This window comes from Melozone crissalis, unplaced genomic scaffold, assembly GCF_028551555.1.
Source record: "Melozone crissalis strain CALT ecotype California unplaced genomic scaffold, PUWL_Pcris_2 ptg000042l_1, whole genome shotgun sequence".
NCBI classification, from domain to species: domain Eukaryota; kingdom Metazoa; phylum Chordata; class Aves; order Passeriformes; family Passerellidae; genus Melozone; species Melozone crissalis.
The window spans coordinates 9,073,015-9,217,193 of NW_026535820.1; the positions used below are offsets into that span (position 1 = coordinate 9,073,015).

Here is a 144,179-nt window from a genome sequence, read left to right on the forward strand (position 1 = left end):
TCAATACATGTTTCTCAGGTTTTCCAGTGAGGTAACCTGAAACAGACATATTTTCAGCACTTGGTTTGGGACTAACAATTACCACTGTCCAGGCCAAATCAAAGACAATGTTCAGTAAGAAATATCCCTCCAATAGCCAAACTGAACAGATAATGGAACGTCCATAAATAAAATCCATTTCAGTTTTTAAATTTAAGCATGAACATAACGAGCGCTTTTACTTAAAACATTAAATTCTGCTCTCACAGCTCCACTTGACAGATTCACACGGGGCTGGACCAGACCTCTGGGGCACCGAGTGCAACCTGTGCCCGAACACCTCCACATCCAGCTAGACCTTGGCACATCCAGCCGTTCCTTAAACCCCCCCAGGAACAGCGCCCGCCATCTCCCCGGGCAGCCCATTCCAATGTCTAGTCACCCTTTCTGTGAATAAATAAATCCCTACTAAATTCCGACATAAACCTCCCCTGGCACAACTTTAGACCATGTCCTCTCTTCCTGTCGCTTTCAGTTGTGAAAGAAGATAAAAAGACCCAAAGACTCAGACAAGAACGGGCTCGCTGTCCCTAGAAGCGATGAAGCCTCGCCTGTGCGCAAAATCCCGGCCCTCCCCCCAGCAGAACGCCGGAATCTCCCGGGAAAGGCAGGCGGGAGCCCGAGATGCCCGCGGGACCCGAGTGGGAAGGGCGCTGTGCCCCGCAGGCCAGCCCGGGCCAAGCCCGAGGAGGGGGCACAGGAGGTGCCGGCCCCGGGTCCCGCTCCGCTCGCCATGCCCGGGACTGCAAGGCCGCCATGCGACCATCCATCTCCGCAGGAAACGGAGCCTCCACGGCTTCCGCGCCCGGCGGGCGGGTGAAAGGTCCCGCGGCGCCCGGATGGAGGCGGCGCCGCTCCGCTATATAAGCGCCCGCCGCCGCCGCGCCCGCCTCTCCGCGCCGCCGCCTCCTGGCTCACCGCTGTTCGCTGGGCCCCGCGCCGCCCGAGCCCGGGAATAAGTCGGTCAGGAAGGCCCCGCTGCCGCCATGGTGAGGCGGGGGAAGTGCCGGGGACGGGGGAGGGAGCGGGGGCGCCGCGCCGGCCTGGGCGGTGCAGGCCCTCGGCCCCGGGAGAGCGCTGCGCTTCCCGGCCGTGCGCGGGGGCCCTCGGCTGCCGAGGCGGCTCCGGAGCTCACCCCGAGCCGGCGGCGAGGGAGAGCGGCCTGGGGGTCCGGCAGTGCCGTTCCTTTCGGGGCGGCCTGGGGGTCCGGCAGTGCCGTTCCTTTCGAGGGCGGCCCCGCGGGGCAGCGCAGGCGGAGGGGAGGCGGCCGCAGCCCGGCGTGAGCGGCGCTGATCCGGCCTCGTGTCTGCTCTCATAGGCCGCCCTTGTTAGCGAACGCGGTCACTGAATGCGGCAGGTAGTGCCTCATGGCCAGTGAGACATGCCGTGTGTCACAGAAGCACAGAACAGGTCGCGTTGGAAGGGAGCGCAGTGGGTCGTCCTAGAGCACATGGCGCAGGATTGAGCCCAGACGGCTCTTGAGTGTCTCCAGAGAGGGATAGGCCATACACAGCCTCTCTGGGCAGTCTGTTCCCGTGCTAAGTCACATGTACAGTAAAAAAGTTCTTCGTGTTCAGGTGGAACTTCTGTGCATCAGTTTCTGCCCGTGGTCTCCTGTCTTACTGATTGGCACCACCGAGAAGAGCCTGGCTCCATCCTCTGGGCAACCCCCCTGTTTACATTTTTATAGAAGCATATGTAAATATATATTTCATTTCTCTTAAGACCTTTGTCCATGTTTTTATTCCAATTTCATCAGCTCACTTAACTCACATTAATGTCCCATTATTTGCAAGTGTTTAATTGCTTAAGCTCCTCAAATCAGTTTCACGAGTGGCCAGGTGCCCCTTTTTGTTCTCGTGGTGTGAGTTGTTGCAGGTTTATTGATCAAGTCTTTGCTGCTTCATTTGTGCTGAGGTTAAGTTGTAAGATATGCAAAGACTAACTTTGTTTTTTTTTGAGGAAAAGGAATGTTGGTGCCAGCTGTATATAGGCAAACCAGGGAAGGGTGTGCTTACAGCTTCCCACCCTGAGATGTAGTCAGACACTAAAAAATTGCTTTTCCTTAGAGTTAGGACTTTGCCCTTTCATTCTCTTCCCATTATTTCCACCAAGCCGCCGTGCCCTTCAGATTGCTCTTCTAGTCCCATAGCTAAATTGTTCTTTACACTTTGGAGATCTGTTTCCAAGAGGCAGTGGACTGTGTTAGACGGTGTTCACTGCAGTGTCTGATACTTGCAACTTCACCATTTTAGGCGTTTAAGGATACTGGCAAAGCACCTGTGGAACAAGAGGTGGCGATTCATCGCATTAGAATCACTTTGACAAGTCGCAATGTAAAATCACTGGAGAAGGGTGAGTGTGCTTCTCTGCTTACCTGGGGAGCTTGTCATGTAATGAATAATAGGTGCCATGTAAGGCATTGCAAAATACAATGTATTTAAACCACTTGTAATTAAAGCTGTTACTGTTTGCCTTTTTGTACGTGCCTCAGCTTGCAAAGCCAGCCCAAAGTGCTTCATACACCAGAAAGTAAATTCTGGTTTAATTTTTAATGAAAGTTAGTGTTTGGGGGGTTTTCATTATGTGCAAAATTTACATCATGACTCATGTAAGAGAGTGCAGCTTCTTCTTCCCTTTAATTCTTATGGAGAATTTTGAAGTAGTTATCACACTTTAAATGTATAAGAACTGAAAGGCACTGGTTTCTCCATATTTTGTCATTTGTGTTATGAAGAGTTTAGTGTAACATTCTTTAAAAAATATTTAATCTTGTTTAGGAATTAGCTTTGCCAGTGTTTAATCATGTAATAAAAATGTAAAAAAAGTTGCTATTTGCAGGATCTTCAGGCTGATAACAGCTTAAATATGGTTTAAACATCTAGTAATGGCTTCTGATTATTGTTGCACCATGACTTTGCTCATTGTGTCACAACACTTCCAGTTGTACGTGGTTGGCTATGAGGAGAAAGCTTAAAATGAATGGCAGTGATCACTCATACGCTATTCTGAGCCAACACCTTGTTTGAAATACTTGCTCAAAAAATCAAGCAAGTTAAATAGTTGCACACCTGAGCTATTGCGTGTCTTTTTTCAGTCTGTGCTGACCTGATCAGAGGTGCTAAGGAAAAAAACCTGAAGGTGAAGGGACCTGTTCGCATGCCCACCAAGGTACTTGACACTGTTTCCCTGTCTTAAAAGTTAATTTTCTTCCTGCAACTGTGTGCTTAAAAACATGTTTTTTCAAAGAGCAAAAGGTGAGGTAAAAAGCAATGCTACTAAACTGATGTTGACTCAGCGTAAAAAGATGATTTCACACATTGCTATGACACTAGGGTAACTGTTAAGTGCAAAACATGTTGAATCTGGAAGGGCTTTTCTGTTCAACTTATTTTAACAACGAGCTCATTTTTTAAATGAAATAATATATGTAGGGAAGGAGTGTTAACACCAGTAGACCTATTATAACTTAATAGGTAATGTCCTAATGGCATAGATACTATATAGTATTTGTAGGTGATGATGATCTTTCCATGTGATGGTAGATTGCTCCTCTCAGTGCATCAGCTCAATGCCCCTGTTTGACTTTTCAGACCCTGCGGATCACTACCAGGAAGACTCCTTGTGGTGAGGGCTCCAAGACCTGGGATCGCTTCCAAATGCGTATCCACAAGCGGCTCATCGACCTGCACAGCCCTTCGGAGATCGTGAAGCAGATCACCTCCATCAGCATCGAGCCAGGCGTAGAAGTTGAAGTTACTATTGCCGATGCCTAAACCATGGTCATCCTTGAATAAAGTTGATTTACGAATTTTCATCGCTTGTTTCTTTTCTTATGTGTGCCAAGAGATCTGTGATGGTTTTTGTCAAGGAGGACAGCAGAAACCACAATCGGAATGCTGTGTGAGAGGACTGTATATTTAAGGAAGAATATGCCAGCTGTAAATACCAGGAAAATTTAACCTGGGTGTCCTTGTCTCATTGGGGGCAGGCAGCTATATGGTTGTGCAGCACTTTATGAAAAATATATTTTCAATAATTTAGGATTTGATTTTGGCTGAAACACTAGTTTATACACAGACATTATACACAGAACCTACATTAAAATTGACATTTAGGTAAAATTACCAAGTTTTCAATTCTTGGTTCTTGCTGTGCAGGACTAAACCAACGCTTAGTTTATTTGGATTTATTTTTCTTCCCATGTGTGTCACAATCAAAGGGTCCTGGGGGGTGGTGCTAGTTATAAAACTTTAATTTGTGGTGAACATATTGAATTAACAAGTTTATTCTTTTGATGTGCATGTAGAGTCACAAAACTGAACTATGGAACTACCTAGTTGTCTTCAGGTTTAGATTTCCATAGATATTATTGCTAAGAGTAAGTGTCATATGTAAAGCAACAAAACAGCCATTGTTATTGCTGCTTTTAAGTTTCTCAAAGGAACTTCGATTAATCCTTAAACCAATAAAACAAAGCCCAGAGTTACAGAAAACAGTTTTGTTTAATCCATTAAGGAGCAGGTTGCTGCTTCTGCTTCAAGCATAAGAGAGAACTTGAATTCTAATTAAAAAACAAGCAGTGGTGGTTGTCTGCAAGCAGGTTGAAGTCCTGTTGATGTTTGCTAAGACCTAAAACTGACCAAAGCTTGAGCTTTGGTACTCAAGATAGGAGAGGCTTTCAATTTCCTTAAAATTTAATGCCTTGCAAGGATTCTGACCCCCTAGTTAGGCTTGAGAGCTTTGGTTGAAGGGAGGTGAGTGAGTTAATGGGAACAAATTGTGTCAAGCCTACTTCCTTGAGAAACAAATGTGCGAGCAGAGGGGAAAACAGCCCCAATCACAACAAAACACCTGTCTTCCTTGAAGTCTGTTTCTGGTAATATGCCACAAATATAAGCTGCCTGATAAATACTTCTAGCCGTAGTTTTGAAATTACTTGTACCATATGGGTTGTTCTTTACAGGAATAATTGGCAAACAAATAGCACATGGAGAGATACTTTGCACCCACTGACATAAGTTACTTGTACTCAAGTAGTCTGATTAACAGAGCGGCCCTTGGACTGACAGCACTTGGACAGATCTAGGCACAGCTGGCTGGGTTTGACACCATTTCTGCCTTTGGTTTTTCCTGCCGTTCAAGACTGTGGAACAGTTTTGTACCCACTTACATCTGGCTGTACCTCTGACTTGCCGGGTGCCTCTCAAACACACCATAACGACGTGAAGTCCCACCGATCTTCTTTCAGCTGTGGCACTTCAAGGACCAATCTCCTTTGTCACCTCTTCACTTGTCTCCTACTTGCCCATAAACACAGATGCAGCCTTACCTTTGTGTCTGGGTCCCGCACTGTGCAGAAATGCTGCTGCCCTCCTACTGTGGGACCAGGCCGGCTCACACAGGAGGGCTTCACATTCGTTACCGGCAGGGTCGGTCAATCCTTAGCTCGGGGAAGGCGCTGGACCGCGGAGCTCCTCCAGGCTCATCCCGCCTTCCCCGCCGTCCCTGCCCTGCACACTCCTGGCTTTCGCGTGACCCGCACATTTCACGATTTTATTTCCTAACTTCGTTCTCTACTCCTACACCGCGGCAGCGCCGGGACGGTTACGTAACACCCACGCTGACTTTATATAACCCGTTCGGATGGAAACATTTCGGTACCCGCGTCTCCACCGCCCCTCCTCCCGCCTCCCCTCCTCCGGGCAGAGCACCCCTCTCCTCTGGCTGCCGGCTGTCGGTTCAAAGCTCTTCTTTACCGCCGTGCCCTACGCAGCACGATAAGCAAACCCTGCGCACCGAGCACACACCGCTCCGTCCCGCTCCCCTCATTCCCCGTTCCCTCCTTCCCTCACGAACCGTTGCGCTGTGGGGCGGCGCCCCCTGCCGGCCGGAGGGAGCGCTGCCCGCACTTTTCCCGCTCCCCCGCGCTCGGCCAATCAGCGCCCGCCTTCCCCCCGCGCTCGGCCAATCAGCGCCCGCCTCTCCTCCCAAAATGCCCCCCCTCCCGGGCGCGGGCCCGGCTCGCGGGTTCCCGCGCGCGCCAAGGTAGCGGCGGCGCTCCCGGGAACGGGAATGGGGAACGGGAGCGGCCCTCGGCCCCGGTGCCTGCGGGCCTGCCGGGGAGGGGGCTGCAGGTGGATGAGAGCAGTGCCCAGCTGAGGCTTTCCCCTGTGTGTTTTTCCTAGTATAACCTGCCAGGTGTTATTTTTTTTTAAAAGGTCGTACTCCCCAAACTTCTCTAGATTGCCTTCGGAAGTGCTTGTTTATATACGAGCTGGTATAACATCTGTGTTATGCTCCGTGTGTATTTTTGTCCGTTCTCTCAGAAAATGTTGGTGGTTTTTTTTTTCTTTTTTTTCCCTTTTTTTTTTTTTTTTTTTTCTTTCCTCTTTCCTTTTAAGTTCCTCTGCAGAGAACGATGGCAGATGAGGGGAAAGGCTGTGTTCCCACGGAAGTGTGCGATGTGTTAGAATCGGTTTCTTTTCTGAGTGTAGAGGGTAAAGCATCACCCTTGGAGTCAACAGTATTGCCTAATACAAAGGAACAGCAGGTGTGCATTGGTGCATTCACAAGGTGTATTCCGGTCACGTTGGGTTATTTTTTTGGTGGATTTTGGGTTTTTTTAAGCTTTAATAAATGTTTCTTTGGCGAGAACTGCTGTACTCCTCTTCCCCTGAGATGTGTTTGATTCTTCTGCTTATTTCTTGTTGCTTACACATGGGTCATAGCCTGCACCAAATGCAGACACATGGTCAATGTTAAATCTGATGTGCTCAACTTTGAGGGAAAAAAAGTAAAGGGCTTCAGTAATTGCAATTTGACTGTAATGAGACTGTACTGTTCTTTTTAATAAGCTTTAAAAAATACATGGATCCTTAATGTGAAAGCTCATTAGGTGCTTGGAAATAAAAATCTATAATGCTCTGCTGTGCTCAAGCAGAAGATAATTTACCCAGCTACGTGATTTTAGAGGGATCTATTTCCTGGGTGACTTTTCCTCAGGTGGCTTCACTTTGTCTGATTAATGCTGGTCACAGCTGGGCTGTGGAGAACTCTGGTAAATCCATCTGCTGAATGGAATGTTGCCAAAGTGAAGGCGCAAACTCCTTGAGAAAGGAAGGAGTGCTGGGATCCCTCTAAAATGCTCCTTGCTCTCAGTGCTTTACCTGGCAGGGGAGGCTGTTTTGTAATGGTTGGGGAATAGAAAAGGCCACCTGAGCAACTGGGAGCGGTTTCCTACTTGTGGCTGTGAGGAAGATGAGGGTCTGGTGCCTGGGTGGTGGTGAGGAAGCGGTCTCTTGGGGCTGGGAATGGGTCAGTCAGGGCTAATGCTCCATAAGAAATAAAGTGGTGGGTATCAGCTGTTAAATTAACACAGCTTGAGTTCAGTACAGCGGGTGCCCAGAAGGTGGAAGCACTGCAGTTCGTGCCTGCGATAGTGTGCTCTTGTAAAATCAGAATACTGCTTTTGTCGTGAAAGAATGCTAAAACGAGGGGAGGGAGGGCACACACTTAAAGGGTTATTTGAGGACAGTAGAAGGGAAAGAGGCGAATAAAAGCTTAGAGTCTGGACTTGACATGAAAGGAAAACGTAAGGCATTAATATAAAATAGGAATCACCGTATCAGATGGTATGCTGATATGATTTGGGGCTGTTCTGTTTAAAAAGTGGCAATTATAACTGTGCTTTGTGTCTTTCTTCTTTTTAATGAATAGGTGTATGAGCCTTTGAAAGTCTTCTTGAGAGTAAGACCCTTTTCCACAGCAGAGCTTGAAAGCCATGAATCCCAGGTTTGTTGTAGAACTAAGAAATAATGTGGGGCTTTTTTTCTCCCTTTGACAACACGTAGTGTTGTAAGGCAGAACTTTGTTTTGCATAAGCCATGTACTGCCCTTATGTAGAATCATTGGGCATCTGGATAGATGAAATTTTGTTTTTCCCACCCCCATGACTTTTAATAATTTGTATGATATAGGCATGCACACCTGTAGCTCTTCAAGGTTTCGCTGGGTACGTTATTTAAAAGTTGGTGTCACCTCTCTGTAGTGCTCAAGATACCAAGGAGTTCCATGGAAGAGATTATGCAATTGTAGTTGTAATTTGAGTATCTGACCCTTAAGCTTCTTTGAAATGCTAGAATAATCTCCTACCTCATCCTGGTGACTTCTTGCTCAAACCTGTCAAAAATCTTCTGTAACTTCTACACGGTCAGATTCAGATGCTTCACTGCTTTATACACACATATGTACAAACACTTAGAAGTGCTCCCCTTCCCCTTAATGTGATCACTGATGCAAAAAATTCCTTTAGCTGTCTTTGGAGGACAAGGTCTCTGTATCATATCTCTTAACCCTTGTCTTTGCCAGCTGTATGATTGAGGAGAGGTCAGCTTGAAGAGAATTTAATGTTTGTTCTTATTTTGCTTCTTTCAAATTGCTCTTAAAAAATGCATTCTTGCTTTTGATCTACCAGAGTTGGAACCTTTGTATTGTTTTCACTTGGATAATTCTTCCCCCCCTCCCTTGCCCCCCATTTCCCTTTGCCTTTCCTTAGCTCTCCTTGAATAGTGTGTACTTCCACAGTGCTTCCAGTTTGGTAAATTCCACACTCTGAGCTGGCTCCAAGTGTAAACTGATTTGCAAAATCAAATTGTTTCAGGAGTTGTTTAGTGCATTCCTCTTTGGAGTGAGACATGTCTTAAAAGCAGGGAGGAAAAAGTGAACACTGAAGTTTGTCCAAATTTTTTTTTGTTTTCATGTAGTTCAGGCTGAAATAGTTGAACTTTCAACCTTTTAGCTGTAGAATTTGTTTTGCATGGGATTAAGGCTTTTTTCTCAGCCTCCAAAAATAGAATGATTGAAAGATCTTCAACATTTTTAGTGTTTTCTGCTTTCTTTACTATCACCTGAATCCAAGAAGAAAGTGCTTGGTAACAAATGGAAGAAGCCCACACAAAACAGTCAAGTTAACCTCACTTCCTAATTGTTAAATCAAAGAGATCAATTTAATTTTTAGGTCTTATTCCTCCTTGCCATTCATAATTTTCAGGAAAGCACCTTTGTTCCAAATCTGTGGCACAAAAAAAAAAAAAAAAAAAAAAAAAAAAAAAGTAGAACCCAAGACCTATTTCTTATAGTTACAGGCTGATGCTTTAAACAAAGACAATCAACAGGTTAACTGATCAGTTGATGCTTATAGAAATAATGATTTATGGAAGAAAAGCTTAAGGGCTCTGGGGGAAATTCTGTACTCCTGTCAGCAATTCTCCACAGCCACCTGTGGGAAAGTAGGAAGTTGTGGTTTTTGGATATAAGTGATGTGTTCAGTGCCAGAAATGGTGCAGCTCCTGCCAGCTTACCTGCAGGGTTAGCTGGGGGAGACAAGTGGAGTGGATTGTTACCAGCTGGTTTTCATCTCTGCAGATCTCACTGCTTTGGGCCTCTGCTCACAGGTTTCTGTGAGGTTGGTGGCAGCTGGTGGCACATGCTGCACATCCTGGGTTATTCTGCAGCTCTCTGGGGTTTGGTACATCTGACCAGCACTCCTGTCCCTGCTGATGAGGGAGAAATGTTAAAGACTGTACAGGTTCAGAGCCTGGCACAGGGAACAGGAGGCTGGTCTGAATTCAGAAAGCAGTTTCTTAGAGCTTCTCGGAATCACAGAATAAGCTGGGTTTGAGGAGACCTGCAAGGATCATCAGAGCTCAACTTCTGGCACAGGACAGCCCCAAGAGTCACACCATGTCCCTGAGAGCATTGTCCAAATGCTTCTTGAGCTCTGTCAGTCTTGGTGCTGTGACCACTTCCCTGAGGAGCCTGTTCAGTATACAGCCATCCTCTGGGTGAAAAACCTTTTGCTAATATCCAACCTAAACCTCCCCTGACAACTTCAGGCCATTCCTTCATGTCCTGTCACTGGTTGCCAGAGAGAAGAGATCAGTGCCTGCCCATTTTTGTTTCCCTGTGAGCAATCTGTAGGCTGCTATGAGGTCTGTGCCAGTTAATTATTGGCATAGAGCTTCTATATCATTTAATAATCAGACTTGTTAATTGAGGCTCCTAGGAACAGCAGCACTTCCTGTGTACACACCACACATGGATTATTGATCTTAGAAGTTCTGGCCAGTCTCTGAACATAAATGTCAGATTAAGTTAAAATCAGTCCTTTCAGATGATGCATCAAGACATTGTTAAGCTATACTGGGAGTTCACTTTGCATCTTTGGTAGCCTACATGGTATAAAATATTATTTTTTTTTAACACTGCATCCTACACTTATCAAGCTAGTGAGTGTTTGGTAATTGTGTTTCACCTTTACTTAATTGAGAATAGCAATCAAATTACTTGAAACTAATTCAGTTTCCTTCATTACTGGTAACACTATTCATCAACCAAAGGGTAACTTACTTTACTTTGTTAATTCTGCTCTTAGTCTGTTTCATACTGAAAATGACTGATGTGGAAAAACAGTAGATTTCTAGGTAATTTTGTTTTTGTAGTGACTATGCTAATCACAAAATACAAGGGTTTAGAAAGTGACCCCAAGGAAAAGTTGCTGGAAGGAATGTCAGTAAAAGTTTTAAGTTCTTAGAAAACTCCAAAGGATTGCCTTGACTTTTACTCTGGCTTTCATGTGAAGTGAATATCTCTGTAGTGATCATGCCTTGAGATGATAATTTAATATAAATTTAACATTTAATGTAAATTGTGGGACTTCTTGTAGCTCTGGCAAATGGGTGAAGACACTTGGCTTTTGGGGGTTGTTGGAGGAGGTGTTCTTTTTTTTTCTTTCTACTGACTTTCTTCCTGAATAACTTTGTGCTGTGCTTTGGTTCACCTTGTCTTGTTTTTTAAGGGTTGTGTAACTATTGAAGATGCACAGACAGTAATTCTTAATGCACCCAAAGAGTCTTCTGCAATGAAAAACAGTGAAAGAGGGATTGGTCATGCTGTGCACAGTTTCACCTTTTCTCAGGTAGGCCAAATTATTTCAAATTGTTGGGTTTTTTTTTTTCACTATAATGAAAGCTGAATTTTGTATTATCACATGCAATGTGATTTTTTTTTTTCTTTTGATTACATGTGGTACTTGCCTTTTTTTTTAAAAAAAACCCCTGCTTATTAATTACTGATAAGCTGTCAGGAAAGCTGTATTACAATGGAGGTGCCTATTAGATGAGACAAGGAAGCTTCTTTGGCAGGTCTGTGGTTTTCTTTGATTAGATGCTACAGAAACATGTTTTAGGCACAAACTTACTGTGGTTCTGCTGTTCCTGCAGATCCTTTTATCTCAGAAACCTTATGTTTGTAGGAATTTATGTAAGCATGTACTTAGTAACTTCCTTTTGAAAGAATAGCAGCTTAACTGCTTAAACCTTCTATCCTGAAAGCAAATTTCTTTCGAATTTCTTGCAGTAGCTTTGCCTACTGCAAGAAGTTCTGTTCTTACAGTACCAAAAGATAAACAGTTCTAGAGATTGAGTTATTTAGACCATTGTAATGCTGATTTTCTCATAAATTGTTGGTAGCTGGTGAAGAGTGAGGAGGGAGTTTCACATCACCAGCAGAGCTCTTGAAAATGTCCACTGAACAGCAAGCTGTGCTCAATAGAATTCTGAGCAGTTTATTTTAGGAGTAGGAAAATATTCAAAAAAGTGTGCAAGCCTGAGTGCCCCTCAGAATTAAGCAGGCAACCTGTGAGAACCCAACAGAAAACATTGAATCAGAAGGGTTCAGGCAAGACAGGAAATTAAGCTGGTGTCTGCTACCTAGCCTGTTCTGAAAAATCAGTCATGTCTAATCAGTATGTAATATTTTGGCTTATTAAACTTCTTTGTGCCATTTGTCACTCCTTTTTTCTTTCTTTCCCTTATCCTAGGTCTTTGGACCAGAAACTACTCAGAGTGAATTTTTTGAAGGTTCAATGAAAGATATCATAAGAGCATATATTAATGGAGTGAATGGGCTGGTATTTACTTATGGAGTTACAAACGCAGGCAAGACATTCACTATCCAAGGTATAAAATATTTGCATGTATAAAACCCAAGTCGAATCCAATGACAAGCTTTCATGAATGTTTACACTTAATTTTTTAATCTTTTTAAGGGACTTCAAAAGATCTTGGTGTTTTACCTCGCTCACTTGATGTGATTTTTAACCACATAAGAGGAAGACATTACCTGAAGATGAACTTCAAACCATATTTGAGCAATGATGTTAAGAAACTAGAAGATGAACAAGTTAAGCAAGAAGAAGCCTTAAAAACTGCTATTCTTGCATCACTGAAAGAGGTCAGTGACCAAATGCTTCTTAAAGCTGTTCTGTAAGACAGAAAGTTTTAAAAGTCTTTATTCCACTATTGATTCTTATATATATAAAAATCTACAGTATGCATACTTGGTGAACTTTGGAATAATAAGACAGTTGGCTGTTTTTGGAGCTCAGGCTGAACAGGAAGAACTTTCTACAGCACACAGTTAAATCCAAAAACCATCACAAAGCCAAATCTCAATTTCTAGTGAGAAGTCTCCCCTTTAGAGGAGCAGGTCTGGCACTGTGGTGACAGTAGCCTTTGAAAAGTCTGAGAGCCACATGACCTAAGTAAAACCTGGTTTTTGTCAAGTGGCTCTTCTTGCAGGTTGGGTTCCCAGGCTGGATCTTGGTGCAGTCATTCAAATGCTTGTGCCTAGCTCAGGAGAGATGATGGCACTGTCTTAGCAGACGCAGTGAAGAAGGCAGGGAGAGCCCCTTTTGGTGTAAGCCAGTCTTAAGGCAGATTAAAAAGTTTATAAACCTGTAATTTATATAAATTCATAAAGAAGTTTTCTGATTCAACAAATGAAGGGAGATGCCACAAAATGAATGTCCTAAAGGGATTCCTCTCTGCTTTAGGGCATAGTATGTGACTAAGGCTGTAGGTAGAATAGAGAAGTCTTTACTGTGGCAAGCCTCCTGTTCTTATTATCTAGTGATTTTTGTTTCTATGATAAGAAACTGTCTTACCAGAAAATGGGCATCCATGTACTTGAGACTATTTTATACTTCTAAGTCTAGTTGTAGTTTGCTGTCAGATTCCTTTTGCTCAGAACATTTTCCCCTGAACTGTGAGTCTGTGCATCTAATCCCAGCATGCAGTAGGCTAAGCTGGTTATCATTCAGGGCAACTCTAAATTAATTCTGGGATGTACAGAAATAATGATTGGGTTTTCTTTTTTCTGTGGTCTTTAACGCTAACCTTAAGTGCTCCAGTTAACTGTGAAAAAATATCCTCCTATGATTCAAATTCATATGTTAAGTTCTAAACTAAATTTTGTTGCTTAATTTAAATCCTGCAACCCAAAATTTTGTTTAGTCAGGGTCTGGTTAACTCTTGAGGAAATATCTCAGATGAAAAACCTGCAAGATTTGAAAGATTACATATTTCTTTTGAAAGTGTCTCTGAGTGTACATGCACATAGATGAGGAGGGCACCTTAAAGAAAAGTTGAGATGGTTAGGAGGATAGTAAATAGATACCTTCAAAAAATTTATGGAAGCTACAGCCTTAAAAGGAAAAATCAGGACCCCAGGGTCTGGAACAAAAGGTCAATATCTTATTTTGAAGATAACTCTATAAGAATATTTCCTTCTGTTAAATCACAGTCTGACTTGTAGCTTAGTAACTGAATGTTGCAGCAGGGGATCTAGATGCTGATGCACTGCAGTGCAGAGAGAGCAACATTCCACCATCAGGAAGGACAGGTAAAGCTGAATCAGGAGACTATTACATGGCAGGACCTTGTTTGTGTGTTTCAATGCTTCCATGGAGATAGCTCAACCATCCCCAGTTCTGATAGCTTGTGAATGAATAGCATCACTGTTTGGATGCTCCCTCAGCTGTAAGCTGAGAGCAGATAGAGTTTGGTGGGCTTGGTTTTAGTTGACATGGATTTCTGTGGGTTCATTTTCCAGGCTCAGTTTACATACCTCACAGAAAGAGTTTGCTGTTCCTTTCATTCTCCCAGTTTTAACTGCTCTGAGTTACTGCAGCACTTAATGCCCCACTGTTTATGTTCTGTATGCGATACTGCTGCAAAAACTCTTGCTTAGCATGGTTCCTACCCTCCCTTCCTTCCCTTTCCTGGTTATTTTAAAGGGGTTAAATACTGTTTTTTACTGGATTGAAAGATGCTTTACCTGCATTCCTATTCCCACCTGTTGTACTTTCTATTAAATGTCAGCTTCTGTCGTTGACAAACAATGCCAGTTCCTGTTCCCACTTGTTTTAAGCATCTTTATGGTCTTGTCTGTATTTCACCTGAAAAGCAGTGTAGCAACAATTAATTCATTCAGTTTTCTCACAATGCCTTTACAAAAACTTATTACATGCACAAGTCATGTGGTGCTGAGTTTTCTAAATTTCACTGCACTTTTGACATGCATGTGTGTCAGTCCCATATCCTGCTTGGCACTTCACCAACAATGAAAAGGACCTCTGCTGTGGTTAGGCTTCTAATACTCAAGAAACAATTATATAGACAGTCAGCTTCTGCAAAATGGTCACTTGTATGATTTTGTTGTAATTGTATTCTATGTTATTTATCTTAAAAATGGAATACCTCAAAGTATGGCTTTGTGCCTCTCTGTTTGTAAGGATTCTGGTTGGGGTGTACCAAGTGGGTAACACTGGCATCAGCAGTCAATCCATGATCAAGTTAGTGCTGAAGAATAATTCTAACACTAGGGTTTGCTTCTCTGGATCTGTTTGTTTCTCTGGATCTGTTCCCTCCTACTGCAGGATGATCCTCTGTCAGAAAAGAGAAATCAGGGTGAATGTCCTGATTTAGAGGGGCCTGTGAAATATGGAGAGAGGGGTAGTATGTAGAGATTCTCGGCTCTAGTGGGAGTTCCTACTTTGTTACATTAGTTTTTCCAGAGGTAACTTCAAGGCTGTGCTTTGATGAATCTTGGCAAATTTTAAACAGTTCTGTTGGTGTAAAGAAATTCAGCAAATATGTGCATTTAAAGAAACTGTATTTAAAGATGCTGTTGTCTGTTTTTCATAGCCTTTTAGTTCAGTCTAAATTAAACAAACATAGAGTGTTGGTTTGTCATAACTGAAGTCCTACCACCTTGGCAGTTCCTCCTGGAGGAACTTCTCCAGTTCTTTTGGGTGACTGAAGCCCTGTTCAGATTTGGTCAATGGCTCATAAAAGACACACTGTTGCAGTCTGGCAGAATCCTTTTTCTTCTAGGAGTCTGAAGTTAAGTCTCCAGTGTTAGCAGCAACTGGCCACTAAAACTGGTTGTTGGGAGTAGCAGCAAGCAATAATTCATGTGATGGAAAGAGGATTTATTGATTATGGTTCAGTATTATTAAATACATTTTACTTTCAGCCAGAGTAAGGGTGGCCTAGCACTTAATACCACTTCAATATTTAAATCTCAAGTACTGGAATTGCTGTCATTTTTAACTTCTGCTTTTCTTATCATCTGTTCATGTGGATTTAATAGTCTTTTATTTTCTCAAGGAGACAGAGAGCATCTCAAATACAATAGCAAATTTCTGTGATATGAAGTTGGACTCTTCTCACTGTACTTCAGACAATCACCCTTCTAACTCCCTAGGTAAAGTGGAAAACTCTCATGTGTGGGAAAAACATAATGTGAATTAAGAGATATTAGTGGGTTACTGTCAGCGGATAAAAAAATCCCTCTACTATACTGCAAAGTAAATACATATTGATTTTGACCAAATTTTTGTCTTCCTCTGGAGAAAGGGCAACTATATAAAAGTGTTTTGATAGTTTCACTCCTTTTGAGGGGAGGAGGGAAACTTAGTTTTGCAAATATAATGTATAAACTGCTGGAAGTCTGTGATAAAGTGAGGCCATCAGCTTAGAACTTGGGCATACTCTTGTCACAGATGACTGCTGAGAAATCTGAACATTTTTGAAGAAGCTAAGGTTATCAATGTATATCTAATTGTACAACAGAGATGTATATAAGCCTTAGCAGGTGCTGTAGGTCCTTTTATAAGATTCTATATACTGATTTAAACTCTCTCAATGAGTTGATCTTTGAACTCTTCCTTTCTTTTGGGTTAGCAGAGAAGAACTTTGTTCCACTTGACATTCATAAGACCAATATGCAGCAAAGAACACAAGCATCTGTGTGGATTTCCTTTTGTGAAATTTACAATGAATATGTGTACGACCTATTGAGTATTTTATCTACATCAAAACCCCAAAGGCGCAGAGTTTTAAGGATTTGTGAGGATCAAGGAGGAAATTGTTACATTAAAGGTAATAATACTGTTTTTTGGCCTGGGCAGTTGCACTGAATTTCTCTGATGATCAGAAATTGTATGTAAAAGATCTCTTTTTGCAGATTTAAAGTGGATTAATGTTCAGAGCACTGAAGAAGGCTGCAGACTGCTAAAAATAGGAAACAAGAACCGAAGCTTTGCCTGCACTAGAATGAATGAGCAATCAAGTAGAAGGTTTGTTCCTCTAGTTATAAGCATACTCTGTCCCTTTAGAGGGGATGGGAGGGCACTTTAGAATGTCTGTGAAATGAACCACTCTTCAGTAATGGTTTAATACATCACTTGATTATTCTAGATTTGTTATGAAATTCTCTCTGAAAGAAAACCAGGAGAGACTCTGTGACTAGTAGTAGCTGCACTTGGGTTTCTATTCATGTCTTTGGACAACCAAAAAGATCAAATCATGTTCATTTTTGAGTGCCAACAGGGCTATGCATCTTGGCAAATGCTAGTGGTGCTGAGTGAGAATGGCTGTGTGAGGATGCTAAAGGAAAATCTGGTTTATTTTTCATAACTGGCAGTATAATTCTTGGAAACCTGGAGCCTGCCACTGGGGGATATAGGAAGGATCAGGTCATGTGGTGTCTTGCAGTGCTGCTTGACTTTCTAGATGCTTTTAGATTGCTGTGCTCAAGCTGAGCTTAGTTCGTATCTTAAGAATTAAACCCCTACCTTTTTTATCCAGCTCTGGACAGGGATTAGGGAAAATCTGGTTTTTGATGGAAATAGAGAAGGGTTGTCTGGTTTCTATTAAAAGTGCCTCCTTTCTTGATTTTAATGAACCTGTTAATAATTTGTCCTTTAAGTGTGGAAGGGCTCTGTTATATTTTTAGCTAATACAATCATAGTGTTACTAAGCCTGCTTTTTTCTGTAAAAAGCAAGAGTTACTTTGTTCTGTATTAGCTAAAGACAGCTGCTGTTAAAGTTCATCCTCTTCTTGCAGAGTTTTATGCCTAGAATGCCCACTGCTTAAGGAATATACCAAAGAAGTTTGTGTGCTGTGCTTCCTGATAAATCAGAGAAACTGGGCACTTCTGGTTTTGTGGATTTTCTCTTTGGTTTCAGACAGCATGCCTACTGCCTGTGTGGATTGCTGTCTAAACCAGAGTTACTGGATTTTTCAAGTGTTACAAGCTCAACTTTTTTGGAAAACAGATTTTTTTAAAACCAAACAAGTAACTGTGCATATTGAAGTAGGCAAAATTACAGGACTATAAAACTTGAGTTTATTTCCTGCCCTCCACCCTTTGTTTCTAAGTTAATTCTTCAGATTTGCTGAGTTCAGATACTGCCAAGGGTTTTCTGTATGAAGTGGCTACATGACTACTCTTCTTTTGATCAGTAGACTTTAGTGAACTGACTTGGTGTTTTTCTCCAAGACAGATTGTAGGCTTCATATGGTATTTTTCCTTTTCCTGTGTGAAAAGAAATAGAAAGTCATAAAATAGATTTTTTTTTTGCTGCTGAATGAATGCATTGCAAAAGTAACTAATACACCAAGATAACTAGTGAATTAATTCTTGTCCTGTCTTCACCACTGAGCTTTCTGTAACATACAAATTTTACTTTGCTTCAGTGACTGCTTAATTTTCATAACTGATTATTAAAAAGAGTTTCTTTCCATTCCAGTCACAGTATATTTTCCATCAGGCTACTCAAGCTAACTGATGAGCATCAGCCTCGTGTTCTTGGAGTATCAGAGTAAGTGAATGCTTCATGTGATTACCAGCAATGTAAATATTTTGGAAAAATTATTAAGGTGTAAGCATGCCAAACTACTGAACTTTTTAATAATAAACAAATTCTCCGAGAGTTGAGGAGGAAATCAGAACTCCACTGAGCCCATAAACTGACTGGAAGCTCAACAGGGACAAGCACAGAAGTGTTTTCCTGTCTCCTACTCTAAGGTTTTGCTGGAGCAGCTCTGTCAGTAGTGTGTAAATCGAGGAAAATGTGTCTTTTCTCACATTATGGGGAGGTGGTGGCAGAGTAAGGCCATGCAGCACCAGATGATATGTCCTGGTAAGCAGAACTGAAGTGCCTGGCTGACAGAGGGTGATCTCTGCAGCTGGAGGGCAGCAGTTGCTGCTGAAGGGCCAAGGTGCAAGCTGTGCCAATCTGTCTCTGTGCCCTGGGACCAGACTGGACTTCATGGGCCAAATGTTTGTGACAACACATTTGGTGTGGCCCTAGAATGTAAATTAAAATCTGTCATCCCAAAAGAATTCTGGTGGCATCATCTCAGACTGTTCCATGGTCCAGTGGACAGTAGGAAGGGACCATCAAATGATTCGCTTAAAAACTGTTCTCATTAATGTAAAATGCCAATATAAATGCACCCTGTGAGAGCCGTGTTAAGTCCTTACTCTTAAGTCTCTGCTCTTTTCTGGTTTAGGGGAAGCAGCCTTATCTTCTGGCCTGAAGGCATTTAGATACCTTTTCTTGGGATGGTGTGTCTGTCTTTCTTCTGATTAATTTAGCTTGATAGAGAAAAATGAAGACACCCTGTAACAGAATGTTTTAGTTCAATCCTAGCTCCTACTGCTTTCTCCCTTGTCTCTGAGGGGAGATGGTAATAAATAGAGAGCAGAGATGGTAATAAATATACCTCACTGTGAGATAACACCTTTAAATGTCAGATGTTACAGTGATAAATACTTTTAAGGAGAGATAACTTGAGAAAACGACTGCATCTGTATTTTTTTTTGCTGTTCTCTATCATAGTGGATCCCCCTGGCAAAACTTGCATCAGCTGTTAGGTGAATGACAAAGTTTGTATATGTTGTTTAAGGAAGAAAAAAGCTTTTCATCTTGTGCTGGAAAGGATGAAGAACATAAGGCTTTCATACATTTGAAATAGGTGCCTTAAGAATTTGTATAGGATTTACTTTAGCTGTATGAAAGGTTATGGTCTTACAAATTATTTAAATAAATTTATGTATGAGTAATGGTATGGTCACATAAGTTATCCAATTTTCAGAACTTCCTATATTTCAACAGCTTTCCTAATATAAAGTGAAACTTATTGAATTCCTTGATTATCCAGGATGATTTTCTGATTGTAACCTATAGTGCCATGAGGGACAATCCAGTAGCCTGAGTTTAGCAGCAAATAATTCTATAGCCGAGCAAAGAGCTCCAAGGTGAGCTGGGAAGGACTTCATATGTGTGTTCTGGATAACTCTTTCATGCAGGTTGTCCTTCTGTGACTTGGCTGGTTCAGAGAGGTGTAATAAGACACATGTCTTTGGAGACAGACTGAAAGAAGCAGGAAATATTAATAATTCTCTTCACATCCTTGGAAAGTGCATTGCAGCACTGAAGCAAAATCAAAACCCAAAGTAAGTGACAAGTTTTAGGTGGAAACACGAAGTATCCCTTTATATTTCTGCAAGCAGTTTGCACAGAGAAAATTGGAAATCTACAAAATCTTTTAAGTCTTCTTTATTACGGATGTCACTGTAATACCTGCAGATTTCTCCATAACTGGTGGTGTTTGTGGAGAGCAAAAAAAGGTAATTTGCAGTAAACTACCAACATTTTTTAGTGTATGAATCTGAACAATACACTTTGTGTACAGAGCCTCAGTTTTGTCTTCTTCACTTCCACCTGTAGATTATACAGGTATATTCATCAGGCAGCTCATAGATGACCTGTACTTAGCTTTTAGCTTGTTCCACCATCTGCTTTGGAACAGTAGGAAACTGTGATGCAGACACCATGCTGCTTTTACTTTTAAATAGTGCAGTTTGTTAGAAAGCCTATGAAATCCAGCAAAGGCATTGCTCTATGATGTAAAATCAGTTAGGCTTAAATATCCTACTGGATGTCTTCCCTGAAAGAGAGAAACAGAATTAATGTGAGCTACAATAGCCCACAATATAATTTTTTTTCCCACAATTTAATTTCAATTTTTTCCCTCCCTGAGGATGAAGCCAAGCTACATTCCATTCAGAGAGAGTAAGCTGACTCGTCTGTTTCAGCCATTTTTCTGTGGGAAAGGCAAAGCTTGTATGATTGTAAACATCAATCAGCATGCTTCCACATATGATGAGACACTGCATGTAATGAAATTTTCAGCTCTAGCCAGACAGGTAAGATCATATCTACTTTCTCTGTATTCTTAATTTTTTTTTTTTTTTTGTTAGCAGTAATTTGTGAAATGATCAGGTTTATGGATTTTAGTGAGATTTGGATTCTTGATTCTTCAAATTAGTTCTTCTCTATATGACCTCTCTCTAAAAGGCTTCTAGTAGCCTTTCCCATCTTCAAATCTATTTGTGGTAAGAAGTTAAGACAACTGCAGCTGTTTGACTGTTCAGTTCTACACCACTGATGTTCTGTGTAAAGCACAGGGCACTTTCAGATGTGACTGATTTATACCATATATCTGAGCAAATGCAGGATTTCAATTCAAACTTTTGATGAATTGCTTAACCTGGGTGCAGTTAAACATCTGTTGCACAAGATGAGTTGTTCAGTTCTTGGACAGTTGGTGGTGGTAAAAGGAGTGTCTTCTTCTGTAGCCTAAATGAGACATTTTGCAACTACATTGCTCCTGTTTGGCTAAAGTAAGTCATTAATGCAAATAATTAATAAAGAAGTGTCTTGGCAAGCTTTTCCTCCATCTCCTTCAGTGGATCCCATCCAGCCCCACAGACTTGTGTGTGTCTATGTGCTGCAGGAGGCCAATGACCATTTCCTCCTGGATTATGGGGGCCTCATTCTGCTCCTTGTCTCAATCTCCCCCTAAATTCAGGACTTGGGTTTGATGTTTGGCCTCAACCTCACTGAAGTTCCCTGAAGCTCCTTCTTGCAGGGAGTGGGATGGTGGGCTATGCTGTGTTTCGTGGCAGAAATACAGTAATTTTTAGTCTGGAGCCACAGATTATTTCTGTCATGTTGTTACTAGTCTGTAATTCTCTATTATTCTAGTATAGAGAATTCTAATTCTCTTCAGGTGTGACTTTTGTTATAAATGTGTACTGTGGAGACAACCTTCTCTGATATGCTGTCCTATGACATAGTTCTCAAAGTCTTTATGTAAATAACATGAATTTCTGACTCGTGGTCATGTTGTTTCAGGAAGGAGCAAATGTTGCAGTGATTTTCTGCTTTTCATTAACTTTGCAGGAAACTACACCAAAACCCTTATATTTTAGGGGAAGAGAAACCACCTGTCTAGACAAGTATGCTAAGTTTGCTAGCAGATAATATTTCCATTTTCACTCTTTTTAGAATACCTAAGTCTTATGTTCATGTAAGAATTATGTTACATTGGTGGATTCTTCTTTTTTCTGCTAAAAGGCATGTAAGCTTTTGTTGACATTCATGTAATCATTAAATATTGTATAAATACAACAATGCCTTCATGCTACTTCTTCCTGGTATCCTGATACCTACAATATTGACAGCATTGGTAAACCATCTCTGGATTTTTCAGGTTATCCAGACAATCCTGCCCAAAAATTTTGGTTATTTCCCACCAAAGCTAGTTGGAGGTGATGGCAAACCTGTGATGCACTTTGATGCTAACACATCTGTAGAAGACTTTGCTGACAGTGCTGAAACCTCTGCAGAAGAGGAAGTGGACATCACCATTCTGAGTCATGAGGTAAATGCATGTCTACTTAGAACTGCACCCAAGAAAGCATTTCTGTTAGTTCTAATACTGTTTTAGCATAAGAGATGTGTGGAAAGCTGCACCAAATGGGAAGTTTGTTTCTGTTCAGTGTCAGACTGACTAGACTTTGAGTGGCCTAGTTCAGTGTAGCTGTGGAAGGATGCCCTGTGGCTTTCTAGTTAGGTCAAGTGCTAAATTTGGAATTCAACTGATTGCCCAACAAGAAGACTGAGGAAGCAGTACATATCTTTAAAATAACATAATTTAGTTTTTTGTGCTTTTTTTTTTTTTGAAACAGCAGTAACAAGTTAAGATGCAGCATTTTAAAACCAAAGATATACAATCTAATAGCAATAAAGTGTCAAATCAAAGTACAAATTTGATTTGTAAAAATCAAGTAGGTTTTATGTTCTTATGCTGTACAAACTAATATTTAACTGCCGAAAGAGAAGTGAACTTTTTGATAGGGGACACCATCAAGATGGACACAGGATGTATTTGCAGTAGAAATTTGTATTTGAAAATATTTAAACTTTGGTGCAGACCCCCAAAAAACATAAGTTTGTAAAAAGTACCCTCTGTGGATGTCTGCCTCTATGAATATTTTGTTTGAGATGCATGTCAATATGAGTTTCAGTCTTAGTTTTTGAACTGAAATATTTTAAATTTAGGACCTCTTGAGAGCTGCAGAGGACTTAAAGGAGAAGGTAGCTGCAGAAAGGCGCAGTAAGCTCCTTCTGGAGGTGAAGATCCGTAAGGAGATGGCGGAAGCAATGTTTCGGCAGCTGCTGGAAACAGAGGAAGCCTGGAGGCAAGTCCCATTGCAGCCTGCTTTGAGGCTGAGAGGGTTCCATGTGTGTAAATGCACACACGTGGATGTGTGCACAGACAGGTGTATATTCAGGACATTTCTAGTTGTGTTATGTAGAGAAGACAGGGCTGCACAATTTCAAAACCTCGGAAGGAAAGGGAAGAAAGAACATTAAACTTGTTCAGATCAGCCTCTTCCCTTCACTCTTTCTTCAGTGAAAAAGTAATGCTGTTTTCTGTTCAATTTTCCTCTGCTGAATGTGTAATTACTGGAGCCTGTCCTGGCTTGTTATTGCTACTTAGCAGATGTGGAAGATTGCTACAGGTACCCCACTGAGGCTATTTTTCCAAAACACACTCTGTCATGTTAATATGCATGCATGTGCTTAAGGTAGTTTGAATCAGGCTCTTTTGAGCTCCCTGCATGACTTATGAGTCACTGTTAGTTTACTATCTATTACTGTGCCTTTATGAATTGTCTTATGAATTATGAACCCTGCACTGATGTTAATTTAGGAATTTTTTTTTCAAGTCCAGATTCCTCAAGTTGAGTTTACTTCCTCTTAACTCTTCTTTAAATCACTTTCCTGTTGTTTGAATTGTTTAAAAAATTAACACCAAGTTGCCCGCTGAGCACACTATGGTTTAACCCCTGCATTAGCTTTAAAATTGTTTGGTTGCCTTTGGCCAAACAGATGAATTAGCATTGATGCTTTTTCTCTGTTGAGGTGATTTTCTGCATCCTTGATGGGGCACGTTTTTAAATTTTGACAGTAATGTGGAAATTATTGAAATAATAGGTGGGGAGGGACTTCTCACAAGAGTATGTAGTGACAGGAGAAGAGGGAGTGAATTCAAACTGTGAGAGTTGGTTAGCTCGGTTCCTATGAAAAAATTCTTTACTGTGAGTGTGATGAGGCACTGGAACAGGCTGCCTAGAGAAGTTGTGGGTGCCCCATTCCTGGAAGTGTTTGAAGGACATGTTGGAAAGGTTTAGTGAAAAGTGTCCTTCCCCATGATAGTGATGTGAGATCCCTCGATAGGGATGTGAGAATTAGATGATCTTTAAGATCCCTCCCAACCCAGGCCATTTTCTGATTCTATGAAAATGGATTTGGCATTTATCTTAAATGGAAAAAAAGAAAAACCAACCAAAACCCAAAGTGAAAGATGGCCCCAGGATGCATGCTTCAAATATAACATCTAAATGGATGTGGTCACTTCTGTTACTGTATGTTGGTGGATTTTCTTGATTTTTCTGATTTTTTTTTCTAACAGGTGTTAACTGTGTTCTTCTATAGCATTTCTTTGGTATATGCCAAGTAGAAGTTACACTTTGGTGCAAGTCTGTAGGATCATTAAGATTAAAAGGAAAAAAAGTGCTTTTTTGTCTTTTTGTTTCACTATTTCTGATTAGAGAAATAACTGAAATATTCTCAGTTGAATACAGGTAGTCAAATGCACTAGCTGGAATGCAAAGTTATATTATATTATACAAAGTTATTATACAAAGTTATATTATACATAACTAAGTTATATTGTACATAACCAACATGTTCTCTTCAGCAATCGCTTGGAAGACATGAAAGACAGCTATGAAGAAAAACTGGAGAGCAAATTTGAAATGTATAAAGAAGCCATTAAGAAACATGCATATATGTGTGCAATGGAACAAATTGAAGAGCATTATGTTCCCATAGAAGAATTTCTAGCTGAACAAGAGAAAGTTGAGGTATGTCTTGACTGCCATTAAAGTATGCTCTTTAGATTTTGCTTTTCTTTAACAGAATCATTCTGGGATTTTGAATGTAGCACTAAACAAGGAAAATAACTAGCAGTTCAGCCTTGCTGTTCTGTATTCAATGCTCACCATAAGCATCCAGATGTCTTTTTTCTGGCACCACCTGTAGTGCACACCTAAACCTCTTGATTTTTGAGGGCACAGTTCAGTTAAATCCAAGTAATCTTTATCTTTGTGGTGCAATGACTGGAACACCCAGGGGAGTGATGTATATAGGAGTCTAGCTTTCTACAGATCTTTGGCATCATAGGATGAAGATTAAAATGCTGCTCTGAAAAGGTGATGGAGAATTTGTTACAGGATACCTATTTTAATTATAACTGGTCTGGAGGTGGTGGGAGGATTGTGGGATAAGAAACCCATGAGAAATCCAACTTAATGCAGGAGAGAACTGAATCTCCTGAATGTACTCAAACATAGAATTGCTCAGGGTTGGCATTAGTGAGTTGCTACTCCTTTTGCAATGCCAGCCAGGTCAGCTATGAGCAACTCAGTTTTCTAACCTCTGCATAGATGGTTAAGTGCATGCAGGCAGCAGATGAACCCTGTGGGTCTGGTTGTTTCCGAAGGTTTTTAGTGGAAGAGTAGAACAGCTGTGGTGTCCACCAGAGGAGTTTTCTCACTGCACTCTTCTGTTCTGGAACTGATAAGCTATCACACTCTATGGATAGACAGGTTCCTTTCAAGACATGAGAAGTGAGTTTCTCTTGTAGAATGTAGTATAGAAATATTTCTGCTTTACAGCTCTCCATTCAGGTGCTGACAAGCAATGCCATATTATGAAATGGGCTGTGTTTTTCCACCTCCTTCAAATTTGTCTCTTTTCTTCACTTGGACTCTGTTTCTGTGTTCAGTTAAATCCTAGCTATAAACTATATTAGAGTGGACAAAAAGAGTTTTAATAGTGCTCTTATACTGGCCAAGAGGCTGCATATGGGAAGGTTCAAAGAGCAAGATGCTTTTGGTTGCAAGTCAGATAAGAAACTACTGAAATCCCTGAGATGTAGAAGGGTTAGCTGACAAAAGAGCAAACAGCATGAATCTAAGTGGGCAGCTTCAGAAAATCAGAATTAGATGAATAACTTCTCTTGATGATTCCACTTTTTTGATTTCTCACTCTGAAATACCACGCCTGCAATCTGACAGATACGGGAAAAGAGTTTGAGGTTAAAATGTGGCTCTATGAAGTATTTTTTTTCCTTGGTTAGCAAGCTAACTTGCAACAGTGTTTAGCACAGACATGCTAAAGTTTCCTTTCTGCCATAAGGTTACTTTTAATACAGTTTGGAAACCCTCAGACTGGTAGAGTTGACTCCTTTGTAAAGAAACTTCCTCCTAGATGTTTTTGTGACCTGAGTGTTATCCCTCACTGTGATTTCCTAACCATAGCCTGTGAAATAATTTAAAATTACACATGTGTGTGGTGTAATTGCAGGCTGTGCACTAATGCATCAGATCAAGCAGAAGTGCAGACAAATTCTACCATATGCCCCTATTTTTTTGCAGGATAGAGAGAGGAAAATACTGCAATTGGAAAGGCAACTTGATGAGCAGTCAGGGAGGCTGCTGGCTCTGGGAAGCCTGGGCTCGGATATTCCGACTTCTGAAAAAAACATGGAACGAGGTAGGAATGTAATCTGGGTATTCAAAGTTCAGTTTACTCCTGGTAATGTGTATAAACAAACTTTTCTTTTGCCTTCTTTTTCTTATAGATCTTATGGACAGCACATTGAAGAGAGCCAATGAAGGATTGCAGAAACAATGTGAAGAGAAGGAAGAGGTAGCTCCTGCTTAGTATTTATCTGGGGATAATGATTGTGAACTCTCTCATGGCTCAATGCTTGAAGATGTGCATTGTAGACAAAAGCATGAAGATTCCTGCAAATGTGCATTGAGCTTATAAAAAAAAAGCCCTTGCTCAGTTGTGGATGACTTTTGCCAGAGACTGTTCTGGCTTTATTCTGGTCTGTAAAATCATTTGCTACTGTAACAAGACATGGTGAATGTGGTGTGAGTTGGAAGTAAGAAAGTATGTTTAGCTTTGTGCTGAAATTTATTGTAAATATTGCTGCCATGACCTCAGAGCTTTCCTTCCTGAAATGCTGCCTGCTTCTGCATAGGGGAACAGTTACAGAACCTGGTAATAGTTTAGATTTTTAGGCCTAAAATAAAAAATAGTGCCTTTAAGCAGTCCTTTCTGGAAGTACTCAACTCCACTATCACCCTAAACTTAAGGAGAATATCTCTGTTCTTCAAACAAGATCTCTGTGCTCTGAGTGCCATATAGAGGTGGGAATTATGGAAAACAATAATTAAGTATGCATTTTTATTCTATTCCTTGAGTGATTTTCTTGTAAAGATACAGTTTGTTTCCCATGTTTAAAGAGGATATGGGGAGAAGGGAAGACATAAGTCTTGCTCCTTTCTCTAATATCAAATATGAGCAGAGATTGGATAAATAGTTCCAGCTGATGCTAATAAGCCATGTAAATAGAAAATGAACTTAAATCCCTTTCTATTAAGAAAGAATACTCTAAAAATAACTTGGTTTTTACCAAGTTTAGTGTCTTGTGCTATGGCTGTAGGATTTGTTTTGCACTGTTTTTGAGAGCTCTACTTTATTTTCCCATGTCACTTTCAAATTTTGGTGAAAGTTTGGCTTTTATGCATGTTGTGAGGATACAGTTATTGATGGTTTTGTGTGGCTAGAAAGTGCTAGAATTATGAGATTGAAGTGAGAAAGAATGAGCTGGTTTAAACCAATCAGTGACTTTCTGCTGCTTTGCCTCAAAGATCAGTGCATGTGTGATTTGTAATTCACCACTTTTTTTCTTCCCATTCAGCCACTAAACATGGGCTAAGGGTGTGAGTTTTTTTAGCAACTCTGTAGAAGTAAATTAACAATAATATCTATTAACATTTATTTTTCTGCTTCAGAATTTTTTGCCTCTTGGGGCTTAGGCTTAATCCATTAATTTTCCCATCAGAAAGGTGAGGCCTTCTGTGCTAACTGTGCTCCAATGTGAATAGTATTAATGAGACAAAGGTGTTCTTTTAACCACTCTTACTGAAATGGAGCAGGCTGTTCCAGATGTAGCCTGGTCTGTGCTGCTGTTCATTGATTGGCAGCTCTGTAAATCAGTGGCTTCAACTCAACAGCCTTTGAATGCTCCAGCTGCATTTTATCACCTGAAAGGATGAGCTGGAACAGAGGAGGTTGAGAGAGGCAGACTTTCTTGTTTTGATCTTGCAGTTTGCACTTCTCTAGTCATAAACAAAATCAATGTAAAACATGGTGTTCTGAACTTCCATGTGCATGGGCTTTATTTTCAGCTTATAAAATCTCTGAAGCTTAAAATACAGAAACTAAATGAATCCCTACTAGAAGCTAATGAAGGCTATAGAAAAATGGCAGAAGAAAACAGTCAACTGAAGCACACAATCATGCTCAAGGTTAGTCAACGATTTAAAAACATCTTTAACATGGCTTGTAACTATAGTTGTACTGGCTACTTCTGCATATTTTTACATGTAAAACCACTGTTAAATTAGCAATTTGTTTTCATGTTAGCATTTTTTCTGTGCCGAACTTCCTGAATTATGAGCTCAGAGCCCTTGTGTTTCACTACTTTACTCTGGATCTTGTAAGACAAAACTCATTTTTCAACTTAAGTGATAGACTCTGTCAATGGGGTAACTCTGCTGACAAAGCCTGATAATCTAAAGATGTTATGAATTCTTGTCAAGCAAAGAAAATACTGCTTAGAACTCATCATGAGGCATGTTGCTGAGACAAGCAAGGTGTCAGTGCACAAATGCCACTGCAACAAGGCCTAAGGATCTATGGCTTTAAAGCTATACTGATGGTCCTGCCAGAAGTGGCCAAACTGGATGAGAGATATGGGCAGATAAACTATTTAATACAGAAATAGACATCTTTCCTTCAAAAGCAGAGACTTCCTAAAGTTTACTGCATCTGATCTCAGATATCAACTAGATTACTCAACAAAAAAATGAAACTTTTCAACTCTTGGCACTTGGAATCTATGCCTTACTTGTAGTCTGCAGGTATAATAACTGCTTAGTGATGTCTTTCTTTCAATATTAGATTACTTTCTGCATACTTTTTAGTTTAAATCTGAGACTGAAAATTATTTGACTTGAACTTTTTAACTGGAAATGACCTTCCTATCCCTTATTAATAGGAAGGTGATTTTGCTAACCAGAGATTAAAGGGTGTATTTATCACTCTGTATTCTACCCACTCAAAGCATTTAGTCAGTCCTGGTTAGCAGTCTTATGCTGTGAGAGTCTTGATTTGCCCAGTTTTGCTTTCAGAAATTGCAAGGCAGGAAAGCCACCTTTATCTGGTTCCTAGAACAGCATCAATTCTTTTCCTAGTGTGGCAAAGCATTTTAGCATCAGCCTCTTAGTCAGAGTTGGTCTCTAACTGGATTGTATGGCCCTGCAGTTTGCTGGGTTTTTAATTACTTTGATGTAATTAGAGGAAATGGGTAGTGAATGGCCATATGACACTGCAATAACAAGGGTGTTTATGGGTTTAATAACATAATGTGAGCCAGAAAATTAACTGCATGAAAGAGAGAGACCATGGAGTGTTCACATACTTAACAGAGCCTTGTCCTCATAGGACCAAGAAATGGAAAGTCTTCAGAACTGGGCTAAGCGTGTTCTTGAGCTTGAAGAAACAGTGTCTTCCCTGCAAAAGGAGCTTGAAGAACGGAAAAAGAATTTCTTTGCAGAGGAGTCGAAACAGCAGAAACCCAGGAGAGGTTTGCTGGCTAACCTGAAATCCACAGTAGCATCCACTGCTAGTTCACCTCCTGGTAAAGGCTGGGGGAAGTATGAAGAGGCTTTACCCTATTCAAGAAAATAAGTAATGTTGCCTCATAAAGCAAAACAATAATATTTGATAAATCAAAGTGTGCAATTACTAGGCTTCTTTATTAGTCTTAAACTGTTGGTAGCTCTTTCTCACTCTTAGATGCCATCTTCACTGTCACATTGACAGAGAAAAATGTTTAATACAGAACTTTAATTGAATCAGGGTTGAACTTAGAGCTATAAAAGTTTGAGTCTAGACATGTGCTTTTACTGTTGATATAGGGATGTGATTTGAGAAATAGATATATTTTAATTCTGGAGTATCATGGTCTTCTGTACTGATAAATGTGGGTAAGAATCCATGTCTTTAGTGCAATGCAACAAATATGTGGTTTATGCAAAGTGGGATGTCCCTCATCTGCTATTCACTATGTTTTTAAGTTATTTTATATATTGTTGATTCCTAGAAATCAGATGGCTTGTAAACTTAATCCTAAGTAGTTAAAATAGCATGGTTTTTCAGTTAATATTTTGGTTTTGACCTGGAGACTCCCTTCTTGGGACTTGCTTCTAAGCAAACTCCTAAAGAAGGTGATGAAATGAAATCTGATCTGGCTCCTTGCTATTTTTATTCAGCTAACTTGGCTTTGTAAATAAATTTGTTTAAATAAAATTTGAGCTTCCACTAGGAATATGTATTAAACTTTGAAACATGTATTTAATAAAATTTTCCATTACTAAATTCAGCTCTGACTCATAATTTTATAAGTCAGCAAAACCAAGATGAGAAAAGTTCATGAAATTAGAGCCCAAATAATGACAGTGATTGATAGAGGATGATCTTGAGTTGAAAGAATCATATCCTTGATTATATTACTTAGCTTTTTATCTAGTAGCTTAAGGATGGAAGACTGGAGCATGATAAAATTTGAAGTAGCTTTCCTAAAGCCCTTTCCAGTCAGTGAAGGTGAGGGGATTTTTAACTACTGTGGAAGTACAATGCCTGTAATTGGTGGAGGCTTGCTGTGGAATCTGTAAGAAAACTGGATTGATCAGTCCCTGTAAGGGAGCTTCTCTCAGTGGAGGGGCCTGAGTTCAAAGCAAGAACCTCTCCCTCCCTGGGGGGACAGTAGACCTCCCTGGTGCAGCCTCCCCGTGTGACAGAGGACAGCCCTGCTCTGCTGTGACTCCCCTTGCCAGGTTGCTGGGAGTTTTGGGCTGGTCTGTGATCAGTAATCACTCTGACATCTATTTAACAAGGCTGTAGAGGTTGTACTTCAGCCATTGCTGTCCTCATGCTTTCAACTGTTTCTGTTAAATACAGGGTTATCTGGTTTTAGTAGTTCTGAAGGCCTATAATCCCTGCAAGGTAGGATTTCTAAAATATTTGTCTACTCCCACATAAACTGTTCCAGCTATTAAAATATATTTTGGTGTAGTTATGGGACACTGAATGCTGATCTCTTGAATAAGAAAGCTGTTATGTACAAATTGCTTTCGGAAAAGCAATTAAAGCAGAAGTTTAAAATATCAGAACAGGCTAATAATGGAAAATTTCCACAATACCATTTCAAACTACCTCGTGCTACACCTTGGCAGCCTGTCCAGCAAGTTTATGTAACACTAACTATAACCTCCTACTCTCTGAACAACTGTTCTTTCTATGCTCCCTCTCACTTCCCAGAGCTCTTTGGTTGGCTACAGGAAATGGTTTGAAAGACAAAGTTACATTATCTTGATCTTTTCTTTTTGTTTTTTTTCAGTGTTAAAATGAAGCCTCTAGCGAACTACTGGCCAGTGCTGAACTGTTAATGTTTTCCCAAAAGTTGCTAAAGCACAGTGTAGCTATTCCATTAAAGGTTTTTGAGAAGCTGTTTTCAAGAATAGCTGAAGGGTTGGTTCTTCTCTTCATGCCCTCCAGGATAATAAGAAACCACAAGAAGGATGCAAAAATGGTGGGTTTGGTGCTTTTCAGTTTCTCAAAGGTGTAAGGAAAGCAGAGTCCATTAATCTTGGCAGTGGTGATAATCAGAGATTCCCCTGTTCCACATGAAGCTACCCCTGGACAGAACATTAGCTGTTTGTTTTATCTCAAATCACTGCCATGCTACTAGCTTCAGATTAAGTGTTTATTAAAATTAAAAATCACCATACAATAGAAACTATTTACATATTTAACTGACAGTCTGTTTAAACTGCACAGTTAGACTGAAGGAAGCCCCTGGAAAAGAAAAGCCATGAATACTTCTGCTGCTGAGCTTCAACTGCAGGCACACTGAAGCTTTCTCAGAAAAGTTTTAAGCTTCTGCAAAGTACCATTTGCCTAAATAACTGGGCTGAAGGATGGCAAAGATCTGTACTGGGTTTCAGCTCTAAGAACCAGTGTCACTTTGAAAAAGAAGTAATCTATGCTGTGCTGTGGTTACACTGCAAGTGCACTAGCTCATCTGTTTGGGTAAGTAATTTGATAGAACAATTCCATGTAAAGAGCACAGCAACTTGCCTTCACTTTAAGAATTAGATTTGTAATACTAAGCAACAAGTGACAGTGTCACTGCAATATAAATTGATATCTCATTGCATGTTTCCACAAATTGTTTTTGATAGTGCTAGAGCTAGTTTTAGCTTTCAAACAGATTTGAGGTTAGTTGATTAAAGCAGCAAAAATATAAGGAATATTCTTGAATAACCACAGAGGATTAAAAATGAAGATTAAAATATTTTCACTGGTAACATTTTCAGCAACTGCAATGAAGGTATGAACTTCCTTCAAAATCCTGGGCTTTTCCATGGACTTCAGATGCTGGCTTTGGCTTTGTGGGAAGCTGAAGCTTGAACACAGAGTGAGGTGTGCTGCCATGTCTGCAGTCATGTGTGTTCATCTGGCACTTCTGCATCTGATGCTTTTGTAATGCTTTGAAAATGATTTTAAATTTAGGGTTTTACAGCAGAAAATCAGAACTTTTTCAGTGTAAAGAATGACATACCTAAGTCTTCCTCAAAGGAAACCTTGACACTGTTTAGAAAGCCTTACAAGAGGTGAGTGTACGCCTGATACTAATGTGAAATAACAAGGATATAAAAATAATTTTTGCAATATGCTGTATTTCAAAAGAGATGATTTAAGAACATCACCATGCCTTAAATCTGTAAGTTCTCCTTTGTGACTTTTTGTTTTGAAAACAGCTGTTCATGCATCTTCTCAACCTTTTTATCAAGGTCTCCTTGTAACATATTGCATGATTTAGATCCTAAGAAGGTCTTGTCAAACTGTACCAGGGCATGACTGCTCTCCTTCCTTCTCTTTCCTGACCCCAAAAAGCCTGTTTGCTTTGGGGTGTTTCTACAGATGCAAAACACAGAGCCATTAAGGAGAACTTGAAGCTTTAGAGGAACCGTTTTAACTAAATAAAAACATTATTTCTTTGCAGAATTATTCTCCAGCATTTCAGCTTCCACACTCAGTTAAGACACCTGAATGCATGAAGTAACTGGTTTGAGCAGTCTGTTGTAAAGAGTCTGTGCCAATGATCTATGGCAATAGAAAAAGTGTTCTTTGTTCTATGGCTGTTGTTGATACTGCCCTTCTGTTGCTGTGTAGAAGTCATCAAGCACACTCTGTAGGTAATCAAAGGTTGGCCTCTCTTCTGCTTTATCTTTCCAGCATGTTTTCATGATATCATAAAGCTCAGCTGGGCAGGTTTCCATGCGTGGCATCCGGTACCCACGCTGAAGAGCAGCCATCACATCAGAATTGCTCATACCTACAACAGAAAACAAAGAAGAAAGAGTTGATGAAATTATCTCTATTCCTAGAAAAGTTATTTTTTTTCTTTTTTTATACTTCACTCTAAAGATCTTCACCCACTAGTTTAACATCTTTGCTACTTATTAAAGATAGCTCCTAGCATGAGTTCAATAAACAAAGTCAAGGTGTGCACCAGCAATGAGGGACTTGCTCTGAAAATCCTGGTGGGAATGTTTCCATTACTGCAGCTGAGCACCACAACCTCTTTAGTGTCAAGTCTAACAAAACTGTGAGAAAAATCACAGTTCTTGTCTCCAGAACCACCTCTCTGTTCTTCTGACCAATCCTGCCCTCATTTACTCTGATTCCTGTGGTGGTGTGATTCCCAGCAAAAGCCTGCCCTGGCACCAGCCTTCATCTCTAGCTGCAGAGCTGCTGCTCTGCTTGCTGGAGCCCCATCCATCCTGAGATGGAGAGCAGCCCCCCTGTTTGACCACACTGCAGTCAGCCTGCCCAAAACTTTCAGGATTTCTTCTACATCAGCTTTGGTGTAAATGTTGCTGATTGCAAGATACTGCACAATCACTCATGAAATCATTAATTGTAATAGGTAACTTCCCCTCTTGTCCTACTCCTGTCATGCAAAACCTTCTTGCCAGCTATGCTGAGCTTTTCTTTTTTTCCCTGCTATAGTCTTCTTCCAGAAGATGAGAACTGTAAGTACCAGCAGTGCACCCTGCATCTCACATGCCAGCTAATGTCACATGAGAGTCCTGCCCTAGACTCCATCCTTCTCCCCCTTTTTTAAATTTCCTGTCACCCCTCCTCCCCCTTTATCAAACCCTTGAGAAACTGGTTCTCAGAACAATTTCAACACCTACTTTCAGGAGGTCAGCTACACTAGGGCCAGCTTTTGCTATTTTAGGCTCACCACTTCCTACCCAGAAACCTGCCTTTGGGTTTCTCCCTTCCTCTGCAAATCTGATCTAACCATCCCAGTGGCTGCATTGCCTTCTCTGGCACAGACTCTCTTCTGTACTCAGTGATGCTGTTTGTTCTGATGGCTGGGCATGCAGGGAGCACCTGTGCTTCAGCCTAGGGATTCATGCTCACCAGAGAAGGCTTTCCCTTTTGGGAAGGGTATCCCAGCCCTCTCAGCCACTCCTCAGGCTAGATGCTCCATGTGGTGCAGTTCTGCCCAAGACTACAGCTCCTCCAGGTTTGTTTTCTCAGGCCATTCAGCCTGTGGTCAGCTCCATGCAGGACAGTCTCCTGCACACCCCAGCTCCCCAGAGGTGCAGGGAGAGCAGCTCTGCTTGGCTGACAGGAGGGAGGAGGGGTCCTGCTCTGAGCAGGGTCAAGAGTGGAGATGCAAGATGTGGTGCTCCCCTGAACCCTTGGTGCAGCTCTGCTGCTGCAGATCCTGCAGACCTTTACATGTATTATCTGTTTACATGTATTATCTGACTGCTGTGGCTGTGGGTTGAGCCACTTGGCAGGTAAGGACACACTTGAACTGCAACCAAATGACAACTTTATCCAGTCTACTTGGATTATTCAAGATGACCAGAGCTCATATAGTTGACTTCAGCTCAAGCTTCTTGGCTTTGAGCTTTTCCAAAAATACCCACAGCCAAGTAATCTGAGTCTGGATCAAAGTGCTTACTTTGGGCAGATCTTTTGTATTTTCAGTTCCTCTTTGGAAGGAGAAGGGAAGCTTTCCTGAACTAACACTGCCCATATGCAGAAAAGAAGTATTTCAAAGTAGGGGAAGGGCATGTTGTCACAGAATAAAGAATTACTGCTATATAGAGACAAATTAAATACAGGAAGAAATTCAATAAAGTATTTTATAGAGAACAGTGACTGGACTACCTGAACTTCAAGAAACGGGATTGTATATAATATATGCAGTAAAAATGTTATTCCTACCCTACAAAATCTTAGTTAACTGTGCTGCTGTATGAAGACTGCTGCTACTGGGCTTTTGTGCAGAATGGGGATGATTTTTGGGGTTTAAGTACTTCATAGGATTGTGCTTAGATCTGCTGTATGCAGGACTGATTGTTACCTTGTGAATGCTAAGGACAAGCCTGTGTTTTAGCTACCCTGCAGGAAAAAGATCTGTTTAATATCCATTTGAGTTCAGAAGCAAAAAATGCAAACATTTTATAGCAAATATGTCATGTACATACTTCCATGTGTTTGGGGCTTTATTTAACACAAAAAGGGCTATCCACAGTCCAAACAGTATTCTCAAATAGCTATTTGTTTAACTTTAGCTTTTTTAAATTGTTTCAATTTTTTTTTCTTTTAGTAGCTAAAGAATCACCTGTCTTACCATATCTACATCCTAATCAGTGACAGAAGTATATCCCACATACATATTTATCACACTTACACCCTCTTGAATGCTAAAGTTTTGGTACATGTCTGTTAATTTATGCTGTGGTACCTGTTAGGTTTCACAAAGACACATTTCTTTATGTTAGGGCCTGGGAAATGATGTGAACAGTGTGGTTTGGAGGAGGAATCCCACTGTACAGAAAGGGTCATACCTTGTGAAGAGTCCCAGGCATAACTGGAATGCAATTATGGATGCTGCCAGTATTGACATACTATGCAATCACCCAGAAATCAGCTTTTAACTACCAATTCAACTTTTGTGCCCAGAGAATCAGATCCTTGTTTTAGATTTCAGAGGTAGTTCCTGAAACTCTAGTTCCACTAATGGCTTTGAGTTTCTCAGGAGGAGAAACAGATGTTGGAATTTAAGAACAAAGATCACAAAAGCTCCAAATTTCTTTCCTAGAAATGCTTCCTACCAAGTTGAGTACAGGTGTTAGCTACTTGCCAATTTCAACTCCAACTGTTTCATATGCAGCTCTATGCTGAACACTCTGGTTGCTACAGCTGGTTAATAATTGAAAATAATATTTTGAAGCATTCCCACTAGAAGTGAAAAATCAATTTACTGTTTCTGTCCAGTTGTTACTGGTCACAATCCATCACCAGGTTACTATTGCCATGCTGGGGTAATTTTGCCCAAATCTGTCACATCTCTGTGTGTACAGTAGATTGGTCACCCACATATTTTGCTGTGATTCTGGTGCTCAGAATCAACTTTCAGTCCAACAGGCTATTTCAATTTATACTTCTATTTAAAATAGATGTATATCTCTCATCCATTTTAATGCAAGCAATGCTTGCAAGTATTAAAACAAAATACTTGCAACATTAAAATCTTCTAATATGCAGTCAAGAGCCTTCCATATGTAACTGCTGCTTGATAAATGAATCCACAGCGCAGGGAGTATTTATGGTGCTCATAAAAATGCTCCCACATTTAAAAAAATATTGCCCAGACTTCCCCTAGAAGAGAGATTTTCCCACAGCAGTGCAGCAGTACCGTGTCTGCTGTACAGATTGACTTTATTCTTAGAATAGAACCATGATTTGGCTTATGACAGTAAAGAGAGAGCACATTTAGCTGCAGAATTAAGTATTGGATTGGGTTTTGTATTTTTGTAGAGCTGGTTTCCAGGTGACCTTGTAGGTTTGCTCAGAGAAGGACCATTTTCTAAGCAGAAATTCTTCAGAAATAATCTTGTGAGCCCAGCCCAGTGCAGGAGCTCTCTGTACACACAGGCAAGTGCTAACTGGGAAAAAAAGGCATCTTGACTGTGGGAAAAGCCATGCCTTACTTGGCTGCACACATCTCCCTTCTGATCCTTCCCATCTCCCTTCCTTGATTCTTCATCCATCCTCCTTAAACAGTGCTTCCCTAGCAGTGTTTAAGGAGAGCTTTGGAAGGACCTGCTGCGCTGTCCTGTATTTCACAGCCCTCACTACAAAGTGACCCAGAGCACCTAGCTCTGCAAGCAGCCCTATCACCTCTCAAAGTTTAAAGGGGCTAGTCTTGAGCTTCAGTGTTCTCCTGGCCTAGAACTGTGCCATGAGAATGTCTGGTTTGGCTCTAGCTCTGTATGGAAAGTCACTGTGTTCTCCCATAGCTGTGTAAAGTTGGCTATCCATCACTCCCTTCCCACTGCCTGAGTCTTGTGGGATTTCCCATCTCCCTGTGTCCAGAGGTGTTCAGCCTACTGTCACTTCAGGGATTTGGGTCTGCCTCTTGACCATCTATGGAAGTTCAAGACGCAGAATTCCAGCTGCTCATGAAGTGGTGAAAATGTTTTCACTGTTTAAACAGCAAGAGCTGCTGCACTGGAAGCACCGGGAGAGTTTTGCTTGGATGAAATATCTGGTGTCCCTTTCCTGCCAGGATCCCAAGATTCCTCTCTGAAGTTACTCTGCCCATGAGATGGGCAGTGCAGGTGAACATGGTTGTACTTTCCCCATTTGCCCACCAGAGAAGGGAATTTAGGGCAATTTCCCATAACCTCAGTAAGCTTAAATGAATGCAGTCCGTTGCCCAGAATTAATCATCTTTGCCTGACATGTAACAATTTTATGTGCATAAAGACCCCTTCATACAAGGTGTCTTTGTGTGCTCGAAACATGAATATATAATTTTACATTATATATATTTAACATTTATATGTATTTTGTTTAACAATGAGAAATGAAACATGAAGCACACGACCATCTCACAGCCACCCAAAGCAGCTCCATTTGATGTGCACACCTCTGTGGCCTTGTACCTGACTTTAAGGAACAATAAACATTAAATATTCCTAGTGGTACATCAACACTGCTTTAGGGTCTGCTTTCATATTTGTTTAGACTAGGCTAGCACTGACAAATTACTACAGCCTATTTGCTTGTGAAAACACACTTTCTTAGTATTTTCACATGTTATGTTATTAAAGACCCCACATATTTTATGTTATTAAAGCTTACAGAGCACTGTTAGGACTTGCAGCACTGCATCCTTGCCATGGGACTGTGCTTCTGTCCACAAAACAGGGATGTCAGAAACACAGAATCTGCATTTGCTGCAGTTGTAACACCTTTAGAACATATAAAAATTACTGTATACCCATGGTCCCATTACTCTGTTTGCTAAAATTCACCCTGGAGAGGCATGTACCTTACACATACAGTAAGTTTTCAAAGCAGTATGATTACCTGTAAGACATTTTTCCAATCATCAGTGTCACTACTGCCAGCTCTCTCCCTGAGTATTTTCTTTGCCTTTTAGCACAAAAGTATAAATACAGACTAAAACTACAGCTCCATACCTGGATAAGGAATCTTTCCATATGTAACAATTTCATACAGGAGAATCCCAAATGACCACACATCAGATTTAATAGTGAAAGATCCATAGTTAATTGCCTCTGGTGCTGTCCATTTAATAGGGAATTTTGCACCTAAAAAAAAAAGCAGTCTCAAATAGTCACTTTAATTCATTTCACATTCAGCCATAGATGCAAAAGCAGTAGCAAGACATAACTTAAAAAGTCATATCTTAAATTACTGTCTTTCATATCTAACTAACAGATTCCAGAAATTGCCATATAAAAGCAAACTCTTGACAGTCAAATAAAAACATTCAGGCAGCCTTTGTTGGGAATACTATATTAATTCATTTGACAACAGGGAGTAATACAAGCAGAGTCTCTCTAAGCCCTTTTTATCCTGCTCTAACATCATACCAGGTGAGCTAGGAAACTTTTCTGATAGCAGAAAACACATCAAAGAAACTTGACATAAAAATTTATAACCTGAGAAGTTAATTTAATCAATATACAAAGTCCAGAGCTAGCTAAACCCACAGATATGGGTCTGTACCTCTGAAAACTGCTTAACCAGACTCTTCCTGCTGATCTATTGAATTACTATGACCAGTGCCTCCTGAAGAGCTCATCTTCCTTAATCTCAGCTGCAGTGTGTTGCTCTCTTTCTTCATATTTTAGTTCTTCCCCTCTTGCCTACGTTACCAGAGTATCCATCCAGACTGTGAAAACCTGAGGCTGTGTCTTTAAAAGCAGAAGGGCAAAGCCAGCCAACAAACCACTCTGAAAAGCTACGCTCAAGCATGGAAGCAAAAATAAAAACTTTTCACTACAACCAACAGTGCATTTCCTGAAAGGATCCTTGACAACATTAGCAAAACACTCATGGCCAAACCCAGACATACACCTTTCACAGCAGGCTTTTCCTCTGGCCAGCCCTGACCCTGTTATCTCCGATCCCTGTGCTGAACAGGGACATGACCCAGCCTTCCAGGGTCCCTGCAATGCTGCTGAACATGCAAATTAATGGTGCAGCTCCTCAAACAGCTTCCAAAGTTCTGCTAAAGCTTTTCTTGTTACCAGCAACTACACCTGCTAGGGTTTCCTCCTTTGAAAGGAGGTCCACAAGGCATTTAAGGATTTTAAGAGAATTTAAGATCACAGTTTCTTGGCCTTTAATTCTGTGAGATGGAAGCTGAGACTATGCAATTATTTCGTTCAATTTAGGAAAAAATGGTGTGCAGTTAAATACTGTAGATTGTCTTTGTCTTTCAAATTTATTTAAAATAAACTCATCAAAAATCTTGGGCAGCACAGAAAGGTTATTTGTTTCCTTTACTCGTTTTAGAAGCTGGCATTAGAATGCAGCCCCTAGGAAGCTGTTACAGCACTTCCTATCCTTGGTGACCATATTTCTGTTAGATACAGCCTCACTGCCTCCCAGAGGCAGAAGCTTTAAAGACAAAAATAAAAATACATACCTTCCCTTGCTGTGTATTCATTGTCTTCGATCACTCTTGCTAATCCAAAATCAGCAATTTTGCACATCAATAGGTCTGAAACCAGAACATTTGCTGCTCTCAAATCTCGATGGATATAATTTTTTCTTTCTATGTATGCCATCCCTTCTGCAATCTGTAAGCAAAAGAACAACTATTTTGATATTTCAATACCACAGAGCTCCATTAACAGGTCTGATCCTTCTTTCTTCAAAGGTATCAGCAAAGCCACATCCATTTATTCATTATTGGTGTCTTTGGAGAATTTTTTAGATGGAAACCAGGAAAGGGGGGATTGCCATGGAAAACCTATGCACAAATCCAGCCCTGCAAAACTCTGCTTATGGTAGCAGCTCTGAAAGAATTATTTGGGTGAGTAACAGCTGGCAGGATTAGAGACGTATGGAAGACATTTCCTGAAACAGAATATGGAATAAAATGTTCCTATGGTTTCTATTAAAATATCTTCTTTCCTAGTTTATTTTCTGAATACTAAGAAAATAGAAGGAATTAATAGGATTAATAGAAGGACTTAGGATACAGGTGCTCTGATGAAGCAGGTACTGATAAAGCGACAGTGCAGAGAAAGTTAAAAAACCCCATCAATTTTCTAGCTACCCAGTATAAGCCTGGACAATTAGGATGCAATTACTAAGATAGGGGAAACACCTTCATTTTTTTCTGCAACACGTACCTGTTCATACATGAGGAATTTTTGGCAACAACCAGCTCTCAGATAGTATCATAAGTAAATATAATCTGCATTTCAGCAGCCCTAATTGATTTCCAAACCAAATTAATAATCTCAAAAATATGCAGAGGGGATGATATTTTCCAGACTACTTAAAAAAAAAAAAAAGAAAAGAAATTGAGATAATAGAGATAATAGTTTCTAAACTCAGAGTAATAAAACTGATGTGTAAACTGTATCCTGTTCAAAAGTTTAAGCAGAGTTAAGAAAAAACCAAAACCCTGTCTTTGGGAGCCATCAGTTTTTGTCTTTCTTGTGAGACTGGTGATGGGACATTCCCAGTCAAGGTTCCACCTGTGCCACAGGTGTCTGGGATGTCTGTGTTGGGGTGACAGACCCCTCTTGGCCACCTGATTTGGGAGCCCCCACGCCCTCAGATCTGCAGTGGAGCAGCAGTAGAGCAGGGAGGGTCCTTCAGCAGTGCCAGTCCCTGGCACCACAGCAGACCATGCAGGGATCCCTCCCCAGCAGCAGAGGTGCTCCTTCCAGCTGAGCAGTAAAGCAGGCACAGCAGCTGCCCCAACTTGAAGAGGACATGAACATCACTTCTGCTTCTTCGTTTTTCAGAAGTCCCCGAGGGGTGCTGCCAAGGCACTCGCTGCCACCCCTTACAACACAAACCTCACAGTCTTTGTTCCCCTTTTTTGGTTTAAGCAATGGAAAAATAGAGCCACTTGCCCTCCCACTTCCTCCACTGCAAACCTCTTGTTACAGTCAGATACATCCTTCAGAGAAGTGTGACATTGCCCTTGTACAGTGCAGGGGGGTTCTCACACCAAACCAAGAAGAAACTCTGATGAAGAGAATGAGCAACACCTGCATTTCACATTTTCTAGAAGCAAGTCAAACATTTACTAATGAAGGAAGCAGCTGCTGGTGAATAATTGCCACAGAGAATCCTACTAGGGGCTCACAGACACCACAGAAGAGCAGTATTTAATTTAGAGTCTGCTCTGCCTCTCTCTGCTCCCCATGCCATGGGTTTAGGGAGGAAGCAGAGATGAAGAGGAAGGTTTTGCTGTAAGATTGATGCTGAGTTTGGACTGGCCAGCATGGCAGATACACCCAAAGTGCAGACAGGTCTGGTAATGCCACCAAAAGACATCAAACTCCACAGAGGAATCAGCTTCCCTCCTTCCTCCCCGCACAAAGATAACATTGGGTGAACTGCTGGACAGGGAATGACAAATCACTTCACAAAAGAAACATTTGTGATCATGATATTTAGTTTCCAAGTCCAACAAAGAAAAGCCATTGGAAAAATGATTTTATTTCCTCTTATTTGTGCTAGATTAACTGAAAAATGCAGAAAGTTCCAAAGTAGGAAAAAATTAACAGCAAGGAATTTTGAATCAGCGAAGGAGGGGAAACACAGCAACCAAACAACTGAATTCACACATCTGGTCATGTTAAACCTTTGCTTATAGGAAAAGAAAGAAAAAAAAAATTGAGATTTTTTGATTGAGATGGGTACCAGAACCCACGTGATAACTCCTAATGATTATTGTTGGGTTTTCATTGCCAAATGAAATGTTAATGCTAGAGAAATTCACATGAACAAAAGAAAATTAAAGCCTTTTCCCCTCTCTTTTAATGATCATTGGTACCTGTCAAGACTGCTCAGCTACATGTAACATCTATTTGGGAGCAGAATGGGAAAGCTAATTTGGGCTTCAGGAATATCTTTTGTGGCCTTTAGAAGAGAACTCTGCCTACACTGCTCAAGTGTTAGTGCAAAGAAGAAGTAGTTCCCAGTCACCCTTAATGAAGTACTGACACACACTTTTAGAAGTACTCAAATTAAATCCTTTCAAAAAACCCCCAAACAAATCTCTACATATTAGGAACTGTGCACCCAGGGTAAGAATGAAAGAAAAGTCCTCCAGGAGACTGTGGAGGTGTTATTGATCTGGGCAGGGCTGTCTTTGGTCTGGGATCAACCTTTCAATAGCTGTACCTTTCAATAATGTCCAGATAATATAAATAAATATACTTCTTGATAATAATAAATGATAAAATAAAATGTAATAAAATAAAATATACTTCTTGATCACAGAGTTTTCAAAAAGACAGTTCATCTTCCTGTGACTCTTTGTCTGTGAAGAGGGTGTAGACACTTTGTAGCTGGCCATTGAAAACTGTTGCAAAAGACACATATCTTCAAATGATACATCAGTGTAATAATAATTTTCAGTTTGTAGTAGTGCTTATTCTAAAGGTGAAGTCAGGAGAGGCTGCAAAATCATATTCCTCTTGTCCCAGTCAAGCAGCTATGTAGTTAAAGCAGATTCACAGAGGAAAAAAATTATTATTAAAGTAATGTATATAATTATGCACTGGAACATTAGAGTGTATCATTAAAATTCAAAGAAGCATGAAAAGGAGTACACAGTGGAAATGTTACAATGCCAAATAAGACTTAAAATTAATTGTAATCTAGGGATGACTTTCTACTATGATTTTAAAAATGAGGGTAGAGAGGAATTAAAACACTGCATCAAAAATCTCTATTAATTTTATTCTAAGTTTACTATTACATTTCAATGGCACTGTAGTCTTGGAAGACAGAAAGAAGTTGCCAGTCAAGCTGTAGATCATAGAAGAATTAATGAAACTATCAGCACTGCATGAAAAAGTAGAAATGACTGTTTTTAGGACAAAGCTTTGACCCTTTAGAAAGTTATGAGTTTGTTTAGTAAAAACAGGCAGAGTTTTCCTAAGCACAGCCCTTACACATGTGCATCCTGCACTGAAGGTAATGGATTTGCATAAGAAGCAGGAAGAGTTTACACATACAAAAGGTTTGCTGAATTTGTGTCATACGTTTGCAGCAGATCTAATCAAGCAGGAACAACTATGAATTCAGGAAATGTGAAACAAAGAATCGGAGGCTCTTCTGGTAAATTGCCTCTGAGGCAAGACACAAACCAGCCAGTAAAACCTGGAGTCTTCCAGTTGCTTTAGGAACTGAAGGAGCCAGGCTGGTGCTGACTCCTACAGGAAATGCCACAGCTCCACTCTGTACTAAGGCACATAGAATGTGCTGGAAGATATGCTTGCAAAACTCAGTTTCCCTCAAAACATTTTAATTTCAGAGACCTCTAACATTCATCTCCAATGGATAAACTTGTCTTTGCCAGGGCATAGCTAACATTAAATTCCTCCAGCTTCTATTCATGTGCACCGATTAAAACATGAGAGCTACCTTCAGCTCTGTCAGAGAGCAGGCTGCTTTAGAAACCTTCTCAGCAGGCATTCTCTTGCCATCTTTTCCACAAACCTGATTTCATAAATCGTGACCATTAGTACAGAAAGTAAAGCACCAAAGTCCAGACCCCACAGCTGTAAGTTAGGGTAAGCACTGATCTAAGTGTGACCCAGCAACAGCTATCTCTCCAAAAATCCCCACCAGCAGGTGTGTTCACCTGTCCAGACAGCTAAGTCAGTATAGCAGAGCAGCAGTGTAATGTAATTTCTTGCTTGAAAAATGCTTACTTTCAAAAAGTTGTTTATTTCACCCAGAGGAGCAGTCCTCCTTTTGCAAAGTCAGAATGTTTCACCTCTTGCAAACACATATTTTTTTCAAGACTCTTCAAGGCAAAGGCATAATAGGCTCATAGAGTGGAGCACTAAATAACAGCCTGGCAATGCAAACAACAACCCACAGTGCTCTTGACTTGGAAAATCAGCTTCAGCTGGGGTTTCCTGTACAACTGCCTTCTTTACCCAGCTAATGGTCACAGGGACCACATCCTCCTCTTCCTTTCTCCCATTCCCAGTCCCTCCTGTGTTTGTAAAATCATAGATGGATGAGGGCAAAAAAAGCTAATGCTCAGCTATCATTTCTTACATTTTCAGTGTTCCTGAGAAGGTTGGATAAAGCAAAGTGCTTTGCCAGAATGGTATGATCAGAGAGTAATGAAGAGCTCAAGTGTGTGTCCACCAAGGAAAAAAAAAAAAAAAAGCCTGATCTTATCTAAGAAGAAGAATCCTCACCTCTTCACCACAAGCTTCCTTCTATTTTAATTTTAAACTCTCCTGAAACATACCTCTCCAAATTTCTTTCCCCTCTGCTCTGCAGAGAGGTTAACATCACTTCTGTAAGAATAAATTAGTGTTCCATTGGTACAAACCAGAGTCACGCCAAAAAAATCCACACCTCTTGTGTTCTCCTTTACACACAGCCTACATTCAGGAAAAGTGTGATCCACAAGTTACCTTAGCAGAGGTCTGAAAAGATTTTTGTCCCTCTTTTGCCCCAAAGATCTATTAATTAATTCAGACTGCCAGAGACAGAGAAGCCTGGTGGAACATCTCTGCTGGTCAGAGGGAAGTCTCTGGTCTGGAACCACACACATGCAGCCTGCAAGTCTATTCCTCACACTCCTGTTATCACACAGTGGCATTAAGGGCTCTTTACAAACATGCTCAAAAACCCTACAAATTCTTTCCGTAAGAAAAATCCCAGTATCTCTGCTCCAAAGTTTTGTTTGGACATCAGCCAGAAATCCTCAGAAAGGCATTCCTGAACATCCCTTTAGGATGACTGCAAGCCAGTCTCAGGAATTTCTCTTGATGGTCTACATCCTATATGACAAGAGGGACTTCTCACACCACCTGTGCAGCACAAGGTCCTGGCCTTGGGGCCCAGTGCAGGAGCTGGCTGAGAGGGGCTGCTGTCAGACCAGGGTGACAAGTGATGTCCATGTGAAGTGACCTTCAAAGCTCTGAGAATGGCAATCTCTGACCCTTGTTATCATGATTTACCCAAGCTGTACACAGAGTTGCTCCTTAGCTCATTACCCTATTCAAGCCTTAAATTTCTGAAAACACAGCATTAATTTAAAATGAACACAACGTCCCTAACTCCAATAAAAAGGTCTGCTGAGAAACCACATGTGCTTTTCTCTCCCCATCTCAGGTCTCCTTTCACATCAGCACTCACAGATATTCTTTTCTCTCTTGAATTCTACACATTATCTTCAAAGCTACCTCTTTTCTGCCCACTGTCACTCATCCCTTCAGACCATGAGCTGGGATCCAGCAGGTTTTCTGCATCTACAAAGCTTTTATCCCACTAAAAATAAATTCTCAAGGACAAATTTCCCAAAGAGTTCAGAAAACTTAAAGAGCCTGTAGCCACACTAAACCAATAACTATAGGAAAAATAGCTCTTCCATTGAGTCTATGTGAAATAAAAACCTATATTTGATATATTGAACATCTATATAACAATAGTAAATATACAATATAGTATAGAATACAATAGTTTCTGTTGGAAAGGACCTTCAGTGATCATCTAGTCCAACTGCTTTACCACTTCAGGCCACTTTAACCAGAAATCAAAGCATATATCAAGGACATTGACCAAATGACTTTTAAAATATGACAGGTTTGGGGCATTGATCACCTCTCTAGGAAGTCTGTTCCTAGGTTTGACAACTTTTTTGGTAATGAAATACTTCCTAATATCTAATCCTATAATTATTTGTATAGCAATAATTACATTAAAAATTCATATAATATTCTTATTTTGAATTTTTGGTGTAAATTCCTAATGCTTTATTACACCTATTATTTTTGTCCCATTTTTTCTCATGAGTTACAACAAGTTAACATAATAGGGTACAACAATCTGTAAATGCTAATGCATATTAAAAAAACCCAAAAAAAGGTTGGTTAACAATAACCTACCAGAAGTGTCATCATTACCTACTACTAGCATGAAGTACAACCTGCAAATGCAGAATTACTACTCTGTTTTTGTTACATGCCTTCCTGAAGACCCAATTCTGATAACTGTCCAAGACAAAACACCGGGCTCTGGGAGCTTTGATTGAGGCTTTGACACACAAATCACTCCAGAGTCTCTCTTCAGATTTCATTTAAGACATAGATAACTTGTATATTTTGAAACAATCATCCTGGTTCATAAATCATACACTAGTACCTGAAACACCATTTCACAATAATTTACCTAAGAATTTGAAACCAAGAAGGGTACACTGAGGTTAAGAGGAGTTTGACCAGTTAACCTAACTTAAGAAGTAAAAAAATGACACATTTATTAACTCTGAAAGGATCTGCTAAGCAAAAACTCACAACTTGTCCTTACACTTTCAATTTGTAGCTGCTCAAATTGAAAGCAGCCTTTTCACAAAGGAAGGCACCTGGGTACTGCTGCCATCTGAACAGGTCACCAGCGGTATTTAAGAGTTAAGCCTAACCACATATTCCCTTTGAAAATTCTTTCATCTGCTTCCTCCTTTCAATTAACTCAAAATTTGCCTGTAAATTGAATTTTTGTAATGTAAAAATCCTTAGGATAAAATGGCCTAGTATGAGTTTCAGACTCTAAGAGAAGTAACCTCAAAATATAATTTTGAGCACATTTTTTAAGTTTTACCTGAGCAGAGAAGTCTATCAGCTTTGGAAGCAACAGTTTACTTCCTTCATCACTTTTCAGAAAATCCAGCAAACTTCCTGTTAAAACAGAGAAAGATTAGATCAGTGCATCTTATTACAAAAAAAACCTGTCACATTGGTTCCTCAATTTTCTGGATAACAAAACTGATGCAGTGAAGTATTTTGACGTATTTTCAAGTTGACTACAGCAAGACAGACAGGAACCCCCAAATCAGCATGTCAGACATTCGAGTTTTGCTGTTTCCCTGGCTGTAGAAAACTCCCGTGAGATCACACCTCAGTTCAATGGGGCTGAGTTTGATAAGCATCCTACTCTGGACCATCAGGAAAGCTGTCCAGGAGAATCACATACAGCAATCCTTTCCAAGTCATACAGACTAAGTGCCTCAACACTTGTTCATTAAGTTACCAGCAAAATTGCTTGAAAACAGAACAAAACAAGAAAAACTACTACCCAAGATAATATGAGAAGGAAACTTTGCATATTTTGTGTAGTAATGCTGTGTAGAGTCCTTTCCTAGTAGCGCAGCCACCCTTGCAGGACCATTCCTCACTCACCTTTATCAATTCAAGTCCCACATAAGGCAATTCCTAAGGTTTGTTTTAATTGCCTTGCTATGATACCAGAAACAAAAGTTAGGTAGGGAGTCCAAAGGAACCAGAGCTATTCTGGAGGTTATCCTCTAGTTCAGAAACAATAGAAAATGCTGCATTTAAGAAAACCGTAAAAATATTTTATCTTACAAATGAAGTAATGAGTCATAAAATTAAAGCTTCAGACCATCTTAAGAATAGGTGCTCCTCCCTTTAATATTTGAACATTCAAAAATAACTCTATCATTCCTTTCTTTACAAAGAAAGGGAACTAGTTTAGGAGAAGCAGAAGAGCTCACTAAACTACTGCTTGCAGATTGTGGTGGTTTAACCCCAGCCATCAACCAGAACCCACCATGCAGCCACTCACCCACCTCCCACCAGTGGGACCAGGGAGGGAATCACAAGGGTAAAAGGTAGAGAACTCATGGGCTGAGGTAAAGACAGATTAATAGGAAGAGGAAAAGCAAAAGCTGTGCACACCAGCAAAGCAAAACAAGGAATTGATTCAGTGCTTCCCATGGGCAGGCAGGTGTTCAGCCATTTCCAGCAGAGTGGGACGCCATCACATGTAATGGTTACTCAGGAAAACAGACACTGTCCCTCCTTCCTCCTTCTTCCCCCACTTTCTTTACTGAACATGATGTCACATGGTCTGGAATATCCCTCTGGTCAGCTGGGGTCACCTGTCCTGGCTGTGTCTCCTCCCACCCTCCCAAGCATCCCCAGCCCCCTCACCAACATGGCAGCACAAAAAGCAGGAAAGGCCTTGGCTCTGTGCAAGCCCTGGTCAGTGATAACAAAAATATCTCTGTTATCAGCTCTGTGTTCAGCACAAATCCAAAACAGAGCCCCATTCACCCACTGGGAAGAAAATGAACTCTAGCTCAGCCCAAATCAGCATGCAGATGCAATGTTTTTCTCACCTTTTGCCATGAACTCTGTTATAATATAAATAGGCTCTTCTTTGGTCACCACAGCATAAAGCCTAACGAGCTTATCATGCTGAAGTGTTTTCATGAGGTTGGCTTCCTCCAGGAAGGCTTGCACAGACATTGTTCCAGGCTTCAGAGTCTTCACAGCCACTTTGGTACTGTTAAGATAGTAACCTACAAGGAGGGAACATGATCAGTGCACTGAAGTCACTCTGCAGCCCACAGTGTCCCGACCAGCAGGAATTTGTAAAGCAGGTGAGGTTGGATTCCAGGAATAGCTGAGAGCCTGAAAACAAGTGCCAGATGTAGCACAAATATTTATGCTAGAATTCCTTTTTATTTTGCAACTTACACAGCACTGCAGAGAAAAATGATCCATTCCCTATCTTTAGAAATCAGTTATCTGAAAAAAAAGAAAGCAAGCAAATGATCTTACTTCATCCCAAGCTTCCATTCACAAGTAGCCCCTGAAATACTTGGTCAAGGCACATTGCAATGAATGTCCACTTAAATTGCCTCAGAACAATAGAGTCCAAGGACTGGCTGGAATTTTCTGAAGTATCTTAAATCCCATGATTACACTTATTTCATGCATGCCAGTCTCATGCTTACAATCCTTCCTGTAACCCTTGGTGCTCAAAATGGAGCATTACGGGAAGGTGCAGCTGAAATGGTTCTCGTGACCAACACGGACACGCTGCCAGGACTGCAATCCTGCAGTGCTCAGCACGAGATTCAAACTGTGATAACTTCTTATCACACAGCCCATGCCAGGAGTGGAGGAGACTGTGGCTGTGGCTCATTTCTCTGTTTTGCAAACCTTCTAACATAACATTCTAATTCTATAAAAAGCAACTAGCAGTAAAGAGAAAAGCAGTGAATTATTTTCAGATTTAATGTTTGCCAAACAATAAATAAATGTCAAAGTAGCATTAAAAATATCGTGGCGAGCACTTATCCTAAAGTTTATCATTGCCCTAAAGTTCATCTTGTGAAGTCATATAATTTGAAAATTGAAGAAATAGAAGAGAGAGAAAGAGGGATATAAATGCAACTTTTATCCCTCCCCATACCCATTGCAACACTGTAGAAATATTTCTCAGAAGAGGTGAAACCTTCATGACTCAACAAAATAGCTCATTTCCGTATTCAGCAACAATCCAGATCATTGCCATGATGGATACACCTCCAAACTGGAATCCATCATTTCCTTATGCTATTTATTGTCCAACAAAAGAAATCAGTGGCAAAGCACGGACCTAGCTTCCAGATCTTAAGTGCTTGCTCTGAGCACTGCATCTTTTTGATGAAGGATCATCACCTGAGAAAAGCCACTATGCCACAATCACAAAATATTCACCTGCATGATTATTTAAATCTATTTTTCCAAACATGATCAGGTCAAACCACACCAAAGACATTTCTCTAAGTTACCTAATAGTAAGAAATTACAGTTACAGGTCAAATCCACTGTCAAAGCTCAGGTATATGATTTATAACTATCAGAAAAACAGAAAATAAATATATTTCCCTCTGTTTAAGAAGCAGAAAGACTATTTGTATCATTTCTACTACTCCATTCCATGCCCTAAAACAGAGCATGAGCTCCACTCTCAATTGGTTGAACTCTCTACTGAACATACTAATTAATACAACTATTTCAGTGAAGAAATTATAACTAACACACTTAACATTAACTATGTAACAGGATTTTACATTCACAAAAGATATCCATCAAACTCAGGTCTTTTGTTTTAAAAAAGATAGTTTGCTTTACTACACCATCTCTGTGATACTGAGGTTTTCTGCAGTAAAGAAGTCTACCTTGACCCTCTGTTGGTAATGTACAAAATAACTGGTGAGATTACTAGAAATACCTGATCTTGGATTTCTCTCTTGTGTATTTATTTCATCATGTATTGGGAGGGATGGGACACCAAAGCAAGATGGCCATGAGCTCTGTGAGCACACACTGGTATTTCTAACAACTGCAGAAGAAAATACACTTCCAAAGCACATATTACTTATATTCTAATTCAGAGCTTATTGAATAAGAGAATTCTTTGCACCTGAGATGCAAGCAAGATGTGACTCATTAATAAAATACACTATAATCACTGCATTTGCCTTGTTAACTTTCCTCTTAGCCCTGCTTGAGAATTCTCTTCATGGATTATTAATACCACAGAGCATCATGATTCACATCATATCAGTTCTCACTAGGAACAAAAATGCATAAAACATAGACCCTGCTCTTACAGTGCTGCTCTGCTTCACCACATCACTAAAGCAGCTGCCCAGATGCACTGAACTCCATGATCTAAAAACCTTTCATACCATGGCAGGAAGGCAGTCTCTTTGCAGTTTTAGCCACTGTTAAAAATCAAATGTGAAGCAAGCACTAGCATGAAAGTCTGAGGATCGTGTGATGATGTCTCACGCAACAAGCCATGTTCTTTTTTACATATTAGAATTTAAATCTCAAAAAAAATTAAGTGTTTCAGTATTTATTTTGTAGTTGATTACTATTATTTAGACAGAGTAGTGTCTTGCATAGCCAGGCTGTCCCCAGATTCTTGCATGGGTTTAATCAGGCCAAGGTGTGATATGAACTTATAATAGACAAGTGAGGTTGAGCCTACCATTTCTGAATAGGACTGAAGATGCAGAGCTTTGTGAACAAACCTCTAATATGCAGCTTTCTCCTTCCTCTGCTTTTCCAGTAATTCCCTAGGAACAACTTGTTGGAGCTATGGAGATATGACACTGCTAGAAGGCAGAATGGCTGGAGCAGCTATGTTGGAGGATTACTGGGAAAGAGTCTGGGAAGCAGCAGCTTCTCTGCCTCCAGCTGCACACCAGCACTTCACTCCTTCACCTCCTACAGCCATCATTAGGCTGCAGGACAGAATAATGCAGCAGCAGCTCCATCTCTCACTCATCTCCACACAGCCCATTAAATGTGAAGGCAGAAAGCCCAGGCTGCACTGATGACCAAAACGAGCACATAAACAATAACTTGGTAGGCTAAACCCAGAAAATCTCTATAAAATGCATAAAATTGCACTTGTATTGATAGAAAAAAATCCTGGAAAACTGATAGCGACTTTTCTCTGTGTAAAAGTAACTCTTTCAGAGCTGGAGGAGATTCACCTGCCCATTCCACAAAACAGATTTTCTGCACAGGTCATAAAGGAACATAGCCAAGTGCTGGGGGCATATGGAGGCCTGCTTTTTGTTCCTAGGATTTTCTTACTCTTTCCATAATATAAGTTAATTTCCTCCAAACTGTTCAAGAGGAAGATGTCCACAAGGAAGCGCAGAAAGTAGTTATAGAGATACTAAAAGGAAAAGACCATAAAAGCTATAATTACATATCTTCACACTGCAGTATCAGCATTATCTATATCTCTCAGAAACATATCTTTCCCATATCTCTCAGAAACACAGAGGGGACCTGTGGAAAGCATCTGTGTCCAACTCCCCAAAGGACACCTAGAGCTGGCTGTCCAGGAATTGTGCCCAGTTGGTTTTTGATTCTCCCCAAGAATGGAGACACCACAACCTCTCTGGGCAGCCTGTGCCAGTGCTTGGCCACTGACACAGTGAGTGTTTGGAAGGAATCTCTGTGTTTCAGTGTGTGCCCATTGCCCCGGCCCTGTCACTGGGCACACTGAGAAGAGCCTGGCCCCATCCACCTTGCATACCTCCTGCAGCTATTTGCACACTCTGATAACATCCCCTAAGCTTTCCCTCAACAGAGAGGTGCTCCAGTCCTCTCACCATCTTTGTGGCTCTTTGTGGGATTCTGTCCAGTAGCTCTGCATCTTTCTTTACTCAAAAGGACAATTCCTCTGAGTGGGACACTCTTCCCTCTGAAAGCACAATTCTAAGTATCCTTTATCAAGAAGAAATTTATTTAGTAATGGAACCATGGAACAACATTTCTAATTCACATGATGGCTGAAAAACAATTTTGTTCTCTGTGAGGAAGCAATGCAAGAACCAGCTCTCAAATCAGGAGAGCACAGCAACCAGATTATTGCTCAGTACTCCTACATAACTCCCTGGGTGATCATTACAATACACAGTGTTTGCTGACACCCTGCACCACACAGCTGAACTAATATGCTTTTCCATCTTGAACTTCTTTGGTTCTAAGATTAACCATGCTCCTGATTTGAGAGGATCTGTGCCATGCAAATCATCTTCTTTTGCTTCAGAAAGAAAGCAAAGAAGAGGAAATGCAGCCATTGCTTTCACAGTACATTAGTTTTTCTCACAGTGCAGCATTCAGACATAGGCCTCAGGCCCAGTTTAGATGTTAAAATAATGACAAAAACAAGAGGAAGCATCTTGAAGCAGAAACACCCTTTTAAAGTTTTATTATTTTCTGTGTCTATGTGCAGAAGTAGTCACTTCCCAAAATGATCTGCATTTTCAAGCAGGTGATTAGCTCCTACCACAGTGTTTCACTGTAAGTTAAACATTTGTTGCCCTGGTTTATTAGGCAGAAATAACTGAACAATGGTTGACACTTGTCCTGACTAGTATCTAAATTGTCATTCATGTATGTCATAGCTAGACAGTTTCTTAAGCCTCTTCTCATGAAGGCAGATAAAGGCTGAATTTGGCTATATTACATTAGAGATTGCACTTTTTACGTGATTCATACCAAAAGATTGCACCTGAGACTCAGTTAGAGCTTTTTGATTGACACTGCAGTTGAGTGTGTTTAATTTGCCACTCAAACTGCACCGGTCCATGCTTTGCTTTTCTAAACCAGAGCATCTCTTCAAAGCAATGACATTCCTGTCAGACTGACACACTCCCATGGATTATCTGAGACCACTTCGTAGCTTTGTGTCTTCCAGCCAGCTTTGGGATACACTTTAAAGTTGCTCAGAAATGCTCTGCCCATAGAACCTTAGGTCTTAAAATTAATAATGATCATTATCACCATAACCTGATATTTTATTATAACTATAACAAATTTATTCCTACATAAACATAATGTCCCATAAAACAGATGTGGGGAAAGGCTAAGAGAAAGACTTGGCCTGAAGAAACATCTTAATGAAGACTTTGGGAGGAAGATACAGTTTACCCCAAATAAGATTCTAACTGGCAAAAAGTGTGTATGCAATGAATAGTACACAGAAGGTGCAATGAGGAAGCAAAAGAATAATCTGATGTCATAAAAGGCAGCATTTCAAAAGCAGGATGATTAAACCATTTCCACAGAATGTGACACTGGACATAGCATCTTGCCAGTAGGAAGTCACTAAGGCTGAGGAAATAGTGCTTGTAAGCCAACAGAGCAGGTTATTCAGGTTATAATAATTAATGCTATCATTTTCTGCTGGGCATATATTAATGTTTACAACTTGGAAGTCTTCTGACAGCTTTATTATTGCCTGATGAGTCAAGGTATGGGCTGTTCAATCTCTAGTCTTGTTACTACATAAATCACCTACTTTCTGAGCAGCACCCTGGCAGACAACACTCTCGGGTTAAGTGTGTTCCCTTTCTTCCCCCAGTAGGGCAGTACCATGCACTACATTGCAGAAGGCATCTTCTTCACAAATGGATTATGATATCTCTATCCACAGTTCACTAAAATACACTGTTTCTTTCCATTTCATATTCTTTAACACTTTCTGATTTGAAACAAAGTTCTGAGAGGCTCATTGGTTTTGAGATTCAGGAGCCACATCTCACTATAATCTTGTATTTCTGCCTCAAACCATAACAAAAGACTCTATTGCCCTTGACCTTCTAAATTACAGTGCTTACTCACTATTCTTTTCCTTTAAAAGACACCAAAAGGATTTGTTCCATTTCCTTGTCAGGTTATCTATCCTCTTTTACAAGCCCTGTCTCCTCACAAGAAGGTACATTCTGGGCCTGATTTTGCTGTTTTACAAGTATACAGCATCAGGTTCATGTCCACTATGTTTTTTGAATGGCTCTGAAATGACACTTCCTTCAGAGTTAAATACTCACTTCAAAAGAATAAACTTACCCATCCAGACCTCTCCAAACTGACCAGCTCCAAGTTTCTTCACTAATTTAATTGATTCCCGTGGAATTTCCCATGCATCTTTATCCCATGGTTTTTGAGGTTTGGGACTAATACAAGCTTTTTCCAACTTTCTGCATAAGCCATCTGATTGCCCTGGTTTTCAAAGGAAAAACAAAATACAAAATACATTACACTCCTGTGCTGCATGACTTGAGACAAACATTGCTTAATTGCACCAGCCAGCCCACAATAATGTTCAAAATAACCAGATGCTCTGATGAAAAGAGCCCTTCTGGTGCTTTCACAGAAGTTTAAGTGCCTCTGATCTGAAATTTTGCATTCAGAGAAAAAATTAATAAAAAAGTATCACATGCATCTGGTTACTGTCAGATTATTAAGGGGTCTTAGTACAATTTGCACCAAGTAAATACAATATTAGATCTTATTCCTGACACTGTGTTGGTTAAGATGTACAATGAAGCCAGGTTTGGGATTCTCATTTTGTCATTAAATTTTCTTGCAACATAGATTCAGACAGATGTGCATGCAAGCATAAGTAGGTCAACATTATTTTTTCTCCAGACACTGACCAGCTATAACTTTTATATGAATGTTGAATAATTCTCAGGTTTTCCAGCTGTGCTGAACAGTTAGCACACATATCTAACTATTCAGAAAAATTTCATGGCCAAGTCCTCAGAATGGCTTTGAAAAATTACTATGTGATTTTATGTTCTACATTTTATTGTCCTGTCTTTATTTCCAGGTACAAGACTAAAAAAACCCTGAATTTTGGAGCTATTCAGCAGGAGGTCATGCAGAATGAGAAGTCAGTTCTGCAGCTAAAACATAGATAGACTTATCCCTTCCTCTCCCCATCTTTTCTTTTTTTTTAATAAATGTATATATTCTACATGGGTGCAATTTTATTTCTTTGAAGTATATGGAATATTTCTTCCTTTAAAAATAAATAATGAAACAAACATATTTACAGGGAAAATAAAACCAATTTCACACTCAACACTAGGAACAAGACAACATTCACAAGTCTATACATATTTCTGATAGTTATGAATAAAAATTTACTCTTAAGTAAAATATTATTTACAATGCAGGCAATTCTTATTATAGCTTCACATCACCCTAAGTTTGATGAATTGTGTTATAAAGCTAGTCTTAATTTTGCAATGGTATGTCACAGAACAACCAGCACTAGGTCTGGTTATGCTAACAACAATACTTGGGTTCCAATTAGTTTTACTTTATCTTTGATAACATGCACACCCAACTTATTTAGGGGAAAAAAATAAAAGAAAAAAGAAAAGTTTTGAAAAAAAAGAAAAACATTTATTTTCCTTCACAGGAAATAATGGCTGCATTCTAATATGTACTCCACTAAATGATTTAACTTACTTTGATAATGTTTGATCATATCATTGATATTAGGAAAAGTTATTCTTGGAGAGATGTAAAACCCTCCATTGTCTAGGCTCCTGATTTTGTAGTGCTTGATAACATCGCCATGCTCCGGATCATAGTCCCGTATGGAGAGAGAATAGCTGCCTGTGGATAAAGAAGGAACCCTCATTAACACACAGCAAAAATCCACAGAGTCCACACATGCATGTCAAGCCTAAGAAAATCACCAATTTGTCTGCTTTTCTTTTTGCTCCCTTATTTCCTCAAAAAGCATTTTGCAATCCACATGAGGAAGTTAGCAAAAACCAGCCCTGAACTGGTCACCAAAATGCTTACGGTCACACTTTCTTTTTCAATCTTATTCAACAAACTCACTGGTTCCATATTCCAGGCAGCTCCACGGTCAGTACCCAGCTTTGCAGAAAGTCCCCCAGCTCGAGTAGAGGTGGCTGGGAAAGCAGGACTGTGGCTCTCACCCTGCTCAGGCAGAAGCTGAAATCTGGAGATCAGCATTTTGAAAAAGGAACATGCTGGTTGTCACGGACCAGCTAGCAAAAGGATAGTTTGGAGATGGCTTCAGGCATAGAGGAGGAAGAGCAGATCTGTTGATCTGCTAGATCTGTCCAGCCCTAGGCAGCCTCTCCTGCCCCGATTTAAATCCATCTGGGATTTAAATCGGGGCAGGAGAGCATCTACCTTTAGCTACAGCACTCTTTGTTTCTTCTACTTGTACAATTCTTGCCCATTTTCACAGGATAAAAAAGATCTCTCCCCTTATCTCTCCTCACACACATAACCAGTGATTCTGTGGGGTACCTTCCCATACTCTCAGTACCCTATGAAGAATTTAGGAAACTTCCTTTGAGAACTTCATTTAGGAGTCTTCAGCTGAGAGGACAATGATATGGGCCCATTTCAGAAGATACCTAGTCAAGAATTTGCAGTATTAGGGCCAAAAAAGCTACCCTGTGGAGTGGAGAGGCATGACCTGCTGAAAGGCTCCATGTGTCTTCTTCTGCAGGATGCAGTGTTACAGCATCCAGCTGGAATATCCATCCAGACTTACAGCCAGAGTCCACAGGCTGGGGCTTCTCAAAGCTGAAGAGCCTGGAGACTTCACAAAGCTTTTCAGCACAAAGCACTCTGTTTACAGCACAAAATTTTACCAAAAATCTTTCTGAAAAGAATCCCACTACACTGTAGAAGTGAAAACCGTCATTATGCATTAACTACAACTTTAAACTTGTAGCAATGGATACAGACCCAATAATGGAAGACTGTAGAATGGAGCAGCTACTATTACAGTAATATGTCTTTCAATAAAGGAGTCACAAACATTAAGATACCACTTCATTCATTCCTGCCTCTTGTCAGTGTAATCACACATGTAATGCTTTTTTTTTCCCTTTTATCTCAGCTTTGGGTGTTAGCCCGCAACTCTCTTCTCTCTTTTTCTGGTAATTTTCTCATTCTTCTCACTCCTATAGAACTGCAGAAAATTCACACAATAGGATGCACTAAAACTACTCCACACCCGATGCCAATTTTTGTGTAGACTGACTGCATGTTTTTTATTTCCTTCTCAATTCCAAAGTACCATCCCAAAACCTACCTTTTAATGTTTCACTTTCTCTGATAAGGAAAGCTCCAGGACCATTTCCAGGAGCCAGGAGCTGTCTTTCAGCATCTTTTCGGGTTATGTCTTTGAAGAACCATCTGAAAAGTATTTCAAAGAGTTAGAACAAACTCTTTCCCCCACCCAAAAAGGATACACCACCAAGGTGAAGAAGTTTGCCAGAATTTGGAGACTGGGAGAACTTACTCTTCTGTTTCCAGGGTGTTTACTTTTGCTACATAGTTGCTGGGAATGAAACCTTCTTTTCTTGTCGTGAGAGATTTTGCTCTCCACCATTCTCCAGATCTGAAAACCAAAAACAGTAGTACTCACAGGAAACGAAAATGATGAATTGTTATTTAGGTTCTACTCTGCTGAGAGCTTTGCCCAGGCTGGAGAGAGAAGCACAACCTTTCCTCTGAGGTCAAGGGCCCTGAGAAGCCACTGGCTCCACCAGATCAATGTTTGGTCACTGTTACTGAGGCCAGCTGCCAACCAGAGAACAGAAGACTCAAAAATGGTTTGGGTTAGAAGGGACCTAAAAGATCATCCCTGTCATGAGCAGGAACACCTTCCACTGCAGCAGGTTGGGCAAAGTCCTATCCAACCTAGAACAACTCCTTAAAGCATTTGTACTATCACATGTAAGAGAGCTCACTTATTGTTCCTACACCCATGGTACAAGTAGGATATTAAAACTCTGTAGAGGGAATTAGATGAGCCCAAAGAAAACATGCAATACAATCAATATTGCCATACTTACTCTTCTATAACTTTCAGTTTTTCTCCTTTTTTGAAGGACAAGTCCTCTTCATGAATGCCATCATAGGGATACAAAGCTACCACAATGACTCCCTGCTCCTCTGCATCTACAAAAGCAGAAAGACAAAGGCACGTTCACATCACTTTGCAGGCTGACATGGGCACAGCACACAGCTGTGAGATTTCTACAGAAACATACCTGGACTGACAAACCTCTGTCCTGGTAAGAGCTGTGCTTCTGGATTTGCCTACAATAAAATATGTCTTTAATTAAGCAGTTTTAGATCTTTGTGATGATCTTAAATTACAATTACATATTATACAGTTGCTTTGGTATCATCTCGTATGTCTTAAAAGTAAATACTCAGATTTTTTTTCCCACCATTCTTCAAAATATGTATTATATATAAATACCATACATTATTTATAAGACAATATAAAAATATAGTCAGTCCCCCTAGATTTTAAATTGAGCAGCTCAGACCTTGTGAAGGTGTGGCACAAGCTGTGGGGAAGAAGTTCACAGCTTTGGGACTTCTGCTGAAGAGGCTTTAGGCAGGGCACTTAAGCAGGACAGCTATTACTGTGTAGCTGTCATGTTAAAGAACTACAAGCACGGTTATGCCACTAAGACTGTACATGGGGAAAAAAAAAAAGAACAATTTAAAAAAAAAAGGTAGTTTGTGATGTGTGTCCATGGACTGAGAGCACACTGAGTTCACTGTGTCAGCTGGGGAGAGAGGAGAGCAGGGAGCCATTCACACCTGCAGGGAGCAGGTCCCTGAACAGGGGCAGTCAGGACACAGTTCCCTCAGCACAGTAGAGAAGCTGGGGAAAAAAAGGTCCCAGTCAGGCTGCAAATTAGCAAACCCACTTGGTACCCAGCAGAATTCCCTACCCCAGCACTCTTCCTTCCAGTGCCAGGCAGCACACTGGAACACGTTAGCTGGTTCCTCCTGCAGCACAGCGCTGCTCCCTGCACCGCTGCACCCTCCCAGCCTCACCCACACACCTCAGGCAAGGCTGAGTCGTGGCCCTCAGTGAGGAAAGCTGACTAGAGCTGGTAAAAAATCACCCATTATTACTTCAGCCTATAAATGGAATAACAAACACCTGGATCCCATAGCTATTAAAAACCCAACACCAATGCTTTAAAAAATGGATCTAAACTACTTCAGGTTTTCTAATGTCATCTAGCCTTCTTCTACAAACATAGTTACATCTACTCAAGCATTGCTAAGTTACTTTTTTTATGCAGAAAACTATGACAAACATAAAGTAGCAAACCACCGTGTTTTAATTTTTATTCCTCTAGGTACTTATTCATTGAGGGTGAACTGCACACAGTTTGAGTTTTTTCCATGCATATGCTTTGGATTGAAATTTAAGTTACGCCAGTCATGCTTTGTTCTTGCTACAGGAATTCTCTCCTGGGACTATCTACTTACTGGCCTTTGCTGTTTATTGGACGTTGGATCCCTCACATAAATAGTTCGTTCAGTTTTACGTACTGGTTGGTTCTTCAAATCTAGCCCATCTCCATGCAGATTGTCTTTCCTTTTTGATTTTATACACCCCATATTTCCTGTTGAAATAAAAAAGGTGTTAAACAAAATCATTGTGCCATAAACCAAGCCCTTTCCCATGAAATCATCTGAGCTGCATAGTAAAAATGTTCTTCCTTCTCATATAAAATAGTTCATGGGAAAAAAATAACTGAAGGTTAGGCCCACACACTCATAGCTCTTTTCTGTTCCAAAGGAAAGAAATTACCCTGTCTCAATCCACAGAAGAAGTAAACAGTTATTTACCATTTCTTCAGATTTTCTATAATTCCTCCCCAGTCTACTTTTCCCTGCCCAAACTCCTTGCATCTTTCCGATACTTCTCTGAGCTTTGGAATAGATATAATAAAAATGCAATTATTGCAGGGATAATTTTTATCTGTATATTTTAAAGAAAAAAATTCCTGTCCAAATTCTGAGAACTGCAGCAGGAAGTAGCAAAGCCTGTATCTCCCCACTTCATTCTGCAGATGCCAGTCTAGCAGGGAGCTCTGTTTGATTCAAATCCCTGTCTCACATGAGGCTGATGACTTGTGCAGTCCCAGCTCCATGGCAGACACACTGCTACTGTGTCCTTCAGCAATGCACCTCCTTGTTCACACAGGCACGTTACAGCAACCTAAAATAGACAACGTGTGTGCCAGCAATGGCAAATCAGCACACCAGGATTTCTTCTTCAGTATCACTTAGATTCTTCTCTCAGGATGTGCATCCATGCTAAGTCAGATGAAATGCAGCTGTTAGCATCTGCATGACTGGAACCTGACTGCTAATCCCATGATACAATTACATAGTACTCCAGCAAATATATATATACAACATTATCTCTACAATCCTCCCTCTGAGGAGAGTAATTATACTTACTCTTCAAAGAATCCACTATGAATGCTTTTCAACCCTCTTCTTCTCTCCTCTCTCCCTCCTTTCAGGTCAGTGCTCTAATGCTAGGTTCACAGTCACATTTTCCCTTGCAGGCACACAGTCTCACTCCCCCCTGCCCTAATTAATGTTTAAAGCCAGTTCTTTGAAGAACAATGCAAAGCCTAAAATAAGAGCTCGGTGCAAATATAGGCTCAAGTAAACAAACACAGCTGGAGAAGCTAAAGCTGATTGCAAGACTCTCATCCCACTTTTACCTTCATCTCTAGGATAGAAAAGGTTCATGGCAGTGAACAGGTAAAGCAGTAGCAGAAGTGTCCATTGGCAGACACAACTGTACCAATGGTTTGGAGCCTTGCAGCTGCAAAAATTAACCAGACTGGACTGGGTTCATGTTAAAGACTCATACTTTTGTAACAATACCTATGATAATCACAATCCTAACTGATTACAAAAATAAACCAAGGCAACAAGCAGTCTCACATGGCAAGTCTCAACTTCCAACATCACCTTCATTTAATGTCCCATCCTGCCACTGAGGAAGCACTACATAATGACTCAATGCACTGTCCTATCCACAGTTAGAGTGTTTTCTTCTAAATGTGACAGAGGGATACTTCCTCTCCTACCATTTCTGTAAATTATCTGTCACCTATTGCCAACATGTCTTGGATGTCCATAAGATTCAGCAGTGATCTGTGATCCTGGTTTAAAGGAGCATTAAAGCCCATTGCTCCCCTTCTTGTCTTCTCTGGAAGACAAGAAAATAAAAGAAACCCTACAGAAAATCAATAGGCACTGACCAGGCAGAGAATAAAAATTTCCTCTTCTTGACTGTCAACATTTCAGTGTTCCCACATTTATTTGACAGCACTGGAGCATATCTTCATGCAGGAGCTTCCCTTAGAAGCAAACATCTTTAATGCTAAATTTTAATGCTTTAATTTTTGTGATGCTCAGCTATAAGTGGGTTGCATACTAGTTGTTTTGCAATATTGAGAAGGATTTTAAAATTTATTTTATTTATTTATAACTGTAGGTATGTAGATGACTCTTGTTCTGTCATTCATGGTTCATAGGAAATTTCTGTACACCCACAGGCAGACTGATGTTTGCAAACTCACCCTAGACATCAGGAAGGCCAGTGTTTAATTACCTGCTGTATCTGCAAGATCAGGTATTTATCCACTTAAGTGCTAACCTTTCTGCTCTTGAATAGTTCTGCTTGTACAGAACAAACAGCTGAAGTGGAGGGCATGAAGTAATTTGATCTAAGTTGTCAGCCAAAACTCCCTTTCCCTATTCCTGTAAGAAAGCTGAGCACATCTTTAGAGACTGCAGCATGCCCAGTGTCAGTGTAAACTCAGAGAAAAGCATTTTTTATTCAGATGTTTTTCTCCAGCTGAAAGCACATGAACAGCTGTAAGTTAAATCTGCTGTGAGGCTGTGTTAAGGTCAAGGTTGGCATTTGTTCATGACAGTAAGAACTGATCAGCAATAACTATTAGAGGTGCTTTGAAATCACACAGAAGTTTACTTGATGCCAAGTGAAATCACACAAATCAGTTTGTGAGATGACCCTTGTGATGGCTTCAAACAAAGAGAAGATCCCGAGCCTCATCATGAAGCACTGTTTTTTCTGGGTTCTTTTCCTCATGGAGGAGAAAGTCCACATTCCCCACAGGATTCACCTGGTTCTACATGAGCAAAAAGCCCCAACAGTGGGTGCTGAAGCCCACAGCTGGTCCAAGGGGGTTACTGCCCCTTTCACTCCAGTACAGCCCCAAGGATTGAACATCTAGGAGGAGCCAGCTAACAACAAGGGTTTACCTAAATCTGAGCCCCACGCTGCATTCTCCCAAAGCAGCCCCATTCTTGCACTTCAGTTCTGCTCCAGAACACAGATTACAGCTGAGCATGTGGGCAACTGCTTCAGGAGTAGCATCCTGACCTAACTAAAACAGCAGTGCAGGGAGGAGAGTATAAATAAATAAAACATTTTACTTGCTGTAAATGTTTATTTGCCTGGTGCTCTGTTGATGTGTCACAAGGAAGTGTTTTGTGCAGATAAAAAGAGAAAGAGAAAACAGTAAGCAAAGAGCAATACAGAGAGCCAAGCATCATTACAAACCAAACTCCATTGTTCTTTATCAGATATAAAAATAATTTATGCATCAGAGAAAATGCTGCCAGTCCCTACTCAGATGTTTTCCATTCCAACAGCTCTGCAATACAGGAGACACTATTTCCTATTCATGCTTTGCATTCATTGTCCTGTCCACACCTCTAGACATGAAAGATTAACACTGAATTAAAAGAAATACTATTTTACATAGCTGCTAATTTTTATAAACAGATATCTAAAAAAGTAACACCTTCTCTTTTAACAAAGAGCATACTGTAGTTTATGGCTAGAAAGTAAACACAAGTACTTAGGTTAACAGCTGCAGCAAGGTGACAAGAATGTAGGTTCAGGCAGCCTTCAAACAGCCACAGGAGTATCCACAAGAGCTATCACACAGAGCCTCTGCAGCAGGTTTTTCCAAGACACTGATTTTGATGTCTACATTTGCCTTGAATTTTCTCTCTGAATCCCCTATCTCATCTTGGGTCTACAGCACTTGGGTCTTCATTCCAAAAGGGTTTGGGAAGAGTGGAAGTCAGAAACTAATGCAGCATTCTTCCAGAGTTAATATCTGCTGTCTTTCCCCAAAATAGAATTCCTTTATCTGCCCTTTTCTACACTTCCAGCAAAGCAATGTGTCTAAAGACACAATACTTCCTACTGCAGGCAGCCAAGTTTCATGTGACCATCACCTGTCCATACCCCATCAGCAGCATTTGGGGTTTCATCTCATCCCAGTGCTTACCCTTTGTATCATCTACAAAGGTGATCTCACTTTTCATTTTGTGTTCATAGCCATTCTCTTCCTTGTGATTTTTTTGTTACATGCAACGTATATGGTGCATATTAGAAGATGTTTCCTAAAAAGCCCACTTGACATGTCTCGTCTTTTCTGATCAAAGTCATGTCTTCACGGAAATGATTCTCAAATCTTCATAGATTTTACTTCAGCTTTTCCAATAATAAATTAACTTTTAAAATAATTAGAACTACAACAATGAGCATACAAGCTCTATTTTATCAAAGTATGTATTTTATCCAATAAATATCTGTTGTTGAAAAGGTCAGCAATCACTTACCAAAACACCTATGTTAAGGTTTTAACAGATATATACATATGCATTTTAACAGGTACATAAATAAAATAAATTTGTATTCAACTGAGTGCAAAAAGTAAACTCTTCATTTAAACCACAAATTTTTCATTATTAAGGGAAAAAAATTTAAACCCCCAACTTACTCTGAGTCTTGAATATTGCTTTATATTTAAACTTCTGAATCAAAGAACAGGAAGCAACTGTTTACATCTATAAATAAAATCCAAACTGGTTACACACCTGGAGCTTTAAAGGGGGCTTAGAGAGCAGAGAAATAAATAGTTTTATTTTTAATACCTCTTCCAAAATTTGAAAACAATACCATTGCCCTCTTCTGTTTTAGATGCTTCATTTGGCCTTGAATGCCAGTTGGTTTGCTGCTACTTCACAAGTTATAGTTGGGGTAACACAGTGATGCCTTCATCAGATCTGAACTCCTGTGCATTTCCCTCAAGGTCAAGGCAGAAGTGTCTCAAAGCTCAGAGTGATCGATTTAGATTAAAACTGCTGGGGAGGAAGGACTGTAAGCCTGCTCTGCTCAAAGACACAAACACCTGCTGTCTCAGAAGCTCATCCAACATTCTATGTCACTTCAACTAACTGCTCAAAGTTATAATTTCATGAAAAAAATTTAAAAATCTTAAACATAAGAACTTCATTTACCTTAATCTTCAGTGCTTACTTTCACTTTATGCTGATCTGCCTCCACATCATCTGTGCTACCCAAGTGTTGCAAGGATCTCCTTTATCTCTGTTATTGGGACTATGAGGACTGTTTCTGGGAAACCTGGGTTCATTTCTGACCCATCATTACATGGCAAAGCAATTGCCAAGGAATAGAGAGCAGGAGTTTAACTAGAGGTGGCAAAGCTCAGCAATGGCTTATCAGTACTGGTCTACACATATTTGTGCAAGTGAAGACTTGCCACTAGACCACAGTGAGAATAAGAGTGACAAAAATAAATTATCTGTGGTTGGGAGCAATATGAAAACATCAACTGGAGAGCAACTGAAGAGAAGTTGTTTTCTGTCCCTTGCCAGTCTCAGAAGTTGTTAGATTTAAGCTTGTTCAGCCTTATTCTTATACCTGCAATTCACCACATATATCTATAGCTACTATATTAATTTAATAATATATAATATTATTTATAGATAAACATTTCAATTTTACTGTAAGTCCTGACTGTCTGGTAACTGTCATCAAATTGGACTCATGCAAATGCAGAAATCTGGGGGTCAGCTTTCATTTTGAGCTTGTTTCACTTCCTACATCTTGTTTTTGCACTGGCAGCTAACTAGGGGAACTTAAGCAGTTTCTTCCTCCATTGCCTTTCTGCTAAAATGGTTCTGTTTGTCTCAGTCAATCCTTGTTGCATGTATTTCAATATTTTGTCAAATTTAGCTTATTTCTGTAGGTCTGGATCAGCCCATCTCTGTGTCTCCCAAATGGAATTCATCCCTTATATGATATCCACGGGCATACACAGAATGTGTATCACCATGTGCTCCCTGCAATGCTTATGGAAAGGAGCATGGATAACCTGAATCCACTCAGTGCTCGGCTATTACAGACTTGCCCTCTGTAGACTCTCACTGCTCCTCAGTTGTGAGAAGCCATAGTCCAGCTGCAAGCATTTAAAAGAAAATGAAAAAATAATGGAGGAATTCTTTTAACTGCTTCAATCTTCTTTGTAGAAAAGGTGAGACAAAGTTAAAATAATATTTTGACATAATATCTATATAAACAGGTTAAGAAGAGAAAAAAGTTAATCCTCCGTGTAACCAACATTACTGTGGTGAAAGAGTATGCAACAAGCATGTTACTTTAAAATTTCCTCATACCTGGTCTCACTTAAGTCAATCCCTCAAATTTTCCAAGGGTGCATGTCTGTCACAGCAAGACATTGCCATCTAATTTATCAACCATGATTAGAGCAAAGGACTACAAAATACTCTCTGGGAAAGGCAGATCTGTTCTAGGCAGCACAATCACATGGCACAAGCTCAGAAACAAGTTTTCCATGCTCCATTTTTAGAGAGATTAATGGGTGATGGTGGGGAAGAACAAAATATTATTGCTGAAATTTTTCAGAACCTCACTCCGCTTGGCTTAGAAGCTGTCACGTAAGTCCCAGTCTTAAAAACGTTTTGGAGACAATAATGGCATTTAGCCCTTCATCCTCTAGGGAGATTAGGAAGAAGTCACATCTTTTTCAGCCTGTCTTCTAGACTTTAAAGACCAAACCCTTTCAGTTTTTTCCACTTCCACTGGTTATATTAACAGCCCTTCTCCACATCTGTTTCACTTTGAACCCATCCCTCTTAAGTACAGGAGGTTGGAGCTGCCCAGATGTTTCAAGAGGATTTTCAGCAATGCCTTGAAGTAAATAATATTACTGTTTCTTCCATCTACTGAAATACCGCCCTCAATAAATCCCAGAAAATAATTTATGATTTCCACACTTACATCACATTGACCTTTCATAACCATATGGCCATCCAATAAGACAGGCAGGTTTGTATCACTTTTTATAATGACAAACTATTTTCGTTGTCACAGCAGACTTTCCTATTTCCTGTGGCATTATTTTACGCCCTGATATTAAATTTCTCCCCATTATTTCCCCAGGCTATTCATTGTGCATGATATTCTCAGCCACCTGTGTGTTTCTAATGCCTCTCAATATCACAAGGGACCTCATATTTTTTCATTGCAAATGAAAGTACTTTTTAAAAGTCTCAATGTAATGCTAATGTAACACCAGCAAACAGAAACTGGTCCTGCTAAGAGACTGGTAGTGGTTTCTGTCTGCTGCACTTCCCCTTGTTCCACTTCTTTCACAATTCCTTCCTTAGAAATTGAGACCAAGACAAATTCTGCTCTGTCCATGCTATCTCAGATTATTTTTATGCTTTCCTACATCAGAAAGTGACAGAAAGTATCACCCTACCACTTTCATGCTCCCAAACATCTGCATTCCTACTACACTCATACATCGATCACATTTATACTTCCTCTTCAATGCTCAGTTTTGAGCCCTGTACTGGTATTTCTGTCTCTCTCCTTTTCCAAGACCTGATTCCCAACACAAAGGCACAAATTAAACCAACTAAACCAGTCTGGGTTGGCAGATCCCTTCCCTGAATCCTCTACCAAGCTGACTGCTGGTCTCAATGGAATTCTCACCACCCATTCCTCTATTGTTTGATGTCCTGTTTTTCTTTCCCACATTTGCCTTCATATTAAAATGAGGGATAAGGACTTTACAATATTCATACCTCAAGTCCACTTCCTTAAAATAGAAATTTAAGTTACAAGAGGGCCAAAATGTGTGCTGCCATACAACTATATTGGAAGTGAACTGTGGATTAGAATCAATGAAATGGTTTGGGTTGGAAGGGATCTGCTAGATCATCTAGTTCCAAGCCCCCTGCTCTGAGCAAGGACACCCTCCACTAGACCGAGTTACTCAGAGCCCAATCCAACCTTGAACTTTTCCAGGGATGAGGCAGCCACTGCTTCTCTGGGATATATGTGCCAGGGCCTCACTGCCCTCACAGTACAGAATTTATTCCTAATATCTAATCTAAACCTGCTCTCTGTCAGTTTGAAGCCATTCCCCTGTGTGCAGTCACGCCATGCCCTTATAAAAAGTCCCTCTGCAGCTCTCTTGTAGTCCCCTGTAGGTACTGGAAAGCTGCTCCCTGGAGCCTTCTCTTCTCCAGGCTGAACAACCCCTACCTCTAAGTCTGTCGTCACAAGACAGGAGGAGTCATACAGCAAAAATCCCCCAACAACTGACTAAAGAACTAAAAACTTTTGGTGAGATACAATATACGGACTTCCCATACTGATGCTGTATTGATGTGTTTCTGGAAAAGGCAGACCCATTCTGAGCAGCAATATCATATCACATCATATCATCATATATCATATCATATCAATCACATCATAATATAATATAATATAATATAATATCATATCATATCATATCATATCATATCATATATCATATCATATATCATATCATATTATCATATCAATCTTTTTTTCCCTACACTTCCCATTAAATTTTTTTTCTTACTAGATGAGACTTTTTAGTGAGGCATTAACCAACATGAACGAACACATTGCTGTACTAAATGGCAAATAAGTGACTTAAGTTATCACATCCCAAACTTCCAATAGGAAGGAGTGCTTTGGTAAAAGTAATTCTATCAAAGTAAACACATTTCTATATTCACAAGGCACTTTCCAGCATTTGCCTGTCTTGCCTTTAAGTGTCCAGGGAGAGGGTAACCTCATTCAGTGCTTGGCTAAAATACACAGTCTTTGCTGGAGCTCGTAAGTGACACATAAAATAAATTTCATCATAGCTGATGACATGAAAAGTAGCTCTAACAGGGGAGGGAAGCTGTGGCCAAGAAAAAAAACACTTCCATTTTTCTGTAAATTCACTGCAGTTTTGTCTAGATTAGTTGAAGTCTTAGTTTCATGAAGGAATTTGGCAGCTGTTAAAAAACAAAAAACCAACACATTAAAGTAAATAAAAATCAGCAAGAAACACTGAAAATAATGTCACTGTGGTGGTATAATGATGTTATAATGCTTTCAGAAGGATGAAAATAAAATCCTGAAACAAAACATCACATTGAAATGAAGCAGAATTTGTACAAACTACTGATCCTAGTTTATTGACTTGAAGAAAAAAAATTACCAAAACACAAGTTAATCCACAGAAGATTGCAATTTTGCTAACATTGCATAATAGACTTTATATATTATGAAAATATTCCATATTCATTTAGTCAGTATTTTTGGCACTAATTTTAAACCAAGTCTTACATTAAAATAACATCTGTTTTCTGACCTTATAATACTTGCTTCATTTTATTACAATCATTTGCCTCAACTGCATCCTCCAGAATTTTGAATCAATATCAACAATGAATTAATTCACTTTGCCAGCCCTCAGGCAACCACATCTTCCATTTCCTCAACTTTTTTCCACTGTAGTATATCTTTTGAAGATGGGGGGGAAAGGTCGAATAACATCTTAATTTGACATAACAGAATAAATACTGCTATCAAATTTTTCAAAAGGATCATATGACATGGAACAGAAAAGCTGTGCCAACACATTAACCAACTTAAAGCAAAGGTTCCCAAAATACTTCTAAGACTTTAAAGTGTAATGCAAGCTATAAGTAAAAATGTCATTTTCTTGATTGGTAAAAACTCCCAGTAATGACAAACAGCAGCTTCATTTAACCAAATCTCCATTTCCAAATGAAAATTTGGCCAAACCACTACACTGAAAAGGATCAACATTCTCCTAACTCTTTGGAAGTGTCCCAATCCAGCTAGCAAACCCCAAGGTCGACATCTACTTTCCAAGTTGAGTGTATCATGACTCACATACCATTTTTTTCAGCTTTAAATTGATGATTTTGGCCAACAATGGCAGTGTGCTAAATTTTCAGTAGTCTATCTTTGCCCTACACTTTATGTATATATGCTGCTATGTATTTCTATGCCTGCCACTAGGATAAGGATCCTTCTCCACTCCTTTCTAATGATTAGAGCAATAAGTGTGGTATAGGAAAATGAGAAACTACCCATAAAAAAAAAGTTGGTGGAATGAGGTCCAAGAGTAGCCCCAAGGTCTTCATCCTCATAACAAGTGACATGATGGAAGGATAGGACAAGTTTCACACAGTTCCTTTGGAGAACACACATCTGTGAACTATTCTTCTTTACTCCCAACTATTCTTCTTTACCCAGCTATTTATCCTCCCCTTCTCCTTCACAGACAAATACTTTGCCTCTCAAAAGAAGGTATAGTTGAGAGATGCGCAACCAGAGCTTCTCTGTGAGTCCCAAAGGCCTGGTTCATGCCCACAGTGGCTTTGCTCAGGTGTTGATTTTGACATACACTTTGATGTATTGGAAAGCAAAGGCACAGCCACACAAACCATCTGCACATCACTGTGCAGTGCCCCATGCCTGCATTTACAGCGTGACACACGGAAGAGAAACGAGAGCTTCTCCCTGTTTTCTGAGCCTCAGAAGACAACAAGGGACAAAGTGAGCAACTTGCTAACTTATAATGAGTTTGGGGAATCATCTGCACCAGGCTGCACCCTAATGAGCTCTTCAGCTGGAATTTGTTACTCTGCCCTCTCCAGAAGGTGCAAAGGAAGGTGTATTCGCAGGTAGCAGCTGATACTTGAAACTCTTGTCTCCTTCAAGTAAGGCAGCCTAATGTTCAACCTCCACATGCCTGGACAAATGGATTGATGGGACTCTTGTTGAAGAAAATTATTAACAGCTACTATGACATAGGGGAGAGGATAGTTATTTATGAAGGTGGCCTTCAAGTAGTTAATATGTTGTTGGCAATAAAGACTATTTTTCAGATGTGATCACTTGCTTTAAAGCGTGCCTGTAATTCAAACCCATTGCTGTATTGTAAACAGAATGCAAAGATCATAAACATCATGAAACCACCACAACATAAAATCATGGACTTGTTAAGGTAGGAAAAGACCTCTAAGATCATCACATCCAAACCATGTCCCCAGCTGCCACATTTGAGAGGTGCTTTGAATGTTTTCAGGGCTGGAGATCCTACCACCGTCCTGGGCAGCCTGTTCTAACATCTGGCTACGCTGTCAGTTAAGAACTTTTTCCCAATATCCAATCTAAATCTCCCCGGGCACAACTGGAAGCAATTTCCTCCTGTCCTGTTGCCTGCTGCTTGGAAGAAGAGATCAAAGCCTACCTGCAAACAACCCCCTTTCAGGGCATTGCAGAGAGTGATAAGGTCCCCTCTGAGACGCCTTTTCTCCAGGCTAAACAGCCCCAGCTCCCTCAGCCACTCCTCACAGGACTCTGTGCTCCAGACCCTCCACCAGCTCCACTGCCCTTCTCTGGACTCGTTCCAGAGCCTCAATGTCCTTCTTGTAAAGATGGGCCTAAAACTGAACACAGGATTTGAGGTGTGGCCTCACCAGGGCTGAGTGCAGGGGTCAATCCCTGCCCTGCTCCTGCTGGCCACACCACGGCTGGTCCAGCCCAGGATGCCATGGCCCTTCCTGGCCACCTGGCTGGCTCGTGCTCAGCTGGCTGCTGAGCAGCACCCCCAGGTCCTTTTCTGCCAAGCCACTTTCCAGCCACTCTGCCCCAGCCTGTAGTGCTGTGTGGGGTTGTTGCAACCCAAGGGCAGCATCCAATATTTGGTCTTGTTGAACCTCATGCAACTGACCTCAAGCCATCAATCCAGCCTGTCCAAGTCCCCCATCACATCAATATAAACATGCTGGAGGACAGCAAATTCACAGCCAGCAAGCCCTGATGAAGGTTTTGAGGGTGGTCTCATAGAAAGTATGCCACTTCTCCTTTGGGTTTATCTTCTGTTTTCAGTGTGTTTAATAAAAGAGAAATGGGGAGCAGAACAAAAGTGCATATTAGTTTTTGTTCTTTCAGATTTGGGTAACTATATCCCCAGAGTATAAATCAATTTTTATAAACCTTACCTGGTTTCATGCATTCTACAATCCACTTTCAACATGGATTATGACAGTTATGGCTAAATCAGGGCAGAATGACTTCTGTGTCAATGGATCCTAACTGTAACAGCCTTGCCATTGTGCAACTCATATTACTTTGCCCCATGCTGAATTTGCCATCCTGTTTCATTGGTCAGAAGGCTTCTTTATCTGCTGTCACCTCCATGTTTGAATGCTAATATGTACTCATGACTAAGCTTGCAACTAAAACATAGCATTCTTCTTATAATAGCATCATTTTATGTCTTGAGCATGTCTAAAGCACTGAATTTCACAAAAGAGAAGCAGATTTTTTTTCACTAACTTCAAACACCAGCATACATTTAAATTAAAAAAAAAGTTACTCTTCCTGCAGATTATATTGTGTTTCATTAGCTGTAAAGCACTAGATAAACACAGAACACTCCTGAAACAGAGGACATTGTACTGGGGTATTCAATATGGATTCAAGAATCAATTCTATGCTCAGATAAAAATTTGGGGTTAAATCATTCATGCTGACGTGAGCTAACACTCAAAGCACAGTTCCTCCTGAAGGTTTGCAAACATTGGACAAGTTTGCTCAAGTCGCAAGAGGAAACTGCAAGAGTTCTCAAAAAAAAAAAAAAAAAAAAAAAACCAGCGTCAAATCTGGTGCCACTAAATTATGTGGCAGAAATGAAATTTTTTTGCTCTTTAATCTTTGCAGGGATACCAGACCAGCATTCAGCACTTTAGAAACTGCTAAAACATCCACAGGAGAAACCACCTTGTCTTGCTCTCACTGATATTAGGTAGCAGAATGAACTTCAAGGGTGTAAGAACATCATCCAGGTTCTGGCATTTCACAGAAGCCTATTTATAACTCAATTCTTTTACTTGACTTTAAACTCTGTGTTATTATATTCCTTCAAGGGCATGAATCTAAACCAGGAATGTACCAGTTGGTTTTTCACCCAACTTAGTAAACTGTTTAAAGCAACTGCTGCAATTTGTCACAGGTGGTGTAGCACCAAAGGGTATCATCTGAACCAACAGTTTGCTGCAAACATGACAAATAGAATTAAAAGAGCTCTATAATTAGCAATTTTGAGAGGTTTTTAGATTAAGTCCTTGAAATCAGAGGAGTTTTTTTTAAATAGATACAAGTAGACCTCTCTTAAGTCTACCAAACATATCCTGAGAGGGTGCAAAATTTCACCAATTTGGGTCTGAAAGCTTGTCATGTAAAGAGGGAAGCACACTCCAACTGAAGTCTTGTGAAACTCCATGCTCAAGCTGGGGTGGCAGTAAGAGTGTAAAAGGAAATACCTCACTGAAGAACATATGTCATTGAATCAATAAGAATTCACACCCAAGTTTCTAAGCATATTTTACACATTTATTACACACATGAGCAAGAATAAGAAGTTTCTCTAAAGTTAACCAAAATTAGAAGTATTTTATGTGCTTTCTATTTTCATAAAGGCATGACAGTGAGAATTTAGAAAGGTCTCTGAAGAAAAGATTGCAAATATCTGGTATGACAGTTCACTTGACTGTTCCTGCCTCAAAGGTTCTAAGGAAGAACTGGAGTGCTCCAATTTTAAACACAGGTATGTCTTTGCAGATGATCTTTCTCAAGGGCAAGAATGAAGTTTCCCATATTACCAGGACAGCAGCTATGCAAGTATATTAACTTGATTAAAGTTCTTTTCTATTTGAGAGAAATTACTCTGTACTAAACAGAAGATCTGACTTGGGGACCAATTTAAAGATACATGTTGAATTTGCTCAATATGCTAATTTATTTCATTTTCAAAAACTAATAATTTGACCTCTGCTACTATTTTAACTTTGCCTTGAAATTTCTTGTTTTCTCTAAAACTCTAAAAACAGCCAACATTTTTGTGTTCACAAAATGCCACTCCTGGCTTATGCAGCATTTAGTATTTTCAGTTGTTTCTAGTGCTGCTTAATGGTCAGTTGATAGCGGATGAAGACCTAGCAGCTACAACCATAGCAAGTTTCACTGAATCAGGCTCTGATCCTGCAAGTGACAGCACACAGCTTGCAGAGGCTGGACAGACTTCAGGAGACTCACACCAGGACTTTCTGCACAAAGGGCAGCACACAGACCTTAAAAAACAGGCCAGCACTCACAATAGTTCTAGCAGATTTAGACTCACAGTCAACTGGAGAACAATGACAATGACTATTTTCACATTTACACTGCTGATTGCAAGAATTTCATAGCACTATTACTGACTGCTCATCAAAGTTTATAACCTTTGTAACTCCACATAACTCAAAAGTATACAGATCACAGGCAGGACATGTGATTATGCTATGCTTTGTAAAATGCCTTAGATTGTGCACAAGCCCCAGAGTTTGAATGTGACTTCAGCCCTCCCAGCCCATGCAGCTAACTTTCAAAGCAAGAACTAAAACCAAATCAGAGTTCACTGTGGTTATCCAAGTTTGTTTCAGGAGAACAGTAACAAGTCCACAGCTTACATTTTAATTCCACAGTATTAAGTGTTGTGCAAAGAAGGTGCTTTAACAACTGGTAAGACTTCTTCATTGTTTGGCCACACATGGGAAGTCCTCAGGACAACACAAACCATATGAGAAAAGCTGTAGGAGAGGAGGCCAAAATCCTTAAGAAATCAGAATTGGGGTTGATACTGAGAAACAAATTAAGCAGGAAGACTGCAGAAGCAAAAAGACAAAAAGAGAAAAAAACAATCAAATAAGAATGCAAAGGATAATAACTAATTGGAGACAATTATAGTCCCTAGGAAAGCATAAACTCTCAATCAGTATGACAAGATACAGAACATGTAACAAACATATGTATTCTGTTTGGAGAAACACGAGAAATTACTTTTCTGTGTCATACCACACAAGCCACCTGCTTTTATTGCAGGAGTAGAGAAAAGGAACTTTCACTCATCCAAACCTAGTCCAACACATATAATTTGAATAAGCTACTCAGGTGCATTTTTGACACTTGTAGCCTTGTTTAAATGCTCCATTAAGAGCAGAATTATTTTACCTGAAGCACCCTTCTCCCACTTGCTCACTCTACCAAAACTCTTTTCTGCTGGTGCCAGCTCCATTGAACTAGGTTCTTCTGAACTTGCACTGCTTTTTCAAAGCTAAATTTCTTCAGTTTCACTTTCTGTGGGGTCAGTGTATGGGGCACACCAACACCAATGGGCACAGAAATCAATCCTGGAGCAAGAGCTGTTGGCTCAGCATCACATCCCCACAATAGCAAGACTTGATTTCTTCTCTGCAGGCCAGCACACATGCTGATGAATCCATGCTCTGCTTCCCTGAACCAGAAGTGTTTACAAGGAGGGTCAATGCTGGCTCAAAAACTTTTTCCATGCACCACTAAACAGCACACAAAAACCTGCATGCAACAGAAAAGAAACTTTACCAGAGAAGGTCAAAGCAGCATCACAAGAAGGGCAGACAAAGTGGCAGGGGACAATCCCCACTGACCATTTTCAAGACAGAAACCCGTTTTAAGTCAGTTTGAGGTGACAATTTTAAATCAGATGTGTCAAACAGCAGTTAGCTGTCTCTAAAGATCACTTACATAAAATGTACATATAAATGTACATTACACACAAAATGTACTCTACACAGAAGAGTCCTTGCTGATCACCTACAGAAGCACAAAATTGCCCTTAGACAAGGCACAGCCATAAAATACTTTGAAGGCCATCCCAGTCCTTCCAGGTTGGTACTCCACTGGACTCATATCTCTTCCAGAGGCTGGAGGTATGTCTTTCTGGATGAGTATTCCCTGATAAGTAGTCTACAAATGATTATTGGATTATGAAAGTTAAGGCTTACTTTTCCAGAAAGGGAAAAGAAAATTTGCTGCAGATGTCTAAATCAAGAGATGAAATAAACAGTTTATAACACTGACAGTCCTGAAGACTGGAGAGAAAGAAACAGCAGAATGATGTTGGCAAAAAAAAAAAATAAAAATGATGGGAGGAGAATAAAAGGAAATTGCGGTAGGGAGTACTCCTACAGCAGGGTAAAGACTGAAACATGGATTTTTCCAGGAAATTGGGGAGCAAAAGCCTCAAACAAACAGCACATCATTACTAATGAAGACATTTGAAGCAGTGTGGGTCAAGAACTTTTTTGGAAACGCTGGTAAGCATTATGGCAGAGGGAGGGGAACTGCTCCCAAGGAAATTTACAGGAGATTTTGAGAAGAGGCAAGCTCTCCTGTCAGGCACAGCAGGAGCACTGCTGTCCACTGCCTGCCATCTACATCCCAAGAGAAATGGGCTTAGAATTCACCTCAGTATGACTTGGTGCTTCTCCATGACAGCTGCTGCAACCTCTCTTGAAGCCAGTGCAGGTATAACTGGACAGAGAAAGGAGGACAAATTGCCACACCAGCAATCCAGCAGAAGAGCTGCTTAAAAGGCAGGTTTTCCAACACCCCTCAGGGGCTGGTTTCCCTCCAGCCTTCACACAGTTCAGCATATCTTTTGCAATGGAAGCCTGGGGTTACAAAAACGTACTTTGAATCCCATTTGCACATTCTGCTACATCACAATGGCACATTCAAATGATGCTTGCAATGTATTTTGAACAAGTCGAACACAGAACATCCAATATAGGATTTCCTCTTTCTCCTGCCCATCCCCTTCCTGTTTGTTTACCAAAAACTTTCACTTCCTCAGTGACACTGATACCAGCTCTGGTGGTCACTTAACCCTGGTTCTCCAGTCCTTGTCCACTCACCCCTGAATTACAGCTCCCCGGGCATTTAGTACTTACTGAAGGGTTTTAAAGATCCATCAAAACACATGGTAAGGCTGGGGCTGCCCTGGAGAAAACAATTTTCTGTCCACTGGATCTAATGAATGTAAACTTCATTATTCTGGCAAGGGACATTCTAGCAGGCAATTTCAATATATGCAATAGATGTGCTCATGTTCAGATCTTTCCCTACTCAGTTGATACTACCAGGAAATATTCTTTTTGTCTGAATAAAGTAGAACTTAGTCACAGGTCAGACCTACTTATTTCTAAAATTGTTACCACTACACAGCAATTCACTCAAACATGGTCTTTAACTTTTGGAATTAATTTTGTTCTAAGTCCCTAGGACAGTCATACATGGAAAGAGAAAACTTTAGCAGCCAAATATACTTCTGTACTAATTCCTATGATACCATATTGCTTCAGTTTAAACCTAAGGTAAAATCCAAATAATATTTCATTAAAAAAAAATAAATAGGTTTGTATACACCTATCTGTACAAAATAATGAAGGAAACATGAAAAAAAGCAATCGACTGTAGATACCACATCAGAAAGCCCACTTAACAGATTATGCTTTTTTTGACGAACTTCCTGAAATTGCTTTTTTTAAACCAACAAAGGAGAAGTTAAAAGCACATCCCAGAGGGAGTCTTTTCCCTTTACAATTTTATCATTTCCATACTTAGAGCAACCCTCTAAAATAGAGAAAACTGCAAAAGGTGCCATTGCAGAAGAGTAGCTGCATCCCATACTTCAATACCTTTTGGTGAACTATCACGTGTTCCAATTTAAGATTGCACTATTTCCTATCACAGCTGGCCTTTGCAAATTAAAGTAAGAAATTCTGCAATATGACAACCACAGGAAGAAGAAGCCTTGTGCCACATGCAGCAGGGACCATAGAGGAAGAAGGACACTGTGTACAGACTGTTTATCATTGGAGTCCTTTGAACTGAAGATGTAAGACAAGTGTGCTGCGCAAACACAGGAACCAATTGTAGATACTTAAGATGCCAGCAGTTTGAAAAAGATAGGCAAAGCTGACCTAAGGGAGACCAAAGGCTGGCCTGGACAGAACTAGTCCACCCTTTTAACTCACCAGAGAAATGAGATCTACCCATTATTCCCTCCACCTTTCCTCCTTTCTTTTCTCCCCAGACAAGTGTTACTGTCAAAACATAATTTCTCTTCTGACACTTGCCTGACAAAAGTAACCAATCTATTTACCTCTATAAGTAGTTCTTTAGGGCACAAGCCAAATACAAATATCCCATAAATATTTGGAGGAAAAGCTTCCAGCACATGATGAATTCTGCCTTCACGTTTTGTTCCATGAAGCCACATTTTTCAGAAAAGATGCTGAACTCAAACGCGAATAATTCAGTCTCGGAAATTACAGCATTTAATGACAATGTCAACAGGAAATGTATCTGAATCAGGCAAAAATAAATATGAAAGCACAGACCTTTCTATCCTTCCCTGAAGGACAATGAAGTTTAAACTAGGAACAGTCACACTGAGGACAGTTACAGACTGCATTTGTCTTTTATTAGTACAAGCTGATTTCTTGGAGAAGGCACCACTACTGTTTACAGGGTGGCAGACTCCTTCACCCTGCATGCGTCATTAAAGACTGTTTTCATACAAATGCAATTTTACATTTTTATCTACAGTTTCCTGTGGTAAGGCTTAGCAAGTCTGGAAGCCTTTCTTATTGCACCATCTCTAGCATTCCTACACTCTCATTAAAGAGGGGAGAGAAATAAATGGGAGAAGTAGGAAGTAGGAATATGAGCAACAGGACAAAAAATTCTAATTCTCAGCTGGGCAACTGGTTTTTCTATAGAATGAAGCCTTTTTGCTTAGAGATGGAAATCCTACAGAGGCAATATTATAACAAATGCTGCTTAACAGAGTCACATGGTTTGGAGTAATTATTTACACACTCAGCTTCATAGCTTCAAAAGGAAGTATCATTCCCTGCATATAAAGCTCACACAACCCTCAGGATCCCCAGCCCATGGATTCTCCTCCCAAACTTCCCATTAGCACATGATGGCTCATATCCTTCTGAGATCTTGTGGCAGCAGACATCCACCTCTGTGTACAGTCATGCTACCACAGCAGATTGCTAGGAATCCTAGGTTATATCTAATGTCCACCCCATTAATGAATGAACGAATGAATGAATTAATTAATTAATTATAGTTAGTTAGTTAGTTAGTTATTCCCCATGTACTTGTCTTCCGTGTTCACTTGGTTTGAAAAGGGCTCCCTGAACCCTAAGAGCAAAAATGGCTTTACAACTCCCTGGACAGAAGAAAAAAATGTCACTCAGTTACTCAGGATATGCACATATGGAAAGGAGGAAAGATCTCATCCCCTTCCCAGATCACCTAGCCCTTTGACAGAAACAAAAATTGTCTCCTGATCAATATGTGTTCATCCTGAAATCTCAAAGATTCCTATAAAGATTCAAAATAACATGCAGAGTAGAGGTAGGCAAACATCTCCTTTTTTGTGACAGCAATGGAATAACATCTGAGATTAAATACAGCAGCACTTAAACTTTCCCAGCTAACTTCAGAGAGGTCAGTGTTGCTCCCTGATGTGCCCCACAGGAAGGGTCAGGTGTAGCATCTCTGGTTTGGTGAGACACTCCACTGAAGAACAGAACCAAGCTGAGCCGGGAGACCTTGGACTTGTTTTCATTGCCTGTCACAGGAATTGTTCTCCTCAACACTTGCTGCTCTGTGATGCCATTTAGCTTACAGGAGTCAAAAAGGCCATAGGAAGAGAGGGCACTTCAATTACATAGATAAACTGAGGGGTGGAGAGTACTGTGAAACAGTTACTTACACATTCATAAATACTTATCTGTTCATAAATACCTGCAAGGAATTGTTTCACATTTATGGAAACTCCCTTGAAAAGGATAACATTAAACGACATAGTATTAAACAACTCAAAGGCAGCAGGGTTTAACTTTGTGTTGTAAAGTTTCACAACTGATTGCTTTGTCAGAAAGAGTCATTGCACAACTCCACTGGTCAAGGGGCTTAAAAAGGAAGGCCTAAACCTTACCAGGTCTTCTGCATAAGAGGAAAAACCTCTTATTTACTAAAAAATAGAGCAAAGCAGAATAACTTGAAGTCAGCCAGCTACTGTACAAAGATGATCGTTCTATGTCATCATGGTTTAAAAAAATCTATGTCAACAGCACACAATTAAGAGATTTTTACGTTATTAAGTAAAGAATTCTTTCCTAACTAGTCTCTAGCTCACAAAGTTGAAACAGAGAAAGAAAAAAAGCTTTAAATCTCAGAAGAGATCCATAAAATGAGACATCTTTTGATCTCAAAGTTCATTAATTTCAATCCTTCTCCAAGGTTTCATAACATCCTATTAACAGTATCTAACTGATTTCCAGCCTGTTGCTACTTTTTCAGAGAAAACTATTTGATTTTTTTTCTCATCCATACTTTCAGTGCTGTTGATAGTACCTATTAAAAGGATAACACCTATTCTGTCCTCAGTGTTGGGTTGGAAACAATCCACACAAACACAATTTGACTCTCCTTTTGGTAAAACTGAGCTACGTTTTCCCAACATAGCTTTGCAATTTCTCAACACATATCTTCTGCTTTTTGTTTTAACTCTATAGTGATACTGTGTTGAGTGCAGACTTATCTAAGTGGCACTCATACTTCACAGATATTATCAATTAACATTACTATTCCTAAATTGCAAAAGTCATAGAAGTACTTGATGGGACCAAGCTTAAAATTTTTAATTTTCAATTTGTACTACGACGTCCTAAAATACATTAAGATCGGTCAGAGTGTTTCTCTTTCTTCAAAGGTGGGAACGAAGGAAGGAGATGGGATATTGACCAGGGGTTTCAGATGAAACCAGCTTTGTGCTCCCTATGTATATCAGTGGGAATATAACCTGGCTAAACAAGCTTTAATAAGAGTTAATCCCTTTGGTCTGTAGTGCCAACAGAGGGGAGCAAGGCAGCAAGATGAGTTAGTGCCAACCCATTCACTGCCAACCCTTGAAAGACGCAATTTCAACAGAAACTCTTAACTGCTTTACTGAAGGTACAGCATCAGCTCCTAAACTAAAATTGTAAGGAGAAAACCCTTAAAGACCGTTCCTCAGGAGTGCAGTACCGATAATACCAGTCTGCAAGAAACACCGTGCACCAAACATCACAACACCGTTTCCTCATCTTTCTTTTAATTCCAAGCGCACTTGAACATACGCTTAAGAGGAAGAAGCTTTAACTTGCAGAACGCACCAGAAAACACGCTCCTAGAAAAAAGCAGTGTAAGAAGGGATACCCAGGGATCACATCACCTCACCTCAGTCAAGGCTATCGTTTTGGCTCGAAACGCCAACTGCGGACTTAAACCAGCTAATTTCAGACGCTCGCCGGCACGAAACAGCCAGAAGGCACCCGAGCCCTCCGGATCCCAGCAGAAACCCGGCAAAGGGATACGAGACAAATCACGCTTTTGAGAATGACCATTTTATCCCCAACGCGGTTATTCCCCTGGAGACCCCACGCAGTCCTACCGGGCAGCTCGGGCGGCAGCGGCTCCTCCTCGCGGGGCAGAGGCGAGGGCGAGCGCCCGGGGCGGAGCGGGGCGGGGGCGCGGAGCGGCGGGACCGGGCGGCCCCGCGGGAGGAGCGGGAGATGCGGGCACCGCCGCTCCGGGCAAGGCACACTTACTGAGCGGGGGCTCCGGGGAACGGAGCGCGGGGAGCGGAGCGGCGGGGCCGGCGCGCGGGGTGCGGAGCTTGGGGTGCGGAGCGCGGCTGTGGCTGTGGCTGCGCGGGCGGGGCGCGGCCGCGGGAGGTTCGCAGCCCGGGTACTTCCTGCTGCCGGGAACATTTGCATGGGGTGGACAGCGGGGAGAGCGGCGGAGCGGGGCCCGGCACGGCCCGGCCCGGCCCGGCTGCAGGCTGTGCCGGGGGTCAGCCCCGCCGAGCGGCCTCAGAGAGAGCGAGCCATCTCTAAAAGTTACAGTAAATATAACCCTGTTAGTCTGAGAGGCAAAAAAAGGCTCTCTTTTCCCACCAACAGCCAAAAAACCATCTTGAACCCCAAAAATCCACTATAAGAATCTTCTAAAGTCCATTGGAGTCTTGGTTGAGAGAAACAAAGAGCAATTAAGCTTATCTTTCAATGTTTCTTTTCTTTCAAGAATGATTTACTAGCCTGGTGAAAAGTGAAATAAAAATCTCACAGGTCAGCAAAACAGGAAATATGAACGCAGGACATAACAGGCAGAGGATGCAGGTGAAAAGCTTTGCGAGAGCCAGAGTCAGGTGTCATGTGTGTCCTGCCAGACCACGTGGACGAGTTCAGGTCGTGGAGGTTTCTAAGGCAGAATTTCAAATGAAAAGCGTTCAAGCTTTCCATATAAAAGTATTTAGATAGTGGATCAAGTTTCAGAAACAGTAAAAGTATTACAAGATGCGAGACACTCAAAGGCACCTCTGTACACTTTCCCAAAGTTCACCAGTACAGCCTAAATGTGGGTTGGAGCGGACTCGGGAGCTGGTGAGGACTTCTAACAGGACTCCCAAACTGCTGAAAATAGCTCAGTGCAGCTCACACCCTGTTGGGTTTATGGGGAGAACCTGGTTAATGTCGATGGGACTTACCGATCTCTGGTGCTGGCACTCCCGGTGGTGTGCAGCTGGCACAAGCACTTCACTCTGGTTGGTGTGTGCTGCAGTCCCCTCCCATGCCCTGGCTCCGGCACACAGGCCACTGCCTTGATCCTCTCATAGAAGCAGTGAGACCATAACCTGTCACATTTCTTAATCAATCCTAGATTGGGCATCTGTGGAGCTCTGAAAAGTAGTGGGCAATAGTTTCTTGTCCTCTTTGAATTGTATTATCATCAATTATTAAAATAATATTGTGTAAATACTCAGTATTAGACAGGCCTCTAAAAGTATTGTAGAGTGAGACAATAAGGAATTCCTCAAGATCTATTGATAGAAAGTTGGTAAATGTTTTCTCTCCTCCTCCAACTTAAGTAAACATGTTTCATAATAACAATAACAATAAGAAAAAAACAACAATAAAATGAACAAACCAGAAAACAACCTTTTTCCCAATGAAAAGCTTATACAAAAAGGAAAGATCAGACTAAATATACATTGTCTTGGGTTTGGGGACTTCTTTTGGTAGGAAATTTGGATTCCAAAAGTTTATATAAAATGAGCTATTTCTGTTTGGAAGTGCACTGTTAGTACCTCATGTTTCCATTTTCCTCTGTAGGACAAGCACCTTGATCTTGTAAGTTTCTTGGAGAAGTGGTGCACAAATCCCACATCTGTCTTGATCTCTCTCCTTTCCTCTTTATATCTTCATTTCATTATTAAGTATTCTGCTGAGTCTGATATTCGCCTTCTCCTATCAAAGTATTGGTGAAAATAAAATTTAGTTTCATAATGCATAATAGATTCCAGCAGTTTAGTAAAATACAATCCTACTTATAATGTGAATAATCTGGAAAAATAAAAGAGGGTCTTAATTACCCTTAATAGACTGCCATGCAGTAGTAAATTGAGGAGACATAGAATGAACTCATCAGATCTGCCCCAAAAGAACTAATATGAAGAAGGGTTAGAGTAGAATAAATACACTGTGCTTTATAAAAACGTTTTTAAAAGAAAGGTTGTTAGTATAATTTAAAATGTCATAGGTTTATATGACATTTATATCCTTATCCCCACTGCTAAGAAGAATATATACAAAATCTACTTTAGAAAGCATAAGCAGGAATGGAACTCTCTCTCTCTCATTATATATTCATCAAAAGGGGGAAAAAAAGCTGATTCCAGCCTCACTACATCTGTAGGTCAGCTGTTCATCACGATTTAAATGTCTTTGTGCATAGATCAAGAGAGTTGGGGGATGGTGTGAAATGGTAGAAATGGGGCAAGAATGAAACTTCAAGCCTGTCACTGAAGGGGAAGTCCTTGCAGGAAGGACTGTGAGTCACATTAGCCAGCCAGCATTCATGCCCAGCAATCAATTTCCAGCTTTGGGAAGATGCGACTCCCAGACAATGTCTCTGCTGCTGATTTAAGCATGGCTGCAAGGCACTGCTCCAGTGTGAAGGCCATCTGGCAATGTAGGAGTCCACATCCATGCTCTTGGCATCCAGAGTGTGGGGACAACCCCACACTGGCCCATGTGTCCTGGTTTCTGCTGGGATAGAGCTCGTTTTCTTCTTATTAGCTGGTGCAGTGCAGTGTTTTGGATTTAGTATGAGAATAATTTTGGTTACACACTGTAGTTTAGTTGTTTATGTTTTCCCTAAGTCAAAGCCTTTTCCGTTTTCCATGCTCTGCCAGTGAGCAGGTGCACAAGAAGCCAGGAGGGAGTGACCTCAACTGGCCAAAGGGATATTCCATACCTGTCATACCCAGTATTTAAATATATCATATATATTATTATATACTGGAGAAGTTGGCAGGAGGGGACTGATCATATCTTGGGGGTGGGCTGGGCACCGATCAGTGGGTGATGACCAACTCTATTGGACAACACTTGTTTTCTCTTGGGTTTTATTAATTTCTCTCTCTTTCTCTTTTTCATTATTACCATTATTTTTATTATTACTAGAGTAGTTGTAGTAGTAGTTCAGGTGAAATCTGAAATCTCCATGAGATGAACTACTACTACTCCTACTGCTGCTGCTGCTGCTACTGCTACTATTCTTTTTTACTTTCCTTCAATTATTAAACTGTTCTTATCTCAACCCCTGGGTTTTTACCTTTTTCCAGATCTCCTCCCTATCCCATTGGGAAGAGGGCAGTGATTGAGCAGCTGCCTGGTACTTAGTTGCCAGCTGGGGTTAAACCACAACACCATTTTAACTTTCAGATCAGCTCTGGAATATTTTTGAGTGATAAGTGGCCTGGGCCAGGGATGAGTCAAGCAATTTGTCAGTAGACTCAGAGCAATGCCCAATGATATTTGGTTGGGCACTGTTAATTACTGACTTAATGAGCCTTGTGGGGTCCCCACCAATCCCTCTACAAACCTGTGCAGGTAGCTGCTGCTGCTGGTCCCTGTTTGGATTGAGTCTGGGGGCATGAAGAGGCACAAACTGCAGGGAACAGTGACTCTGGGCAGTAAATCAAACTTTGTCATGGACAATGAAAACAGGCAACTAACTTCTCTCTACATTTTTTATATTCCTTCATCTCATTGCTGTTGAGCTCTTTCTGCAGCATGTTTGAATACAAAAGAAGAGCGTTAATAGAGTACTAAAAAACAGTCAGTAAAGCATAAATGGCATAACCAGAGAAATAATTTGAGGGACAGCCCAAGGAATACCTGGGCTCATTCAATTAAAGAAAAAGCAGGGAAAAGATCACTTTGTTCAAAAGTAGATTTGCAAGGATTTAAGTTCTTTATAAAAGAACAAGGAAAGATAGAGCACAGACACATGTAAAGCTGAGGCATTTGGACATCTGGCTGTTTTGTATGAGCCAGAGTTTGGGAATCACAGTAGACACAGTAAAACGTCTTTTCTTTAGAAACTCCAGCACTTACACAGTCACTACTTGTACTGCTTTTCTCATAATTTTATCTCAAGACATTATCATTAAGTAAATTGCATATTGTCAACACTGCTTTATAATAATGTAGCAATTTTTAAGCAAGGAGTAAAGAGTGGATTTTTAAAAATGAGATACAAGCAATGCAGTAATTCTTCACTCAGAGTTGCTAGAGAAAATTAAAGCAGTATATTCTTTAATATTATTTTTTTTATCATTTCCTTTCTTATTGCAACCTACTATTTTAAAGAAAGTCATGTTGACCTATAAGTAGAATATTTATAAATTTTATTCTAAACATGCCCTTCATGTGCTAAAGATGGGTTGCTTTTGTTTGTTCAAAGAAAAATGAAATAGAAAATAAATTTTGCTTTCAAGTATGAGACAACAAGTTAATGCACCTTATATGTGGATATTTATCAGTTCCTGCTCTCATTTCCAGTTTGGAGCATGGGAAAATTAAGTTTTGTGACACAAAAGAGAAATTCAAACAAACAAACAAACAAACAAAATCTTAGTTTTTAGAGGTAGTTCCATTATGATTATTTGAAATGTATCATGCAATAATTTACAATCTTGGCTAATTTTGTGACTAGAATTTTGGAAAATATTAAAAACACTTTGGGGAATAGTGCACAGATCCTTGTAAACTTTGTATATTGACTCAACATGTATTTGAGCTGTTGTTCAGACTAACAATTCACATACTAACTAGGCATGATATAGATGATATAAACCTGGGAAAGCTGGCATCTTTCCTGTAGGCAGTGGTCTGCATAAAGCACAGCCACTTGCATTTTATTACACCGATACTTTCTGGCCATAAATCCTCAATTCAGCATTTTTTATTTCATCTTGTTACTTCCAGTTTCTGTGAACAACTCATAATAATACAGCACATAGATAAAATACTCAGCATGAGATCCTCTAATTCTGAAAGTTAGTAAAAGCTGCTTCTTCTGCCTCTTTGCTGATTTTAAATATTTTATTCACTAGCCATTATGTGTTTTTATGCATAGAAATCTTTCCTATTCTGTTCCCACTTGTTCCATGGCTGTGAATGGAAAAATTGCTATTCAGTGGATCAAAGCAGGTCCAACACTGGAAGGCAATTTGAGAACCATCTGCACTGAACTAGGTTGTGCTGGTGGGACAGCATCCTGAGTATCCTGATGGAGACTGAAAATGGCCTACAATGTGCACTCTACAGAATATCCCAATTGCCTTCCTGTAGAAATGACTGCTCAAATAAAGGGTTGTTGTGGTTCTCATGAATATCATCGTACAGAGCCAATAAAAGCAGCTGGACTGATGGGTTCTTCACAGTTCATTCAGGTAGGCAGTGAGAAGGTTGAGCTGACAACAAGTGATTCCAGGAATCTTCCTCTTTTAAAGATTTGTGGCCATTTGCAGGTATTTTCATTGATCTGAAGAGACTGCCCACACTAATAAAGAATGTGTTTAATTTCTGCTTAATTTAGTCCACAGTTCTATGATCACTAATATTGAATTACCTGAAAGAACAGATTTGAGCTAATCCAGGAGCAAGTGTGTGTGATCATTTCAAATTAGCAAGATCACACAGTGGTGATATTTTTGTTTGCTTGTTTGTTTTCTGCCTTGTATTCGGGGCATTGCACCTTCTGTTGCCAGCCTGGATGGGCATTCAGGCTGTGTCTTGCAGGTCCTGCACCACAGAGATTGCTAATTCAGAAACAAATTGGTGTTTCTGGAGGCATTTTCCACAGTGGGCTGTTGTTGAAGAGTAGCTTTCCTTTTCCAGGATCAGCTATGTGGTACAGAAAATTTCCCTGTGGCAAGGCACTGTACCATTGTTAGCATTGCTGCCCTGCAAGGGCAGAGCAGTGCTCAGGTTGCCCTTCCACAGCTGCAGTAGCAGTGGGCAGGTAATCTCATTGATGATCACAGCTGTATGAAGCATCCATGGACCACATGCAGCTTTCATTTTCCTCTGGGACAGCACAGAGCATCAGGTAACCTCTGGAAGCTGAGTCAATGAAGTCACAGCTGGTACCACTGAGTAAAGAATTGGTAACAATGGAAGTTATCAAACCCCTCCCCTTCTTCCACAGGATTTGTGAGAAGCAGCTCTTGTCAGGGACAGAAAATAGTTATCACTGGAGCAACTTAGCATCAAGAATAAGGTTGCCTTGGTTATATGAAATGTAGAAACCTAAATTTTTTCTGATGAATTATCCATCAATTTGGGCTTAGGAAGGTGACAGGCACCTATGTAAATTAGGAGGTGACACCTGCAATCTATAAAGTTCTCAGCCTGCACTCTCTGTGGACATGGAGCATGTGTTGGAAGGCTATGCTGCCTGTAAGGGCAACCTCATAGGGGTGATCTCTTTATTCCCTGTCTCCTGACCCAGCACAATTTTCCCCCATCAGGATTGGTGAGAGGAGCTAGTGCGTTCATTACACAAATCCTTTACTGCTGTCTGCTGGGGCTGGCTGTTCTAGCAGGACATACAGCACTCACATCTTTCATATCTCTGATGCTGTGCAGCCATGCCATGTACAAACTGCTGCTGAGCCCATTTGGAGTTGTTGAATAACCCTCATCTTGATTGAGCCTGCTTACTCCTTGCACTTAGCAGCAACTTAGCTGTTGCTGGACCTCTGGCTTTACCACCTCAGGGTGGGGTTCCCAAATGGCTGTGCAGCATGTCTGAAAGGCTGCTGGAAGGGCTTCTGATCTGCCCTTCCAAACCAGGCTCCTGTCTGCAGGCTGTGTCCTACACAAAAACTCAGAGAGCCAAAAGAGCAGATGGTGGCAGGGCAGGAGTGTAACAAGTGGAACTACAGCCAGTCCCTCCACCAGCTGCAGCTTGATCATTTCCTGTGAAATTTGTGAGGGTCACATTGTCAGGGACAACCTGACTGATTGCTTTCTGCTGAGTGGCTGACAGCTGTTTGCTGTAACTTGAAATCACGCATATGTCGGACATGAGCAGTAAATCATCTTTCCTCTGACTTTCCTGTTCCCAGTTCTTGTTTCCCCATGAAGCTCTTTGTATCCTGCTCTTGGAGACAGGCCCTAGTGTCTTTGGAATCCCAGCTGTGCCATCTCATCCATTTCAGCTCTGCAGCTCTTTGCCCCAGACTTTGGAATATTTAGAATTTCAACCCTGGACATCTTTGATATCCTCCAGCCCCAAAGAACAGTCTTGGTTGGTAAAAAAGTAGAAAGTAATTGAAAAGCAAAGGCAAAAAATAAAAATCATATCTTGAACAAAACTAGACACAGGCTCTATTTCCACACACACAGAGTCTGGAGGATGGGCACTACCAGAGTTCTTGTCCTGGATCAGGTTGTAGCAAAAAGCTCATACAGTGTCTCCTGCTGGCAGTGCCTGCTCTGGTAGGAGTTGTTCCTTAGCAGCTGCTGAGCCTTGGGTACGTTATCTGGTGTGGAAGTGTTTAGGATAAGATATGAAGCAGTCAGGAAGGCTAAGTCTGAGGTAGCAGGAAATTCTGAGGAAGTAGGAATTGCTGATACTCTCGGTGTTCTCTATCAACCTATTCTGAGTCTGTGCTAGTACATGTGAGCTTTGTTTCCTGGATCCACTCTTTGGATGTCCTAGGATACTCTATTTGTCCGAGGATACTCTATATACTCTGTATATAACCACCTCTTTATTGTGTCTACCCACTGGCTGCCACAGGACTGTTGAGCTTACTGGCTACCATGTTCTTGCTGTTCTGTTTTTGGCCACAGTCCTCTGAATTGGTTTAGCAGGTGAAGACAAGTAATCCTTGTTCTTTCCTTATCTAAACAAGTAATGAAATTTTACAAAGGTTATTTGAAAGTCTAGACCAGCAGCTTCTGCTCTGACTGGATCAGCTCAGCTGTTGGCAGCTTCCGTGCAGAGCAGCCTTAGGGGTGGTTTCTGAGGAGCACCACCTGTATTTAAGTGGTATTTGAGGCTTGCACAACTGTATGGCTTGGCTGTGGGTCAGTGATGGTGCTGTGTTAGCAGACTGTGAGAATGCCAAGGCAAAGGAAAGGATGAAGGAAAAGATTTGGTGAGGAGATGTGAGGCAAGGGAGAAATCTAGGGAAAGATCCATGACAAAGATATCTGACTGATGAGTGTCCCTTAGAGATGACCAACAGAAGTAAGACTGCAAGCTTGCAGCTGACATTAAAGGACATTGGTTGTCTTTGAACAGGGCAGAGACAACAGGGCATTTGGGCAGACATTTGGAATGGTGCTAGCTGTGAAAGAGGCACTGAATTTATACTTATAACCATCTTAATTTAAAGCCAGCTTAAAGTTCATTGTTCTAAATTTAAGCCATCAAAACATTACACTGTGTGTATCAGAGCAGTGTTTTGTATTAGACAGCTGCTGCTGCTCATTTAAAGTGAGGTTTACTGTTGTGTTGGACCACAGCCGTGGAGGCACGGGTGGCACTATAAACACAACTCAAATGTCTAAAGCAACTTCAGACTGAGCTCTGGAGTGATTAGGCTATTGTTGCAGATGGCATTTCTGTTAAGGGATGTCAGATTATTTAAATTTATTTTTATCTGTATGAAGTAAATTGACCAGCATATTGGCAATGCTTTTTCTGTGATCCATGCTGTAACATTAAATTTTATTGAACAACTTCCATTAACAAGTTGAACTGTTCATTTTACTAACACTGAGGTCATTAGTGCAACCTGAAATTGGGTTCCAGCATGTGTACACACTGCTACTGCTGAGGCAGCCCTCTTGCCCATAAAGGGTTAAATTTTAGCTTCCTGGTACTCAGAGCTAAGTCAAGCTCACTCACAAAAAGAAACACAGACCTGCACTGTGCAGTCTCCAAACCAACAGAGAAGCGTACGTAGCATTAGCCATGCAAATTGCTTAATGATAATTATGGCTAATTTGATATTTGCTTGTCTATAACAGAATTTCTTCAGGTGCAGCTGTGAGTGGTCTTATGGACTGTGCAGGCCCAGAGATAAACTGAATGAACGCAATCTTTAATGTTCTTAACTAAAATATGATACACAGTAGATTCTAATTTAATTTAAATTTCTACATAAATTATCATCGAAAGAGTTTTTCCAGTTTTACGTTTGTGCTAAATAAAGCTGATGAAAGTAAACAGGAAAAACTACATTGTTTTGGGCTTGAAAAATAAAATGACAATATATGTTTTCCAAGTCTTTCACCTCCCAGGAAGGCTACTAAATAGGGAGCCACAAGGACAATGGAGGGTATCGGAACCATCCAAAAGATGTGCAGCTACTAAGGGACTCCCAGCGCCTTGGGTATTGTCACCAAGAGAGCTCAGTTGGATTCAGAGAATCATAGAATCACAGAATGGTTGGGATTGAAGAAGACCTTAAAAATATGTAGTTTCAACCCCCTGGCATGGGCAGGGATGCTTTTCACTAGAACAGGTTGTTTAGAGCTCCATTCAGCCTGGGGCAGGACTTCCAGGGATGGGGGTCCCACAAACTTCTACGTGCAACCTGTTCCAGTGCCTCGCACCCCCACAGAAAGAACTTCTGCCTAATGTCTAAGCTAAACATGCTGTCTTTCAGTTTGGTCATTCCCCCTTGCCCTTGTCACTTTTTGCTCTTGCAAAAAGATCCTTCATCTCCTCTCCATCTTTCTTGCATTTTCTGTTCACAATTCCACCATCCCCAAGCCTTTTCTTTTCCAGACCAAATTAACTCAATTCTCTCAGCCTTTTTTTCACAGGAGAGGTGCTCCATCCCTCTAATCATCTTGGTGGCCCCTCCTCTGGACTTGCTCCAACAGGTCCATGTCCTTCCTGTGCTGGGTCCCCAGAGCTGGATGCAGCACTGCAGTGGGGTCCCACCAGAGTGGGGCAGAATCCCCTCCCTGTCCCTGCTGCCCAGGCTGCTCTGGATACAGCCCAGGACACGTTTGGCTCTCTGGGCTGTGAGTGCCATTGCTGGGCCGTGTCCAGCCTCTCACCCACCAACACCCCCAAGTCCTTCTCGCAGAGCTGCTCTGGATCTTCTCATCCCCAGCCTGTGCTGAGACAGGGGGCTGCCCTGAGCCAGGTGCAGCACCAGCACTTGATCTTATTAAACCTCATTAAACTGAGATTCCCATACTTCTTGAGATTGTCCAGGTCTTTCTGGATGGCATCCCATCCTTCAGGTGTGGCAACTGCACCTCTCAGCTCGGTGTCATCTGCAGATTTGCTGAGGGTGCATTCAATTCCTTTGTCTATGTCTTAATGAAGATATTAAATAACACTGGCCCCAATACAGAGCTCAGACTGATGGCCATTGACACTCTGAGCCATTGACCACTACCCTCTGGATGCAACTGTCCCTTTGATTTCTTATCCAGCTAATCAAATCCATCTCTCTCCAAATTAGAGACAAGGATGTTGTGGGGGATCATGCCAGTGGCTTTACAGCAGTCCAGGTAAATGACATCTTTAATCTTTCCCTTGTCCACTGATGTAGTCACTCTGTCTTGGTCACAAGGTGGTCAGGCATGCCTTGCCCTTGGTGAAATTCCATCCCTTATTGATAACATTATTATTTCAATACAGGTCACAGTTTTGGAAAACTACTGACATCTACTTAGATTAGTCAAGAAGATTTTTTAAAATGGAAAAAATACCCACGGCAGACGTAGGGCAGAAGTAGGTGATTAATAATTTGCAGGTATTGCTGAAAATGTAAAATATATAATTGACTGAGTAAAACACTAAATACTTCTAAAAAGGCCAATCTGCACACAGTTTAAATCATGGGGGCTGTTTTCCCACTGCTTGGTGACATTGCTCAAATGTTGCTCTGCTTTGCCATCATCTCTGCATGAATGTAGTGCATTGTCAAGGATGACATTACCCAGCCTCCAAAGAACCTGCCTGCCCTGATGTGTCAAATCAATGTCTGCCAGCTACAGTAACAGGGTCATTAGGCAGCAGCCAGTTGATCTGTCAAGCTCATGATCAGAGGAAAGGCTCACAGTAGTCCCAAAGCAGTAGAAGATATTTCTATTAGTGACAGCTACAGCCCATTTTGAGGAAAAACTGTCATGTGACTCTTTTGCAAGCGGCTTCCAGAAGATGAGGATTCTTCAAAACAAATGGGAATTGTGGCTGCACAGCAAGTTCATGGACATGCCTTCTGTGATAAAGAAAATAAAGGAATCTGGACCTGGGAATCACTATCTGCCACTCCTACATCTCTGTCTAAGGGTTGTTTGTCTTAGGCATGAGTGTTTGTAAGAGAACAAGTCTAGTGCAAAAATCAGTACCACTCACTTTTCTGGGCAGATATCTTATGTGAATAACCTCCTACTTCAAACTCTCCATAATTCATGTACACTACTGCAAAATTAATTAGACATCTAGTAAGCCATTTTTGAGAGAAAACCACATCAACACTAACCTTTATAATGAATCAGTGGAACAACAGCTCTCTCAGATGAAAGCTTTTTGAAAAAAAATCTTGAGATGCTCTGGTAATCTAGTAAAAGAGCTACTACAGAGCACAGCTGGAATTATGTGGCCACTTTTCTTATGGTATTTTTCACCTTCCTACCTTCTATTTTCTTTTGCATGTGGTATCCTAATTGTTCTAGACTTTGCTTTTTGAAGGTTTCCCTCCTTGCTCTCTTTATTCTCCTACTTTTTCTCCTACCCTACTATCTTTCACCCCTTCCTCATCAGTGATCAATTTGCAGACTGGAGCTGGTTCTGCAGAGGGCTACAAAGATGGTTGGAGAACTGCATCACAATGATGCATGAGGAAAAGCTGACACCTGTGTTCATCACGGAGAAGTGTCTGGATGAAGGTCTGATTTTAGTCTTCAGCTATCTGAAGATGTGTTACAGGGAAGAAAGTGCCAGATTTTTGAATGTGCATAATGAAATTGTAAGATGCAATGGCCAATGTTACATTTGTAAAAATTCCAGATAGATCTAAGGAAAAGGGTTTTCTTCATGAGGGTAGTTAAACCAACTAGTGCCCAGAGAGCCTGTAGGATCTCCATGCATGGAGATGCTCAGAAATCCTAGACAGGACCCTCAGCAACCTGTTCCAACTTTGAAGCTAGCCCTGATTTGAGTGGGAAGTTGAACATTAAATGTCTTTGGTCTGCTAATCTCTGTTTCCTTAAGGCTTTCTTCTCAAATAAGCTTCTCTTCAATCCACCCCAGTCAAGCCTTTTTCCCTGCCTGGTCAGCCATCAGCAGCTCCAGCCCCAAGGTGAGGCCACACTTTTTATTCATGCGCACACCTTCCAATTTTTCATCATGCTCTTCCATGCCTGGCTGTCTTTGAGCAGGAAGAAGTTGCTTTAGCTCTTTGCTGATCTGCAGGTAGTGGCTAGAAGAAATCTATTGACCAAGGAATCTTCTGGAAGAGTCATAGCCAACTTGGTGCCCATGAGGTTGAGCCCACCCAACAAAATGGTACCCGGATGCTGTATCCAATGTCTGCATAGGACAGCACTTCCACTGTGTGCAGCTATTTCCCTGCTTGATATTTAACAGACAGATGTAGAAATATAGTTAGCATCCAATATAATGTAATGACAAGAATACCAAATTCTTGATGAAAAACACAAAACCAACAGAGATATTTAGACACATCTGTCCCACATATGAGGCAAAGTGTATGAAAAAAGGACAAAATTACAATAATTGCAATAATACAGTTATAATTGTATTATGATAATAAATATTGTAATTGCAAATAAACAAAAATCCAAATTGATAATATCTGAGAACTGCATGGTCACTGCAGTTTATAATATGTTGTTTCTTGAAAGGAGAGTTGTGAATAGCAGTTTTGGCAAGAGTCTGGTTTTGACTACCAACAGCAGTATTAACTTGCTTTTATTGCATGCAGAGCAAAATTAAGGCTGCTCAGTAATTGTTAACACATAAGGAAACCTTGCACGCTGGTGTTTCCTGAAAGAACAGGCCCAGAACACAAACTGCTTAGGATGAGAAGATTGGACCAGATGATCTCAGAGGTCTTTTCCAGCCTAATTGACTCTGTGATAAAAATATTTAATTTTGACACTTAGAAATGTCATTGAAATGACAGATCCCTCAGGCACAGCAGATAAATTCTTCAAGGACTAAGCAGCCCATTTACTTTTGATCTCGTGGCTTCCCCCTTATCTGCACAGTGGAAACTACAAATGAAGATAAACAGGAACCAGCGTGGGCTACTTCTTTAAAAAGAGAAACAGTGAAAATCTCTGTGAAGGAGTCCCATGGGATTCCTGCTGCTCAAAGAAACTGCCAGGTTGCATGAGACAGAAAGAGGAAGGAAGAACTTGGTAGTGGAGAGGGCTTCTCCACTCAACAGCCACACTTCAGTGGCATGTGCCAGGAGGGAACTGACAAGGAGGTCCCAAAACATCAAAACATTTTGGACTTTCAAATGGGGAGTGTGTGAATGTGAGGAGGCCTGGGGGGAACAACAGCCCCCTTACCAATGGGGATGAGCTTCACTCAGCATTCCAGGGCTGCTTTCCTGGGTGTTGCACTTGTGAGGCTCTTGGGAGGAAAGGGTTAAAACAGGAAGATTGATGAGGAGGGAATGGTTTTGCTCAAAGTACCTTGAAGATGGCACCACTAAAAATGTTGATGTGGGAAAACACTATTTCTTATGGCTACTGTGCATGCTCTGCCTTTTTTGAGGAGCATTCCTGTCAGAGACATGCAGACATCTTTTGTCATGGTGAGGAAGGCAGCGAGCCCCTGTCTCTGCTGCCAGCTGGGATGAACCTAGCCAAAGGGACCCTGTGTCCCTGTGTCCCTGTGTCTCTGTGGCCAGGCCTTGCTAATGAGGTCATGAAATAAATCCACTCTTTGCATTTTGTCTGTGGTTTGAGGGTTGCTCATGCTACATGTATGTGTGAATTCTGAGAAGGGGAGTGTGTCTGCCACACTGGACTGTGGCAGGATGTGAAGGCAGAGAGAGGCAGAGGCAGATGTTTGCAAGGCACAAAGATGTCTGTAGGAGAGGCTGATGGCTCTTGTTTGGCTGGCTGGGTGGTGAAGGCCAGGCTGTGCCTCAGCTCAGCTCCAGGGTGGTCAGGAAGCACCTGCCCAGGACCACCACGCTGTGCACCTGCCTCTGACAGCAGCTGAGGCTGGGTGCACCAGCCAGGATCAAACTCCTGTGCAGAGCACTCATGCAGCACTTGCCAGAGCCTCAGGTGGCCCCAGGCACAGGGCACAGCCTCTGGGAGGCCATGTCACCTCCTGGGACACCCCTGCTCTGCAGCTGCAGGCTCCAGCACCCACACTTCCAGCCCCAGGAGACTGGGGCAAAGCCAAGCCATGAAAGGGCAGCTTCCTTTGTTCCTCTGTCATTCTCTTGCATTGCCTGCAAACAAGACCATGAACCTTGAGGACTGTTTGTGCCACACTAAAGGAAAGGGGCAGTGTGACCTCCACATAAGCCGTGCACCAGTTCTCTGACAGAGATGCATTTTGGCCACACAAAGCAGGCTAGATAGAGGCAGTAGGTGGAGAATTACCCACTCCTCATACAACAACAAGTATGTCACCTTTAAACATGCTACTACACATGCTTTGTGTTATGTTTTTTGACATTATCCAGTAGTGGGTTACATTGAAGCAGGCTTTACAAAAATAAACAAGCAAAATGACAAACATAAATGTAAAAACCTAACCTTCCCAGTTCCACTGTTTATTTCCCGAAATGATTTAAACAAAATTTTTGCAACTAACTAATCAGAAAAGACTATTTTTGTGAACTGGTTCAACTGTGTCAGTCATCAAAGATAAAGGGAAAAGTACAACTTGAAACCGGAGTATTTGGTGTGCTCTGAAGTACAAGGAGCAGTAAAGGATTACAGAGATTACACCAGACCAGGCAATAAGAACGTAATAGAAAAGTGATACTGCAATCACCAACAGCAAACACTGAAAGCAGGTTAGTGGGTAAACTATATATAGAGTTCCCAACTATTACAGAAACACAAATAACATCTGGGACAAAGGAACACTTTTTTTCCTCTGGCATTTTTTCATAGCATATTTTACTAAGCCAGCTAAATCAAAGGCTTTAGAAAACAATAGTGTGAGAACAATTAGAAGAGGAAGATATGGTTCAGGTAATATTTGAAGAAAAGCTAGGAAAGCCCAAATTATTCAGGAAGGCTATTGCAAATAAAAGAGAGAAAAAGAAAAGGCTCAATACTGCAAATATTGAACAGTCTCAAGAGAAGCTACAGAGCCTGAAACTGGATGAAAGAAGAGCTCAGGGGTTAGGAGGGCCAGGAAGAAACAGATAGCAACCTTCAGCTTTTGGTTAATGCTAGAAAGTAGTGTTTAGAGTGGTTCCTGGAATTAATAGGCTGAAACCTTTTCACCCACACCAATATTAGTTACTGTAATTGGAGTTTGAGGTTTGAAGCTGGGGCTTTTTGAGGATAAGTAAACATATATAAATGTTAACCAAGAGACAGTCCCTGCCCTGAAGACTTGCAGTCTAGACTTAAGGCACGAATCTGATGTGGAAAGCAGATAGGGAGTAGAACGTGTTTTGCTGACAAAACCTGTTGTGAAATAGATGGAACTGGAAGAGGAAAAGAATCAGTAATTGAAAAATGAGGGGAAAAACGTTTGCCAATACAAGAAACAGAATGCCTGCTGCCAGCATACCTGTGACCAGATCAGGAAAACACTCAAAGAATGAGGGAGTGGGAGAAGTCCAGATGAGAGGTGTGTAACAGAACTATGGGGAACTTCTCACTCTGAAGATAGTGGTGATTAAATAACAAATGAAAAACCAAGGAACCTGATCTTTATTGTTCTGCCTGCTGAAGCTCTGTGTATATGGGAGAGAGGGGAAGAACAGTGCCACAATTAAACCTACATGATAGTAGTTAGACATTGATTTTTGTTCATTTCACTGTCAGATCATGAAGTTATGAAACTTATTTATTGGTAGATTTGTTCCTGATAATTATTAGTGGGGTTAATTGAAACCATGATCAGAATAGAAAATCACCGTATTCAGTACTGCATAAGCAAAGTAGAACATTTCCTGGCATGATGTGAAGGGAATGTGCAATAAAGAACACTTTTAATTGAAATAAACCCCTTTTTAATACTTGACAATCCCAGTTTCATCAACTTCTAAGTGTCGTAGTAGTGACAAGTTTGGAAAAGGGATTTTGAGGAGGGAGATAAATCTCAGGAGATTCCAGTTATTTCATGTGAAGTCATGCTTCCAAAATTCTGCCAAGAACTATTGCTGAAAGTTGTGCTTTATTGATTTGTTCTCTCTCCACTAATTCCCTCTCACTTGAACAGTCAGCATAAAGCTGTCTGTTTAACTTTTGGTGATTATATATGTATACTCACACATATGCAAACTGTCTCTCAGGCTTACTCTAAGATTTCCTACTAGATGTTTATCTTCCTTGGACCAGATATGTTTTTTCCAAGGTCTTTGCATAAGATCACATTGACTTTTTATAGATCAAAGGTTCAAAGCTCTGATTGTGCTTGCATATAGAGTAGAAAGAAGAAGTATTTCATTTTTCCAGTTATTCAGCTCTTCCTTCTGTCTCTTTAAATATGCCAACTCTGTGACCAGAATTATGTTGTTCTGATTTATTGCTTTCGTTTGTTGGGAGCAGCATTTGTTTTACTTCAATTACATCACTTGTACTGGTATTCTGGTCATCTGTATCCCTTTACTGGCATCCAAAAGAAATGAGTGAAATCTCTTAAAAATTCTTCTACTAGAAGAAGACCTAAAAATTTAGCTGGGGATGATTAGTCTTGAATTTGGGTGAGAGAAAGGACTGGCAGCACAGAAATGCCCCTTCCAGGTCCTTCCCAGAAGAGCTCCAGCGAAGAAAGTCCTCCACAAGGCAAAAGGCTCAGGAAAGTAACATCACCTTCTCTAAACTCACTCAGGAGGCTTTGCCTTTGCATTACCTGCTGCTGGCCAGGAGCAGACCACAATCCATCTGTATATCCCAGTACCAGTGCAGGTAGTAACCCCCAAGGTGACTGACTTCCCTCTCCTGACATGGGACAGAATCCAAGCAAAGAGGAGTGCCTAGACAGGACTCTACTGCCACTTTCTTTCCTACTTTGCTATTTATGTTGTAGGGAAAAAAAGGGAGAAGTTAAAGAAACTGCCCAACGGTCACAGGATGTCCTGTTGCATTTATCTGGTGATGCAGGCGAATGACTCACCCAAAATATTTGATGATCGGAAACTATTATGTTTTTCTTTCTTTTTCATGTTTCTGCCTGCAAATATCAAGCATTCAAGCTCTGAAACATGGTTAAAGCTATGGTTAAGCAGCATCTTAAAGCTATGTGAATTCAAGGCAAGAATAAGGAAACTTTGAAGCTTACCATAGTCCAGAGAAAGTAATGTCTCTTGCTTGCCCATCTCTGAAAGCTGTGCTACAAGAGAGCAAATACTGTCATCTCAATCACTGGCAAAGTCCTGCCCAGAACAAACTCTTTGACACGGATTATAGACTGAACCTGATTTTTTTGTAATGGTTACCATGTCAGCCCCAGCTCAGAGCAGCATTAACAGCCTTAAGCTGTTCTCAGTTGTGTTTTGTGTAACCCAGTGCAAGGCTGCTCACCTGTGAGAGTCCAGGCTGCAATCGCTGGCACTCGGCCTGTGCACAGCTGTGGGGACAAGCCGCATCTGCTTCCTCCCTTTGTCACATCTCCTCTGGCCCAGCCTGGCGGTGGGAGAGGCTGAATCCCTGTCCCTGCTCCAAGGGACATAGAAAGTAAACAGAGATGGGTTATAAAGTCTGGCTTTATGTAACATACCTGTACCAAGAAACAACCTGTCCAAAACAGATCAGGAAGGGAAATACAATTATCCACATTTTATACAGGAAGCGTGGAGGAAATGTTAGGGCGGCTTCCCCAAAATCGTGTGGGATGTTTGTGAGAATGGAAACTACTTCCAAGAAGTACATGTGTAATAACAGAGGCATACAACATTTTCAGAGAAGAGCACATGAGGCCTTCATTAAAGCCACAGAGAGAGCAAATAATGTGTAAACTGTGAGAATATCCAATGCACATCGCTGTAGGCTGATTGTCAGCACACACTTTTGGACCAGCAAAGGAGAAAAAAAAATTAATCATAAAGATTGCTGACTGGGGGTGAATGCAAAGACTGTTACAGGGTATTTAATGAAGAATCAATTTTTTGTGTGGTCATGTCTAAGAAGCAACTAAGAAACTTTGGGAATGATAACCCATGAAGAGTGAATAAAGGGTCAGAATTACCATCAGGTGATTTTATTTACCTTCAGGATTTAAGACTGGCTTCATATTTACTCAGCAATCACAAAGTGAGTTATTTACTTGTGAGTTTTTTTCATTGTGGTAATGAAGTCAAGGTTATCATGTGGTTCCTCGATTACCATCAGCTGGGGAATTAAGAAAACATCAGATCCCATGACATTCACAAGGCTGTGAGAATTGATAGGACTGGCTCTAAGCACACAGAACTATCTCTTCATACTGTGCTTAGTTTTGGTACTGAGCACTCAGTTATTTCTGGGTAAATGTTCTACCTCTCTCTTTGCTTATAAGAAGGATTTTCTTAGTGCTATGCAATAGAGATACAGATAGGAAATGGCAGTTCCTGTCCTGGGGACAGGCAGAAGAACAATTTAAGCATCTCACTGGTTTGGCTAGGTACTGAGCACTGTTCTGACTTTCATCTCAGAGTTTTGGACCCCAGTACCATTTACATAGAAGTTATTGTTTTATAAAAATCCACTGTGTTATGCAAAGCAAGGCATAACTAAAGGCAGTCTAAGAATATCATAAAGACTCACAAAGTCCCTGTCTTAAAAAGTCCTTTTATGGGCCTTTTCCAAAATAACAGCTCCCTCAGGCTCAAATGTCTCATACCCAAGTAAAGATTTTGTTTAATTCATAACGAAGTTGATTTGTCTGCTAGATTGTTTCCCATGGATCAGTCTGCTCGCAAACACAAAACATACCGGCATCCAGCTGGGTGTTACTGCTGCCAATTTCAAGACAATAAATGGTTCAGTACTGAGGAAAATTCAAAACTTTTATTCCACAAAGCAATAAAAGCAGTAGACATTGCCTACTGACACACTGCCAGAATAAATATTACCTACTGTACAAGTTTCCATTCAGATCTTTCATCAGTCAAGGCACAATCACAGACATTATCAAACTTTACTCTGCATCAAAAGAGTTTTCATGAATGATTGAAAAACTTTTAAATTGCATTTTCAAACATATTACTCATTGAATCTTAATGACCTAAAATTTTCCTCAACAGCAGTGTGTAATGGGTTGGTACAATTCTCCTGAAGAGAGGGGGTTTATTTTGGGATGCAGCCTTCAAGGAAGACTTACACAGCTTCTTTGGCATTTCTGGCACCCCAAGACATGTTCTCAGCACACAAAAAACCAAGGGAAAGGGTCTGAGTTCATCACATCTCCAATGTGGTCCCTAGCAGAAACCAAGCCAGGAGCAGTGTTTTGAGCTAATTTTTATGATTTGGTTGTTGTTTGCTTTATTAACACATCCAACTGCCTCAGAAAGAAGGATATATTGATTGTATGCAGTAAGTGGAGCATTGATAGGTTAGGCTGGGGAGCTGTCTCATAGAGTTGATGGAAACACTTGCTACAAATAGACCTGCTAGATATCAAAGAAATGTCCTAGAAAAAGGAGAATTTGTATATTTTTTCTTTGAAATAAACCCACTATGTTCTGCCCTTAGCATGTTTAAAGGAAGAGTCTTTTTGGCTCTTTTTGCATCTTTATAAAAGCCACGTATCAGTTCACAGCGGTTGGACCCCAGCTGGAGTGAGGTGTCCTGTGTGCCAACACAGCAGCCACCAACACTCCTGGTTCTATCCTGAGCTCCCAGAGGGCCATTTCATCTCTCCCCATGCTGCTGGTTCCATGGAGGATGTGTTTGCTACCTGAGCAGTTTAAACTATTGCACAGATAGGAAACACTCTCTCAGTGATGAGAGAAAGAGAGGCTTTGTAATGGGCCTGGAAGGTGAAGGCACTTAGTTGATGACAAAGGTGTGAAGTGAGCATCATAAGGGATATCCACTAGCAGCTTCTTTGTGTTCATACTGTAAGAAAATGAGCCGAGATGCTTCATTTGGAAATAGGAGAGCAGCAAATTTCTGGATGAGAAGGTAATCAGGGAAGTGAATGACCTGCAAGCACAGTCTAGTGAGGAGCAAAACAGTTTACCTGATTAAATAGAGCTGGTTATGCCACAGCTTCTGGGCTCTGCTTAACTTCCAATCATTAAAAGGGCAGATTTAGATTTTCTCTGAGAAAATTATATTCTGCACACAGGAGATGGACCATAAAATGCATACACAGTATCCTAAACAAGGCTTTAAAAAAATATCAGCCATTTCTAGTCATTAACCTAGTCCCTTTTCCCCACTTTAATGCAAGTCCTTGTGGACCATCTTACAAGTTTTCATACAGTCTGGATTTTTTTTCCCTTTGGATTGTTCTTTGTTTGCAATGCCCCTTTAGAGCTCTGACCTGTGGAATACCATAACATTTTCAGGAAAACATTTTTTCTGGTATAATAACTTACATTAAGCTTTATTGCATGCAATAGTGCCACACTATTGACTCCTCCCCCTCTCTTTGCTCTGACTTGCTCTGTTACCTCGCTTCTTTTTAGGCCAGACTCAGATATATTTTTTAAGACAGTTTTTAAAAGCAAGATTTTTTTCAGCTCCACCCACTGCTCACCAGCATTGTTTTCACCTAGATGGGCATGCACAGCATTTTTAGGCTGCTCCAGACTGTAGTCTGGCAATGGTCAGCAGTGTCCCCTCCCAGATCTGGGAAATGCATGCACAACTGGGAGGAAACACAAGAGCCATCCAGGAGAAGATAATATGGGAGCCGTTCACTCAGGAAGCTTCAAGGAAATGTGTTCTACAGTCACATGCCATAGGATGGGTATTGATTAGGGATTGCACATTTATTTTGGACAAAAAGACTCACTATTTTTGCAGGATACATCATTTGATAAGAGAGAAACTCTAAAGAAATAAAAGAAATGCGCCATGGAAAAGCCAGAGGTAGGAAAAATGGTCTTTGGGACATCAAGAGTTAAAACTTTAAGGTTGTAATTTATCCATGGAAAAGAGCTAAGAGCTTTGTGTATATGGTAACCAGTCCCAGCTCTTGGAGCCATCAAGGTGGCAGAATCATACTCAGAACTCTAATTAGTGTAACTGAAGAAAGAGTATACTCATTATCTGATATAAAGCAATTTTAGAAACTCCCACAGTTTAGAAATAATAGTAATAACAGTAATTGAAAACATGAACTGACAAGTCACTAACAACCCATTATATCATGGCAGCATGGAAGTGCCTTGTACCTTTACAAAGCACCTTTCTGTGATCTCTTGACACAAACACACACCCCATCATGGTCTCAAGAGCTGTAGCACAGAAAATGTTAAAATATGTCACACCCAAATCATGGTGTTTCTGCAAGGTATTTTGTTTCTGGAATAAGGTGGAACTCAGAAAAACATATCAGTAGCTGGCTTCAAAAATATTTACTGGTTTGCCTAAGCAGGTTTGTTTCTTGGTGTAAATTAAATTATTCTGAGCAAAAATCTGTTTTTGCTTGGATCAAGACAGATATCTCAGCCTTCTATTATTTGAGCTCATGTGAGATAAGAATAAAACTAAAGGACATGTGAAGCTAAAAGGCTGGCCCAATTTCTCACACAGAGCAGTGATTCAGTGTGCAGCACAGAGGCTCATTGACTAGAGCTAGAAGTCTTAAGTAAATATCCTCTCCCCAGGGAGCTGTAGCTCATCCTTGCCCACCTGTGTGCTGGGCTGAGGCAGGCCAGGCAGGGGAGCAGGACACAGGCATGAGTCTCATGTTGCTTTATTTCCTCAACCTGCCTTGGGACGGAAAAAAAAAAGACAAAAGCTTTTGTAAAAAAGCAAGAAAATTAGCTAAATGCAGACTGGATACTCTGCAGTATCCAGTCAGATAAAAAAAAAAAAAAAAAAAAAATCCAAACCAAACCAAAACAAAGGAAAAAAAAAAGAAGGAAAGAAAAAGCAAAAAGCTTTCTTTCCTTCCAGTCATTCTTGTCTTCATTTCATGGAATTCCATTTTTGGGAGTAGTAGCATGATGCAACTGAGAAGACAGCTACATAAAAATTCCCCCTCCCTATTCCACATTGGCATTCAGCTGCTCTAGGATACCTTATCCTGTGGCTGCCAAGGGAGGGTGACTAGCAAAGGAGGCTGGGGGTGGAAAAGGGAACATATTTGCATTCCTTGTGCTTTCTCATTTTGGAATTGTATTCTGTCTATGCATAGACAGGTTTATAGAGAGAGAAATGCTGCAGATTATAATCCAGACTCTAATTAGCTCCAGAACTAATGAGCTGTCAATCAGTTTGTCTTCCTACAGCCCTTCTGTGTGCCCTGCACCAAGACCAGCCCAGCCACATCTCGGCTTGCCATTTCCTCCAGATTTGTGCCACCTTAGAAGATGAGGTCGATCCGGACTGTCGTCCTGATTTTTCAGTTTCTCAGAGGAGTCTGGGGAGTTGGGGTCTGGCTTTGTCAGTGTTCCCCGAGCTCTGCCAGGGCTGTGGTTTGCACATTTCCATCTGTGGACAGTCCCAGTGTGCCGGCTGCCACGCACGCTGTGGCCACGCTGGGCTGTGTCCCTGTGCCTTTCCGGATGTCTGCCATCTGGCAGACCCCACTCCCTTTTGCACTACTCTCTGAAGAGGGTGATGGATTTGCTTGCCACCAGGCACACAAACACACACATTGTCCAGGGCTGGCTGTGTGCCCTGCTCCTCCCAGCTGAGTGCAGCCCACCCACTCTGTACATCTCAACCTGGATGCATAAGCAGCTTAGTATGCAACAATCATTAATTCCTGTTTCAAAACAGTCTTGCCCTACTTGCTACTGTATCATTAATTTCTAAGGATTGCATAATTTTTTCCTGACTTACACCCAGTAGCTCCCCTTCTACCTTGCAGCTCCAGAACTGCGTTGTCCCAAGCATCCATGGGAGTAAGGATGGCCAGCATCCACAGGCATTTGGGGCATCACAAAATGGAGACAAATGGGAGAGAGGGGGAGGAAGGGTGTGAGATAACCTACCTAGATAACTGTGCTGTTCACATGGCAGCATCTGGTATTTTAGGAAAATCCATGATAGATGTATAATTAACAGAATAATATTTATTAGCAAATTAATCTCTGAGCCAACACCTGTAAGGATATCTACAGCTCTCATATGAGGTGACACATTCAGTCCATAGAAAATGGGAAGGGAAGGGAAGGGAAGGGAAGGGAAGGGAAGGGAAGGGAAGGGAAGGGAATGGTTATCATTTTGGAGGCAGCCAGGATTTGGGTGTTCCATGTCCTGGGCTATGCCAGCATTACTCCACTTCCCAGTTTTTCTGCTTCAAACCAGCCCTCACAGCTTGGAGCAAGATGCTCTGCAGCCACATGGACCTTGCCTGCAGCTGGTGGCCCCTGCTTGCACAGTCCCATCTGGGACTGCTGTTCCCTAGAGTATGAGATACTGGTAGTTTGCCAGCCAGCCTGACAGCAGCCACCTCAAACTGAAACAAATTTTAAGTGAAAGAAAAGTGAAATTATATTGATATGCAAAATAGAAGTGTTCGGTTGCTGCCCATAGAGACAGACAGACACAGAAATTTGGAGAAGGACAGATAATTAGCAGTGATTTCCTTCTTTTTGTAATATGCAGTTCTGCCAGCTAGAAAGTGTCAGGATAGTGAGCTGAGTAGGGTTCATTCACCTATAAGGCATTGAATTGAGGCACTGGGCAAGGCACCTGTTATCTCTAGTATCTCCAGCCTGGTAGTTTATTTTGGATACCAAACACATTTCTAAAATAATTTTGTGGTTGCCCTCCTTACTTGCAGTGGCTCCCACTGCAGCACAGTCCCTGGAGCGTGCAATCCAATTTCCTGCCAGGGGAAACTTACTCAGATCCCTCCAACCATCAGCACACACGTGATCCACAGGACTGACTTACAGCTGGGCTGTGGTAAAAACACCGAGGTGTGTGGCTGCATGGGGCTCTGCACTGGCTGTTTTGGCTGTTTTCCTCTGCAGGTTCCCCTCCCAGGGTGCTGTGTGACTTGTTTATATGGACCCGGCTGTAGTAACTTCTCCAGCATGGCTGGACACTGATTTTGGGATTGGAAGCTGTGTTGCTCTCATAGGAAAGCAATATTACAGAGAGAAGACTTGAGAATCTCTCCTTGGCTACAAGTAAGGGGTTTGGGGCTCATGACATCCATGGTGCCAAGTAAGCATTCAGCTAGAGTAACCAGGTATCAGCAAGAAGTCATGAATTCAAAAATTGTTATATATTTCTTACTTACTACACAATTGTTTACTTGCAGCTCTTTTGTGTTGACCCCTCATGCTCTTGGCAAATCCATTTTACGGTGCAAGAAGCAAACTGCAGCATTATTTATTTTATTAGTTATTTTCTCCTGTGGTCAGAACACAAAGTTCTCACACCCCAGAAGATGCCATCACCTAAGACCCAGGCACATTTTGACCTGATTTTAATGAAGATCTAACCAGGAAAAGACAGTGCCTAGCCTGCCTAGATGGGGGCTAGGAGGCCACTCATCCCACTGCCTCCTTCCCCTGGCTTTCTTTGGAGACCCATAGGGAGGTTGAAGTGTTTCAGATGCTGTAAAGATGGTACCTGGTACACCCTGCTGCCTGTTCAAGTTGCATTGGCCAGTTATTCTTTACACCCAGCATGGAACAGCTGTCTCCCAGGCCTAACAGTTGAAACATTTGTGGCATTTTCTTTAAAATTCAGTTTGCCTGGTGGGCTGCAGGGATTGAGAGTCCTGCTGTGGCCAGCACAGAGCAGCCTGTGTGCTTACTTTCTCAGCAATAAGTTGTGGAAATTGATAGTGCTGGTGGAGATCCTAGCATTGCCACTCAGCATGTAGTCTCAAAAACATGACCTGATAGCTGTCACCAAGGTCATCTGATTGCTTTTCTTGAGTAAATGAAAAATAAAGATCCCTTCACAGCCCAAAAGGCAATACAAAACTCTTTTTACAGATGATGAGGGGAAAGGAAGGGGCAGTGTTTGCTTAACAAAACCTGGACTCCAGCAGGAATTTGATCTTTCCTTAATTCTGCTTTATCTGAATAACTGCAAATTGCCATGGATTTTTGCCATTCCTCTTTGCTGACGATGGTCCTGCAGCAGTGCAGGGCAGCAGCATTTTTAGCACAAGCAAAAACTGTGCAGCGATCCAGGTCTACTCCCAGGCAATCCCTCAAGCACCTGTGGTAGCCTGGGCACAACAATCTGCTGCTTCTTGCTCTCTTAAAACTCATGAAACTTTTTGCAGGGCCAGATAAACTCTGATCTGCAAATTCTGGCTCTTTTTATTTTTCACCCAAACAGGTGACTGCCAAGATGGGACCGACTGCTCCTTGGAATTTCTTCTCCTGGAAGTTTTCCCAGGTCCCTAATCCCTGTCACTCACCATGTCTGTCTACATGCTCTGAGCTGGCCAGATGCTCACATTCACTTCTCTCATGGCTCATAGCTGTCAAACTGCTGCTCTTTGCTGGTTCCTTTTCTGGGCTGACTTGAGATCATGAAGCTTCTAGGGGCCTTTGCATCTTCTGTGCTGGCATAGCCCTTTTTTTTCTTTTTCTTTTTTCCTAGCTATCTGATCTGTTGATTTTGCCAATTCCGGCAGATTGGATTCTTCTTGGCAGGCCTTGATTCTGCAGCCTCTGCATCCATTTTTAAACTGCTTTTCTACTTTCAAAGCAACAAAATGATTACTCCACTTTGAATTTTTAGAAAAAATGGTAATAATTTTGGATTAGGTAATTCTTCTCATTAACAGAGGAAATAAACATGCAAGAAGTCAGACTGTTTCCAACTTCAACTTGTTTATACTGAATGCTTTGATCTTTAAACAAAGCTGATAAATTGGAGTAGCAGCAGGAACAAGCAGCGTGGTCAATCCAAAATGCTGAAAAGTCATGTCAGCTGCTATCTCTATGCCTCAGGCCAAAACATGAGGTGAACCTGCCTACAAAGCAATTTAAAATTAGTTACATTTTGGACATTCTTATCTGATTTCTGAACTATCGCAATGCATGCAGGTCTTGTTTTCATGTCAGCTGTTTTATTGGGATTTTTTGGTTTGGTTTTTTTCCTCTTCTTTTTTTTTTTTGTTTACTGCAAGGACCACACATTTATTTTTAGATGAAGGTTGGGGTTTTTTTTTTTTTTTTCAAACAGTGCTCTTTAGAAGTTGCAGGAAAAAAAAAAAATCAAAAGACTGCCAGTAAAGCTCAAAAGCAGCGTGTCTTGTAGAAGCCACAACCCAGGCACTATGGCATTCAGCTCTGTAGCCTGAACATGGCCCTGTGGGCTCTTGGCTGTGTCCTGCTCCCAGCACTTGGCTCACTCTGAGGAAACCCTGCATGTTGGTGTCCCACTCTGCACGACATGACCACAAGGTTGTTATCAAATCTGACTCTACCAGCACCTCTTCCTGGCAGGGTGAAGGAATACCCTGGTGGGTAATTTCTGTGTAAGGTACCACAAGGCTCATTATTGTTGTGAGAACTGGCCCTTTCCGTGTCAAACCCCCACAGCAAACACTTCCTGGAGCGTGGTTTCTCCTGCAGGAGCAGCCCAGAGTTCCCCATGCAGCTGCTTCCTGGGGAACTCCAGCTTCTGTTTCGGGGATCACTTTCCAGAAGTACAGAGGAGAGCCTGAGCTACAGATAGCACTGCATCTGCTGGGAACATCCAAATGTGCTGACATCTGAGGGAAACCCTTGGACAAGCTCAGCTGCAACCTGCAGCCATGGAAAGCATTGCCACACCAGCACAGACATTTGGCACAGGCAGTCCCCACAGGTGACCCTCTGGGCAGTGGGCTCTGCCAGTTTGGAGTTCTCCTGAACAAAGCTGTCTGTGTTTAGCCTTCCCAGGCAGACTTTCAGATGGAGTTCGTGCACACTGGGAAAGCAGAGCGTACAATTTGCTCCCCTGTTTGACATAATCATAGGCTGTCCCGGTGCCTGGAACAATTTAATGAATACCTTAGGACAGGTTTTGCTGTCAGATCACAATTCTGTTTTTCACCAAAGCTCTTGCCACTGTTACCATAACTGTATCTGACACTACAACAATGTGAAAGACCCCCCAGAGGTCTAGGTAGCAGTGCTAAAAGGGATAAAAGTCTTTGTTCAACCTGCAGCAACCTGTGATGACTATGCAGAGGCATATCCTCCCTGATGTCCATTCTCTGGCCAGATGTAAGGATAAAATCCTGGGGAAAGGCATTTCATTAGTTCCAAAACACTGAAGGTGCTCTGTGAGCCCCTGTACTCATATTTACACCGGGCTCCAGCTCTGCTGCTGCCACTGCACTCCTCTAATAAACCACAGGGGTTTCACAAGAAGGTTGAAGCACATTCTTGAAAAAAAGGAAGAGAATGAACAAAGGCACACAGAGAGACAGGAAGAATTGTGCTGTCATCAAACCCAGACTGCCTCCAACAGCATAATTTTTTCCTCAGCAGTCTGAGAACCCAGAAACCCAGAGCAATGTTTCGGGTTTTTAGTAAAGCTGCTGGGGAAGCACCTTGAAACTTGCTCTGGTTTTGGAACTTTGCAAGACGGCAGGCCAAGACCTCAGAGATGTGTGGGAAGCAAGAACTCAGAAAATACATTTGCATGAGACTTGATGAAGGGTCCACAGGGGCTGGTAGCAAAACCACACTCCCTGACACTCTTGTGACACATGCTAAAAAGACACCCATCCATGGGTCTCTGTATGGAGAAATCCAGGGCTGACCCCTTAGGCTGCAGGGGTGTTGCAGGGTGTTCTGCAGAGCTGTGTGCACAGCTCAGCTGGGAATTCCCCTGGGTGAGGAAACCCTTGAGCAGAGTCCAGCGCTGCCAGGGCTCCCCGGGCTGCTGCTCCCACCCTCTGCCCTGGGCAGTAGCCCTGCTCTCAGCATCAACAGGCACCACCAAACCTTAGGCAGTGCTAGGAGACACCACAGGACCATGCTGAGTAGAGGCAGAAACCAAACCCTGTGGGGGACAAGTCCTGTTTGCAAACAGTCTTCACTCCTGCCTCCACCCTGTGTGTGTGCAGCTCAGATCTTCAGAGCCTGGGTGAATGTCCAGCCTCACCAGGCTCAGTCACCTGAGCTGGCCTTAGCCAGCCCTATTGCTTCCTTTCAGCTACTGATGGCTTCTGCAGCCCCCTGCAGCCTCCCAAGTAATAAGGTTGTTTTGGCATTTTTTATGGTTTTGGACGGTTTTTTTTTTTTTTGGTATGAATTAATTTTGGTGTTTGTGGGATTTCATTTAACTGAATCAACACAGCATTGCTCTTACATGTACTTTGCTGGAGTGTGCATATTCCTCATACTCCATGCAGAGGGACCAGGCTGAGCCATTCGACAGCTTCATCATCTGACAGCTGAAACAGGTCAGGGTCTGAATTGATTTCAAGCCTGGTTTTACAGCATTTTCTCCTCTGCCACTGCAACACACACTTACAAAGGTATCTATACTGTCTTCATAAAGAAATCTGAAACTTGTTCACCACTGAAAATCAACTTTTTATAGGTATTCTGGACCTCACAAAGATATTAAAGTGGCAGGAATACTAAGATGCCTGTGTTGGAAAGGCTACACCAGCAACAGTAAATCACTACAGGATTGCCCCCCTTTCTTGGTATTTGGAGATGGGAAGGTTTGTGTACAAGGGGAGGACAATTAAAGCAAACAGTGACTATGAGGCATATGAAAGCTGAGAGAGCAAACCAAGTGAAAATAACCCAATTTTCTACTGATTTGTTCAATGAGTTATTGCAAGTAATTTTTTCCTTCTGCTATTTACGGGGTTTCCCTCTGCTAAATGTTACTATGGTCACTGTGGTGTAACATTAATTTGCTTATATAACCTCTCAGTTGCACATAAAGACCCAGATGTTGTTTCAGAAACAGTACACTTGGGGAAGGTTTTCTAAAACCTGTACATGAAAACTTCATGGAACAGTTAATTTTTTCTCATAAGTCTAATGGGGCCTCATTCAGAGAAGGGCACAGTGATGTCCTCCCATGAAGAGACAGCTGCTCAGCCCTTGCTCATGCATGCTCTGGTCCCCTTGAACCTGCAATTCAGCTTCAGCCTTGCAATGCACCTAACTTCATCTTCCATCACTTCTCTTCATGCCATGCATCAGAAAAAGAAATGAATGGGCTTCATTTAATGTTGGATTTAATTAAGATAAACCTAAAGAGATTAGGGGCTCAAGAGTGTACTAGAAAGTAGAACTCAGTATGCATTTACTGCATTTAGTCCTTAGGAAAAAAAAATTGCATTTTTCCTGTAGCTTATTTTGTGTCTTAGTATGGGTAAAAGATCAAACTTCTATGAGTATTTACAGTAGCAATATAACTTCTTTGCTGCCCAATGTATCATTTACAAAATACTACCTAAATTGATAAAGGGTATTAAAACAGAGACCACAAGCTGTCCAGAAATTTAACAGTGTCTCAGCCCATGTTAACTTTTTTCTCCAATATAAAGCAAAATAACATTGTATAGCAAGTCATGACGGAAGCTCTCCTCCATGAAGGGTTTGTTGGTTGATATTATTAACAAAAAAACTAAAAGTACTCACAGATGTATTATAGGCTTAAATTTAGATGGGTAGATTCAAAGCCCTGGGGAACTTCGCCAGTTCTGTGCAAGTGGGAAGTGAGGGCAAACATTTATCACAGCCCAGAAGAGTGCATTCTGACTTTAAATTGTAATTAAAAAAAAAAAAAAAAAACCAACCAAAAAATCCCCTTTCGTCCTTCTTGGTTAGAGAGAGGAACAGCTATGAACAAAGATATTCTTCTGCTTTTGATGCTCCATGTGCTTGCAAAGCTCTGCAGAGACCTTCTGAGAAACTGTTCCTTTTTACCATTAACTTCATTACACTGGAAGTAAAAATTCAAATGGGTAAATGTTGTACCTTTTATATTTCAGCTTCCATACTTTGTATACTGGGCACTGAACAAAATCTAACTACTTTCCAGAAGACAGAAGTAAATTCACAGGCATTTCACTGTCAGAGCTTCCTTTTACAGGAGTAGTATCAGCAATATCTCAAAATGCTTCTCAAGCATCTCCTTAAGGAGAAAAAGAGGACCAAGTAATGAGACAAGGGTATTTCTACAAGCAGCAATGAGCCAAATATAGTAAAATTTTAGTGTACAGAGTACTGTACACATTTATATTGTGCCATACACAATATAAATGAATCTATTCTTCATTCAGCCTCATGGACTTGGATTTTTGTTTGTAGCTTGTAGTGGAAGTCTAACAGCATTATTACATTCACATGCCACTGCCACAGTAGGTCTAGAGCTCCTGTAATATTAGCACTCTTGCCAAATTCCCCTACGACATAATAGGAAACTTCTAAGAAATATTATTTCCTTAATAATTCCCTTTAAACACTGATGCAGAGCCAGCACAAGACTTCTTCCTTGCTGTAGCACTGTGGCAAAGTGCAGTGATCCAAATTAGCCAAAGTATCTTCACAAAATACCTTCCATGAAGCACGAATGTAACAGTAAAAGTTTAGCACTTGTCTGGATCTGGAAAGACAGCAAAGCTAGAAAACAGCCATTTCCCAAGGGCTATTTTACTGCACTGCAAGCTCACACTGAGTCATAACAATCCCTAAACACACAAACACTTTGGTCTCTTCAACTATTTTGAAGAGTTGGATTTCATTCCTTAATGGGGAAAATAGATCCTCTTATTTGGTTATTCTACAGTTATTCTTGTTTTCTTGGATAGCACTAATGCATAGTTTAGTGCTTAGCTTCTGCTGCCTTCAGCATCCTGCTGCAGCATTAATTTATCTTAGAAATTATTATTCCTATACTCTTACCTCAAAAACAACTCAAAATTGAGCTTGGGGACATAATGTAAGAATATTTCAGTGAGAGCACCATAGCCATGCCCAAGGCATTTCTCACCTGCCTCCTCTTCTACTTGAAGAATTGCACAAAGCCCCTCCAAACTCTAAGTGGGAGCAGAGAGCCCTCACCAGGAAAAGCTGGCTTATTTCTGCCCTGAAGCCTGTGTGAGGATTCCAAAGGCCTGGAAAAGAAGGGGGACAGAAACCCCTCTGCTTACTGATACAAACCTCCAGGCAGAAGGTTTCTTCAAAATATCTTTGCAACAAAGAGGAATGACAGGGAGATAAAAAATAAAATAAAATGACAATACCCAGAGGGTAGAGTCCCACCTCCAGACACAAACACACCCAGCACTCTCTTTGAGCTACCACAAGTCAGAGCACTCACTAGAATTAATGTGTGAACCTCCATCCTACAAAGAAAACCTGAAAAGGTTCCTCAGAGAGCACGGAGCGAGAGAGGTGGACTGGGGTTAACCTCTTGTGGTGCACCTGACCCTCTATCCCCACCTGATGTTCAGATGCTTATGCTTCTCAAGCACAGACAGCAGCTCCTGTGGCTTCCAGGCTATTTTTCTTGACCCTCTGGGTGCTCAAAACCAGAGCAAGCACAGAAGTAGCACATGTAAGAGTTACAGAAATCCTGAACCCCACTTCCATGGGTTGGGCTTGAACCTTGAAAGACTGCATTTCATTAAGAGTTTTCTTCATACATTCACAGCTTTTTTACATTTACAGTTTTGTCAAAATTATTATAAAACATTTATTGACAGTACAACAGAACACATTTCTGTAAAGCGAAATTAAAGCGGAAAATGGCTTTAAGTCATTTTTGACCAGCCAGCTGTACAAAAGCTTAAGCAAGGCAGCAGTTAGGGAGGATGGGTTTGGAAGAATCCACATTGAGTTCAGGAGATGTCATGCCTTATTAGATCACCAAAATATGCTGTTATTGTCTTCAGTTTGAAATTGAGAAAATTTTGTTCTATTTCAACTTTCCCTCCTGGCCCTGCTAAGGAAGCCACCTGAAAAACAAAGAACAAAAAATAAACCAATCAATGTACAGGAAAAGAGGCAAAACCCCCAACTTTCTAATGCACAAACAATCAGAAAAAACTATCTCTGCTCTGTTAATACTGGTGGAAAATGTTCCTTGGCAGCTAATGCCTCTGATCCTCTTTTTATGTCTCCTTTTACACACAGAAGCTGTTTGTGGCTTGTGACTGAAAAACCCTCCTTACCCAAATCACAAAAACAAGAGGATTTCAGAGCCAACGAGAAACACTCAGAAGTTGACATGCTGCGCTGAGGCAAGAGATACTCCTCTGGTTTGCATGGTACGTGGCATTTGAGAGATGCCAATGTAGCAAAAAGCAACCTATAAGCTGTGCTTGAAAGATGCCACATCCCAAATTTTGGGGGAAGAGTAAAACCAATTTTAGTAATTAGAATTAGGAAGCATAAAGGTTGCACTGAAGAGTGGCAGGGTGGAAGAGAACAACCCAAACAAAACCAAGCCCCAAACACACAGAGAAACTCACAAAAAAAAGTCACAGTTAATTGTTGTTGCTATTGGAGCTAAAGAAAAAGCTGTTGTATGCACTGGAGTCGCAGGCAGTGCTGAGGGCAAGGCTGGAGCAGCAGTGCCTCTGCAGGCTGGGGGAGCCTGCCAGGCAGCACCGGCCCCAGCTTTGTGTTTTTGATCACTGGAGTGAGAATTTCACTATTCATGCTCTGTTGGACTGAGCCCATGGCACACCTCTAATGCTTAATGTTTACAGACACACCATTTCACAGAGGACTTTGCATTTTGGACTGGAGCAGGCAGTACTCTCCCCTCTCCTGTTCCTATTCAGGATGACCCTGAGGGATAACAGCTTACAGGCCATCAACTCCTCATCAGGAGAGACTGCACAGTCAGAAGGACAAACACCAAAACTGAACATGGTCTGCTTTTTTCCCCTCCACTTTGTACCCTGAGGACCTGTCCTGTGGAGGGGGGGGGTTCCACGCTTCACAGCCAGTTCTGCTCTGTGCTGCCATTCTCCCAGGCTGTTGCAGGAAAATTATTTCTGTAGTTCCCCATGCAGGGAAACTTCCCAGGCCAAGTTATCAGGGTCTACAAGCCTGCAGTAGATTTTAACTGATCTTTAAGCAGAGATGATGTTAGCAGCTGAAACTTTGAATTCAAGCTGTATTATTAACACTTCTAAAGCCCCTGGAGACTTAACTCTGTAGTGCAGGTTTAAATATAAACATGCTGAACTTCCTCTATTTTATTGTGAGTAAAAAAACAGCCTACTATCAAGAGAAAATAACAGATTAATTAAAACTACATTTTGAACCTTTATTGACTTGTCTAGAAAACTGCCACACTTATCTAAATCAAGCATTTACTTTTCTGTTTTGATTTTCTCCCTTTTTTTTGTTTTTTTAGACAAAAAGTGTGAGCAGTTTCTTCATCCTTCAACTTCTGGTGATAGGAAAAAACGCCCGGCGTTCTTGTCAGAGAGGAACCTGCCACTTAAGTAAAAAACCAGAGGCTGGCTGACTTATAAATAGCACAAGAATCTAAAACTGGCAAGTGATCAGGAATGTTAATTTTACAACTTATCTGTTCTTACTTGAAATCCACAAAGCATTGTGGGTTGATCCATAGTTTTTCTAGGAAGATGTTAACTTTTAATTTTTTACAAACAGAAGCTGGAATGTCCCTTCCAAAAAGCATCAAGAGGCTTTATAGTTGATCAACTATATAGTTGATGTCTCTTAAGTATTCTAAAATATTAATTGGATTAGTCAGTATAAGAATACAGAAATTAGTGTCTGGGGGTTATGCACTCCTGCTTTCTGGGCATGGTTTGCGTCACTAGCATATCTAAGTATGACTAACACATTGATATTAAACACTAGTATTTACTAAACATTTCTCTTAGAAGGCCAAGTAAAACAAGAAGCCCCTCCACTGATGGGTGGTGTCTACCAAGGAACAGCTGAACATTTACATATGTTGTGTCTGGTGTCTAAGTGTTAAACCCAGGACAACTATGATTAATTTCAAACAACAACTAAAGGTATTTGATAAACCCAAAGGTGAAAATAAATTAAAATAAACACATGGGAATAAGCTCTTCTGGGACAGATCTGGTACTGTATGCTCTTTAACCCACCCGATACACAGAGGAGAGAAATGCAAATCCTCTGTGACAATGCTTAGTTGTAAATTGCTGGAGGTTGCAAATTTAATTACGTAGGAGTTGCCAAGTTTTCCTCAGCAGGGCTCAGTCAACCCTGACAAGTGTAGTGAGGGAAGGCTGCCACACACCAAGCTTCAGAAGGGTCTGGCCTGGCAGAGGGACACCCTCCAAAAATAACAGCAGATTGAGGAACGATGCTTTGAGAAAAACAAAGGTGCTCAGCTATTTTTAGAGATATCGACAAACATCTCCTGTTTTTGCAGTGAACTGCAATGGTGAATACAGAAAAACTTTTTAAAAACTTGACTAGTCCAAGATGTCTTTATTTTGCACTTTCTTGTGTACAAACAATGATTCCCTGCTGGCAACTCTCCTTACCGTGGTTTATTCTTTAGTCCAAACCCACATTACCTGGGTGGACAGATATTGCTTCCTTTGCTGTCCCTAGGCAGAGGTAAAGGTTGCAGCTCCATTTAACACCTCCCTGCATCCCTCTCACCTTCATCTTTCAGTTCAGTGACTACTGCTAAAGAGAGTCCACAGCTACAGCCACAGCCAAAACACATCAAAAAAGCAGCCAACAGGTTTGAAAAGGAGACATCAGAAAAGATGAAAATATGAAAGAGGAAACAAACACAGAAAAGATTATTTCAGGAGCATGAGTTGCTTGAAGTGCAAACTTCCCTTACATTCTTCAAGCGTACTTTTGATCTTAAAGATTTTCCTACTGGTCTTGTTTTTTTTTTTTTTTTACATTTTTTTAATCATACTGAAACTCTTAGTAAAGTAACTTCCCATCTCTTCCAGTCACCAACTAATATAACTGTGGACTAAAAATCCATTTTTTTTCTCCCCTCCTAGAAATTTTTCTTGGGTATGACAAGTACAAGCTTTTTGACTTGATATGGAATCACACAAGGACTCTGTGAATCAATTAATTTTATAGAACACTACTAAAATGAAGAATCCCCTCCCCCTGTATCCAACCTAAAAGCTAAGGGGAACAAAACCCAACCCACTTGAAAAAGAAGAAAATAAGTATTCTTTACACTGAACACAATGAAATAAAATGCTTTCAGGCAGCATTTTTGAAAATGTACAGGTATGCATGTGAATAATGACACCATCACAGTGGTGCTGTCACCCTTTAATAGGCCAGACATTTATTTATTTTTTTCTTACTTAGTGTAGGCAAATTACAATTCAGTATGCAAGCATTATGAGCTTCAGGAAGACTGAAGTTCAGAAGTATCACTCTGGCTTGGTGTATGCCATGGGTAAATTCTGGCTTTTATCAAGGACAGAGAACACACATGGGTTTCAAGTGGGCTGCTTAAAAGCTGTTGTTATTAACACAACAGTCTCAGCTGAAGTGTATGCAATTACATTCACTTAGAAATTATCAGCCTCCAAAACACATCAACCCACGGTATTTTACCTGCCAAATCCCCTAATACCTAAGCATCTTAAAAATACTATCAAATCAACTTCTGTTCATTTCCTGGCCTCTCACTCCCTGCTTTGCTCACTGTTCTATTTACTCCTAAACAAAGATGACTCTGCTTGGCAAGACCAATTTGGCTAGGCTCCATTTTAAAATATCACAGCTTAAAGAGAGAATTCAAATAAATAAATAGGTTTTATGCATCTTCACTCTCCCTTCATTGAGCAGTCATTTTTAACAACTGGACCTTCATAAACAGAAACACAGCAACACCAAAACACATTTTTTCATCCAGGCAGTATACTCAGACAGAACAAGGCCTCAGTGTCTAACTGCAGAATTTCTCAAAGTGATTGATGGAGATGATGTAGGAAAAAAGACAAGAAAAAAAAGAAAAGTACCAACATAATGTGTACGTTTTGTAGGACCATCAAGGTCCAGAACACTTTGCTTAATTCTAGGTTCACAGAACCACTCTACACTAGACAAGAAACAAGAAGCCATTCCTGTATTCTGACAGTATTTGAAATATAAGCCAGGTCTGAGACACCAACCTTTAGGACAGCAAAAGCTCCAACAACAGCACAGTTTGACAAAATTGTGAGACATAGCTACCACAAACAGCAGTATGCCTGTCTTCAAAGCAGGGTGACATTTGAAATGATCACTAAGGCACAATCCAGTATCTGAGCCACTAACCAAGCACAAGCAGGAAAAGCAATGAACTCCCAATTCTCCATTACTCCATCTCCCAAATCTGGCTAGGCTGCTAAAGATGCTGATGTGGTTATCTGTCTCACAACAGACCAAGGTCACCAACATTTCAGGCTCACCAGTTTATTGGGGGGAGCCATCATGCATCCTGACAACACTGTGACCACCAGTGAGGGACCAACGCTAACTTCTACAATGGGATGAAAAGAACAGATTCCACCATTAGCAAGAAGGCCCTACAGCAACAAATTGCAGGTTCCTCCTTATTTGCTGCAAATCTTAACATGCAGAAGCATTATCTGGTACAGAAAAGAGATTAGACTACCTGAAATGACTTCATTTCCCAGAGGTGAGTACACACTTCTCACTCTGCCCAATGAGGCAGAGCACAGCTTCATAAACACTTCATAAATTACATTTATGAACCACATAACAGGCACTAATAAATATACATATTTTTCAATGTATGTGTATACACATACTTATTATTCCTGATTGTTCCTAGCTAGGAAGAATATTATTAAAGATTAATTCAACCTAAAAACAAACCTGCATACATTATAAATTTTCTAACATGTTTGAAAACAAAGAGACTTAATGCAATTCAGGGAAATGTTTTTATATTTCTTGTAAATCAGTCAACCATCTTGCATTGGTTCGCTGCTCCCTCTTGAGGGAGAAGTACAAAAGTTCACTTCTCTGAGACCTAAACTCCACTGATTTTTAAAGGGACTTCAAAGAACCCCATTTCTCTCAACAAGACCAACTCCACACCAACGTGGCTGTCCCTGCAGAAGTAGTAAGTGCTGTTTTTGCAATAAAGTCATGTGGAACAAGGCTGGATATCTTGTCCACCAATAAGGCAATGAACACCTCTGAAACAGCGAGGTCAAGGTCAGCTACCACCCTGCTTTCACTCCAGCAGCAGGATCCCTATATCCCTATTTTATGTTTGCTATCTAACAGTGATCTGATAGCCATTTTCCATAAAATTAAACATCTTCCACAAAATTTGAACCATCTTAACTAATGGTTAAACAGTAATTTTATTGCAAGGTTGCTTCTAACTTGTGGGCTTTTTTTTTCAATTTTTTAAAAAATTTTTTAAAAATTTTTATTTTGCTGGAAATTCACAGCCCTAGAAGTGTAGTGGCAGTAAATCCAAAAATTTAATTTTTAGATACAGTTGGAGATTTTGGTAATCAAACCTACAACAGTCTTCTGTGGACCAGAGTATTCACCAAGGTCATGTTTGGAACATGTTTGACACACTTTTGTCTACACAGGATGAAGACACTTCCTTAAACAGTGGGCTTGATTAACATTCTCTTTCCCCCTCTCAGATCATCAACCTTTTGGGGTTTTTTTTGTTCTTATACTGGCACTATTTCTAAAGAAAGGCATAAGGAGCTGATTACCCTTCCTGAGAGTAGCCCATAGCCTGGAACACTGAACTGAACTGAACCCAGGACCTCAGCCATGAACTTTTAACAACTGAGCCATGTTTTTGAGCAACAGCTGTTACTCTGCAGCTACCTGTGTTAAACCAAACCCGTGGATGTAATCAACATCATTCAGAGCCAACTGTACCAAGATATAGAGATGTCAGGACACCTGGCTCAATCAACCAGAAGAGCCCAGCTCTTCTGAAGGAAAAGGTACAGCCTGTGGGGAGTATTCCTGCATGCTTTTGTGGAAACAGAAGTGAAATGTAGATGCCTTTGGCCATTTAGCAAGCCAGTAAAAAGTGCTCATGAGTAGAGCAGAAAACTCTCTAAGGTCACTCTTCATCATGGGAATGAAATATTTGACAAAAGGCAGTGTTGAGATGCGATATAATTAGAGAAACTCTTTCTAAAATTAAGGTCCCTATTCAAAGATTCATAAGCCACTTTGACATTTCACCAGCCTGAAATGCAAAAAGGAATTGAATCATCACCTGCCAAAGCAATGGTTCTGTGCACAGCATGGGCTTAGAGTCTGCTAATACTTAGGCCATGTGAATTTCAGCCTTTTTCTTGAGCCAGCTGCTTGCCAGCAACAATTCCACAAGCCACCATATGGCTTTGATGCCCTGCCTACTCTGAGTCAGATGCAGTTTTTGGAAGAGCAGGAAAAAGTCCTGGGAAGTCCTGTGGCATCTGGCAGGTGAGAACTGCTTCCTTCTTTCTGAAAAGCTACAAGACATAATTAACATAGAAAATACACAGAGGAACCTAAACCAAACACTCAGGGGAATTGTTAGTCATGTAACCGCTAAAAAAACCCCAAACTTCTACCAAAAATCTCTAATACAAAAAACCCCACATTAGTGCCACAAATTCTGTGTTTATCACACATCCCCTCAATGCAAGCAGCCTATATGGAACCACACACTTGCGTGGACACCAATAGTACCACCCCTGAGAGCAGCGACTGCAGGCTGTGATTTCCTGCAACTCCTTCATAAACTGACAGCCATGAAGTCTGAGACTCACCAACTAACCAACTTATCAGATAGTGAGAGCTGGTTAAAGTATAATTTTTGATATTTTTATAATGATGTATGTGCCTGGCAATTGGCTTTGAAACTTCTACAAGAAACCCCATTCTGTTGCTTTAAGAAGAAACAGCGCCAAAACCATGGAAATAATCTTATACTCCCATTTCTAAATATACCAAAAGTACTGCAAACACAGAAATCACTTCACACAAGGGTCAAATATAAAAACACCATATAACCCACATTCAGCTGAACAGACTTAAAAGTCTTATGTTTGCATTTATAATACTTATGTTTAAGTCAGCTGAGCATTTTATTCATTCACCAAGACCTCATCCTGTAACACACCTGGTTAATATCAGCATTCCGAGGCAGAAAATACACAATATTGTTGGTGATCTTCTTGGAGAGCCTGAAAATTTCAAATGTAGAAGCCAGTAAAGGAAAAAAATAAGAATGGGGAAGGAAAAGTTGCTTTATGTTGATTAATTTTGAAAGTATGTCTCAATTTCAGCTATTATGCAATTAAATTGTAGCTAATCTTTTGAGTGTGTGGGTAGGATCCTCTTCTGAAATGCAGAAACTCTATTTCACCATTAGTGCCCTACAAGTAGAAAAAACCCCCAACACTCACTTTTCATGAAAATTTGTCTGAACTACAAAGAAATATTTGACAAATTTGAATGTAGTTTGTAGCTAGCATATTTGGCTTACAACTGTTTTTTAAGCCACTTTGTGAAATCTCTCACACATTCATATGAAGATTTTCTTACAAATATGGTTACATTTTAACATAAAAGGGAACAAATTAAGATTATTCTGTGACAAAAGAAACCCCATACTTCATATATGATGAAACTATTATGTTAATACCTTCCCAGATGAATGAGTGCTCAGTATCACTGTTAACAAGCTAGTAGGAAATTCTATATATTAATTCAAAGAGTTAATATTTTGCTGGCACTGTTGTGTGATTTCCCAAGTCACAGGCAGGTGCTATGACTGAGAACAGTTTTAGTAAGGTATTTTAAATAAGATATCCCCTTCGTGAATCAATTAAAAAGTAGAATTAATGACAAGGTCATAGTTCACACAATTAGTTATTATCTCTCTCTCTCTCTATATATATATATATATGTATATATACACACATCACATGGCTATTTGATTGCTATGGGGTATTTTAATAAAATAATTTCAAGGAGTTAAAACTGTTGAATTAATGTTTTAAGTTGAGAGCTACTCAATTCACTGATTGATTTTTTGCCTTCAGGAAAACCTCATTACTGTTTTATTTGGTAATAAGAAATAAAAACATTTAAATTTAGGTGGTGAAGGGGACTAAACAAATGGTTTGCATCTGGAACTCCAGCTGCTGACTGTGTCATCCACAGTCAGCCAACCGGGCGTGCAAACCCCACGGGAGGAGAGGGAGGAGAGGACAGGGAGAAGGCCACGACAAGGCAGAGCCTGGAAAGGATATCCATCCGGGCAGATCATGGTTTGGATGTCGAAGATGTCGGCAGTGGCATAGTCGGGCCCCCCCCAGGGCGGGCTGAGGAACACCACGTCGGCGCGCAGGCCGGCCGCCAGCGCCATGAAGTCGCCGCACAGGAAGTCGATGCGCTCGGCCACGCCGTACACCTCCGCGTTGTGCCGCGCCAGCCGCAGCTTCTCGGGATCGATGTCGATGGCGATCACTGCCCGCGAGAGACGGCAAACGCTGGGATTAACGGGAACCGGAATGGCGCCCGAGCAGGGGCGGGGCACCGCGGTCAGACACCGCTTCTGTGACAGCCCCGTGCAAGGATCAAGGACATGGCACTGTCTGCCTAAGAGAGCAAGTCCTTCTTGCCTCAGGTTTGGCACGGACAACTTCAATGGTGTCCATTAGAAACTCACTCTTCTTTGTTAAAGAAAAACATTTATCTGTGGCTGGCCCCATACTTCTGAAAATCGAGTTCAAAAAGCCCCAACCAACACAGCCCAAGAGAGATGGATGATACAAGGCCAGTACCTAATAACAGAAATTAAAATTGAGCCAGGAAATACAAAAAGCCAAGTGAGATGTATAGATGGGATCATAGCCTGCCAAATTTAATGCAGTAGAAATGACCATTTGTCTCGCTCAAACATTGATGATAGATGAACTGGTACGAGTATCTAGCAGGAAATATTTGTACAGGAAATACTCTCAACATTTCACTACAATATCATTAGCTGGCATTAGACTAACATGAAGTTATTATCACTTTTGTGCACTTGGTTCTGCAGAACCTGCATGTGATTCCATTCAGTGCTTTAAGTACTGTTCACATAAAGCCTGGTTTTTTTGAGCACACAGACTTCAAGTAAGAATTGGGAAAAGCAGCAGCTTTGACAGAAGTCCACTTTTACTAGTCATCTCCAGAGTATCTGACAGACCAGATATTATGCCACACAAAAATAGTGTTGACTAGTACAACACAAATCTGACTCTGACTTAAAATAGAAAAGCAGATTTATTGGTCCTTTTTGAAAACAGAGAGGTCACATTGTAAGTCTGATGAAGTGAAACGGCTGCTGTTGCTACAGAAGCACCGAAAAGAAAATAAATCAACAAACAGAGCACATATCTGAATAGTGTCAGAAAAAAGATTAAAGAAACAAAACTAATGCACTGTTTACAACACTCACTTACCTCTTTTTGAGGTCAGTGCAAACTGGATAGCATTTCCTCCAACCCCACAGAACGCATCCACTATGATGTCGCAGTTGAATGACTCACTGACACGGACAGCAATATGCTCAGCTATTTTCTCAGGAGTAACAGAAAACCAGCCCTCTGCAGAGGAAGGGGAAGAAATGTATTTTCACCTCTTATTTCAAGGTCACCTCATTTAAAAACAAACAACCAAGCCCCACATAAAACTGAAAGTTTAGTGTTAATCCCAAGAATTTTGGCTTAGTGCATTCCACCAGGAAATACCGGCTTTGAAGATGATAAACTCTGCTCAGCCCAGAGATTTGCTAAGCAAACAAAGTCTCACTGAAGGAAACCGATATGCCTCAATCTCAATACATGCTTTGTTGACCTTGGTGCTGAGCATTCTGGTTTATCAAGGAGAAGTCCATGAGCACAGCTATGAAAAGCTATATGTATTGTGATGATGCTCTATAGGAAATTAAACCAGAAATATATTTGTTTATCCACCATTTTATTTTCTTTGTCACCATGTCTGGTCTGCCAATTAATCTGCAACTTTATGAGGGAAAGCCTTAGAAATTGAAGGCTTACATACCCAACCAACAAAAAATACCTGGTAATCCTAATTCCTCCTTTACTTATTAATTTATGATTTGAAGTGTTTTGCAAGCAAACATGGAAAAAAGTTGCTTTGCAGGTGACTGCTGCAAGTCATAACAAAACAGAATGAAACTAGATCCATCAGCATACTTGGAAGTTTCACAAAATTATTTTATAAAATAAAGAAATAGAAAAATATCACTGAGTTTCTGAACAAGTCCTGACAAAGTATAATTTGGGTCCAGCAAGATCTTCAGCAAATATAAGCACTAATGCAGACAGGGATGTGCCACACAAAAAGCATTTCTGAAGTCCAAGACTGCCTGGTACCTGCCTGCTGGGTGGCGGGGGGGAAGGAATTTATCCATGGGTGCAAAGACACACTCAGTAGTGCTCCTCCTTTAAGAAAATTAGTAATAAACTGCAAGAAGGACCACAGATTTGGATAGATCCTCAGATATATCACCAAGTCAGCACACTCAGCACTGAACCCACCTCTGTCTAGTTTAATTCCCTCATCAAACCGGGAGAAGAGCCGGTAGCGTTGTGCCCAGTACTTGACGAGCTCTGGATCAGCAGCAATCTCAGGAGGTATAGTTCTCTGTGCATTTTTCTTCCTCCTTCTTCTTTTTGTCTCCTTCTTCTTTGCAGTAATGTTTTCATCCACAGCTGGAAGACACTGCAAAAGTTAACAGTCACTGTTCTTGTAGGCCAGGGAATGTAATTGGTAGGTGAGTGGTTTTAAACCTTAACACTGCTAAATGTTCTTTATTACTGTTTGCCAGATTATGAAGATTAGAGGCTTTAAATTAAAAAATAGCATCCTGTATTTCAAGGGATTAGCCACAGTCCTAAAAATCCTCACTGTTCACCCATTATTTAAGAGCCTGAATCTTCAACTGGAGACAATAAACTCTATGTAATGAGCAAACAAGTGGATCAGAGACCAGTTTAATGCCCTTTTATCAGTAATGAATTAAAACCAATCTAGACAAGAGGTTTGCAGTAGGAATTTAACACAACTGAACTACTGTAGGAAGGATTAAATTATATGTAAAAACCTGAATAATCCTGCTTTCCTTTGCTTCATGTTAAATAGAAAAGTGCGTAATGTTGATTTTTTAAAAATCCTTCAAAATAATTTTAACAACACACATTCCCTAGAGCTCAGCAATGTGCATTTGAACCCAAAACTGTGCAGCTACCTGAGGTTTAATAACCCTCATCCTTGCAGAGGGTAAAAAAGGTACGAATTGCAAACTTGTTAGATCATGTCAAGGATAAACAATGACTGTTTATCTATAAAGAAATACTGTCACCATTAAAGACAACACCTGGGATTCTGGCATTCCAGAAATAAGCTAATTCCACTAGCACAACTCTCAATTGCTTTCGTTACTCCTTAGACATAATGAGTCCCATTGAATTAATAAAATAAGTAAGTACTGCACGACACAGTCACTTGAGAAGGCAGTATCAAGTCCACTGCTAATTCATTTCATCAGTTTGCAGGAAACTGATTTACCTTGGCTGATGTCCTCTGTCTCTGGCTGGAGATAATCAGGAATATCCAGAGGGACAAGCTGCTGCCCGCCGCCAGGCTCAGGCCTCCCTGTCCCCAGCTCCTCGGAGCCACTCGCCGCAGTGTTGTCCTGCGCCTCCCCCTCAAGCTTACTCCCTCCAGGCTCTGTGCAGGCTGCACTGGGAGAGGGTGGCTCCTGGATTTCAGCATCCAGCGTCACACTCCGTGTGGCAGCAACGCCCTCCTGACCCTCTGAGTCGCTGCTGCTCACAGACGATGCCTCTGCTTTACCCTGAGGGGTGCCTGTCTGGGATGTGTCTTCCTCCTCAGCTTTACTGACCTGCTTCAGGAACATTTCCACCTGCAATTGTCAAATATCACAGATGATCAGATAATGACCTGTTATCCAGAGCACAGCTTAAAAGCTTTACAGTTCAAAAGCACCTGCCACCGCAGGCACTCTCTACCATGTGTGTTTTGAAAACAGTAAAATATCCAGACTCAAAACATTCAAGTAGTCCTTAACCAAGCTACCTTTTAAAAATATTTGGAAACATGTTGCCTTTGGGAACTAGATGCCAGCTACCTCCAAAAGAGAAACAAAAAAACAACCAACCAACAAAAAGATCAACTGATAAATACACTAAATAATTCTTATGTAATAGCTAAATAGTCACACTCGCCACAGCCCAGGTGACCAAGACTACTACTTCAAACTATCTTCTCTGCATTCAGAGATAACTCTGCCTCTCAGGAAAGAGTTTTTTAGCATAAACAGGTAAAATTACCTTCACACATTGTTGCCTCACCTTCAAGATGTACCAAATGGTGCAGGTGGTAAAGAGTTCTGCTGCATAGCAGAGAGTTCGACATAAGCTCCTAACCAAGGCACAGACACCACTCCAAACTCCTCAAAGGCACATGCAGATGCTCCTTTTTACATTATTGTTGCTCTGAGTGGCTCTAGACCTGGAGCAGTTCCTTACCTGGAAGTCTGAGGAAATTCATAACTTTTTTTTCCTTCACATAATTAATGTTGCCCTCAAACTATATTGGCCCCAGGTACAAAATGAATCAGAAATTATAGCAATGTGACTGGAGCTCAATAAAACATGCATGGCATCACCACCACCAGAAAACAGTGCTTTGCACTTGGGTTTTGGGGAATGCCAAGCATCCCAGAAGAAGGTGAAATAACATTAAAATCTGTGCCCTCAGATTTTCAGAAAGACTTAACTAATTAAAATCTCCAGTGAACAAATGTTTCTACTTCTTAGCAATTTCTGAGTTTTAAAATAAAAGCATAAAGTTATAGATGAAAATAAATGCAGGTAGAGGTATAAGCAAAACCCTTTCAAAATTACTAAAAATATGGAGTTCCATGAAATACACTGATCTACGCAAAGATTTTCTCTTAACTGCTGAAATGTCAGCATTAACAACTGGCTTCACATGCAATTTACAATCAAAGATACTTTTAGTAACAACAGAAACCTACACACACCTCTAAAGCTATGTGCACCCAGATGTTAGGAATAACTTTCACATAGCTTGGCCGTTTAAGCTCACATTCCTCTTGACAGGTCTACCAATGCCTTTCCATAGCCATCCTAATCTAAATAATCTTCACATTGGTGGGAGGCAGAAAGGAGGGGGAGAAAACAAGGAAAAAAAGAAAAAAGGAGCAGTGGACTGACATTTAAAAATGCCATCTACTCTGGGCAATTAGTATTCTCTTTTTCATTTTCATAATACAACAACAGCTAAGGTAACAGATAAATCTAAGAATTACAACAGTGTTCATAACTAAACATACCTTCCTCAAAGTTTTGCTTTTTTTGCATGACATTTCAGATTCCTCTGTAAAGAAGATGTGTGTGTTTTTGCTCTTCCTTGGTTTACGGAGATCCAAGAATTTGGACTTGAGTTTTGCTTTTTTCTCCAAGTACTGCACACTTCGGTGGGTGAAATCTGGAATTCCACCATACCTGAAAATAGACAGATAGATACATACATAAGGACTTAGTTGGTTAATTTCCAGTTTAGAAGCTTTAACATGAATGTTGATGTTTACAAAAAATGACTTAGACTTAAGTATTTTTTTATTGCTCCATTTAAAATAGGTCACTGGGTGTAGCTGCAAAACATCGTACCTTCATGAAAATGTTAAAAATTTTTATTTGAAAATATTTAACCTAATTAGTTTTAGATTTTTTTTCTAGTTATATAGTAGTTATATTCTAGTTATCTAGTAGTTATATAACTTCAGATGAAAACAATTTCCTGGGCCAGCCTGAAGAATAGGAAATGAAAAAAAATCTTGAGTAGAAAAATAACATATATTTTTGGTGGCTGTCAAGAACCTCCAAACCAGCTGCTTTTATTTTCTGGCAAATGCAATTAAAAAAAAATAAAAAATTTTTCACTGGCCAACACCTGGCAATACTTTACTAGTATGACAATATTTCACTAATATAAAGGAACTTCTTTCCAATATGAAGCAGCTAAAAATCATGATCTCAGCCCACAGGACTCCAAACTGAGAGGACCATTTATTGTCAGAGCCTTTGTGCTCTGATTTAAGTAGCCACTTAACATTTATACAACTGAAAGTACATCACGTGTTACACTAAGGTGTAGCACATAAGGTTCTTTCAGTAGTATAATGACTCCCAGAGACTAACCCTGGAACTCAGTTTCAGAAGTTTAACAAAAAGGAAATGGAGATGAATGGTCTATTTCCATAATAACAAGAGGGCTGACATGCTAAGAAAAGCCCCACAGTTCCTTGTAAGTAATTACTTTTGTCCTGTGCCACACTTGAAACCCAGCACAGAGCAGGTTTCCTCAGGATCGTCCACTGGGTTCTCATCCATGTCCAGCTCATGGCTAGGAAAAAACACAGATGACAAAGTTACTTACTGTGAAGAAACCAATCATTTTACAGCTATACTGCTAAAAGTCTTGCAAATTGAAAACATTTAAATGTGGGTTTCAAGTAAGTTCCTCCACACACTGCTGAAACCAAACCACGCAAATAACACCACTCTATTCTTGTGCATGAATTTTTGGGTTGGTTTGTTTTTTTATCCAATTCTATGGACATATGCCCTTCTACTGGGTTATAATATTCCAAGTATTCTGAATGACCTCTTAAAATACTTAATGGCAAACCCTACATGATGAAGACAGTGTTTGCTCATCCTATTTCCAGATTACCTTCATCATCTATCATGTTACCTGTATTATTATCTATATTATTAATATCTATATTTGCTGTGGGAACAGCAAAATACTAGAATGAAACCACAGCTATGTGATTAGCAGGTAAAAATTCCTCCCACTCCTTCACATTTGAGTCTGCAAATTTATTAGAGAGGAAGAGCCATCTCACCATCTTTGAGACTATATATTTTTAGAGAAGAAAGAAAAAAAACCTGTGACAAGGCAGATACTGCCCATTTTATGACTGCCATATCTCTGAGCATTTTACTGGCAGCATTCAATGCAGTTAAACAGTACAGATTAATTGCTGTTGTTCTGGTATTGTCTATATTAATTACACCTAAATAAGCAAGCTGCCCTATGCAATTTAACAATTTTCTATACTCCAGTGGCACAAGAACAGCACCATCACCTTGTACAGTTATCAAGGCCAAACCTTGTTTTCATAAAGCACTGGAAGAGAGGAAACATCCACTGCTTGTTGTGAGGCAAAGCAATAAGCAGTGATGGAAGACTATGTGGCTTTGTACCGACATTTTAACTCATATCCTCAATCAAAGGTATAGTTAGTATAAATCAGAAGGCTCCTGGAGCTGGACTGCATGAGAAAAAAGCTCATGTAAATTTCATGACTTGCCTTCTCTTGACTTTGACACATCTGTATTCAGGAGGCTCTTCATCCTCATCTTTATCTTGGTCATGAAGCAGCAAGTGCTTTTTTTCACTTGAATTTGAGCTACATGACTCCTGCACACCTAAAAAAAGACACATCACATTCTCCTTCTGCATAAATCAATTCCTTACCTTCCTGTCCCCAAAGTACCCCTGCAGCTACAGCTAGTTAGTGTGTGCCAAACACACATCTTTACTTGTCTTTGTCTGAGGAACAACATACTAATAAAGCTTCCAGTATTACACTGTAGTGTTAGCTATCTTATGAAGGACCAACTTCAAATTATCTCATCTCTCCATGAAAAATAAAATGTCTGTAAGACACAAAATTTGAAACGGTTTCACCTTGTGTGTAAAATTTGTTTTCCATCTCATTAGCCATGCAAAATTCACACAGATTTAGAAAAGGAAGATTTAAACAGTCTTCTCATTTCTTTTTCAAAAGGAGATCTTTTCACCTCTCCCATTCCTGCTCTACTGTAGCACCAAGCTGGGACCACATCTGCTTCTTCCTCTCTTAGAAAGTCACTAGCAGCAGACTTAAGTCTCACTGCAGTATCAAGACTAAGATAATTAAATATGCATTAACAGGGATCTCTCACCAATATCTGTAGTACATTTGAAGATTTATGAATTACATGTTCTGTTAAAACCATTTCTGGCTTAAGACCACATTCAATATGCAGGTTAGAGAGGAGAAATCATCCAAAGAAGCAGAGGGAAGAAAAAGGAATCGAATATGTAATCATTCCACAAAATACCTAATTGACTTTTTAAAAATAATACAGACATGCCCTTGTTTCTTACATACATCTACCCAGAGAATTCTGATAATCAACTTTATCTGATTTTGTATTACCTGACTGGCTAACACTCTTATTTTCACAAGATGCTCTCCTTTTTCTGCTTCCTCCATCACAGGGCTCCTTCTGGCTTCCACTGTCAGATGAACTTTGCTCTTCAGGATCTTTGTGGGCTACTATTAGAGCAGCACTGCTCTGCTCCACTTCCTCCAAATTCAGATTTAAACCCCAAATCCCAGAAATTATTTCACTGTGGGGATCAGTACTTGAAGGGAGTCTTTCCTCACTTTTGGTGTTGGAGGGAGACAGCTCCAAGCTCAGCACTTCACTGTGCTCAGGTCCTGGGCTAACCAAGCCCATTTCTCCTGAAAAACCAGTCTCCTGCGTAATTCCATTAATTTCCACCTTGTCACCACGTGAGCTCTCAGTAGTCCATCCTTGACTTGTCCAGTACTGAAACTGTTCCCAGTAATACCAGTACAGTTCACTATAATGCTGCTCCCATTCTTCCTTAGTATCTGGATTACTCCAAGGCTCAGTGGCTGTGATGCCCTCAGATGATGACACCTCTTGGTGCTTTTCCAACCAACTTTGCCAAAGAAGGCCCTCTCCATACTCGTTCCAGTACTTCTCCCATTTTTCCTTAAGTTCACTGGGTAAAGCCTCACTTGCAAGGCTTTCTGAACTTTCACAGTTCTCTTCAATCACAGCCTGAGGTTTGCTGCTCATCTCACACTGCTCTGTAGCTAGGGCCAGCTCACCAGAAATTGACTGGGTACAGCCACCACAAGCTTTGTCCTGGCATTCCTGCCCCATTTTATCCTCGTGCTTTTGCTGCAACTCTTTTTTCTTCTTCTTTTTCTTTTTCATAATCTTCACATTATTTTTCTTTCTATAATTTTCTGTTACCTAAAAGATAATGGAAAAGTTAGAAGTCCACAACACATACACAATCTTGTTGTCTCTCTAGTCATATTTCTGTTTCCATTGGAACCCTCCCTCTCAGTGCAACCCTGCTGTTAAGCTTTCTCCCCAAAAAGGCTGTAGAGTTTCTGGGTCTGATAGGGCCCTGCTACATAACCTCAACTGGCACTTCTGAGGAAGGTGTGAGGATGAGCTGGAGAAATACACATATACAAAAAATCAGAATGATAGACAGAAGTGAGGCTGCTCAGTGGGAAGTCATGAGCAGCTCAAATATTCAAGAAGGAAAGCCATCAACAAGAAACACTATAAAATCCTAAAAGAAGTTGGTCAGGAATTGAAGGGTGACAAGGTTGAGCTCAACAGCAAAATACTGTCCTGGTGACATCAAGGTTTTGTTTTATGCAGCTGTGGTGGCTGACCCTTACTTTTACCTGATATCTGCCCAATCAGCAAACACTGTTTAGTGTCTTATTAGGATAGCAAACATAATGCTCAACCTCATAGATTGTTAAATACTTGCTATTTTGGATGCTGTACACACACAAAAAATTTCTGTACTCAAAAACTCTATAAATCCGGCAGCTGAATCTCTGTTTGTCTTGAAGAGAGTGACCCAAAAGAGGGGAGTAATATCTTTTCCATCCCATAATAATCTCCAAGTTGGCTAACAGAAATAGGAAACAAGGAAACAACAACCTCCTGCCCAAACAGGTGGTCCTTTCATTTGTGCAGTACAATAATTTCACTCGATACAACAAACTCAGCTACTACAGTTATCTGGTGGAACAGTAGACAGAAACCTGCTCCTGAAAGGAACACTAAGGCAACTTGTTGGTTTCATCATTTACAACTCCACTTGTTTCAGAGGGGCTTCCTGTGATGATAAAACTCACATGGACAAAGGACAGTGAATGTATGCCCCAAGAGCTGCAATCCTTAGTTTTGTAACACTGACAAAAATGTAAGGTGCACTATACAGAAGTTAAAACTGAAAAACTGGCACTGATCTTTCATCCACATCCCTCATGTTATCATACACAGTCCAAAGCACAATGCTTAGTAGTAATCTAATTAAAAAAATGCATTATTTTCCCATTCAACTTATTTGCATATTACTTCACAGCAACACAAATTGTATACACGCTTTGGGCTTGAAGTTGGATGCCTGTATGGTGTTTTACAAGTTATCAATTAAAATTGCATACAAGTTTCTCCCATTTATTTACAAATTAATTAGGTCAGAACCATGCCGTGCTCTGTCTCACTGTCAGGGAGGTCTGTATTCCACAGTCTGGACACTGTGAACATTGCACTGTCTTTTCATCATCTGGGAAAACTTCAGGCCCCTTCTAAAGCCCAAATGTTCCCTCTTGGAAAAAAAGCATCAATGCCTCATTACTGCCTTTTGGAGCAGCCTGGCTTTATCAGCTGCAAGAGGGATTTGAAAAAACAGCTGTTTACATCACTATCAAAAGCTAAATGGTTAAAGCAGACAGTGTGAAAATACATGCTCAGACTGGTGTGTACTAGCTGTCTTGATGTGCAGCATCAGCTGTATCACAGCTGTTTTAAATCAGGTTTCTCTAGTCACGAGACCACTATAGATATGGACACATAAAGCACAGCCTTGACCCTGTTTAGTCCAACTGGCAGAGGGGCTTTACAACCTGGACAGACCAAGGTGCTGTGTGCTCCTACCAGGATGCAATGCAGGCAGCTTAAAGGCAGCTCAGATACATTTCCATGAACTGCCATCTCAGAAATAACTGAGAGGAGGCATGTCCCTAGGCCTAGAAACACTACACAAACAGAAACAAATAAAGCAAGTAAAGATTTACCACAAAGTCCCTGTGGGCTGACTGCCCACCAAACTGAAGAGGCAATCCCATACTCTTCATAAGCTCAGCTTCTGAGTCTAATTCAACTTCTTCCAGGTCCAGGGCATGATTAGTATCCACCTTTAATCTCACATTGGGACAATGGTTCTCCTCCTCAGATGCTTGTTCTTCCCCTGTTAACAAGATACATTCAGGAATATAATCTGATTCTGACACCTCAATGCCACAGCACAGCACACAAAAAAAGATAGCAGAACTGCCTCTCATGCTGTCTTTCACATTTAAAAATCTTCAAACAGCTCAATTTCTGCATAGCTATCAGCAGGAATCAAAATGTAACTTCAGCAGCCAAGGCACTGGACTGGGTCTGTCTGGAAAAGAGTTAAGTTCTCCACAGCAGTCTCTATGGCACTGTGTTTGGGATTTGTGGCTGAAGCAGTGTGGACAGCATGCTGATGTTTTGGCTACTGCTGAGCAGTACCCACACAGCCTCCACAACCTTCTCTTTGCCTGACTGTGCCCTCCCCAGCAAGCTTGCACTTCTATCAAATTGTTAAGCAGAAACACAGGTATAAAAAATTACAAATATTATTGAGAAAGTAGGAGTTCTATATGGATGGAAATTATGAAATCAAAAGCTCTTGACTAAGCTGATAATACTGAAACATTCAAGGTTTTTTGTTTGGTTGTTTAGGATATATTTACTGCCAAATTATCACATAACATGAGATTTTTCCATTTTTAACTGATTATTCTCACTACAAATCACTCATACATGTACAAAAACATAGTTTACAATCTTATTCTTTCATTACTCTCACATTGTCTCAATCTAATCTGTGCTATTATTTATCAGCTTCTATTTCTGCACAGACTTCCTTTCAAATCAAGATATGCTGCTGGATCTACCAACACAGCAATGATTAAAAAAGATACCACAACAATTATGGTAAGATATGCAAACTTGAGGAATTCAGGAGATGGAGTAGGGGAATGGTGTTGAATCTGTTAGGCTATACACCATGATAATTCCTAGATTACAAGCACGCCAAGTGAGAGACTTACTTTTCTGGTCCTCCTCATATGATTCATTGTATATATGTGAATCATAATTTTCCCCATCAGTGCTATTGCACTTCTCTACTTCTTGCTCAGCAGATTAACTAGCAACAGCTAATGTCCTAGGCTGGGGTAGAGACAGAGGACACAAACATCTAGGATCCACAGACCCTCCATTATGCAATCAATATTGAAGTAAGTTGAAATTATGATTTAAGACCAGGTCAGGGATGTGTTATAGAAAGTGTTCCATGCACCAGGTGAATATTATGTGAGCAGGTAAAATTTCTCTGGATAGGAACTGTTGGGGAAGATGAAACAGGAAAGCCTTATAAATATGATTGCCTGGCAAAAGATTTTGAGAATATGGAAACTATAAGCGAGATTGAAATGAAAGCAAGCTTTGAGCTACCAAGCCTTAGTTACTGAACAATAGTATGGCTGGCAAGTCCCCTTTTGATTAGACAATACCCTCTGCTTGCGGACAGGTTCAAGGGTCAGAGCAGACCCTACTAGCTTGGCAGAAGGGGTCCAAAGAGTAGTTTTTAGGGTTTAAAATGTAACACAGTATGGTAATGTAATGAATCTTATAGGCTGTACATAAATGCTGTAGGATTTGTATCTTGTACCAGATTAGCTAGTGAAAATTAGAATATTTAGCACAGAAGAAGATTTATGGTATTGTAATGGGAACTTCATCCTCTTTTACTCCTTCTTCCTCTCTCTTTACCTCTTGCTTTCTCTCTCTCTTTCAGGGCTCCTCTTTGGGGCTTGCTCCGGGCTATGGCTGGCAGCTCCAAGCAGGGTCCCTGCACCCAGGCCCTTTGCAATAAACCCCAAGTTCCACGACCTGGCTTCGGAGATCTCTTGTCTCCATCTGTCCTGACCGTCCTACCCCCATTGCTCCTACCAGGAATAAGCACTGCACTTGGTTTGACACAAACTTCTACATCAATATTATGGTAACCAGAAAGCTATGTAAGTTTTAAGTTATTATTCACTTCTGTCCCCAAAGCAAAAGTACTGAAAAACACAGAGGTAGGAACAACTTAAATAACCACACATAACTAATTTTGAGACTACACTTCACATTGCATAGTACACTGTATTAGCTTACCTGTACTGTCATTGTCATCTTTGACATAAAATCCTTTTAATCCCAGTTTATAAAATTTTCGATCTCTGTAAAAATAAAGACAGACACAGATGCAGAAAGTTACCATTGAAACGATTTTTTTTTCAGTAAAAGCAATCATTCAGTGGGAAAAACCTCCCCAGGTTTGCATCCCCAGGGATGCAATAAAATCCCCACCACTGGCCGTTTCAAGATGATACTTGATGAGGTACTTAACCTCTTCTAGGCTCCGCTCCCATGAAAGGCCGGACCAAGGGACCTTTCCCAAGGTCCCTTCCCACACGGGCTGCTATGTGACTCCAGACACGCGAGACAAATAAAAAGTAACAACAGCTGGAAAAGGCAACACTTGAATTAAAGCCTGACGGGAAAGCCCATAGGAGCGACGCTCAAAAAACGCTGCACTACGCAGTACACTCCGGAATTTAAATTTCTGCTCCTCCTCTCGCTGAGGAACCGGCTGCTCCCCTGCGGACGGGGAGCGCGAAGGGGGCGCAGGGCGCGCTGAGCCCCGGCCCAGGGATCGGCGTGTGGGGGCTGCTCTCACCCTTTTCCGCTCCCCCCAGCAGTGATAAACACACCGAGGTGCTTTTGTGCACAGCCCCGCAAAGCCCTGCTCCGCCCGCATTCCCTGGCCGCAGCAACGCGGCCCTTCCCGCCCGTCCCCAGCGGGACCTCCCCGGCCTCGGCACCGGGACAGGGCGCGCCCGGCGCTACTCACTCGACGAAGGCGCGGGAGCAGAGGCACAGGATGGCGCCGGCCGCCCCCGCCCGCAGCAGCAGCTCGGCCACCAGCCCCGGGCTCGGCTCCTGCACCATCGCTGCGGGGAGCTCCCCACGCCGGGCCCGGCCTGGCCCCGCCGCCTTCCGCCGGAACCGCCGCCCGCGCCCGCCCCGCTGCGGCCGGGAGGGCGCCCCAGGCGGGGCCTGCGCTGCCGGTGCCGCCCCACGAGGGGTGCGGGCGTGTTGGGGGGGGGTCAGAGGGGGTAAAGAGGAGCGAAGCAAAGGGCATCGCAAGGGAAGTCCGCGATAAAAGATGCAGCAGCCAAAATCTGGCAAAACCGGGAGACAGAAGTGAGCAAGGCGTTTTTGGAGTAGTGACGGGAGCAGAATCACAGAATGGTTTGGGTTGGAGCGGACCGTAAAATCGCTTTGTACCAACCCTTCTGCCATGGGCAGGGACACTTTCCACTAAACCAGGTTGTGCAAAACCCCATCCAGCCTGGCCTGGAGTGCTTCCAGGGATGGGGCATCCACAACTTGTCTGGGAAACCCCAGTGCCTCACCACTCCCATAATAAAGAATGAAGAGCTTAAAACTGTGAGAGAGTGGGGACAGGATGGGCAGAGAGAGTCAGAATGAGAACAAAGCCTGGTGAGAAAACTGGCTTGGGGTGAAGCAGGAAGGTCAGAATGAGGGTCTGGAGGTTGGGTAGGGAGAGAGAAAACCATTGGGAAGCAGACGTGTGATAGGGCGCAGTGATACAGATAACCATGTTTTACTCACATGTTTCTTTACTGTGGGGTCTTGTTTCAGGCAATATCTCAAGATATAACCTGGGAAAACGCCATTAAGGGACCTGAGGACTTGAGAGAGTTGGAGCATGTTTAGAATAGGAGGTTGGTTGGAGACAAGGGAAAGTGCAGTGATGATCAGACCACAGCATCCTGCCCTGTAGAATCAGATTCTATCCTTTTATCTCCTGTAGAGAATTTATATGATGGTGCACTAGGTTTGAGAGATTTCCTGCATGAAACACTGGGTGACGGACTGTTCAGTTCTACTTAGATTATTCAGAGTGTATCTATATGATGCATGAAATTCATGTCTCTAAAGACCATTACAAAACCTGCCTTGAGATCACTGGGACAGGCTTTCTCAGACAAAAATTATGGACTTGGGATCTCTTCTTACCTGCTAACCTGCTTAATAGACAGTGAAAGAGCATGAGAAAGAAATGTAGCCTTCATATCTGCTCTGCTTTTAGCAGTAGTGCTAAAATGGAGAATACCATTCCTAAAGCACAACAGGCCGCCTGGAATGTGCTTGTTTTTGACAAGCTGGGATACTGGGTGTTATGTTACCTGCATTCAATGCATGATAAGTGTGCAGTTTGTCTGCTGTGCTGTCTCTTTCCCTTTGTATCAGTGTATTTTAGGTAACAAGGCTGTACAGCCTCATGAGGGTGCAAGATGTCCTCAGGATTTATAAGACATTTCTTACAAAAAATATGCAAAGAGGAGTTTGGATGCAGAAGGATGTTTAGGTGACAGTAGCACAACTACAACAACAAATTCCATCCATTTACAGAAAAAAAAAATCTTAGTTGTGTACTGAATCACCCACCATCTTACATCTGATATAAACAAAAATATTAAATGCCAGTGTTAGTCAGGGCTCGAATATGTCTATCACTACAGTAATTAAATACTTTAGAAATGCAGGGAAAGATTGCACCAGTTCTAGCATTCATGTGGATCTAACTACAACTGCAATTAGGATGATATATCACCTTCATATTTCAAAAGTGAAGATGCAGTAAAACGAAAACCTTTCAACACAAGTTGTTTAGCAACAGCCAAATGCTGTGCATAAAATTGAATTGTGAAGTGCAAAATATTTTGAGAATTATGATACTCCTCTTCTTAAGGAAACAATGCTACATTGTTAATGAAGTGCAGTGAATTGCACTATTGTATAAGAACAAGATGCCTCTTCTTTTATAACATTGCAGCCCAATATCCTGCAGCCTGCAGGAGCAACCACCATCAGGTAAGGCTAAAGCTATGTGGGAATGCCTCCTAATACTCTCCTATTCCCCAGCCACCTGCAGCTGATGGCATGCTTTCTGTCTGTTTAGCAAGACAGTGGATTTCTTCTCATGATTCTTGTCAAGTTTACCCACAGTTGTTGCATGAGAAGGAACCTTTTCCATTTTGAATGTGGCTTGTCCCAGCTTTAAATGATGCTTCCCTTATAAGAAGAATAAGTGAGCATTTGATCCATACTCAGCTGCTGTACTGGTGGATTTTATAGATATCAGTCCTTATAATCTCTTCCAGGATGACAAACCCTGGCATATCCAATGTTTCTTCCTGTGGGAGCTTGTCTGTACCTCTGGTTTTCCCCATTACTCTCTTTTCTTGTTGTACTTTACCCTACTAGAGGTACCCCCTTCAGACCAAGGCTGCACTGATAGGTCTGACCTAGGCAGGGCAATGCACTTGGGCTGTGAGTTCTAGCACACATGACTTTAAAATGTGGCACTTATACCAGCAGAAAGATGCTTGTGACAACACTTGTTTCACTTTAGGTTGCACTGGCAAGTAGCATGTTTCAATTAAAGTAAAATAAGCCGTTCTTAAAAGATTTCCAGTGATGAGATTCTACTGATAAAAAAGTCATATGTAATGAAATTAGTAAAAGTTTGCTCTTGACAAGGAGCCTGTTTTACAGGAAGATAATGGACTGCTTCACACTGAGTTGGTGCAGGGCTGGTATGTCTTTTCCCTAGAACCAGACATGATTTGCCTGATCCACGTGGATGCCAACAAAGCAACCTGCATTGCTGCAGCCTGTCCCCAGGCCAGCTGCCCTTCCCTGCCCACCCTTGCTTTCCTCTGGTACATCCTGTTCTGAAATGCTTCTTCTCTACTCCCCCACATATTTCTGTGTCTTGCTCCTTGCTCTCACACAGAGTTATGCTTCAAAGCCCATCTTGGACCTATCTGTTGTTATTATTTTTATATATCTTAGGGGATAGTGAGGATCTCCCCTTTGCAGTGATCCTGGCTTTGCTGCTTTTATCTGTGCTTCTCAGAAGGTGACCTTGCCTCCCAACTGGCTTTAAAGCATTTCATTATTTCCTTTTGAAATCCCTTTTCAAAGCTAATTTCCATGACAAATACTGACCAAATAATGATAATATGAAGGATTCTGGGAATAACACCTGCAGCTATTAAAAATAAAACAAAAGCAAACACATGCAATGTTTATGAAATGGAACATATCCTCACTATAACTCTTACCTGCTCAGTAATTCTGAGCTCCACCCTTATATTCACATCTCCCTTACCATGTAAGAATAGTGCTGGACAAAGACATCTGAGACAAGATGAAGCTTTTTATATGTTTATGTATGAACTCCCAGAAAACAGCATTCACGCTTCCCTTGAAGGCAATTATTGAATTAGATATATATCTGAATATAATGAAAAAGTCAAATAGGTTATCAATATCTCTCTTTATAAGCAGATGATAAGACTAAAAACATTAAGAACAGTATTTAAACAGAGTAAAATTTTCTAATTTACATGTTTTTAAAGTCAAGTGGTTCTAGCACCTTTATGTGGTGGATAAGGTGAAAGAAATATCTGAGAGTGTTTAAGTCAATGCATTACATTCTCTCTTAGCAGGAAGGGATAGGTAAACCTGAATTCACTGCATGAGAATCTCTAATCTCTGTAATTCATATATTGAAAGATTTGATTCAGCTGAAGTATCTGGACAACTTTCTGCAACCTGTGCCCTGGTTCTGGCTGATCAAAATGCCAGTAATAATGGTCTTCGTACTTGAATTTTTTCTCCCTGCTGCTCTGTATCTTTTCAGTCTTTAGCTTCACACATATAAGAAAAAGGATTGCTTGAAGAGGCATTATTCCAATGAACTGTGCACTGGTAGGTGGCAAATGGTGACATCTGGGGAATTTATATGGAAAATAATGGCAAGCTAAGTGAGAGTTTTGTCTTTTAGCTTAAAAATAGTCTCTAATAAAGAGGAGAAGATAGAGAGCGTGTCGCTTCACCAGTTGCAGATGTACACAGAAGGACATACAATTGGATGTAAGCTTCAGAGACACTCCAATTCTCTCAAAAGGTACTGGCCAATGTACAAATAACCAAATACTCAAATACTATTCATCACTTGCAGAATTAGAGGTCTCACAGTAATATCTCCTTTACACTTTTTTTGTAAAGGTGAGAGTCCACTAAGCAAATGCAAATCACAAGATCAGGGTTGTTTGACATAAGATTTTGTGACCATCTGTGATCGAGTGGGTTTTTTTCTGTGTCAAAGTCCCCTTTGACAGTTAGATATGACTGATCTGGCACATGAGAAAGTAATTTTCTGTGGCAATATTATCTCAGTGGGAATTAAGCTATGATCCTCTTGAAAACTTTGTTCTTCTAATTTTTGTTCAGCTTTTGCTTTTATTTCAAAATGCATAGACTCATTTGGGTTGAAAAAGATCCCTGAGCTCAGCTATTAACCTAACATTGCCAAGGCCAGTACTAAACCGTGTCCTATGGTGCCACATCTGCAAGTCTCTGAAATACCTCCAGGGATGGTGACTCAACCGCTTCTCTGGGAAGCCTGTTCCAATGTTTGGCAACTCTTTCCATGAAGAAATTTTTCCTAATAATGCAACCTATATCTCTTCTGGTGCAACTTGAGGCCATTTCCTCATGAAGGAAATCCCAGCTTGAACATGAAGCCATCCCAGATAGATTTTCTTTTTTTTATGGTAGATGAGCTGAACAAATGTTTGAAAGACACAGAGCAAACATGGTATCCAGACAGGTTGTTTAAGTCTGTTTCTTATTATACAGTGCATTTTTGATCTCCTAATTGCCTTTTTAAAGACACCTTAAGTCTCAGCCTTCTAGTAATGGGCAGTATCCTCTAATTGTGTTGTAGCTGTACTCAGATTGTGTCATTAGCCAAATCTGTGGGACCTGCAGGGTACCTAAAGGGTACTTCAGCCACAGCTCCACATTCTGCGATTCTAGGACAGAATATGAATTTTAATTGCTCTTACATCTATATAGTGAAGGGCTCTGGGTTTCTTTGTTGTTATCTTGTTTGCTTTTGTTTTGTTATTTTTTTTAAATGTGAATGCATTTTTTTTGGGTTTGGTTTTTTGTTTTGTTTTGTTTTCTTTGTGAGCAAATTCAGCTGCTTGCTGCTGTCAAAGCACCTTTGAATCATGTGGGAATTGTAATTAATTGGAACAGTACCTATTTGGTCTTGCCAGTTATCAGACACTCTTAACCTAATGCTTCTGTTTCTGCCCAGTGTAGTCTTGGGTTTAACTTTTTTTATTCCTTTTATTTTTTTGTGTGGTAGTAAAAAGTGCAGTGGAATCATATCCAGTTCCATAGCTTTAGCTAGGTAATCGGCCAGATCTTTTATTTTACAAATGGTCACTATTTGTTTGCACATTTGGAAGGGCTGCTGATGTAGTTTAAGCCAAAGAAGGCCACATAATAGGATTGTGAATCCATCAGGGACATCTTAAAAATTAGTTTGAAGATGTGTAGCTTTTATTCTTCTTCATCATAAAGCATATTGATCACGTAATTGGGATTTTATATATATTCCTATAAGTAAGTTTTATAGTGCTTTATTGGAGCTCTGTTTTCCAATATAGCTCTGAAAATTATAACTTCATGTTTCTCTTGTTGGTTATTAATTTTTACTTGTGGATTTGTGGATTTTTTTGCATTGTATGAGAGCCTTAATCATAAATCCATTATACTTAATAATATCTACATCTCACTTAAAAGATCGTTTCTAATCTAAAGAGAGAGTAGCAACTTTGTGTGAAGAATGCAAGAATTTTTATGCTTTCAGGCCGAAGAGTGGTGTCAAAGAAAGACAGTTCAAAGCATATGGCCATAGGCAAGTGTTTTCGGAAACCATCCATTTTCACCTCAGCAGCCACCACTAACCACAAAACAAGATCCTGCTGGTTTAAGTAACTGTGGGGTAACAAAACAAATGTGATGGATTTATTCTCCCAGGAAACAGAGTGGCAAATTAGGGTTGTGCCCTGTCTGCAGTAAAGCAGTTTAATGTTAATCCCTCCATCACAGAAAGGAGGTCTTCCATTCAGGGATCTTCCTCTGAAACTGAGCTTGTTCCTGCTGAGGTCCTGATCTGCAGGTGCCAGGATATCCTTGGTGGGTTGGCTCCTTACTAGAGCTTCTTTTTAGGTTGAAAACTTTAGGTGACCAGTACCTTTATTATTTTCTTTCTGTTAAATTCATAATGATTATATGTGCATTTCTTTCATGGGACATTTGAATCATACATTTAAATTTATTTGCTATGTTTTATGATTAATATCTTTAATAAAATTCTAAGGGATGTGTTGTTTCTCTGGAACTAATCGTTGAAGTCTCTTGGTTTTCAGCTCATACTTGAGGATCCAAAAGCTTTAGCTACATTTTACTTTTCAATGCTTTTGTTGAACAGGAAACTTTTATTTAATTCTGCTCTTTCTGCTCTCTCTCAGCTCATCACTTATTTTTAATTTCTTTAGTTATAGCATGACAACTATGAGAAATTAGAGACTGTTTATATGGAAGGTATTTTCCCAGGTTCAACATCTGGGCTGCAAATTACATCAATGCATGTGAAAAGAGACTACCTACTGAAACATAATTGGGAAATAAGAAATTTCCTTTCTGTAATATAAGCTCATATTAAGGTGACAACATAAAGAGAGGAATGGCACAGGAATGCACAGGACTATAGCCAGCAACTGTCTCTGAGATAATTAGAGCATCAAGAAGAAGCATGTTAACTTCTAACTAGGAAATGAAATAGTCAATCATCTGAGTTAAAGACCTATTGTAACTTGAGTGCAATTCACTGGTACTTAAGCTAATTGCTCATTGTGTTTTTAATAGTATATGACTTTTTTAACACCAGGGACTGTGGCAGGCAAGACTTGTTTCATTTAAGTGGTTTAACTCAGATCAGGATCTAAGTGGTTTACTGATTTATTAATGACACCTAATTAGCTGACACTCTGTGAACTTCACCTTCTGGATCAATATCAACAGGCTGACAGATAAACCAGAGTGCAAAACACTTGCAGGATGTTAAAACACACCTATAAGTTGCTACACTCCCTAATCTCCACCATTTCTAGTCCCACAGGAGCATGCTTGTGCACATCTCTCTCTTACAGGACAGGGCACCCCTCTCTTGTGGCCATGCATATTCTCCTGCTGGAGAGGGGATTCCTGTGTCTTTATGTATACCAGTGGAGGTCTCTGCTGCCTGCTAGTCTGTGTGCTGGTGAGAAGGAATTCCATGGGTTCCAAGCTGTGGGTTTTTCTGCTCTTTCACCCCATTTTGGGAGGATACAGGACACGATGGCAGTGGGGTGACTCCTGGCAGCATGTGAGCAGGGATCAAACTGCTATGCTGAGTGCCTTCCACTCCCGCACATCACCCCACAGTCCCAAGTTTCCTTCCAGTTTTTACACTTCCCATGCTGTTTTCTCAAAAACCTGTTGGCAATCCCCTGGTTGCTGCTTAATCCAACAGATCCCTATAGTAAGCAAACACTGTCATTATTAATTTCCTGGTTTGGGTATGAGATCTGTTCTCTCAGATCAGGCAGTTTTGGGTGTCCTGTCTTTACATGCTGTTTTCATTCTCCTTTCATGCAATGAGGTACTCTTCAAGACAGGTTCATCAGGAGGTTTTGTTACCCTGAAACTCAACTGGTATAAATATTACTGTTATAAGATTTTTATGGTTTTGACAGGTAAGGAGCTTTGTGGGGGTGGAAGAAACACCAGGTGTTCTGTCACTCACCGTGGAGACATCCTTGGTGACTTCTGCTTTATTGCTGGTTTGTCCAGCATGAGGCACAGGCTCTGTCACTCCATAGCTGGTCATCTCACAGTTAAAATGCCAGGGAAATATTCTCATTGTATGAGATTATGCTAAATAAGAAGTATTTTAGATTAAAATATCTTTATGAAACTCACAGAAAAAAATGTATACCTACAGTAATTCTGGTGAGGAAAAAAGTGACATAAAGGGACAAACCAAAGGGGGTGTTACCTCAGTCTCTTTAGCCATGACCAACAGTAGCTGACCAAGACTGAGGAAAGAAAAAAAGAATAGGCTATGTATGCTATTGTAGGTCTCCTGATAAACTTGAATCACATAAATTCTGAAACCAGGCCACCACCAGGGAGAATGGCTGGGCAGGGAGGTCTCATCAGGATCCCCAGTGCTGCTCCCCTGAGCTTTGTGGCAGATGGTGGGAAAGGCCAGAGTGGAGGATGGAAGGATCTGAGCAGGAACACCCTCAACACAGGGTGTTAGCTCCCTTGAAGGGGGAGCATCTCCTTCCTGGCCTCCCTCCCTTCTGAGGCTCAGCTTCAGGGTACAAGAGGGCTCTGCTAAAATGATGGGCATGGGAGGATTTCTGGGAAAAACGAGGGGCCGCGGCACTTGGGCACACAGCAGACAGCTTCAAATGCATAAATAAGGGACTTTAAAGTAGAGGAAAGGTCTGAGACAAAAAGCAGGATCTTTCACACTGTGTGCAAGTACCGTGGGATGCTCTGGGCAAGGTATCAGGTGAATCTATGGTATCAGATAAAGCCAGTGACATCTTTATGAATCAAGGAAGTGCAATAGCTGATATAAAAGCCTGCAGGTGACATCCTGCTAATCTTCAGGGATTCCTGTGTAAGTGATCAGAGATTAGACCACCAAACAGATTTTTAGAACCAAAATAAATCACACATGAGCAGACTATTCTGGAAACACCACTCCTGCAGCATTTCAATAGATTTTGCAACAAGTTTTGTAGTGGTAAGACCAGAATAAGAAGAGATATAGAGCTGCCATCAGATAAATAGCATAGTAGTTCATGAATTTTTTTTCTTCCAAAGCCGTTCTGTGCATAAAGGTTCTTCACTTTCAGCACTTAAAGAAAAATCCTAGAAAGTGATTTTTACTGTGCAATTCACTCAGCTTCC

The 144,179-nt window shown here is 40.9% G+C and overlaps 4 protein-coding genes and 1 non-coding gene across 7 annotated transcripts; 3 read left to right on the forward strand and 2 right to left on the reverse strand.

Annotated features, from left to right (window-relative positions):
- Nucleotides 1-918: 918 nt before the first annotated feature.
- On the forward strand, nucleotides 919-3,856 carry RPS20 (ribosomal protein S20). The gene is made up of 4 exons (XM_054285012.1): nucleotides 919-1,028; nucleotides 2,295-2,394; nucleotides 3,137-3,210; nucleotides 3,633-3,856. The coding sequence occupies exons 1-4, from the start codon at nucleotides 1,026-1,028 to the stop codon at nucleotides 3,813-3,815; spliced, it is 360 nt and encodes a 119-aa protein (XP_054140987.1). The 5' UTR covers nucleotides 919-1,025; the 3' UTR covers nucleotides 3,816-3,856.
- LOC128942779 (small nucleolar RNA U54) lies at nucleotides 2,995-3,058 on the forward strand. Its single transcript, XR_008483642.1, has one exon. It is a non-coding gene; the product is annotated as a small nucleolar RNA U54 (small nucleolar RNA).
- Nucleotides 3,857-6,460: 2,604 nt separating the features above from the next.
- Nucleotides 6,461-30,064, forward strand: LOC128942562 (kinesin-like protein KIF20A). The gene is made up of 19 exons (XM_054285112.1): nucleotides 6,461-6,592; nucleotides 7,759-7,833; nucleotides 10,898-11,017; nucleotides 11,921-12,059; nucleotides 12,149-12,333; nucleotides 12,413-12,518; nucleotides 15,535-15,648; nucleotides 16,128-16,325; nucleotides 16,411-16,522; nucleotides 17,979-18,050; nucleotides 19,544-19,690; nucleotides 20,278-20,443; nucleotides 21,793-21,963; nucleotides 22,644-22,783; nucleotides 24,349-24,514; nucleotides 26,090-26,207; nucleotides 26,296-26,363; nucleotides 27,917-28,036; nucleotides 29,235-30,064. The coding sequence occupies exons 1-19, from the start codon at nucleotides 6,461-6,463 to the stop codon at nucleotides 29,478-29,480; spliced, it is 2,595 nt and encodes an 864-aa protein (XP_054141087.1). The 3' UTR covers nucleotides 29,481-30,064.
- Nucleotides 30,065-32,219: 2,155 nt separating this feature from the next.
- LYN (LYN proto-oncogene, Src family tyrosine kinase) lies at nucleotides 32,220-81,030 on the reverse strand. 3 transcript variants are annotated; one of them, XM_054284615.1, is made up of 13 exons: nucleotides 80,983-81,030; nucleotides 59,912-59,985; nucleotides 58,600-58,648; nucleotides 58,402-58,507; nucleotides 57,846-57,944; nucleotides 57,636-57,739; nucleotides 56,018-56,167; nucleotides 54,605-54,757; nucleotides 48,571-48,753; nucleotides 47,031-47,107; nucleotides 39,856-40,009; nucleotides 38,378-38,509; nucleotides 32,220-33,192 (listed from the first exon to the last, which is right to left on the reverse strand). In XM_054284615.1, exons 2-13 carry the CDS (start codon nucleotides 59,978-59,980, stop codon nucleotides 32,990-32,992), a joined length of 1,479 nt encoding a protein of 492 aa, XP_054140590.1. In that variant the 5' UTR covers nucleotides 59,981-59,985; nucleotides 80,983-81,030; the 3' UTR covers nucleotides 32,220-32,989. The 3 variants fall into 3 exon arrangements, with proteins under 3 accessions (XP_054140590.1, XP_054140588.1, XP_054140589.1); XM_054284613.1 differs by having other exon boundaries at nucleotides 59,849-59,985; XM_054284614.1 differs by lacking the exon at nucleotides 80,983-81,030 and adding an exon at nucleotides 80,769-80,918 and having other exon boundaries at nucleotides 59,849-59,985.
- Nucleotides 81,031-112,624: 31,594 nt separating this feature from the next.
- Nucleotides 112,625-135,229, reverse strand: TGS1 (trimethylguanosine synthase 1). The gene is made up of 13 exons (XM_054285161.1): nucleotides 135,106-135,229; nucleotides 134,367-134,431; nucleotides 132,191-132,363; nucleotides 129,482-130,334; nucleotides 128,588-128,705; nucleotides 127,528-127,614; nucleotides 126,542-126,713; nucleotides 124,729-125,086; nucleotides 123,699-123,872; nucleotides 122,598-122,741; nucleotides 121,399-121,617; nucleotides 120,266-120,342; nucleotides 112,625-113,105 (listed from the first exon to the last, which is right to left on the reverse strand). Exons 1-13 carry the CDS (start codon nucleotides 135,201-135,203, stop codon nucleotides 112,989-112,991), a joined length of 2,655 nt encoding a protein of 884 aa, XP_054141136.1. The 5' UTR covers nucleotides 135,204-135,229; the 3' UTR covers nucleotides 112,625-112,988.
- Nucleotides 135,230-144,179: the final 8,950 nt, after the last annotated feature.

Coding starts and splice junctions, on each gene's coding strand:
- RPS20 (XM_054285012.1), top strand. Junction 2,395..3,136: donor TGTAAAATCACTGGAGAAGG/GTGAGTGTGCTT, acceptor GTCTTTTTTCAG/TCTGTGCTGACCTGATCAGA. Junction 3,211..3,632: donor CTGTTCGCATGCCCACCAAG/GTACTTGACACT, acceptor TTGACTTTTCAG/ACCCTGCGGATCACTACCAG.
- LYN (XM_054284613.1), bottom strand. CDS start 59,980: ATGGGGTGTATAAAATCAAAAAGGAAAGACAATCTGCATGGAGATGGG. Junction 58,508..58,599: donor ACAGAGGTTTGTCAGTCCAG/GTATGTTTCTGT, acceptor CTGCTTTTGTAG/ATGCAGAGGAGCAGGGAGTC. Junction 57,740..57,845: donor AACACCCTGGAAACAGAAGA/GTAAGTTCTCCC, acceptor AATACTTTTCAG/ATGGTTCTTCAAAGACATAA.
- LOC128942562 (XM_054285112.1), top strand. CDS start 6,461: ATGGCAGATGAGGGGAAAGGCTGTGTTCCCACGGAAGTGTGCGATGTG. Junction 6,593..7,758: donor CTAATACAAAGGAACAGCAG/GTGTGCATTGGT, acceptor TTTAATGAATAG/GTGTATGAGCCTTTGAAAGT. Junction 28,037..29,234: donor AGCACACAATCATGCTCAAG/GTTAGTCAACGA, acceptor TTGTCCTCATAG/GACCAAGAAATGGAAAGTCT.
- TGS1 (XM_054285161.1), bottom strand. CDS start 135,203: ATGGTGCAGGAGCCGAGCCCGGGGCTGGTGGCCGAGCTGCTGCTGCGG. Junction 126,714..127,527: donor AAGTGTGGCACAGGACAAAA/GTAATTACTTAC, acceptor GTCTATTTTCAG/GTATGGTGGAATTCCAGATT. Junction 120,343..121,398: donor CATGATCTGCCCGGATGGAT/ATCCTTTCCAGG, acceptor TGGCTTCTACAT/TTGAAATTTTCAGGCTCTCC.